This window comes from Eleutherodactylus coqui, chromosome 2 (genome assembly GCF_035609145.1).
Source record: "Eleutherodactylus coqui strain aEleCoq1 chromosome 2, aEleCoq1.hap1, whole genome shotgun sequence".
NCBI classification, from domain to species: domain Eukaryota; kingdom Metazoa; phylum Chordata; class Amphibia; order Anura; family Eleutherodactylidae; genus Eleutherodactylus; species Eleutherodactylus coqui.
In genome coordinates this window covers 116,285,131-116,429,309 of record NC_089838.1, presented here as the reverse complement: position 1 = coordinate 116,429,309, position 144,179 = coordinate 116,285,131, and the positions used below count along the sequence as shown (strand labels likewise).

The 144,179-nt window shown below is 44.5% G+C and overlaps 3 protein-coding genes across 7 annotated transcripts; 2 read left to right on the top strand and 1 right to left on the bottom strand.

Annotated features, from left to right (window-relative positions):
* The first annotated feature begins 46,419 nt into the window (after positions 1-46,419).
* Positions 46,420-51,360, top strand: PMCH (pro-melanin concentrating hormone). Its single transcript, XM_066591421.1, has 3 exons — positions 46,420-46,650; positions 47,060-47,264; positions 51,158-51,360. The coding sequence occupies exons 1-3, from the start codon at positions 46,420-46,422 to the stop codon at positions 51,205-51,207; spliced, it is 486 nt and encodes a 161-aa protein (XP_066447518.1). The 3' UTR covers positions 51,208-51,360.
* PARPBP (PARP1 binding protein) lies at positions 51,303-109,254 on the bottom strand. 4 transcript variants are annotated; one of them, XM_066591416.1, is made up of 11 exons: positions 109,118-109,254; positions 88,102-88,257; positions 70,993-71,220; positions 69,135-69,236; positions 68,889-69,059; positions 63,697-63,851; positions 57,834-58,011; positions 56,644-56,822; positions 55,146-55,227; positions 52,771-52,939; positions 51,303-51,796 (listed from the first exon to the last, which is right to left on the bottom strand). In XM_066591416.1, exons 1-11 carry the CDS (start codon positions 109,118-109,120, stop codon positions 51,510-51,512), a joined length of 1,710 nt encoding a protein of 569 aa, XP_066447513.1. In that variant the 5' UTR covers positions 109,121-109,254; the 3' UTR covers positions 51,303-51,509. The 4 variants fall into 4 exon arrangements, with proteins under 4 accessions (XP_066447513.1, XP_066447512.1, XP_066447514.1 ...); XM_066591415.1 differs by lacking the exon at positions 109,118-109,254 and adding an exon at positions 91,112-91,301; XM_066591417.1 differs by lacking the exon at positions 109,118-109,254 and adding an exon at positions 90,946-91,026.
* On the top strand, positions 91,054-135,372 carry NUP37 (nucleoporin 37). 2 transcript variants are annotated; one of them, XM_066591420.1, is made up of 10 exons: positions 91,054-91,133; positions 95,708-95,883; positions 113,032-113,156; positions 116,826-116,898; positions 120,542-120,636; positions 125,130-125,220; positions 127,641-127,822; positions 129,604-129,654; positions 134,256-134,349; positions 134,904-135,372. In XM_066591420.1, the coding sequence occupies exons 2-10, from the start codon at positions 95,716-95,718 to the stop codon at positions 135,015-135,017; spliced, it is 993 nt and encodes a 330-aa protein (XP_066447517.1). In that variant the 5' UTR covers positions 91,054-91,133; positions 95,708-95,715; the 3' UTR covers positions 135,018-135,372. The 2 variants fall into 2 exon arrangements, with proteins under 2 accessions (XP_066447517.1, XP_066447516.1); XM_066591419.1 differs by having other exon boundaries at positions 91,076-91,087.
* Positions 135,373-144,179: the final 8,807 nt, after the last annotated feature.

Genomic DNA, 144,179 nt, shown 5'->3' with positions numbered 1-144,179 from the left:
ACAGTGCAGCAGCCTAGAACGATACTAAAAAAACTCCCATTTATGTGAATGGGTCTGAGCTTGCAGTACCATTCCACACCACTACACAGTATGGAGCTGTGCTAACTCCAGTGCACAGAGGTTACTGTTTAATAGTTGATTAGGGGGTGCTGACTCCCACCAATCTGATATTGATAACCTATTTTGAGGATTGGTCATCACTATTATAGTACAGGGGAAAAAAACCTTTAGCCATTATGAATGACGGCAATGATCAATAAAATATCTTATTATTTTAATTAGCATTGTCCTGACTACCAAAATTATACAGCAGTCTTCACTGTGGCACAATTCTCAAGCTACTAAGGGATATTCCAATAGACAGCAGTCTTAGATTGACATCTGTCGTAGAGCATATGGCAGTGCACAATACACAGAAGGAAAAGAACACATAAAAACAAGATGCTTTGTGATTCAACGTGGTAAATAATTTAGACATGTGGTGGATTCAGAATACCTCCAAAAAAAAACGGAAACCCATGGGACAAGTCCAGCTAAAAATTAAGGAACTAAAATTACTGCAACTGAACCACACAACTAACAACCTAAAAATGAGACGGAAAATACCAGGACATCAAGGGCTGCAGAGACCCTAAAAAGAGAGGAAATAAAACAGGACATCAAGAGCGGCAAGGCATTCCAATTTGTTGTTAGAAAGATATCAGTATGATCCAATCAACTAATATGATTAACATCCAAATGTTATTATTGGATGAATGGACCAAATATGAAGCTACTAACATGCCAAGAAATTTAAAATGGAGCCTCCTGAAATGTGCTGTAGTGGAAACCCAGGCAACACTCGGTATATATGCTAGTTTATATCTAAAGCAAAAGAATAGATATTTGCAATATGCTGTGGATTAGTAATCAGTTCAGTGAAAAATACGTGGTGCTAATATGTATCCTAATTTCTCTTAGCTACAACTAATGGTTTTTAAAGATTTCACGAAAAGGTCATTATTCTAACAGTTGTATCATGGTCACATTTTAGTGTCTGTAGGGCTTAACACCTTGACTTCCAATGGTTCATCTAAACCAAAGATTACGATGGAACCTTATGGGGATCTAAGTTTGCTTCAGTAGAATCACAGGGAGTCTCAGGTATTGCAGCTATAATATAGACCATAAATGTGCCCCTATGGCAACCTCCTGAAAGCAGACTACAGAGAAAAGTCATTCTTCCTCTATTGCAAGCATTTACCTTAAAGGGGTTTTGTCATTAGAAAAAAAAAAAGCAATACTTACCTATTCCTCCCCCATCAGTCTTCTTACCGCATCTTCTCCTCGCTGATCTTCTCCAGTCCCCCGGGTAACATCACCTCCAGCCGGCCGGATCCTCTTCTTTCTGTTTTGGAGCGTTCACTAGCTGCAGTTCACTTCCTGCAGGGTAGTGAATGCCGAATCCTCAGCAGCCTGCTTTAGCACGCATGCATGATATCTCACCGCTAGTGTTTCATATAATATATGAAACACTAGCGGCAAGACATCGCACATGCACCGTCACGCTAAAGCAAGATGCCAAGGATTCAGCATTCCCTGCTAGGCAGTGAACGCTATGTCACTAGCAACTGGGTACACTGCCCTGCAGAAAGCAGAATGCCGGCAATGTACACTTCATCACAGGAAGAAGAGGATCTGGCCTGCTGGACATGACCCAGGGGACTGGAGGAGCCAGAAGAAGATCGGTAAGGTGAAGATATGGTAAGAAGAGTGCCTGGGTAGGAATAGGTAAGTATAAATTTTTTTTTTTTTATGACAGAACCCCTTTAAATTCCAACTGTGAATTCTGTTCTGATCTTATATGCGCAATAAAATGGCTGTCACAGTCATGTCTCTGCTCTACAAACACTAGGCACTATATAATGAAACCATAATTAAACATGTTTTTTTGTATAATCCCCTAACCACAATTCTACTGCCTAGATTGCAGAATTTTGCAGCTGATCCATCTTTTCTTATTTGTGCTGACTACTCTATAACTAATCACAGGAAATAACATACACAACTTTAACATATTGGTAACATCAGTTTCAGAGCTAGTGCTGACATTAAATGCCTAGCAAGACATCATTTAAGGCAGAATGGGCATGCTAACAGCCAGGACGCTGCAACTCTTTACCAGATAACTCTTGGTGAGCGGCGTACACTGTTTTGTAAATTCTTTTTAATCAGCGTAGTGAAACAGTTGACTTTAACAGGAACATGTTTAGAAATGTATTACCAAGTAGTGATGAGTGATTAGTGGAATAATCAGTATCGGCATCGGGCAGATTTCACGAAAATTGTCGTTAACCAGGATGGCCGATTCCAACTGCCATTAAAGTCAATAGGAGTAAAGTTCATGTTCACCAATTTGCCCTTCAAAAGGTCCCAAATGCAGCCAAAGACCCCCAAATTGCATCAGGAATACAGCCACACATCTAAGGAATGATATGCTCCTCCCAAAAAATTGGTCAAAATAGTGTACAGTAGTGTAGGGTCAATCATAGCACAGGGGTGTCACAGAAAACAAAAGAAGGCTGACACAGGGTCTCCTAGATCAAAAGTAGCGCAAAAGAAGACAGCAGGCCTGCTCCAAGGAACGGCTGTAGAGCTACCAAAAATTTTGATATGCAAGACAGCAGGTGGGCTGCTTGCTTTAAAAGCAATGTCATAAAGTTTGCAAAGGACATATTCTATCAGGTGAACACAACAATAAAGTAGAGTCCCCCTCTAAAGAACAGCTGTAGAGCTACCAAGAACTTTTCTACACAAGACAGCAAATGTGCTTGCTGCTTGTTCTAAAAGCAATGCCACACTCAAGCACAGCCTCCTACTCTCCACTACCTCCAAGGAAAAGCAGTAGAGTTATCAAAAACTACACCAAGGAAGACAGCAGGTCTGCTGATTGTTTTAAAAGCAATGTCATAAAGTTTGCAAAGGACAGATTTTTCTAGGTGAATAGAACAGCCAAGTATGGTTGTTCTCCAAGGAAAAGCTGTAGAGCTATAGCTGTTGCTTGTGATTTTGGAAAATTTTCCTTTTAAGAGGAGGAGGAAACATGGCGGAAGCAGATGAAAGTGAGCAGCTGCAGCACCACCAACAGCACCTTGAAGGCAGAGAGTGCTCTTTGTGGAAAATGAGAGGGTTAGAGTTTGACATATTTTTCATTTGGGTAGAAGTAGGAGAAGGAAACATGGTGGAAGCAGAAGCAGAAGAAGGTGAGCAGCAGTACCACCACCACCAGCAGTGGCAGCAGCACCACCACCAGCAGCAGCAGCAGTACCTTGAGAACACATTTTAGTCTTTGTTATAAATCTATGCTCAGTCATATGTCAGTAAAAATTGCCAGTGTGCTAACTAATCAGTGGAATCCACCATGGGGGGAGCAGACGTCAGGGGAAATCCAAGCATGGTTCATTTTTATAAATGTCAGGTGACCCACATTGTCTGTAGACAGGGGGATGTGTCTGCAGTTATCACACCTGGACTTTCTGCCCTTCTTCCTCCTCCTTCTCTTCTTCCTCTACACGTCTCCCATAAGTAGATAAATGTGTTGGTGAAGACACCCCACTTTCCACTTTCTTGCCCAAAGTCACCCTCCCTGCAGTGTTGAGTAATGGCAGACTGGCCAGACAGCTGGGAGATTAATATCCTCTTCCTTCCCCTCCTGTGACAACAACACGTCATTGCCCCTTAGACTCTATAACATTGTTCCAGCAGGTAAACAACAGGGATGGCCATACTGATCAGTATGTCATCATGACTGACTATTTTGGTTGCTTCTTCGAAGCAGGCTAAAACAGCACACATGTCTTTAATGGCAGCTACTCCAAAAGCGTCAAGTGTCTGACCTCCATAACGTGTTTGCTAATGGCATAAACCATCTGGTACTCTACGATCGCTCTTTCCTGTTAACGTAGCCTCTGCACCATGGAATTCCACCGTGTAGGCACGTCACAGATGAGACAGTTGGGTGGTAGCCTGAACTGTCACTGCCCCTCCACAAGACGTGAGGCAGCTGGATGTGAATGCCAAAAGTGTGAGCACAGCTTCTAGGCCTCTTCCAGCACTGGTGTATACCTGGGTAATTGTTTAGGAAGTACTGCACTATCAGGTTTATCACATGGGCCAGGTAAGGTACGTGTGTGAGATTGCCAAGGTGAAGGTCTACCTGCAGGTTGGCCTCGCTGTCACACATGACCTTGCCTGACTTCAGATTGTGCGGAGTCAGCTACGTGTCCACCTGGCCTGCAAAATCATCAACAGTTCTCTGCTGGTACACAAGCTTTCACAGACAGCAGCAATATATCCTCTGAAGAATATCTGTTCCTATTAACAACAGATCACATGTTTAATAGGCATATAAACATGATGCAGCTTCTCTGTGCTGTGCTCAACTGTAAAATAGACAATGGTTACAATGTGCCTATATTATATATGGCTAAGTCTTGTGATGCAGAATCAAATGAAACTGCTATATTCAAAATAGAAAACACATCGATGACATCATCAAGGCACCCTTGTGTCTGAAAATCAGTAATCCAATTTGATTTAGCCAAAATTGGGTTGATTTTATAGTCCAGACAATCAAGACGAGCAACACGATCACCAAAAACTACAAAAACTATGAATTGGTTTATGCTCTGAAAATCTAATCGTGGGTTTAAGCTTTTAAATTAGTAGCAGTCTCTGTCTGCTGGGCCTTCTTGCACAATGTGAATATCTGTCCCCAATTAAGTAGTCATATACAATGTGTCTCAAAGGTCATGGTGGGGTTTCAAATGATTATGTCATTGGAATAAAACACAACAGACACATGAAGCAGCTGTCAATTAAAAGAAAAAGCATTTCTTTTTCAAAGTGTATTCGTTTTTAAAGGGAGAAAACATGGTCCCACATCCCAGGAAAATAGACAGTGTAGAGTCTCTCAATCAAATAGTCACAGCAGAATACTAATTATTAGAATTCCAGAGAAATGATGAAACAAATAAAATATGGTTGTCTTATTTAGACAAGCACAGCCATTCAATGACATCATGACTGGCTGTGATTGGCTAACGCCAGACTAAGTTAGCCAATCAGAGCATTAGCTTTCTGGAGGTGGGGCATTCAAGCCCCGCTTGCAGAAATCAATGCTCTGCTGGCGGGCACGGGGGAGTGAAAGCCTGCAGCAGCACCGCGGGAGGTGAGTACTGATTTGTTTTTTCGAACACTGTATAAGATGACCTCCAACTGCAGAGCAGATTTTTCGGGGTTAAAAGGTCGCCTTATACGCTGGAAAATATGGTATATGAAACATGGCGAATATAAAATATGACTTAATAAGTAACTGCACTTTAAAAAAAAGAGAAATCATAGTAACATAGTCTGTAAGGCAAATAAAAGACATATGTCCATTCAGTTCAGCCAATTACCTGTCCCCCATTGTGATCCAAAGGAAGGCAACCCCCCCTCCCCCCAAAACAATGAGGTAGAAGCCAATTTTCCCTATTTAAGGGAAAAAAAATTATTTTAACTCCAATCAGAATAATCCCTGCATCACTGACCTTTCTGAAGTTATTAGTGGTTATAATATATTGTAAAGTCTTACCAGCACTGGATAGGAACCGCGGATATAGTAGACGTGCAGAATCGGAGAGTAGTCAGGAGGAAGCCAGAGGTTGTCAGCAGGTAGTTACATTTGCAGTACAAATGGATGAGGCGGAAAGCATAGTCAGATTGAAAGCCTAAAGTCATTATTGGGAAGTCTCGATTGAGGTACAGATGGATGAGGCAGAAAGCATAGTTGGGAGGAGAGCCAGGAGTCGTCAGCAGGTAATCAGAATTTGCAAGAGAGGAGCAGGTTTGGAGATAAGCTTGATAAACGCAGTAGAGCACAATAATCACGCGCTGGTGATATTAAAGGGGTTGTCCCGCGAAAGCAAGTGGGGTTATACACTTCTGTATGGCCATATTAATGCACTTTGTAATGTACATCGTGCATTAAATATGAGCCATACAGAAGTTATTCACTTACCTGTTCCGTTGCTAGCGTCCCCGTCTCCATGGTGCTGTCTAATTTCAGCGTCTAATCGCCCGATTAGATGCGCTTGCGCAGTCCGGTCTTCTCCCTGGTGAATGGGGCCGCTCGTGCCGGAGAGCTGGTCCTCGTAGCTCCGCCCCATCACGTGTGCCGATTCCAGCCAATCAGGAGGCTGGAATCGGCAATGGACCGCACAGAGCCCACGGTGCACCATGGGAGAAGACCCGCGGTGCATCGTGGGTGAAGATCCCGGCGGCCATCTTAGTAAGGTAAGGAAGAAGTCGCCGCAGCGTGGGGATTCGGGTAAGTACTAAACGTTTTTTTTTTTTAACACATGCATTGGGTTTGTCTCGCGCCGAACGGGGGGCCTATTGAATAAAAAAAAAAGCCATTTCGGCGCGGGACAACCCCTTTAAGCCTAATCAGGAAATACAAGTGGGGTCAGGACCAGGTGGCAAGGACTAGATTAGCAGAGAACATACAACAAGGCTAGAGTTATGCAGAGGAACTTGTCAAAAGGCTGGATGGCTCAGTAGTGAGTGCCACTGACTGGTGTGCAGGAGGTCCTCCGTTCGATCCCTAATACATATCATATTGTAACACTCAAGAAAGATGCTCAGGCCCCTCTTAAACTATTTTTTCGAATTCACCATTATCACATTCTCAGGCAGAGAGTTCCATAGTCTCACTGCTCTTATAATAAAGAACCCCCTTCTATGTCGGTGTAGACACCTTCTTTCCTCTAGACACAGAGGATGCCCTCTTGTCACAGTCCTTGGTATAAATAGATCACGAGAGAGATCTCTGTATTGACCCCTGATATATCTATACATAGTTATTAGGTTGCCCCTCAGCTGTCTTTTTTAATGACCTCTCTGGGTATTGTAGTCCGCCCATTCCATTTATCACTTTAGTTTCCTGCCTTTGTACCCTCTCAAGCTCTGATATGTCCTTCTTGAGTACCGGTGCCCAAAACTGTCCACAATATTGCATGTCTGGTCTGACCAGTGATTTATAAAGAGGAAGAACAATGTTCTCGTCATGTGTCCCTAGACCTCTTTTGATGCACCTGATGATCCTATTTGCCTTGGCAGTAGCTACCTGACACCGGTTGCTCCAGTTAGACTTACAATTAACTAAAATCCCCAAGTCGTTTTTTCATGTCAGTATTTCCCAGTGGTTTCCCATTTAGTGTGTAATGGTGACATGTATTTCCTCTGCCCATGTGCAGAACCTTACATTTATCAGTGTTAACCCTAATTTGCCATTTTTTTGCCTAAGCCCCCAACTTATCCAGATCGTCTTATAACTGAATTCTGTCCTCCCTAGTGTTACTTTCTTTACGTAGTTTTGTATCATCTGTAAATATTGCTATTTTACTGTACAATCCTTCAACCAGGTCATTAATAAATATATTAAATATATCCATATCCATCTATATATACTGTAGATGTATAATTGAAGCTAGCTACTGTAACTGCAATCTTCTCCATAATGCAGACACAGCTGTTTCTATATCACAGATTAAAAATGTTTGTTTTATATTTTATGATTTGTTAACTCTACTTTGTCCTCCTATGCCCTGTTACTTTGTCCCATACACTGGTGTTATTCCTCTCCACTGGCCTCGGTGACTTTGCCAGTCTTGGCCATTCTATGGTGAAGATGGCTTCTTCCCTTTACATAGCTCTTTCCTTGTCGAACTGGATGCACTGGCAGAATTTCGGTGCATTCGGTGTACAGTACAGCACATCACAGCCTGATGCACTGAGCCCCTGACAATGCATTGGTTCTGTCAGGGAGCACAGTGAAGAGGAGAAGCTGTCTACAGCATAGAATGGCTTCTCCTTCACAGCGCCAGAGACAGGGCCACTGAGACCAGCAGAGAGGAATAACACCAGCACAGGGGGACAGAGCAGCAGGGCACAGAATGACAAAGTAGAATTAAAAGTTAATAAAATATAAACAAACATTTATAAATAAACTGATATATAGAAACTGCTGTGCTTGCACTATAGAGAACTGTGTAGGCACAACTACAGAGCCCTCTTCAGTTATGCCGTTACAGTTGCTACCTGAAGATGGATTTCTCAACCCTGTTTTCACCTACCTGCATAGCAGAATAAGAGTTTTGTATGAAAAATGTACAAAATAGGCTTAAAAAACCTATTGCAAAAATTCTTAGAATCGCCTTGGCTGTACATTAAAAAAAAAAAGTTACTCTTTTAATTAAAGAACAGCTCAAGAAGATAGATTTTTGCACATATTTATGGAAGTTCTCTGTGGGCTCCATTAGTGCCTTTGCAAATATCTAGGCAGTATTCCACTTCCTGCCACACTCGACCAAGGAGTAACAGATTCATATAATGAATTCATTTTATTGGGGGCCCTTTTACATGAAACGATTGCCACTTACAGACTCATTGGGCCATGTGCTTTTGGGCAGCAGTCGTTCAGTGTAGACAGTGCCAGTGATTGTTCAACGGGCAATGATTTGTTAGTTTTTGTTCGTCTTTTATTTTGTGCAGGTATAGAAATGATTGTTCGCTCACTACATGCGGGTGGTGGTCGTTCAGTGGCTCACTGGTATGCTGGATGTGAGGCTCTTACACCTGTTTATATGTCTGTCATGTTTTATTCAAGAACACAATTTTTTGACACCTCACCCTGTATAATGGGTTATTAATATGTCACGTACAAAGAACAGAGCATATTGTAACAAATTCAATATTGGGCATAATGTGTAACATAATAGAAAGTAAATAGAGATGAGCGAACGTACTCGTCTGAGCTTGATACTCGTTCGAATATTAGCGTGTTCGAGATGCTCGTTACTGGAGGCGAGCACCACGCGATGTTCGAGTTACTTTCACTTTCATCTCTGAGACGTTAGCGCGCTTTTCTGGCCAATAGAAAGATAGGGAAGGCATTACAACTTCTCCCTGCGACGTTCAAGCCCTATACCACCCCCCTGCAGTGAGTGGCTGGCGAGATCAGGTGTCACCCGAGTATATAAATCGGCCCCTCCCGCGGCTCGCCACAGATGCAATCTGACAGAGATCAGGGAAAGTGCTGCTGATGCCGGAGCTGCTATAGGTAGAGTGTTAGGATTGATTTTAGGCTTCAAGAGCCCCAACGGTCCTTCTTAGGGCCACATCTGACTGTGTGCAGTACTGTTGAGGCTGCTTTTTGCAGTGTTGCATATTTTTTTTTTATTTGTATATCGGTCGTGCAGAGCATTGCGTCCAGAGCATTGCGTCCTGCAGTAATTTTACATAGTCCAGGGCCAGTAGTGGTGGTGAGGCAGGGACAGTGAAAGACATATCCAGTCTATATAGGCAGTGGGCTTTTCCAAAAAAATTTGGGAAAAAAAATCTATTTGGGCTGCCTGTAACCGTCCTGACTGTACTGCGTCTCTGCTGGGGGTAGTTGTCCTAATTCATACGCAGCCAGCTAAGTGTTACAGCAGGCTTGCGGAAAATTCTTTCCTGGCTCTGCGTTGCCTCTTACATCACCGCTGTCATCCTGTCCAGAGTGAAACAGTCTGCAGTAACTTTACATAGTCCAGGGGCAGTAGTGGTGGTGAGGCAGGGACAGTGAAAGACATATCCAGTCTATATAGGCAGTGGGCTTTTCCAAAAAAATTTGGGAAAAAAAATCTATTTGGGCTGCCTGTGACCGTCCTGACTGTACTGCGTCTCTGCTGGGGGTAGTTGTCCTAATTCATATGCAGCCAGCTAACTGTTACAGCAGGCTTGCGCAAAATTCTTTCCTGCCTCTGCTGTGCGTTCCGTAAGCGAAGTCAGCCTCCAACCACAGGCCAATAAGCTGCACATTTAATTACAGCATTCTGTTTCTGCACTACTGGTAATACAGCATGCTGAGGGGTAGGGGTAGGCCTAGAGGACGTGGACGCGGGCGAGGACGCGGAGGCCCAAGTCAGGGTGTGGGCACAGGCCGAGCTCCTGATCCAGGTGTATCACAGCTGACTGCTGCGGGATTAGGAGAGAGGCACGTTTCTCGCATCCCCACATTCATCTCACAATTAATGGGTCCACGCGGTAGACCTTTATTAGAAAATGAGCAGTGTGAGCAGGTCCTGTCGTGGATGGCAGAAAGTGCATCCAGCAATCTATCGACCACCCAGAATTCTGCGCCATCCACTGCTGCAACTCTGAATCCTCGGGCTGCTGCTCCTCCTTCCTCCCAGCCTCCTCACACCATTACAATGACACATTCTGAGGAGCAGGCAGACTCCCAGGAACTGTTCTCGGGCCCCTGCCCAGAATGGGCAGCAATGGTTCCGAATCCTCTCCCACTGAAGGAGTTTGTCGTGACCGATGCCCAACCTTTGGAAAGTTCCCGGGGTCCGGGGGATGAGGCTGGGGACTTCCGGCAACTGTCTCAAGAGCTTTCAGTGGGTGAGGAGGACGATGACGATGAGACACAGTTGTCTATCACTCAGGTAATAGTAATTGCAGTAAGTCAGAGGGAGGAGCGCACAGAGGATTCGGAGGAAGAGCAGCAGGATGATGAGGTGACTGACCCCACCTGGTTTGCTACGCCTACTGAGGACAGGTCATCAGAGGGGGAGGCAAGTGCAGCAGCAGGGCAGGTTGGAAGAGGCAGTGCGGTGGCCAGGGGTAGAGGCAGGGCCAGACCGAATAATCCACCAACTGTTTCCCAAAGCGCCCCCTCGCGCCATATCACCCTGCAGAGGCTGAGGTGCTCAAAGGTCTGGCAGTTTTTCACTGAGAGTGCAGACGACCGACGAACAGTGGTGTGCAACCTTTGTCGTGCCAAGATCAGCCGGGAAGCCACCACCACCAGCCTCTCCACCACCAGCATGCGCAGACATATGATGGCCAATCACCCCACAAGGTGGGACGAAGGCCGTTCACCGCCTCCGGTTTGCACCGCTGCCTCTCCCCCTGTGCCCCAACCTGCCACTGAGATCCAACCCCCCTCTCAGGACACAGGCACTACCGTCTCCTGGCCTGCACCCACACCCTCACCTCCGCTGTCCTCGGCCCCATCCACCAATGTGTCTGAGCGCACCGTCCAGCCGTGGCTAGCGCAAGTGTTGGAGTGCAAGCGCAAGTACGCCGCCACGCACCCGCACGCTCAAGCTTTAAACGTGCACATAGCCAAATTTATCAGCCTGGAGATGCTGCCGCATAGGGTTGTAGAAACGGAGGCTTTCAAAGGTATGATGGTGGCGGCGGCCCCGCGCTACTCAGTTCCCAGTCGCCACTACTTTTCCCGATGTGCCGTCCCAGCCCTGCACGACCACGTCTCCTGCAACATTGTACGCGCCCTCACCAACGCAGTTACTGGCAAGGTCCACTTAACAACGGACACGTGGACAAGCACAGGGCCACTATATCTCCCTGACGGCACATTGGGTGAATTTAGTGGAGGCTGGGACAGAGTCAGAGCCTGGGACCGCTCACGTCCTACCCACCCCCAGAATTGCGGGCCCCAGCTCGGTGGTGGTATCTGCGGCGGTGTATGCTTCCTCCACTAAACCACCCTCCTTCTCCTCCTCCTACGCAACCTCTGTCTCGCAATCAAGATGTGCCAGCAGCAGCACGTCGCCAGCAGTCGGTGTCACGCGGCACGGCAGCACAGCAGTGAGCAAGCATCAGCAGGCCGTGCTGAAACTACTCAGCTTAGGAGAGAAGAGGCACACGGCCCACGAACTGCTGCAGGGTCTGACAGAGCAGACCGACCGCTGGCTTGCGCCGCTGAGCCTCCAACCAGGCATGGTCGTGTGTGACAACGGCCGTAACCTGGTGGCGGCTCTGCAGCTCGGCAGCCTCACGCACGTGCCATGCCTGACCCACGTCTTTAATTTGGTGGTTCAGCACTTTCTGAAAAGCTACCCACGCTTGTCAGACCTGCTCGGAAAGGTGCGCCGGCTCTGCGCACATTTCCGCAAGTCCCACACGGACGCTGCCACCCTGCGCACCCTGCAACATCGGTTTCATCTGCCAGTGCACCGACTGCTGTGCGACGTGCCCACACGGTGGAACTCTACGCTCCACATGTTGGCCAGGCTCTATGAGCAGCGTAGAGCTATAGTGGAATACCAACTCCAACATGGGCGGCGCAGAAGAGTGGGCCTGGTTGGCAGACATCTGCCAGGTCCTTGGAAACTTTGAGGAGTCTACCCAGATGGTGAGCGGCGATGCTGCAATCATTAGCATCACCATTCCTCTGCTATGCCTCTTGAGAACTTCCCTGCAAAGCATAAAGGCAGACGCTTTGCGCTCGGAAACAGAGGCGGGGGGAAGACAGTATGTCGCTGGATAGTCAGAGCACCCTCCTGTCTATATCTCAGCGCGTTGAGGTGGAGGAGGAAGAGCATGAGGAGGAGGGGGAAGAGACAGCTTGGCCCACTGCTGAGGGTACCCATGCTGCTTGCCTGTCATCCTTTCAGCGTGTATGGCCTGAGGAGGAGAAGGAGGATCCTGAAAGTGATCTTCCTAGTGAGAACAGCCATGTGTTGCGTACAGGTACCCTGGCACACATGGCTGACTTCATGTTAGGATGCCTTTCTCGTGACCCTCGCGTTACACGCATTCTGGCCACTACGGATTACTGGGTGTACACACTGCTCGACCAACGGTATAAGCAGAACCTTTCCACTCTCATACCCGAAGAGGAAAGGGGTTCGAGAGTGATGCTATACCACAGGACCCTGGCGGACAAACTGATGGTAAAATTCCCATCCGACAGCGCTAGTGGCCGAAGGCGCAGTTCCAAGGGCCAGGTAGCAGGGGAGGCGCGGAGATCAGGCAGCATGTACAGCACAGGCAGGGGAACACTCTCTAAGGCCTTTGACAGCTTTCTGGCTCCCCAGCAAGACTGTGTCACCGCTCCCCAGTCAAGGCTGAGTCAGCGGGAGCACTGTAAAAGGATGGTGAGGGAGTACGTAGCCGATCGCACGACCGTCCTCCGTGACGCCTCTGCCCCCTATAACTACTGGATGTCGAAGCTGGACACATGGCCTGAACTTGCGCTGTATGCCCTGGAGGTGCTTGCTTGTCCTGCGGCTAGCATCTTGTCAGAGAGGGTGTTTAGTGCGGCTGGGGGAATCATCACAGATAAGCGTACCCGCCTGTCAACCGACAGTGCCGACAGGCTTACACTCATCAAGATGAACAAAGCCTGGATTTCCCCAGACTTCTCTTCTCCACCAGCGGACAGCAGCGATACCTAAACAATACGTAGGCTGCACCCACGGATGGAAGAATTGTTCTCTATCACCATCAAAAACGTGGACCTTTTAGCTTCATCAATCTGTGTATAATATTCATCCTCCTCCTCCTGCTCCTCCTCCTGAAACCTGACATAATCACGCCGAACGGGCAATTTTTCTTAGGCCCACAAGGCTCAGTCATATAATTTTTGTAAACAATTTTTATACGTTTCAATGCTCATTAAAGCGTTGAAACTTGCACCTGAACCAATTTTTATTTTAACTGGGCTGCCTCCAGACCTAGTTACAAATTAAGCCACATTAACCAAAGCGATTAATGGGTTTCACCTGCCCTCTTGGTTGGGCATGGGCAATTTTTCTGAGGTACATTAGTACTGTTGGTACACCAATTTTTTGGGGCCCTCGCCTACAGTGTAATCCAATCAATTTTTGTTGCCCACCTGCATGAAAGCTGACGTTACATCAGCTGTGCTGGGCACTGCAATGGGATATATTTATGTACCGCCGGTGGCTTCCTGGCACCCACCCATGCTGTCGGTCCACACGGAGTTGTAACTGCATGTGTCCACTTCTAAAGAACCCCAGTCTGACTGGGGCATGCAGTGTGGGCCGAAGCCCACCTGCATTAAACATGACATTACCTCAGCTGTGCTGGGCACTGCAATGGGATATATTTATGTACCGTCGGTGGGTTCCAGGGAGCCACCCATGCTGTCAGTCCACACGGAGTTGTAACTGCATGTGTCCACTTCTAAAGAACCCCAGTCTGACTGGGGCATGCAGTGCGGGCCGAAGCCCACCTGCAATAAACATGACATTACCTCAGCTGTGATGGGCAATGCAATGGGATATATTTATGTACCAGCGGTGGGTTCCAGGGAGCCACCCATGCTGTCGGTCCACACGGAGTTGTAACTTCATGTGTCCACTTCTAAAGAACCCCAGTCTGACTGGGGCATGCAGTGTGGGCCGAAGCCCACCTGCATTAAACATGACATTACCTCAGCTGTGCTGGGCAATGCAATGGGATTTCTTTATGTACCGCCTGTGGCTTCCTGGGACCCACCCATGCCGTCGGTCCACACGGACTTCACAATAGGGAGTTGTACCTGCCTGTGTCTACTTATAAAGAACCCCAGTCTGAGTGGGGCATGCAGTGTGGGCCGAAGCCCACCTGCATTAAACATGACATTACCTCAGCTGTGATGTGCAATGCAATGGGATATATTTATGTACCGCCGGTGGCTTCCTGGCACCCACCCATGCTGTCGGTCCACAGGGACTTCACAATAGGGAGTTGTACCTGCCTGTGTCTATGAATTAAAATGCCCGGTCAGGTTGGGGCATGCAGTGTGGGCCGAAGCCCACCTGCATTTAATCTGACGTTAGCTCTGCTGTCCAGGGCACTGCAATGGGATACATTTATGTACAGCCGGTGGGTTCCAGGGAGCCACCCATGCTGTGGGTGCACACGGAATTCCCATTGCGGAGTTGTACCTGCCTGTGACTATTTATAAAAAAACGCGGTCTGACTGGGGCATGCAGACACCTTGACAGAATGAATAGTGTGTGGCACATAGGTTCCCCATTGCTATGCCCACGTGTGCAGCTCCTGATGGCGGTGGCACAGGATTATATTTCTCATTGCTTCTGTACAGCATTGTGGGCTATCGCCCCGCCCCTTTTAAAGAGGGTCGCTGCCTAGCCGTGCCAACCCTCTGCAGTGTGTGCCTGCGGTTCCTCCTCATGGCAGACGCACTTATAAATAGACATGAGGGTGGTGTGGCATGAGGGCAGCTGAAGGCGCTGTGGACACTGGGTCGTGCAGGGGGGGGGGGGTTGGGCAGCATGTAACCCAGGAGAAGTGGCAGCGGAGTGTCATGCAGGCAGTGATTGTGCTTTGTTGGAGGTAGTGTGGTGCTTAGCTAAGGTATGCATTGCTAATGAGGGCTTTTCAGAAGTAAAAATTGTTGGGAGGGGGGGGGGGGCCCACTCTTGCCGCTATTGTGGCTTAATAGTGGGACCTGGGAACTTGAGATGCAGCCCAACATGTAGCCCCTCGCCTGCCCTATCCGTTGCTGTGTCGTTCCTATCACTTTCTTGAATTGCCCAGATTTTCACAAATGGAAACCTTAGCGAGCATCGGCGATATACAAAAATGCTCGGGTCGCCCATTGACTTCAATGGGGTTCGTTACTCGAAACGAACCCTCGAGCATCGCGAACATTTCGTCCCGAGTAACGAGCACCCGAGCATTTTGGTGCTCGCTCATCTCTAATAAGTAAATAAAATAGATTAAGGGTATGTTCACATGTACAGTAGCAGATTCATTGCAGAAACTTCTGCAACTAACAATCAATTATTTTAATGGGGTGATTTCTGCAGTTTATGCAGTTTTTAACAAACCCTAATTAGAGCTATTGAACAATCGCAGATATCTCTTCAACAATGTATGAATATACCCTAACAACAATTAAACACACACTAAAACCTACACATTTAAAGTGAACCTGTCATGTCACCACAGCACTATAAACTAAGTTATGGTGTTGTCAGAGGAGGTGACGGGGAGCCGGGGAATGTGTTTTTTTATACTCACCTACTCCCACGATATCTGCCATGTCCCCCTCTGAAGTCGGTGCGCAGTACAAAAATCTGCCTCTTTTCAGAGTCCCATGCACCACTCTTCTATAGATTTATATAGGAGAAAGTGCACTTAGTACTCTGAAAAGAGTTTGATTTTCATGCCAATCGCCAATTTCAGAGAGGAACACCACTCGATTGCATAAGTATGTAAGTATAAAAAATGCATCACTCAGATCCCTGTCACGTTCCCATACTTGGTCTATGAGGCAACATGACAGGTTCCCTTTAAGCAATTCACAATGGTAATCCTAATTAGTGAATTTAAGATTTCATCTAAGAATCTAAAAATGCTGCATAGAACAGATGTAAATATGGCTTTGGGTTATGATCTTGCAGTCCTACTTAGTACACACCTTCTCCTTCTCAAGCCAAAGAGAACAAGACAATGTATTGTTCAAAGTCCTATGAGAGACACTGGCTGGAGGGCTGAACGTCTTCATGAACTCCTTGCCTCCATGTGAATGAATAATTTCATTATTTGTGACTTAACTCAGAAAAATACTTTGCAAGAAGAGCTCTGTGCATTTCCATACCCAGGAATGTAAATCAATGTCTTAGCTAACATTTTATTCAAACCTACACCAAATGACTATTTTGTTAGAGGCACCCATCCAGTTGCTACAATGTTGATGGATGCACTGACATGCTCTGTACAGCTGACAGGAAGGGTTCAGCATTACATGGTGTTGCACCAAATTCCTATTCTCCAATCAGCTTGGTGCGATAAGAATCTGGATTCATCTGGCCAGGCATTTTTTTCCATTGCTCAATGATCCAAGTTTGTTCACTGTTGCCCAATAGAGTCTGGCCTTTCTGTTATCTGTTACTCTTAGACAGCGATGGCACTGGTCATCTGCTGTTACAACCCATCCCTGCCCTGGACCGATGAATTATGTGTTTGGACGTGTTAGTTGGAACACTGGTGTTATATTTGGCAGCTGCAGATTAAGTAGACCATAGGGCCTGGACTGTTCACACAACTTGGGTTCTCCCCACTGTAACTATAGTTAGCAGCACTAATCTTCTGTGTCAAGAGCTGCTGCTCTAGTCTCAGTCTCCCCTGAAATATATGGCAGTCGTTGAGGACAGTGATTGGCTGTAGCAGTCATGTGAGTACATAGTTACAGCATCACTTCTGCCATGTGAACAAAGCCTGCTGGGTAGGACTGGACCGGTCTGATTTGTAAGGCCCAGTAAAAGGGATCTACCAAGATCTAAAGGGAACATTTTAAAAAATGATTTAAGGACAGTAAGGCCGAATGCACACAGGCGAAAATTCCCCGGCAAGTTTCCCCATGGAATTTCCGCCATTGCACGTCATCACTAACGTGCCGGCTCTGCACTGCGTATTTGCAGCTGTGCGCCAACTGGCACATCCGCAGCAGAGTGAAGACACCGGACAGGTTAGGCACGGGTCATTGCAGGGGCATGGACATCAGAACCAAGCTCAGTACCTAAATACATTTTTATACTTTTATAAAAATGGGTAGTTGATCCAGGGATTATTGTGATTGCCAGGTTTGGAATCAGGAAGGAATTTTTTGCGTAAGAAGGAGAAAAATTGGGAAAATCTTCCTCATTGCTTTTTTTCTCTTCTTCTGGACCAACATTGCAAGATAATAGGCAGAACTGGATGGACATGTGTCTTTTTTTAGCCTATGTGTGATTGTTCTCAGTGAGAGAAACCAAGTAATCTTGTAGATATAATATCTTTTAATGGCTAACAAAAATATATGATGTTACAGCAAGCTTTCGGGGATATCTCGCCCCCTTCGTCGGGCTAATGAATGAAACTAGTTTGGATGGCACATAATTATGCAGAGGGAAGGAGAACACATTCCTCTTGATCTAAATAAATGTTCACACACAGAAATTTGAGACTGTTTTGCACTAAAAACCTAAAGCAACAGACAAACTGAGTTGAGACATAAATCGTAAATCAGTCCACTGAGCTCAGGACAGTTTTATGATGTGTCTTATCTCTCCTTCAACCTGCACATGGAAGGAGATGCAGCAACAACTATTGGATGGCAACATTATTACAAGTCAAGTTCTGAATTTTTATGAAGTTTTAAAGAAAGGAAAAAAAATTACGATTGGGAAGAGGACATCCCCCTTGACCTCCTTCAGACCTTTCATATTTTCCACCTATGCAAGAATCCCGGCTGAGGTTAATTCCATTCCTGGGGGTATCAAACATGGCCATAAATTTGTACTTCTTCTGTGATGCTGCGACTTGAAATTGCCCTTCAATATAATAATTCTCATCTGCTCTATGCTGTGTCCCCGACCACAAAAATGTTTTGCCACAAGTCGTTCAGTCTTTCCCTCTGTAATTGAGGGGCGATGAGATCTCATCCTGGCTCTCAGTTTTTTTCCTTGCACACGATGTTTCTATATAACATGGTGGGCTCATATATAGCGTCTTGGCTCCAGTATACCTCTAAATAACTGTCACAATATAATAGTCAGACACCAATTCTATGCAGTGATAATGATTACAGTGCAGATAGCTCCAGTGATCCCAGGTGACGTCTCCTATGCTAGGTGTCATCTTCTTTCCCTTTTCTTCTCTATCCAGGTCCAGACCACCATGAAAGCTTTTTCCAGCCACAATTCATCTCTGGTAATCTCAAGGTATTAATAGCCACTTTGTACCCTAGAAAAGGAATACTATCTCTTCTGTGCCACTCAAAATAATATTGCCCTCTGTCTTTCGAAGTAAGAGAGTTGCCTGTCCCTCCACAAATTAATATAGCCTCCTCTGTACTCTCGCAAACTAATAGAGCCTTCTATGGGCCACTATAAGGTAAAAGAGTCCCCTATGTGTCCCAAAAACTAATAGCAACCCCCTCTGTACCACCAAAGGAGAGCGCTTCTTACCCTCAGGACGCAACAAGATATACTAAAAGAAAAAAGGAAAGCACTCAGGGGATCATAGGACCAATTAAATTAAATAATTCATGAATTAGGTGTGTAAACAAATGAAATAATTATGTAAATTATTTATTCCCTAGCCCCAAAAAAAGTTTAGTAAATAAAATGAAGAAACATTCCAAACAGAGAAGGAACAGAAGCACTACAGGTAAGAGATTTATCAACCCAAACCTCAGTGAGAGTGTGAGCGTGCGCGATGACATAACTGTTCCGTGTCATAAGTCTGATTTGGGATTAGTAACTTTGTAGTCAGGGACTTTTGGAAGGTCATTTGTGTTTAATTACTGTTTATCTATTTGAATTTTTGCATATACTGCTTTCATCTAATCTATTTGACTGATCCCCATTTAGAATGAGCTCCATGATTGACAATGCCACCCAGTGTACATCTTATGCCATGTATGCAGTCCTTGAACAGCCATTCAAGGGTGTATCCTGCTGTACAAAATGTGAGCGTGTTGCACATTTGGAAGCCCAGATCCTGGATCTAAATGAGCAGCTTGCAACACTATGATCCATTGGCAACCTGGGCTTGCTGCTCATTGAGCAAGCACTCGCTGGGGTAGAAGTGGGGGTGGGCAGTAGTTCAGCTAGCTGGATGATAGAAGGAGGGGTAGAGGGAAGAGATCCAGACAGGCTAGTCCTGAACAAGTTTGCAAAGTTGGCAAATGAGGGGGATACAATTACAGGATTACTGCTGCTGCAGCACGACATTCCCTCTTACCGCCAGGGGGATGTCTGCTCCAGTAAAAAGGGGAATAGGAGCATAGGGCAGGCTACACAGGTCCTAGTAGTGGGAGACTCAATTATTAGGAGGACAGACAGGGCAATCTGCCACAAAGACAAGGATCGTCAAACAATGTGTTGTCTTCCTAGTGCGCAGGTTCGACACATCGCGGATATGGTTGACAGATTACTGGAAGAGGCTAGTGAGGATCCAATGGTCATGGTACACATTCGCACCAATGTGAAAGTTAGAGGTAGGTGAAGGGTCCTTAACCCCTTACCACTATAGGACATACTGTTATGTCCTGCAGGGTCGGAGTATGTATGAAAAGAGATCCCTGTGCAAACAGGTTTTACTGAAGCATGTGTAATTATGCATACAGTTGTCTGAAGAACTCCTTAATATCTGGAAATCTTTCCTGAGGAATTTTCTCTAAGGTAACAACTTTCAGACCTATAGGGTTCCTATTATGCTGTATATCAAGTGTCTAGGAACAGTTAAGGATATCTTATACTGATGTTATGGGGATGTTTGTTTATCCTTTCGCTCAATAAATTCACAGTCCACCCCACATATTGCTTCTTACATGGGCATTCTAATAGACCACAGAATTGGACCTCTAATTTAATGTTAAAAAATTGACTGATAAGTATCAGTAATTAAGCCATCATTTTTGAGGACATTGAGGAATCCTTTGTATTTATGTACTTTGGCAAGTTGGGGTCTACTCGCCTGAGGATCGCCGACCTCTCAGACCGGAATGGGCACCACACGTATAGAAATACTGCAGTAGACTGCGATTTCTTATAAATCTGGCGCCTGCCAGCATTTATTTCACATCAAACATAAATAAAGCATATACAAAGCTCGTTATGCACCCCGCCAGGGTGAGAGTCCAGGTTGTCACCCCTGTCAAACTCGAGGCTTTGCTAGTCCACCTTGGACCACCAGCCCGCAGCACCTCAGCTCTGCTGTGCTGTTTGTTCCCCTGAGTATGCCAGAAACTGATTCTTTTATCTAATTTCCTGACCCACTCAGGTGTTCTCTCTCATCTTAGGTTCCAGAATGCCTGTCTATAGACCTCTACAGGTCTTTCTGTGTAATGTACTTCTACAGTACTAAACATGATATATTATATTCCTTGATTACACCAATTCCATGGAACACAACATTCTCTTCAGGAAAATTAATAAATTGAAGAGAGATTTGGGAGACTATAAAAATAACCTTGTAAAACCGTGGGAATATAATAATAATAATAATAATAATAATAATAATAAAAGCACCCACCAAGATAAACCAGGAGCTGAAACTTGTTAGGGATAATAGGAGAAGAATTAAATACTATAAGAGTGTGAGATCTCAATCAGAATATATTGTCTCATTGTCTGAATTAAATTGTTCTGAGAAAGTGTATGAGTTGGCTACAAATGTGGTGGCATTGAACAACATACCTACACTTTTTTTCAGAAATGAAAGATGAGAGAAATGTGTTCCTCAAGCAGTTAGAGGAAGATGCAAATACAAAGGAAACCTGTCAAAGCAGATTTCAACACATCAAGCTCAGGTGTCAGATATGGAAAAGAAAATGAAGAAGAATACTGCATGCTTGGATTCTGTTAAGGAGCAGAAGGGGAAAATTCAAAGAGAATTAGAAGCTACAAATCAACATTATAAAGAAAAAATAGCTGCTTATGATAAACTTAAGAAGGCTAAAATGAATTTTCAGCAGGAATTAGAAGATGTTACTGTGGAGCTTGGTCACCAACATCACATTTTCTCTAAACTGGAGATGAAACGTGAACAGGGGCTTACTGAAGAGAAAAATCAGGTTTGCGAGATATGCTGTTGAGCGTGAGCGTGCTGAAGAAAGGGCTTGAGGACTCAAGTGTGTCTGGAGGAGCTTAGATCTCCAGACACATTAAGTCTTAGGCTGAAAGCCAGAGCAAGAGGCTGTCTTAACAGCATCAGGAACTGAGAGCCTGAGGTGTCCCTGTCTGATACACTCTAGACACCCCAGGAGGGAGATAGTGATGGGGTACTGGTGCATTATTTCTCCCCCAGAACTAGGGGGGGAGACATGGGTTGGGCAGTCAAAGTGACAGGGAACACCCACAAAATGCCCCTGTAGCACCTTACATAGAATCAGCACCCTGTCTTGTGCTGTGGTGGGTGGTTCTGGTGAGGACTGACATCTGCTGTTCTGCCGGAGTGCCTTTAACAATCTGGAGGGCAAGTATCAGAAGTGGCTTCTCAGTACTGTAGGGTCACTCCGCCTCTGCTGCATCTCATGCCCTCTGATGAACCCTCCCCTCTCTAGCACAGGCTCCAATAGCTGCCTCTCATGCTGCCGGAGAAGCGGCTTTCCTAGGAGCCTGTAAAATACCTTGTGGGGCCAGAGGAGCCTGCAGAGCCGGGGCCTCAGAAGCAACTTACCTACAACCTTGGGTGAAGAACAGCCTGGACTTGACATGCTGTCTGCACGGGGAAAAGACGACCGTTATGGGTAACACAGACAGCACCTCATGCTGTGTGCGGTAGGGAAGACAGCCATAACTGGTAACAGCCGGGGCCTCACATGCTGTGTGCGGAGGGGGGAAGACTAGCGTAACGGATAACACAGCTGGGACCTCAGATGCTGTGTGCAGGGGGGAGACAGTCAATCCACAGCTGGGGGCATGACCTACCCCTTCCTTGTCACTGAGCCAGGGCAACCCATGTCTCCACCCATAGTTCCGGTGGAGACATAATGCACCAGTACCAGTGAAGGGAACCGTTCGAGTTAGAAACCCTGAGGTTGTATTATATTTCAGTATGTGGATGCTGTAAATCTGTCTGCTGTGTGTGAAATAAAACTGGTGGAAACCAGAACTTGAAGTAATCCTGTAGTCCTGAGCCTTTATGTGTGTGGTGCCAACCCTCTTGAATGGAGAAGATGGCAATCCCAGAGAGCGAGTAACCCCCCAGGTAATCTATTACACATACACATATATATATATATATATATATATATATATATATATATATATATATATACATATATATATATTGAACAGGTTGCCACGATATATATATATATATATATATATATATATATATGTATATATATATATATATATATATATATATATAAAAGGATACCATGGTTGCATTGAACTGCTACAATGGTATCCTTTATTACATTTTTGTGGACTTTAACCTTTCGGTTATCAGTGGATGAGTGTTCGGTGATGAAGTGAAGAGATGCATCAGAGCCCCTCCAGAGAATAAGTTAGTTGGAACTTTTATTACTGTTCCACAATTTTATCTAGGGTCATATCACCCAAGCGATAAGACATTATTTTAGAACAGTGTTACACTATGCTATTGAAATGCAGGGAATAGCAATCAAATGAATCAATCATTACCTTTGATAAATATACAGAGATGATCACAGAATCATAGGATCTTCTTGGAGAAAACTGCTACTTATGATGCAATAATAGCCATAAACAAAGTGCAATGCTTCAGCAGAATAATTAGCTTTTTTCAAGTATATAATTATAGAATTCATTTATGGGTAATACTGCATAATGAATAGCAATTTCCTCCAATATGCTTCTGCGATATTGTAATCTTTACCATCCATATGATCCCGGGCTCAACGGGAGTGCACCTCAGTTCTGACTCTGCTTACAGCTATTGAAGTTTGTTAGGTATGTGAACTCTTGTCCTCTGTCTCATTGTCCACTTGCAAAGCGACCACACATCACTGCCAATAATCATTTCCTAGAAAGAGAGTTTGTTCAGCTAGATAAATGATGCTAACATGATGGGAATAGCAATCACATGAGATCTGTATTTTTCCACTGCAGTGGCAATACTCAGTAACGCCATGATGCCTCCCCTCTGTCTAACAATGTATGTGATGTTGTAAATTAAAGGCAATCAGGAGTTTTAAAAATCTTAGAAACCACAAACTAACATTTTGCAAGATGTACTTTAATCCCTTAGTGACCAAGCCTGTTTGTGCCTTAATGACCAGGCCAAATTTTGGAAATCTGACATGTGTACTTTAACATAGAATAGCTCCGTAAAGGTTTTGCATATCCAAGTGATTCTGACATTGTTTTTTTCACCACATATTGTCCTTCATTTAGGCGGTAAAAATAGACCGATAGAATTTGTGCATATTTATTAAAAACACCAAAATTGGAAACATTTTGAAAAAAATATCGTTTTTTTACATTTTCAATTGTAATATATCAAATATGTGCAAACATACTGTACAAACTTTTGCTAAGATATATATTTCCATCTATTTACTTTATTCTGAATGCACATTTGAAAAACTTTTTTATGTTTTTTTAACCATTTAGGAGACGTACAAATTTAACCTTACCTTTCAGCATTTTGAGGAACACTTTATTTTCCTGCACCAAGCCAAGATAGCAAAGGCTCATAGGTGTCAGAATAATAGATACCCCCACAAATGACCCTATTTTAAAAACTACACCCCTTAATGTATTCACTGAGGGGTGTCATGAGTATTTTGACCCCACAGGTTTTTTTTTCAGGAATTAATTCAATTTAGAGGAGAAAATTTTAAATTTCATATTTTTGCAAATATGTCATTTTAAAGACATATTTTTTTTCTATAGTTTACATGAAAATGAGGATTTACACCCCAAAATGGATCCCCTGTTTGTCCTGTGTTCACAAATATACCCAATGTGGCCCTTATCTTATATCTGAGTGCACAACGGGGCCCAAAATGAAAAGAGTAGTCAGTGTCTTTCAGAACAGAAATTTTGCTTGAAGGCGTTTTAGGCCGCATAGCAGACACGTAGAGTTCTTGAGCGCCCAAAACCATAGAAACCCCCCAAAAATGACCCCATTTTGAAAACTAGACCCCTTATCAAATTTATCTAGGGGTGTACTGCCCATTTTGACCCCACGGTTTTTGAATAAATTCAAGCAAAGCAAAAGGAAAAAATTGTGATTTTCGTTTTTTTGGCAATTCTGTCATTTTAAAAACAGCTTTTTTTGTACAGCACACATATAAATAAAGACTTGCACCCCAAAATGGATACGCCTGTTTGTGCTGTTTTCAGAAATATACCCATTGTGGCCCTAATCTTATGTCCGCATGCACAACGGGTCCCAAAATGAAAGGAGTAATCGGTGGTTTTCAGAACATAGATTTTGCTTGAAGAGCTTTTAGGCCCCATTGCACACTTGTAGAGTTTTTGAGCACCCAAAACAATAGAGAACTCCCACAAATGACCCCATTTTGAAAACTAGACCCCTTAAGGAATTTATCTAGGGGTGTACTACCTATTTTGATGCCACAGTTTTTGAATGAATTCAAGCAAAGCAAAAGGAAAAAATTGTCATTTTCATTTTTTTGGCAATTCTGTCACTTTAAAAACAGCTTTTTCTGTACAGCACACATGTGAATGAAGACTTGCACCCCAAAATGGATACCCCTGTTTGTGCTGTTTTCAGAAATATACCCATTGTGGTCCTAATCTTATGTCTGGATGCACAACAGGGCCCACAATGAAAGGAGCAGTCGGTGGCTTTTAGAACATAAATTTTGCTTGAAGGCCTTTTATGCCCCATAGCACACTTGTAGAGTTCTTGAGCGCCCAAAACAATAGAGAACCCCCACAAATAACCTCATTTTGAAAACTAGACCCCTTACCGCATTCATCTAGGGGTGTACTGTGTATTTTAACCATACAATTTTTGAATAGATCTAAGCAAAGCAGTAGGAAAAAATTACAATTTTCATTTTTTGGGCAATTGTGTCAATTTAAAAAACGTTTTTTTTGTACAGCACATATATAAATGAAGACTTTCACCCCAAAATGGATACCCCTGTTTGTTCCGTGTTCAGAAACATACCAATTGGGGCCCTAATCTACTTACAGGACACATGGCTAGGCCTATAATGAAAGGAACACCCGTTGGATTTCAGGGTACAACTGAATAAATTCCAGGTCCCATCGCCCACTTATAGAGCCATTGAGTGGCTAAAACGATAAGAAACCCCCTCAAATGACCCTATTTTGAAATCTATACCCCTTAACGAATTCATCTAGGGGTGTACTGCGTATTTTGACCCCACAGTATTTGAATGAATCTAAGCAAAGCAGAAGGAAAAAAATACGATTTTCAATTTTTTGGCAATTTTTTTCAATTTGAAAACAGTTTTTTTTTTGGACAGCGTACATAGGAATGAAGACATTCACCCCAAAATGGATACCCCCGTTTGTCCCGAGTTCAGAAACATACCCATTGGGGCCCTAATCTACTTACAGGGCCCATGGCAAGGCCTATAATGGAGGGAACACCCGTTGGATTGCAGGGCACAACTGAATAAATTCCAGGCCCTATTGCTCATTTGTACGGAATAAAAATTGACTCCCTAAAAATATCCCTCCCCCCCCCCTCCGCACCCTTTTCGGCTTTCCCCAAATCTTAGACAAAAGTAATAATGTGAAAAGTGTGGTATCTCCGAAGACAGGGGTAGTTACGGAGGCTGGTTGGAATGGGAACATGGGGCAATAAAACCGGTATCCCCCCCTCTCATGCTTTTTGGGGGTCATTTCTTGACCTCAGTGGCGGGTATGGGGTGTAAAAAGTAGTGTTCCGTGAGTCTTCGTAAGCTTGCTGAGGTGCGGCAGTCTCGCACAGAAGGCGCTCAACAAGCTGCTCCTGGAACTGCATGACGGCAAGTGTTCCGGGGCTTCTTGTAAAATACGTATTACAGGTAGCGGTCTAAATAATGCTGGGCTCACGCAGCCATAGGCGGCATCTGCTTGCGGAGGCCCGCAGCGGATCCCATCTGTGAGCCTGGCTGTGACCCTGCGTACGACCGCGTAATGTACTGCGCATAACTGCCTACTCACACAGGCGGTCATTCGCAGTACAAATTTTTTTTTTTGGTTTGTATTTCCCACACCGTCGCTTAGCGATGACGGGGGTACCCGCAGCCCGTACACAACGTAGTTGTGTATGGGCTGCGGGTATATCCACAACCATGGAGCACAATAGGCTCTATGCTGCTGATAGCCGCGGTAAAATAGAAACTGCTGCGTTCTCTTTTCTGCGAGTGGATTACACAATTCCAACCCATTAATGTGAGCAGAATTGTGTAATCCAATGCGATTGATCTGCGTAATACCGCGGATCAGACGCATGCGGAATCCGTAATTCCTATCCGGTCATGTGAGACTGACCTATGTTAGATCGCTACTTTTTTATTACGTAACCGGGGACTGCTCAACGAGGCTACCCATCACTGCTCCAGGCTCTCGGCGACCATTGGTCGCTGAGAGCAAGGAGATTTTAAGTTTCCTGGGCTTCCCGACTCCTGCGCATGTGTCCGGCATTTTGCCGGCGGTCGCATGTGCAGAATTCGGGTAAGTTCACGGAGGAGGATCGCGTCGGGGTGCAAATACGGAGGCCCCTGGTAAAAAGTTTCACCTCCTCTCATCGCATCGGTGAGAGGAGATGAAACTTCAATTTTTTAAAAAACTTTTACGTGATCACCATTATCCATTGTATAACGGTGAACACATGACCAGGAACCGCTGACTGTGGCCCCCCGTGAAATCTCCAGGCTCTTGGCTCAGTTTTGTAGCCAGGAGCATGGAGAATTTCAATTATCCTGGCAATCCACAGCTTTTGCGCATGTGTCCGCCATTTTGACAACGGGCGTGTGCGCAGAAGCTGGGGTAAGGTCTGCGGATAAATCCGGGGGCCTTATGTACGTACTTTCATCCTCCCTCATGGTTATATGTGAGGGGAGATGAAACATACGCTTTTTAAACTTTTTAAAACTTTTTTTTAACTTTTTTTTAAAAACTTTTTTACACTTTTTTTTTTTACTTTACATGATCCCTGTTATCCATTGGATAACAGGGATCATGTCCCCGGTATAATCTCTCTGCTCCTGGCTACACATGGCAGCCAGGAGCAGAGGGATTTTGAATTTCCCAGGGCTCAAGCCCCTCTGTGCACCGGGCGCGCATGCGCAGAGGGGGACTTCGGGTCCCAGAACACCGGGGACATCGGCAGACCTGAGGTGAGTATTTTCACCTCCCCTCATGGATCGGATCCATGAGGGGAGGCGAAACTTATGCTTTTTTTTTACTTTTGTAAACTTTTTCGTGATCGCCGCTATCCATTGGATAGCAGCGATCACGGGGCCCGGGACCGCTCACCGCAGTCCCTGGTAACATCTCCTGGTTCCCGGCTACCTTCAGGAGCTGGGAGCCAGGAGATTTTGAATTTGCCGGGGGCTCCCAAGCTTCTGCGCATGCGCGTGATGTAATCGTCAGGCGCGCATGCACAAAAGAGTGGCGGCGGGTCTGGGAGGACTCCGTCACCGCAGAAGACCCCGGAGAAGTCGGGTGAGTAATTTCATCTGCCCTGATGGAATCCATCAGGGCAGCTGAATCTTTAACTTTTTTTGTACTTTTTGTAACTTTAATGCGATCGGCGCTATCCATTGGATAGCGCCGATTGCAATGCTGGGGGGGGGGGTCCCGCGGCCCAGGATGACAGCTCCATGCTGTCGGCTACCTGCGGGCACTGACAGCATGGAGCTGTCACGTCCATAGCCCACGGGGCTTTATTCTCTGTAGGACGCATGTTTTTACGTCCTCAGAGAATAAAGCCCACTTGGGCAGGGCGTAAAAAGGCAATGGTCTGGTCGTTAAGGGGTTAAGGCACACCTCCACACAAGCCAGGTTTGACTGTTTATTCCTAGGACTGCGACGGTAACAAGAGGGTAGTCTCTACGTCTAGAGGAACAAAGGTTTCATCGCCAACACAGAAGGGCATTCTTTACTGTAAGGGTAGTGAGACTGTGGAACTCTCTGTCTGAGTACATTGTGATGGCAAAATCGATAAAAGAGTTTAAGGGTATTACTGTACCTGGACGCCACCATGAAGTAGGGGTGGAGAGAACAGTGACAGCCCGGTGCCGGTACCTGAAACTGATTAGCTGCAAGATGGCTCCCCTGCAGGTCCTGGAAGGCCACTATGATGATCCTGTCCCGGCTGCTGCTGCTGTAAGTCTCCCAGGCTCCCCGGCTGGTAGCTTAGCTTCCCGCAGAGATGTGTGTTCCCCAGCCATTCTCCACTGCTGCTGGTGGTAATAGCCATCTCCCCATTACCATGTCCCCTTAGTGGCCTCGCTGTCAGTGTCCCGCTGTAGTCTCTCACCTCCTGCCACGCCATCGGCCTCTCGCACCTGCGGTCCCCTTACCAGCCGCGCTGTGACTGTCCCCACCAGCTGTAGTCTCTAACCACCTGCCCCACTGTCGGTTGTCCGGCTCCTGATGCTGTGGGGGAGAAGACCCGGCACTCCGCACAGCAGATACAGCGCTCGGCCCATGTGAGCGCAGTTGAGTGGCGGTGGGGCACCTGATGCAGTGGGGAAGACGGGTGACAGCCGCAGCATGGTGCAGGACAGTCTTGCCAGCGGTGGAGGAGTATATCTTCCCCAGCCAATGTATGTTTTACTTTTTACCTCTAAATGCTTCCATGTTACAGCTGTAACATAGAAGCATTTACAGCTAAGACATTCCAGGACCTTGCCGAATTGACCCAATCGGGAGCTAGGGGTGTGACAGGGGTGTTCCTCCATAGAAGCCCTGTCAAACCCCTAGCTTCCGGTGGTGTCAAGATACAAGAATACCGAGTTTAAGAGGAGACTAGATGCCTTTCTAGAACGCTATGATATTACAGGATATAGACATTAAATAACCAGTGGCGCTGGCGTAACTATAGAGGATGCAGGGGATGCTGTTGCACCCGGGCCCAGGAGCCCTAGGGGACCCATAAGGCCTCTCCTCTCCATATAGGGAGCCCAGTAGTATGAATAAAGCATTATAGTTGGGGGCCCTGTCACAGATTTTGCATTGGGGCCCAAAAGCTTCAAGTTACACCTCTGACCAGTGGCATTGTTAATCCGGGTCTAAGAGTTAGGTAGGAACTTTCAAACGTTGATAAAGGAATTATTCTGACTGCCATTATGGAGTGGGGAAGGATTTTTTTTCCCCAAATGGGCTAAATTGACTTCTGCCGCATTCGGGTTTTTTTTTAGTTCCTCTGGATCAACAAAGGGGTGGAAACAGGCTGAACTAGATGGATAAAAATTCCTGCAAAACATCTTTAAAAAAAGTGGGTATGCAAATACCCTCATACAGACAACTGACTATTACAATCTAGAAAATGCAAACCCACTCATCAGGAGTTTGGTGTTAAACTATATCCACAATTTTTGCTAAGATATAAGAGTGAATGCTTGCTTAAAGAAATTTTGGACTTGTTTACACGTTTGTATTTTTTCTAAGTAATCAAATTTAAGTACTTTACTCTCCAGATATTAATATTTACCTAGTATGATCTGTTTTACACCTGTTGAGGAAGCACTGACCATCTCCATTCTGCATATGTTTTATCCAATGACATGCATCATGTAACAATTTTGTCTAATTCTGGCTTCATTGGAGGAACTCAAGTGTGTCTGTCTAGACAGGCTTGTTAGATATTAATGAACAGTTCAGCAGTTGTTTATTAAATGATAATGTGAACATAACATATCCTTTTATCAAGACCAAAATAAAAGCCTTGAGCCAGCAGGTTTACCTTGGATGGTTGTTTAATATTAAGAGATAGAACTTTAGAACGTCCTATAATAGCCCAGGCTGGTCTATACTCAGTACCGCAATAACTCCTAGTTTCTTATTTAACTAATTCCAAACAGAGGAGTCAACAGAAGTGCTACAGATAAGAGCTATAAAAATCAAAACCGAAGTGAGTGTGCAAGCTGAGTGAGTGTGCGAGGCTGTCTTCTAACTGCATTGTGTCATAAGTGTGGGACTTGGGAGCAGTGACTTAGTAAGAGTCTTTGAAAGAGTCACTTATTCAATTACTGCTTAGTTGAAAATTTTGCATATATATATATATATATATTTTTTTTTTTTAATCTATCTGTCCAATCTCCATTTAGAATGTGTTCCATGATTGACAATGCCGTACATCTTGTGCCATGTTCACAGTCCTTGAACAGCCATTCGAGGGTGCATACTGTTGTACAAGATGTGAGCATGTTACACATTTAGAAGCCCAGATCCAGGATCTAAATGAGCAGCTTGCAACATTGAGATCCAGTGACATCAAGAAAAAGAGTTTGCTACTCAATGAACAGGCTCTCACTAGGGTAGATGTGGGGGTGGACGGTAGTTTGGGAGAGCAGGATGAGCAGGCAGCTGGCTAAGTGACAGTTACATCCCACAAGTTTGCTAAGTTTGGTGATGGGGGGGATGCCATTACAGGATTAGCAACTCTACAGTACAACATGCCCTCTGACCTCCAGGGGGATGTCTGCTCTAGTAAGAAAAATAGGAGGGCAGGGCAGGCTAGACAGGTCCTGGTAGTGGGAGACTCAGATATTTGGGGGTCAGACAGGCCAATCTGCCACAAAGACCAGGATCGCCAAACAGTGTGTTGCCTCCCTGGCGTTCGACATATCGTGGATTGGGTTGACAGATTACTGGGAGGGGCTGGTGAGGACCCAGCGGTCATGGTACACATTGGCACCAATGAGAAAGTTTGAGGTAGGTGGAGGGTCCTTAAAAACAATTTCAGGGAACCAGGATGTAAGCTTAGGACGAGGATCTCCAAAGTTGTATTTTCTGAAATACTACCTGTACTACATGCCACACCAAAAAGGTAGTTGGAGATTAAGGAGGTAAACAAGAGGCTGAAGAATTGGTGTAGGAAGGAGGGGTTTGGGTTCCTAGAGAACTGGGTTCACTTTGCTGTCGGCTACAGACTCTACCGTAGAGATGGGCTGCATCTCAATGGGGAGGGTGAAGCAGTGCTGGGGGAGAAGATGGCTAGAAGGTTGGAGGAACTTTTAAACTAAGGACTGGGGGAAGGAAAATCAGAGCTAGAGGGGATACCTTACAGGAATAAAAGACTTAGGATAAAACCAATGTGGTTCAATAAAGATGTATATAGGGGTTAATAAACAGCAAAAAGAAAGTGTTTAAACTACTAACACAAGAAGGCAGTGAAGAAGCACTAAAAACCTATAAAGGAAAAAAAGAAATTATGTGAAAATCAGATAAAAGCAGCAAAGATGGAGACAGAGAGACTTATGGCCAAAGAGAGTTAAACTAACCCTAAACTGTTCTTTAACTATAGTAATAGTAAAAAAGATTAATACTGAAAGTGTTGGCCCTTTAATAAATAATGTAGGAAAAATTGTAGAGGCTGATGAGTAGAAAGCAAATCTATTAAATAGTCAAGTCTTACTTCTATTGTGGGTAAAATGTTTGAAGAGTTTCTAAGAGATGCTGTCCTGGATTACCTCAAGGAAATTAGTTGTATAACGCCATATCAGTTAATGAGGGGTTGTTTCTGTCAAGCCAACCTGATCAGCTTCTATGAAGAGGTAAGTTCTAGACTGGAATGGGGAGAGTCACTAGACCTTGTGTATCTGGACTTTTCCAAAGCAACTGATACTGTGCTGCATTAAAAGTTGGTATATAAAATGAGAATGCTTGGTCTGGGCAAGAATGGTTATTAATGGTACGTACTCTGATTCGGTCACCGTTACTAGTGAGGTACCGCAGAAGTCAGTATTGGGACCTTATTCTTTTGTTTTATACTCATTCAATGACCTGGTAGAAGGATTGCACGGTAAAATACCAATACTTGCAGATAACACAAAACTATGTAAAATAATAAACACAAAAGAGGATAGAATGCGGTTGCAAATGAATCTGGTTAAAGGGGTTGTCTCGCGGGAGCGAGTGGGGTTATACACTTCTGTATGGCCATATTAATGCACTTTGTAATATACATCGTGCATTAAATATGAGCCATACAGAAGTTATACACTTACCTGCTCCGTTGCTGGCGTCCTCGTCTCCATGGTGCCATCTAACGCTGTCTTCTCCTTCCATTTAGATGCGCTTGCGCTGTGCGGTCTTCTGCTGTGTTCAATGGAGCCGCTCCGGCGTGCTCGCGCCGGAGAGCTGGTCTGCGCATGCACAGAAGACCTCGGCGGCGCGAGCACGCCGGAGCGGCTCCATTGAACAGACCAGAAGACCGCACAGCGCAAGCGCGTCTAAATGGAAGGAGAAGACAGCGTTAGACGGCACCATGGAGACGAGGACGCAAGCAACGGAGCAGGTAAGTGTATAACTTCTGTATGGCTCATATTTAATGCACGATGTATATTACAAAGTGCATTAATATGGCCATACAGAAGTGTATAACCCCACTTGCTGCCGCGAGACAACCCCTTTAAGTTGGGGTTTGGGGTAGAAAAGTGGCAAATGAGGTTTAATACTAATAAATGTAAGGTTATGCACATGAGCAGAGGAAATACATGTCACCATTACATACTAAATAGGAAACCACTGGGTAACACTGACATGGAAAAGGACTTGGAGATTTTAGTTAACTGTAAGCTTAACTGGAGCAACCAGTGTCAGGCAGCTGCTGCCAAGGCAAATAGGATTATAGAGTGCATCAAAAGAGGTCTAGGGGCATATGACACTGTGACAGTAACAAGGGGGCACCCACTACGTCTAGAGGAAAGAAGGTTTCTGTACGACATAGAGCACTACTGTAAGAGCAGTGAGACTATAGAACTCTCAAAGTTTTCTGTTAAGTGAGCATTGACCCACAAAATATTATGGGGGAGGGTAGGGATTTAACAAATACTGCTGCAACCTCCGAAGAGAGTAGTGGCTGTTGGTTTCCTACTGACATATGAAACCTTAGAAAATGACAGTCTAAAGGCAGATTATTAGCAAAGGATGACTAAGGTATATTTATTGACCACACTGGGTCTATTTTTTATAACAAATTATAGTTTCACTTTGATTTGACCCGAAATAATTAAGATATACTAATATTCATTTATGTCAAAAACAATACAGTATGTCCAAAGCAAAAAAGAATCTACCCAACATGTTAATAAAATATCACTCCATTACATGGCTGTTTAGTAGCTCACAAACCAGATCATTTATGGCCAGGCAGTGTCATATTCTTCTTAGTCATTTTCTAACAACATCACGCCAGAATATATATTTTTCCAGTTTCCTGCCAGAACTTTTTTTTTCCAAGCATTAATCATGGGCAATCCCTTTCCACAAAAGCCACTAAGAAACCAGCAAGTGAACATAATATCTAATGAAAAGTGCAGTTTACGTACATTGCTTAACCCGCCTTTATGCAATTATTTCACTTTCATGAAGTACTGTACTTTTTTTTTTATACATTTCAACTGATAAATGTTATTTCCACTTATTAACAATATTTTTCATGGGATAATCTCTTTGCAGGCTTATTGACATGGGCGATATTCCCACTGAAGGTCCGTCAAATTGCGCTATGGACAGAACTCACACGGGAAAAGAACCCATTCATGTGAATGAGTTCATGCACACTCAGACTCAAAGTCCAAGTTTGAAAAATCACTGAATGTCCTATTCTTGTGTGAGTCTCAAGAATAGGACATGTAATGTGTGGTGCCCCACACATTGGAGAGCACACGTTGCAAGTTACACGTGAGGATCTCGGACGCAACTTGCATTGGCTGTGTGAATAAACCCTAATATTGAAATGCCTGGAAAAAGAGAATAAGCCAAATTTGCATATAATATTAACATTTCTTCTTATAGTAGTAAGCTATACTCTATAAGGCATTCAAATGCACAATGGTGTTATAAGTAATAACTGTTAAAAAAAGGGCTTTACTCGCCTGCAGATCACCCTCTTTTGCCTTTCAGCCGGAATGGACACCACACGTATACAATGCTCCAGAGTCGTGATTTCTTTTAAACTGGCACCTGCCAGCATTTATTATAGATCAGCACAGCAAACATACATGCACAGCATGCAACACAAAGTCCATAATTCAGGGTAAACAAATCTACAGGGTCCCGTCACTAACCCCGCCCGGGGTGTTTGAAAGGCGTCCTCCGTCAGATGCGTGATCGTTCCCACTACTGCTCTGCACAGGACCTCAGGCTCCCAGTCCTGATGCGGCATCTCTCGCTGTCTCTCTCTGGTCCACATTGGACCTCAGGCTTGCAGCCTGTCCAGCTCTTCTAAGCTATCTCTTCCCCCCTGAGTGTGGCAGGATTCTTTCCTTTTGTGTTAGTTCCTGCTACACTCATAGGTGTTAACCCTTTCTGCAGTATCAGAATGCCTGTCTCTCATATATTTCTCCCAGGATGAAGGTTGTAAGCCTTATCACTGCTTTTGCCCCTCTGGGGTCAAAACTCCAAGCTCTCTCTCTGTGTGGGGCTATCACTGTACCTTCCCTTATGTTCCATAACTGGCACTTTCCTAGCTGCCATCTCTGGACCTTGCATCTACTGTAGAAACTCATCTTTCCCTTTCCTGAGCTGCCATTGGTTCTACAGTTGCCTCTCTACAGGTCCTTGTGTGGAGTCTGCCTCCATTGACTCTGCTCTGGTACTGTTTCTAATCCAAAAGAAAAAAAAACTCTTTATAACTCTGTATCAGAAATCCGACGCATAAGGAGGTAGAGCAGCGACCCATGCACTTGCTTGCATTTTGGATTACAGCTCTGTACAACTTTGAGGTTGTACAGAACCATAGAACCATGGCTATATACATGAGGCCTAAGGCTTACCCATGTTATTGGGTGCAGTTCTATTGTAACCAAAGCCAGGAATGGATTCCAAAAGTGGAAAAAGAAAATATAAAGTGAGGACCGAGACTTCTTCACTATATTGTATCCACTTCTGTGTTTCGCTCAAAAACAGACTAAAAAACTGCATGTGTGAATCCAGACGACAGACCACATTGCAGAGTATTGCATCCGACTCATGTCTGTGCTAAAAGCAGAGGTATGTTTGCTCACTTTGATATTTGTGACATGTCTATCTTGTATTCTGCAAACTTGTAACTAAGCAACAACTATACATGTAGCATATTATTTTCTTAATCACAGTAACCATAAATCGTACCCTATTCTGGACCACTTTAGTCACTTGGATTTCCACTTTACACTTAAAATAAACTGGTGCATTACCCTTTTGTGGCCAAACCCAAATGTTAGCACACAAAGCCAAACCAATGCTTTGGCTTTGCTCAATAAACCTAGCTGTTTTAGCTGACTACATATATACGCATGAGGGAGGATTCAGACCAGCATGGGTTTGTCCCCTTATTCGGCCGTAATAATCACAGCCATATAATGGGACAATACAAAACCACTGATCTTTATGGGATTTCAGTGGCTTCGTTCCCCCCCTCCCCTCCCTTTTTCCAGGCCATGATTTGTACACAGCCGGGAAAAGATAGGATCTGCCCTATCGATTCCGCACGTAGTTTAACTACATGGAGGGAAGATCGGGTGACACCTGTCTTCCCAGGGTAATTTTCAAATTCCTGTGCTCTGGAAAAAAACTGTTTGAATTAGCCCTAAGGATGCATTGATACAATATCATACTCATAGGCTAACCTCACACAGGCGAGCGCGGTATGCGGCCGTGAATCCCGCCCCCATATCGCACTCGCCAGCCAGGTGAAATCCTGATAGATGAGAGGCATTTTCATGGCAAAACAGCCTTGCGTCAATTCGGGGACGAAGGCAACCTCCGACACGGCTGTCAGCCACAGCGGAGGATCACAGGGTTTCTGCTATTGCTTTTAATGGGAGACCTCACATCGCTTGCACCTAGCGCGTGGTGCGATGCTGCTTTCGGCCCCATTGAAAACAATGGGCGCTGCAATGCAATGCACGCACAACATAGCATCACATCGTGGTGCCATACAGGAAAACATCACTCATGTGTATGACCCTATTCTTTTGAAAGGGGTTCATATTTGTGCGTTTCACAATGCATAAATGTCGCACGATTTTGACGCCCGTGTGAAGGCAGTCTTTCGATTTTGGATGCAAGCACAACGTGTTTTTGCTTAAAAAAAAATGCATCACATCTATGTACTTGCAAATCACATGGAATGCAAGTATAATTCCATAGGATCTTCAATTACCCCAAAATAGGACATTTGAATAAACACATTGAAAGTAATGTGTTATTACCATACAAGAGTTCCATCCATACAGAAATCGGATGGAACTCGTATGAGAAACTCGCCCATGTGAATGTACCTTAAAAGCAACAGATCATTAAAAGGAATACTGCAACAGGGACATAAACATTTTTAACCAGGCAGAAATAAGAGAGTGAAAGTTGTATAGTCCCTGAATTAATGTTCGGTGGTCGCCAGGCCAGGAATACTGCAACAGGTACATAAACATCTCTAACTAGACCCTGATAAGGGAGTGAAAGTTTTATGGTCCTTGAATTACTGTTCGGGGGTCGCCAGGCCAGGAATACTGTAACAGATACACAAACATCTTTAGCTAGACCCTGATAAGGGAGTGAAAGTTTTATAGTCCCTGAATTTTTGTTGGGGGTGGGGGGAGGCCAGCAGTCTTATCTGTGCTATAGATGTCTCATACCTCCCATTCACCCATAAATCCTTGTGAATGATTTAGCCTCCTATTGACCGTGTCAAAAGTTTATTCCCAAAATTTATATTCCCAAATTCTTCTATGGCTTTGTAACTTGAAACCACCCTTCAATATCAAAACTCTTATATCTCCTGTGTCATATCCATGGTTAGATCAGTGCTCAGCCACAGGTAATTTTGTCCTCCTCTGTTTAATTGAATGGCGATGAGATCTCATCCTCGCTTTCAGTTTTTGTCCTGTTTCTCTAACAAAAAATTCCTTAACAGTACATTTACTGTACATGATCAGGTACACAGCATCGGATGTGGAACATGTGAATGTCCCAGGAATCTTATAGTCCTGCTGTGTGTTGGGGATTTGTATCCTGTCCGCGGTCATTATATGTCAGCAGGTCTTACAGCACTTTACATTACAGGGATAAGTTCCTTTTTGTGTGTCAGTGGGCAATGCACTCCTGATTATAAGGTTCCTCAAATTTGGAGGTTGCCTGTAGCATAGGAGGGGAGGGTCCGGGAATATAGTTTTCAGGCAGTCATCCTTGTGTAGGGTATGGCGGAGTTTCTTTGGTTCATTTTTATAAACGCCAGGCGATCCACATTATCTGTGGACAGGCGGATGCGTCTGTCAGTCATCACACCCTCAGCTATGCTCAAAACCCTTTCTGACAGCACACTGGCAGCAGGGCAGACAAGCACCTGTAAAACAGGTTGTGAAAGCTCAGCCACTCATCCAGCTTAGACACCCAGAAGTCAAAGGGGCCAACGCTATGTCTGAGTACCTTCAAGTGAGTATACTTTCGGACCATCATGTATATGTGCTGCTTGTGACTGTCAGTCCTACCCTGTGTTTTTTTCTGCAAGCTGTGATAGGCTGAAAAATCTATGGCACACCTCTGTTAGACTTCCCGTGCCACTGGTGGTGGTGGTGCTGCAGTGGCTTCCATGAGCCATAGAGTTCCAATCCATTGTGGATGCATCCCTGCAGCTATGGGGAAATGCTGTGCTCAAGCTACTTAGCAGTCTGTCCTGATAGTGCTGCATTTTTAAGTCCATCTCCACTGCCGAAATGAGATTTGTCGCATTGCCCATGTATCGGGGATCAAGGAGGGTGGCCACCAAGTAATGAACTGATGTTTGGATGGACTGTGCAATGGTCTTTCTGCAAGCACTGCGGCGTAAAAGCACTCATATGCCTCAAAGTGCCTGAGTGTGATTACCTACATTCCTCGGGGTTAGGCCTAAGACTGTCCTGTAGCTGGTCCCACCATCCATGGAGAATAGTTGGGGTCAGTGATGGATGGAAGGGACTTTGCATAGCCCCATTGTATGTTGTGTAGAAACTTTCTTTTCTCTAGATGCAGAAGATGCCCCCTTGTTACAGTCACAGTGTCATGTGCCTTTATACCTCATTTGATGCACCCCATGATCCTATTTGCCTTGGCAGCAGCTGCCTGACACTGGTTACTGCAATTAAACTCACAGGTAACTAAAACCCCCAAGTCTTTTTCCATGTCAGTGTTTCCCAATGGTTTCCCATTTAGCGTGTAATGGTGACATGTATTTCCTTTCCCATGTGCAGAACCCTACACTCAGAGGCGTAACTTGAAGCCCCTGGGCCCCATGCAAAATCTGTAACAGGGCCCCCAACTGTAATGCTTTATGCATAGTACTGGGCTTCCTATATGGAGAAGAGAGGCCTTATGGGCCCCTAAGGGTCCTGGGCCCGGGTGCAACCGCATCCCCTGCATCTCCTATAGTTACGCTCCTGCCTACACTTATCCAGATCCATTTGCAACCACTTTCTGTCCTCTCTCTTTTTAATTAGTCTACATAGTTTTGTATCATCTGCAAATATTGCTATTTTACCGTACAATCCTTCTACCAGGTCATTAATAAATATATTAAAAACAATAGGGCCCAATGCTGACCCTTGTGGTACCCCACTTGTGTAGTTTAATTCTGCAGTCATGTGTTCTTCTATTTCTTCCTCTTGCTCTCTTAACCAATCATACCCATTTTACTCATCTACCGTAGTATGCAATCCAGTGATTCCCAAGGACGGAGTAGTGAGAATGGGCATTTTACATTGTCCGCATTACAGACATCATTGTTTGCATGACTCCTGTGCTGTGACATCCTGTGTATTATTTTTGTGCTGTGTTATTACTATGCACATTTTCTGTACTGTGATGTCACTTTGTGCATTATGTCTATACTGTGACATCACTGTGCATGTTATCACTGTACTGTCTGTCTGTGCAAGTTTTTCTCAGCTAATATATATGGGGTTGCGTAAAACCCTATAATTTATAGTGTACTGTATTTGTTGTGTTTTTTAAGGTGCAATATACCTAATATGAACATAGCCAACGCTATGCTTTATATTCTCAATGTTAATTCAATAACAAAAGCTGGTAAATGTAACCCTTTTAGGGTGTATTCACACAGGCAATGTTCCCATGTGAGTTCTGTCTGATTCCGAGGTGGACAGAATTTGCGCGGGAACAGAACCCATTCATTTGAATGGGTTCATTCACACAAGTGATTTTTTTTCAGATGGAGCAATGGCCCGAGCTTGAAAAATGTCCGTTTGTGATTTTTGTTTAAGAATTGCCCATTCTTTTCTATGAGAGTGTTCCAAGAATGAATCATTCTTACATGCAATGCATGTGAGTGTGATCTTTTTTGAAAGCATTTCGTTATTAGACCCTCATGTAATTTTTTAATGAAAAATGAATGTAAATCTGATGGAAATCACACATTTTTATTGTAAAAATGCAAATTGTACATGCATGAAAATTGCAGGGAAATCACAGGTAAAATGGTCGCCAGCGTGAGTACACCCAAACCAGAATTTTGCGCCAGTTTTGTTTGCTTATGCATGTTACTATTGGATAGGGTTCTGTAATTTTGCTGCTGTCTGTGCCATTCACAGTATATAATAAAGAAAAATGATATCTTATGATATATTAAAGTGCTCTTTGACTCTACAGTCAACAACACATAGCCCTAGTACACAGTAGATAGGAGACAGTTTCCACCATATTTTAATCACTTTAGCTTTTTTACCCTCCCAGGTAATTGCAGGAATAATAATTTAATTAAAGTGCCATCGCCACCTAGTGCCAAAGTAACAGAATTACATGTATAGCTGCTTTTTGCCTATTGAAAAATAAGAAGGCAACTGGTCACAAGGAGAAGTGCATGCATACTAAGTGCAATCCTTTATTTGATGATAGTATAGTCATCACCAATACAGAGAATAGGATGTATATGTTAATATTAAACATTTGAAATAATCTTGAATCTATACAAGGTCTAAGTAAAAGCTAATAATAATTGATTTACTAAAAGGCACTGTTATAGAACAGATCAGGGAGCTATAGGTCCGATGCTCACAGACGTATTTGCGCACGCAAAATTTACACACACAATGGGCGTATTTTTCCTGCGCATTTCGCTCACGCAAAAAAACACAGTGTGTTCTACATTCCTACGCATTTGCGCACTGAAGGTCCCCATAAAAGTCAATGGGGGTACGGAAATGTGCACCCAATGTGCTTGGAGATACAAGATATGCTACGTAATTCCATTGGAAAATGAACACATCTGGAACTCCTTAGACTAATTAGCCATTTAAATCAGTGCATCTTTGTTTGCCGCACACCAATGAACATGCCTTGCGGGCACAAAAAGTGCAGTAAAATACACTGATGTGCATGCAAAAAAAGCATAGTTCATTCTGCGAAAAAAGCAACACTCATGCATGTGCAAATTTGCATACGCTTATGTGAATCTGGCCTTAGGTACCCAGATTGTCTGTGCAAAACCATCAAACTCAGCCATTGCAATACAGTACTTGAGGCTGAGGGAGGTTCTTCATTTTCAGGAGAGCAGGTGTCTATCAGAGTTGTGCCTCTGATCATCTTGATGGTGCATTTACATGGTTGAAGATGATATAAGTCCAAGAAACTCGGACCAGTATCGCACTTTTAAAATTGTGATCTTCACTCAAGTGTTTTCTGATTTGTGAGAAAATTACATAGCTGAACATGCGATTTTCACACTATGAGAATCACACTCATTTTCAATAGAAAATATTAAAACCACTTGAATGAAAATGTTATGTACATGTGAGTGCAATGTGATTTGTTTTCTCACACAGTGAGACTTCCACAAATAACATGCTACGATTTTTCTATCTGGCACATGTAAATAGACCGATTAAAGACAATAGGGTCTATTGCAGTGCAGGTTTTGTGTGTCTTGCAGCACACAACACTCAGACGAGAAACTTTCTCATGTTAACCCTTTCCAATCCAATTTGTATTCTGGTTTTCCTAGGGGGTTTACTCTTTTTCTGCCGTTATACAACAGCGCTATATGCTGGCTAAAGCCAGTACTGCATGAGGTGACACGTTGGATAGGCTCCGACAGCAGAGACGCTGGCAATATACAGTAAGAGAACCCTGACAGATGTCTTCCAACATCAGAGCTGTACAGTCTTAAATTATAATGTCTTTAGATGTCAGACAGTGGATTGGAAAGGGTTAATGCACCTTAACACATATATCCACTTTGGAAAGCCATGTCATTATTCGTGTCAGATATATACATCACTGAGTGGGTAGGGTTAAAAAACACCCATTTTAGAATAATAATAAAACCCCTATATAATAACAGAGATGACTAAATTAGTTTTGGTGGAAGGACTCTTAAAACACCCTTCTGCTGATTACTTAATGTGCTCATAAATATTAAAATGTATCAATACAAGGAGAAGTAATACGATGGAAAATTTGGCAATTATCAAAGTCTTCTATCCATGGCCCTTGAAATTGCACACAAAGGGACTTGAAAACAGATCTTTCAAAGACCTTTAAAAGACTCTTTGTTTCGGGTAATTTGGGGAAAAAAGGCAAATAAGTGAATTAGTTTGATGAAATGCTGTTACTTTGTAATACATTTTGAGGAAAGAAGGAACATTCTCAAAAATTATCTCAATGAGAAGGATTTTCAGATATCGGCTTTTATATTAAAGAGCCTGTAACTCACTAATTCTTTAGGCAGAGGAGTCTGTCTCCTGAAAGATGGGCTCCCCAGGATGCGGATTTTAGGGCTTATTCCGACAACCATATATCAGCCGGGTTTTCACACCCGGCCGATATACGCTGTCTCTCTCTGTAGGGGTAGGAGGCGGGACGGGAGCAGTGCACTGAGCTCCCGCCCCCTTTCTGCCCCTCGCCACTATTTGCAATGGAAGGGGTCAGGGTCGAACTTAGCTGAGTATCTGTTTAATCATTCAGTGTCAACTGGGCAGTCCAAACAACCAGAAAGAGAAGATCAAGACATTTAATGCATTGCTGTTCAACCATTCTTTTCCTCTGAAGAGGGAGGTGAGGGTGGGTCAGTGTGTGCAGTCAGCCCTCCACCAGCAATGTTTACTCAGGGGGATGTGGAAACAGAGGTGCCAGCTCCCAGTGCTCACTGTAGTATAGAGTTCACTGAGGAGGAGAAGGACGATAAAGAAGAAGAGGAGGTGGAAGATGATGAGGTACTTGACCCAAAATGGACAGACAGGGAAAAAGTCATGATAGCAGCTAGGTGGAAATTGCAGGGCAGCAGCTTGCCAAGGCAGTAAGTAGGGTACAGCAGAAAAACAAAAGGGCAGTGCCACCACCCTTGTGTACTACTAGTCGTAGCAGCATCAAGCCCATAGCTAGGTCTGCTTACAGGACTTGTGCAGCCTGGGCATTGTTTGAGACTGCCTATGATGACAGAAGAGCGGTCCTCTATAATATCTGCAATGAGCGCTTAAAATGGACCAAGAATGTAAACAACCTCAACACAATGTATGAACTCCCACCCCCCGCTGCCTTGAAGGGTGTACCTGGGTCAGAGGGCAAAGAGTCAGCTTCAATGAGAAGCTGTCTTCTCCTCTATCTTCCTCTCTGTTCATGCAGTAGCCTCTGAGCACAGAGAGGCAGTTTTGGGTAGGACAGTAGTAAGCCTACTTTAGGGCTCTCCCCTAGAATTGACGATTAGGCTTCAGAGCCAGGAGTGGGAAATGGAGAGTGGAAGTTAAGCCACCACCATCATTAGTACTTCAAAGGCATTGACATTTACCCCATTTTCCAGTATGTCCTAGGTCTGCAGCCAGTGCTTAATCTCCCAGCTGTGGGAACACGAAAACATCCTATCCCAACCAACCATGAAAACAGAGCCTGAATGGAAGCATTGCACAACTGTGTCCACATTCCCATCAAGCTAGGGGACACAGACATCTTCTGCAACTTGATGCTCCATGCTAACTCACAGTACCAGATGCCCAGCTACCTTTTCTTTGCCACCATATCAGTGATAATTTACCACTGGCATTGATAAATGCAGTCATTGACAGGATACACCTGACCACAGACGCACTGTCCAACAAGCATGGCCAAGGCCATTACATATCCTCAACAACACACTGGATCAGTGTCTTGCAGGTGCGGCATGAAGTCAAAAGTGGTGGTCCACGTTTCATGTTACTCCCAACAGTTCTGAGACATTCATCCTTGTCGGCCCTCTCCTCACCCCCCTCCTTCTTTTCCTACCACCTTTCAACTCCCTCTACATAGTCAAAGAATCCGACCTTCATACAGCGGTGGCTGACCCCAAATAGTTAGAAGCCAGGCAAGTTTGTGTATAACAATGCAGCCAATCTGCTGACAGCCCATCGCAATCTCAGACACATACCTTGCCTGGCCAATGTGATGAACCTGGTAGTTCAACACTTCTTAAACAATTACCCAAGTTTACATCCAGTGCTGTAAATACCCAGGAAGCTGTGCTCACACTTTTGGCATTCACACCAAGCCACCTCTTGTCTGGCGGAGGTGCAGCAACAGTTTAGGCTACCACCCAACCGTCTCATCTGTGACATTCCTACGAAGTGGAATTCCATCTTGCATATGTTGCAGAGGCTCAGTCAACAGCAGAGAGAGATCACAGAGTTCCAGATGGTGCACGCCATTAGCAGATGCTGTATGGAAATCGGTCACTTGACAGTAGTGGAGAGGTTGTAGATCAGGATCGTGATAACACACTGATCAGTATGAACATCCCTGTTGTCTGCCTGCTGGAATAGACAATACAGGGCCTCAGGGACAATGATGTGTTGTGGTCACAGAAGGGATATCAATCTCCCAACTGTCTGGCAAGTTTACCATTACTCAAGATCGCAGCGAAAATAGTTTGAGGCAAAAAAAAGGGGAGTCTTCTGCAACATATTTCTTCACCTATGGGAGAAATATAGAGGAGGAAGAGGAGAATAATGTAGGACTAGAAGAAGGGGAAGAGGCTGCACAATGTTCCTTTCATCCATCACTAACTTTAGCTCTTCTATGTGGATGGGGGAACCATCTTGCGGACACACTTAGGCCTGACTCCGAGGAATGTGAGTCATCACATGGCGTTGGCCCCTTTTGTCGTCTTGGTGTCTAAGCTGGGCGAGTGGCCAGAGGTTGCACAACGTGTTTTAGAGATGCTTGCCTTCCCCACTGCCAGTGTGATATCAGAAAGGGTGTTCAGCACAGCTGGGGGTGTGAGTACTGATAGACAATATAGATCACCTGACATTTATAAAAAATAAACCAGGCATGGATTTCACCTGACTTCTGCACCCCCATGGCAGATTCCACTGATCAGTTGGCACGTTGGCAATTTTCACTCCCATTTGACTGAGCATAGATTTATATTAAAGACCACACTGTGTCGTCAAGGTGCTGTACCTGCTGCTCTCCTTCTCCTGATTCCACCATGTTTCTTCCTCCTACTTACCCCCAAATAAAAAATGGCAATATAGAAATATGGAGCTACAGCTTTCATGTTTCTGCGTGGAGCACACTCTGCCCTCAGGGTGCTGTTGAAACTGTGGCAGCTCTCCTCCTGCTCCATCTCAGAAAATTTACTAAAGCACAAGAAACAGCTGTAGCGCTATAATTTTCCTTGGATAAGGACCATGCTTGGCTATTCTGTTCACCTAGTAGAACTTGTCCTTTGCAAACCTTTATGAGATTGCTTTTAAAACAAGCAGAATACCTGTTGTCTTGCTAAATTTTTGGTAGCTCTACAGCGGTTTCTTGGAGTAGGCCCATGTGTGAGTATTGTGTTCACCTTGCAGAATTTCTTTTTGTAAAACTTATGACATTGCTTTTAAAACAAACAGCCCACCTGCTGTCTTGCATAGTTAAATTTTTGGTAGCTCTACAACCGTTTTTTAAAGTAGGCTCATGCTGGCCATATGTATATACATAGTTATAGCAATTGTGCAAAATTTTTAAACTGGCAAATTTGGTGGTAAAGCAATACTTTCAGTACATGACCATAATAACTGCCTTACCCAACCCGTGGCTCGTCATACTGTTATTCAAGAATTCCACCTGCGCTGAACTCCGTTTTGTAATCTGACCATGTTTCTGCCTGCTCCTCTAGTACCACGCTACGGTTAACCTAGCAAGTTTGTGTCTGTAGCCACAACACTATGCCTGAGGAAGGACCCTGAGAGGTTGGAAAGCTCACTATAACATCATGTATTTTTGTTAGCCATTAAAAGGTATCATATCTACAAGATTACTAGGTTTCTCTTGCCGAGAACAATCCCACCTAGCCACAGCACCGAGATGGCTTCAAGGAAAATGGTCTGGGGTCCATGCAGTGAAGACCAGATCCTGATTGGGGGAGTAAAAAAGTGTAGTAGAAGAGTTATCAGTTCAGTGTGTCAGATATTTTTTTAAAGATCTACTTCAGGCTTCTAGATTGATAATATAACTTTGGCACATGTAGAAACATGTGACCTTGTGAACACAATTTCTTTTACTTTATCGGAACTGTGCATTTTTCATATAGCTTTTTCCTGCTGTTAGCCCCTTTTCCAGACAAGGAGTCTAATCAGACTGATCTAGCGAATGATACATACAAAGTAAAAAAAAAAACACGCAACAAGGTATGACTTTACTAATCCGATTGTGAAATATCTTTTCACTGAATAGATAGCACCCTGCTGTTAGGAAGCTCTTTTTGAATTGGCAATGCACTTTGATGGATTAAGATGGAAATCAATTATTTGAGTGCTTTTGCCAGCCATTCAGTAACATAATAGATTGACCAAAAGTAGTCCTTTAAAAAAAAAATCATTAAGACAAGTCTTTTATTCAAATGCTAATTACAATGTTGAGTATATATAAAAAGCAAGAACCCTTGCTACATCATTATCAGAAAGATATTTTTTTTTACATCTGTCACAGACCTTGCAAAAGAATGGTAAGAATGATTAGCTTAGGCTATCCACTCATAATATCTTTATCCATTCTATCCCAAGGCTTCCTGTTTTCCTTGTCAAAATCTATTCGAAAAGCAGAGAATGACGTCTTACTAGATACAATTGCTCTAAGGAAAGCATTAAGGAATGGAGACACGATATACAAATCCTCCACTAACCCGCAGGACCAATACCCTATGGATGAAGGAGAGGTGGAACGAAGCATAAAGGTAAACAAACAGTATATATTTCATTTACTGTAATGGAATAGGATAGCGTACATGAGGCATAACAGTCAAGAGTATTGTGTTTCCCCGAAAATAAGACAGTGTCTTATATTAATTTTTGTTCGAAAAGGTTTAACTTTTTTATATGTATAGCTGCCTGGACACTATTTAAATTGTCTTTTTTTTTAATTAACTGTTTATTTCAAGCATCCTCAAAAAGCCTGAAAAATCATTTTGCATCCTCAAAAATTCTGGAAAATCATGCTATGTCTTAATTTCAGGGAAACAGGGTATTGCTTTAATACCACAAGATGTAAAGCTAGGTTTATCTTGCCTGGTCCTTTACAGATTTCTACTAACATTTTTCTATTACTCCATGTCAACTAATTTAACAAAACTTGTCCATCTGCAGAGCGCAGGATCCGAAAACACTTACTTCAGCCCTCATGTTCTCCCATTAAATGTTGGTGGTAAAGAAATTCCATTTTCAACACTTAAAAGCTTATCCAAAACTTCCGAGTATGGAGATGAGAATGTTGAACTAACACATGAAAGAAGAGATATTGGGGAAGAAGAAAATGCAGCAAAGTTTCCAATCGGGAGAAGAGATTTTGATAGTAAGTATTAAATGGTCAATGTACTTTCCACAAACTTTGCATAAATAAATAGTACAAGTGAATATAAACTTTGCAATATATATTGTATTAGAGGAAAATTCTTCCTTCTCCACTTATCAGGCTCCTTTACTCCTCTGCCCCTAAACGGTTTACTCAAAGTGAGTTTAGTGATGAATCATCTTGAGAGGCAAGGTAGACTGTAAGCCTACTGAGCAATCAGATGCCTAAAGAAGTCTATGGACAGGGGAAGAGCAAGCAAGAGTAGTGTAAGAGAGAAGCAGAGACACACAGACAGACATGCTGCTGCAGCTAATAGGGAGTGTGTTACGGTCTTTCTCCTGTTAGAATCATAGATACACTTCTCAATACTTCTCCATAATGACTCCCAGGCTGCTTATGTATGTAACAGAGTAATAGGGAAGCAGGATCTTCTCTTTCTTCAACGTACTCTTAATGTCACAGCAGCTAGCCTCCCCACTCCAGCTCAGTGAGCACCGAGAAATAGAGATTGAGCCTGCAGACGGCAAAACCACTTTAAAAAAAACAAAAAAAAAACTGCAGGATAAAATTTATATAATGATCAGAAACAGTGCTATTCCTTATTTACACACACAGCGCATTTTATTTTGAACAATCCTCGGAAACAACTAGTGCTGCATGTTTTAAATCAAGTATTTTTTTATTTTAAAATCATAAATTTGGACTAAAAAAAAAAAAAAAAAAAAGACACCTTTGAAGAGACGCGGTCACCAGGGTTATGTTGTCTGAATCACAGGCATCATGAAGTTGAGTCAGGCACATACAGTGAAGTCTTGCGTTTTATTGTGAAACTCTTCTTGTAAAGGGCTTTGGTTTCAGGCTCTCCCACCCAGATTGCCTAGACTTTCTGGTCTTTCCCTTCAAAACAAACAGGGGGAGACCTATCAGTCTAAGCAATCTGGGCATAAAGAGGCCGTTGCACACAAAAAAAATTCTGCAACTATAGTACACTGTTACTGAATGGGGTTTACTAACCCTATTCACTAATAGCAAAAAAAAATGCCAGTGTGGATTTGAGTCATGTTCTGGATTCTCAAATCCGTAGCATTCTCTTTCTGAAAAATTGACAATGGATTTTAATTTATTTTAGTATAAGGAGTGAAATCGCACAAATAAATTGTCAAAAACACATGCAAGTTCTCATTGTAGATTTTTTTCAACTGTGTGTGAATGTAGCCCCAGCACCGTTCTGAGCAGATTTTTGAAATGCAGCAAATGTAGGCTACCCGTAGTTTGGGCAGCATGAATGTTGAGACAGGTTCTCTTTAACAGATCTTATCAATGATTTTGTAATATAGAGTTCTACAATTTTTAAAAAATATCCTGTGTTATAAATCCTCATGGTTCTCAAAACTTCTGCTTGCAGTCACTGACTAGAAACCATTATTCACGTTGAGGATTAAAATCTGTGCTGTCTTGTAATGTTCACACACATTAAAGGGTTATTATAGCTATACTGCAGTTACACAGTAGGAGTTTGCAGAAATATTTCACATGTGGCCCTAGTGTGCAACATGACTCAAACACAGGCAAAGCTGTGCTTTTTTTTTGTATGCGGTTCACTTTGAAAGGATATTTGATATTTTAGCCTTATTCTGCAGGTCAGTATGACTGCTGCAATGCCAAATATATATATATATATATATATATATATATATATATATATATATAAAAATTGAATGTAGGTCTGTATGTCTGTCTGTGTGTCTGTCTGTCTGTCACCATTACTACACCATTCATCACCATGAAACTTTGGGAAGTTGTTGAGCACACTCCCGGGAAGATTATAGGCATAGTACAAATATTCTATGATAAATGGCGCGTGCACGAGCGTCGTCGACGGTTATGACCCCCCACGTAGATCGTTTGATTTCCATCATTGCCTCTAATTCTCTCACTTCCCGATGTCGTAGAAACATGACATTTGGCACGAGCATTGACTAGGTCATAAATAGGACAAGGTAATGGGTCCCAACTCGATTATTCAATTCTATGCGCAAAAGAATTAGCGTCCAAATTTTACATACGGAATCTAATTCTCTCACTTCCCAATGTCATAGAAACTTGAAATTTGGCACGGGCATTGATTATGTCATATATAGGAAAAGCTAATGGGTCCCAACTTGATTATTCAATTCTAAGCGCAAAAGAATTAGCATCCAAATTTTACATACGGAATCTAATTCTCTCACTTCCCGATGTCATCTATATATATATAAAAATGAATGTATGTCTGTCTGTCCTTTATGCATTACTACACCATTCATCTAATCACCGTGAAACTTTGGGAAGTTGTTGAGTACACTCCTGGGAAGATTACTGGCATAGTACACCTATCCTACAATAGGTGGCATGCGTGCGAGCATCGTCGACAGTTATGCCCCCAGACAAAGATCGTTTGATTTCCATCTCAAGCACGAAAGCAAAAGGCATTACGAGCAAGCATGTTCAACTACAAAATTATGCATCCGCCGAACGTTTCGCAAGACAATTGCTGGATATTGAGAATGCTGAGGTAAAATGAAAGCTGTGCTGTGATTGGTTGCTATTTCTTATACTGCTGAGGTAATATGTAAGCTGTGCTGTGATTAGTTGCTATATATTATACTGCTGAGGCAACATGAAAGCTGTGCTGTGATTGGTTGCTACTTCTTATACTACTGAGGTTACATGAAAGCTGTGCTGTGATTGGTTGCTATATATTATACCGCTGGGGTAAAATGAAAGTTGCGCTGTTATTGGTTGTTATTTCTCTTACTGCTGAGGTAACATGAAAGCTGCGCTGTGATTGGTTGTTATATATTATACTGCTGAGGTAACATGAAAGCTGCGCTGTGATTGGTTGTTATATATTATACTGCTGAGGTAACATGAAAGCTGCGCTGTGATTGGTTGTTATATATTATACTGCTGAGGTAACATGAAAGCTCCACTGTGATTGGGTGTTATATATTATAAAGCTGAGGTAACATGTAAGCTGCGCTGCAATTGGTTGTTATATATTATACCACTGAGGTAACATGAAAGCTGTGTGGTGATTGGTTGTTATCTAGATATATAAAAACGAATGTATGTATGTCTGTCTTCGCAGCAACGTGCGACGGGTAAGCTAGGATCACATATTCTTGAGTCAAATAAATATACCATTAATTTATTTTTGTTAAAGATCACTTTTAGGGCGCATTCGGACGACCGTATATCGGCCGCGTATTCACGCCGGCCGATATACAGCGTCCCTCTTTGCAGGGGGAGGAGGCTGGAAGAGACAAGAGACAGGAGCAGTGCACTGAGCTCCCGCCCCCTCTCCACCCCCCTGCACTATTTTCAATAAGGAGAGTCGGGACGGGGCGGAGCTAATTCCCGGAACTTAACCCCGCCTCCTCTCATTGCAAATAGTGCAGAGAGACAGAGAGAAGGCAAAGAGGGGGCGGGAGCTCAGAGCACTGCTCCCGGCTCTTCCAGCCTCCTCCCCTTGCTGAGAAAGACGCCGTATATCAGCCGGAGTGACTACCGGGCCGATATACGGTCGTCCGAATGCGCCCTAAAAGTGATCTTTAACAAAAATAAATTAATCGTATATTTATTTGACTCAAGAATATGTGATCCCATCGTTTCAATCCCTATTGATCGGGGAGGGTGGGGATTCAGCAATTCACAGTTTCAACTGGAGTGTCGCTCACTCTCAATGCCTGCTTCAGTATTTATCCCACATGGAGGTGGCCTTTTCAAGAATAGTCCCTGTGTTCTTGGTATCGTGGGATCTGACTGCAGGAATCCGATATTTTTGACACGCTATATCATACCTTGTCTGTAAAGAAAGAAAATGAAACCACTGAGTAATCTGTTATTTCTAGTGCTCCGATGTATGCTGGGAAGAGTCTATCGACCGTGCTGGCAGATCTGACATACTGAAGATTTCTCAAGTGGAGGTCACCTGAATAATTCCGAGTGCCTGTGAAACAAAAAACGCAAGTCTGCGGGAACGTCAGAAACAAAAAATAATTTTGCATAGTTTATTAATGTAAATAAAAGAAAAAACTCTGCAATGTCAACATGTTGTCCGTTTACTAAAATCAAATAAAATACAAAAATCTAAAAAAATTAAACAACGCAAATAAATAACAATGACCAACATTGGCTTATGTACTGACAATGCCAAAAGGAAATTCTGTACAAATTCTAGAACTTGGAATGATTAAACTGAAATCATACACGGAAAAAGCTTGTAAGCTTAGCTTGACCAACTATCTGTTTTACGGCTGCAGATTTACTGCTACTTCTAGCCGTGGTTGCCTTTTCCTTTGGTTTAGTTGATGGCAAGGTCTTCTTTGGTGGGGGTTCATTCTCAAGCATAGATGGATTTTCACTATTGCCCGACTGCTTTCGTTTTGTACTTTTTCGTATGGGGTCCTTTATAGACTTTGCTTTCCCAACTTGGACGTCTCCATTTGCTGAACGTATGCGTAATGCATTTTTCCCTTTTGACGCATCACCTAAAATAAAACAAAGTCTTTTAAAAACAGCGAAGCTTTTCACTTGTCATATTAAAAGGGTTTCCCAGGACTTTACTATTGACGACCTATCCTCGGTTGATCAGTAGGAGTCGGGAGCTCAGGATCCCAGCCAATGGCCAGTTCACCGGGACAGTTGTCACTGCGCCCAGAGCTGGAAGTAGACAGCTTGTCTATAGAGCAGTAGCCCAGGATGGTATTGCCAATGCAGGTCCTATTGACTTGAAACCAGCTCGCTGCACTACAGACAGAGCTGTCAGTTTACGACTCTGTTCAATCGAGTCTTGATGACCTATCCCGAGGTCATCAATTGTAAAGTCTAGGAAAACTCCTTTAAACATATAAACTTTCCTGTCCCATTTTTAACAATAAAGAAAAGAAAAGAACAGAAGCTTTACCACTCAATGTTTGAAGCAAAGTGCTCTAGAAAAACCCCCATTCCAAAACCTCAATATGGATGCAGGATTTCCAGCTACTACGTATAAATATATTCAAGAAAATGCATGCTATAGACGTTATCCCTTTCCAATCCACTGTCTGACATCTAAAGACCTCATGATTTAAGGCTGTACAGCTCCGATGTTGGAAGACGTCCATCGGGGTTCTCTTACTGTATATTGCCAGCCTCTCTGCTGTTGGGGCCTATCGAACGTGTCAACTTATGCAGTACTGGCTTTAGCCAGCATATAAGCGTGGTTGTATAATGGCAGAAAAAGAGTAAGACCCCTAGGAAAACCAGGATACAAATTGGATTGGAAAGGGTTAACAACGATATCTGCTGAACACCAAAGTTATTTTAGCAACTACTGTTTAAACTAAACTGTGTGGAAAACTGCCTTAATGACATCACATGTGAAATACTAAGGAAATCCTGAAAATCTAACCCGTTGAGGGGGGGGGGGTGTAAAAACTATAAAAACACAAGGACAGTGGGTTACGGCTACATAAGCAATTACCGGTTGGTGCATCATCATCATCATAGCAGATCACTGGAACAATCTTTGGTGCTGGGTGAATACAGGTTGGAACCTGACTCATACTAGGGAAGGCAGATGGTTTGCTTTGGGTTACAGCTTCATCTTTATATGTGCAGGAAAACTGAGATCTAATTAGGTTTTGCTTCAGCTGAAAGAAAATAAAAATTTGTAAAGTAAACATTATACCTGACCAATTTAACACTATAAGGCTACTTTGAGATTTGCATTGGGAGGCCCCATTTGAGATCTGGCACAGAAGTCTAGACCGAGTAGCACAGCATGCTGCTCTGTTTTGGCCAGGAAAAGTTTTGTCTGACATTTTTGTCCGAAGTCTCGAATCCAGTATTTTCCTTGTTTTGCTTCATTTATACTGACAAACAATTGAAATAAACAGGAGGTTTGGATGCAGGTCTGAATGTACCTTTAATTACATAATGCAAAAAAACAGGACTACAATTCTAATGGTCACAGGGTTATAAAAGCAGCTAATATACTACTACTAGAGATGAGCAAGTATACTCGCTGAGGCTAACTACTCGAGCGAGTAGTGCCTTAGTCGAGTATCTGCCCGCTTGTCTCTAAAGATTCGGGTGCCGGCAGCTGGCGGGGAGCGGCGGGGGAGAGCGGGGAGGAACGGAGGGGAGATCTCTCTCTCCCTCTCTCCCCCGTGCTCACCGCCGCAACTCACCTGTCACCCGCGCCGGCAGCTGAATCTTTAGACACGAGCGGGCAGGTACTGGAATAAGGCAATACTCGTTCGAGTAGTTTGCCTAAGCGAGTATGCTCGCTCATCTCTAACTACTACTTTTAAAAATTGCCATCAAGGCTTAAAGGGTGGCTATTACCCAGCCCTGAACCATTTCTTAAGACTGAATAATATCCCAAATAAGAAAAATTTAACTATTTAAGAGCGGAAAAAGGGCAAAAAACACATAAAAAACACTCCATACCCATGTGAATTTATAGACCTTCCTATGGAATCGGCCAAGCACTTCCAGGCTGTATTCTCCCACCAGCCCCCACAGCACAAGACAGCCTCTTGAGTGAACACAAAAGGCCACATTATGAATAAGAGAGAGAGTGACACGTCCTGCTTTAATAAAGCAGTAAACTCGATCAAGAAATGCTTAAAGGCTCATTGCCACAACTTTATGCGGAAACCGCTGCGGCGCCCAGCAGCGGTTTACGGTTCTTTAGGATGCCGGCAGAGCTGGCTACAGCCTACTATAGAAAATACATTGAGAAATAGAGCATGCTGCAATCTTTTTCTCAAGCGTATCTAGACGCAGTGTTTACCCACTAACGTGAATGGATCAATGAAAATCTAGTTCCTTTAATACGCGCACGATGTATGCAGTGAAAATACGCCAGTGTGAGTGAACCTTAAGGGGTATTTAGGAGAGTAACATTTTTCCCATCCCTACTGGCCTGTCACACTCTGGAGGTCTCCTCTGCGCATTACAGCCACTTCCATGCAGTGCAGCCGCCTGTCCGATACATACCGAGCACCATCTTGAGAGTGAGCTCTTTACATTCACATATATCCAATCATGTATGAGCACAGCATTAGCTAGAGGCTGCGCCATTTTACTTGCTTGGGGTGACAATTTAACCCCATCCCGACACGATGCACACCAGGTGTCTTTGTATAGAGCAGGCTCGGCAGCCGAGCCTGCGCTATACACTGCGGGTGTCAGCTGTTTTTGACAGATGACACCTGCTGGCAAAGGCTACAATCAGAGTTCACACTAATCACAGCTCTTAACCCTTTAAATGCCGCCATCAGTTCTGACAGTGGCATATAAAATGCCCTGATCGGCATTCGGGGGCTTCTGAAGGGCCCCCTCCTAAATGATTGCATACGGCTTAACACAGAATAATGCTGATCATCATCAGTAACTGTGACAGGAGTGTGTGTGTCCATCTAGACAGTTTCTGTGGTAGGATTCATGCAACGACATCACTTAGACTGAAAAACTAATAGTTTTCAGACAGCATAACGGCTAGTAGTTCTGAGCTGGTTAGAACTGAGATCACATGTACATCTGGAGGCCAGAAGTTTAAGCTAGAAAAGAATCACTAACCCAGGTAACACTACTTACTTGGATATACTAGGGTGCAGCTACACAATGAATGAGAGGGATAAAAAAAAAAAAATGTGTATATATATATATATATATATATATATATATATATATATATATATATATATATATATATATATATATATATAATTATAATTTTTTTTTATACAAACACACACACACACACACACACACACACACACACACAAGTTACTGAGAATATAGAGATATGCATTAAAATAACAAATGTAGGTGTTAGTCCAGGTTTACCTTGGGTTTGTTTTTGGCCATGCACTGCTGGACACGTTGGTTTAGGGGTTTAGTTGGTGATCCATTATACTGCTCAGGAGTTCTAAGAAAAGAGTAAATAGGGAAGGGAAGATAGTCTGAGTAATATGGAAATTTTAACAACAAATCTGCTGCGTGTGAATATGGCCTAAGGGTCCTTTTACACGGGTCGATTAAGTAGTCAGAAAAGGATTTCAGCCATCTTTATTAGTCAAAGGCCAGAGGGTCGCTTTACATATATGCTCTGGGGCTGGAAGGTGCTAAAGGGTTCCCACGAAAATGGGTATACAGCTACATCCTATGAATGTTGTGGGCTCAGAAGCTTAGTCTATGCCAGCTGTAGCGGAAGCCCCTTTTGACTAACAGCTGGGCACCCATTGCAACAGTGGGGTTTGATGAGAACACAAAATATTCACTGTTAACTCCTTACATGTTGAGATCAATGTTGATCGCAGCATGTAAAAGGTTCACAAAGGGATGGCACTCCCTTTGTGATATTGTCCCCCCCATCATGTAATCAAAGTGTTGCTTTGGCAACCGATTGCCAGTCAATGGCATTAGGTTCTACCATGGCCTGTGATCGCTATGACAAGCAATAATGCACTGCAGTACAATAAACTGCAGTGTATTTTATCAGAGTGATCATAGCTTCAGCAGTGACAGACAAAATGTAGAATAAAAACATAACAAATAGTAAAAAAAAAAAAAAAGGAAATAATCATAATAATAACTTAAGCACTTTCCCCTCTTATTAAAAAAAAAAAAAAAAAACTAAATAAAAACCTGATATTTGTTATAGTTGCCTCTGTAACGACCGAACACTTTTTTATCCTGCATGGCAAAAATAAATATAAATATATATATATATTTTTATTTATTTTTTATTTTTTGATACATATAATTTACATATTCCCATTCCACTCCCCCCAAAAGAGGGGGGGGTAGGGGTTTATTGTGCAACAGCCTTAAAAATAAAAAAAACTCCTCCCTGTAACTGGACGATTAAAGAGTGCTTCAGTTGAGAGGGAAAGAAGGTGAGAGGATGCTAAATCGTCTGAGACATGCTGTATGAGCAGCCTCATCATTCAGCAAACTATTAGGGGGATTAAAAAGTTTAAGTTAACGTTCAGAAAAGAGCGCTGCAATATCATTAGGGTGGTATACGAGAGATCCCATCTCCTATAACTTGAGGAGAACAGTTGAGGGTGCACTCGGAGCATTCTCATAATGGTGTTACTTTGAGTAGAGCCGCTCAACGTTGTTTATTGGCAGCTCCCTTAGCTGCGCCCTTACCCCAACCAGTGCTGTTGCTTTTCTAATAAAGGTCTATTATTAAAAGGGGAAAAGGGGGTGAGATCCCAGTAGATCATATATGCATTTTGTTGCACTGGTAAGTTACACAGGTCTGGCAACAGTCATGGCCAACATTAGAATTTGATCGCAAGCATTTTCACACAAATCAGATACATAAAAGCCATACCTAAAAAGGGACAAGAGAGAAATGGCTCCAAAGATGGTATTTTCTTCATTTGCACACAACAGCTCTGCTTTGTTTCTACTGGGACAGCAGGCAGCTTCTTCATCCAAAAGTATCAGCAATGTTTTTATGGTCTCTCTACCACATAAAGCCGTGCCGCGGTTTATTGCATGAACTCTAGGCTAGAAATATACAGAATAGAATTCCATTACACCAAGCACAAACAATAACTAGACAAAGGGCTCATGCCCACGGACGGAGCGGGATACGCCCGCGGACTTACGCTGCTTCGTACCACGGTGGTAAGCAAAACACGTCCGCTTGTGATTGCGGAAAAACTCTAATTTTTCCGCAGTCTCCTTTAATATTATATTAATGGAGACCTCCCGCAGCGTAAATCCACGGAAAAGAGAACATGCCGCGATTTATTTCCCACTGCAGAAATCTGTAGTAAAATTCTGCGTGGCGGCATTGGCTGGCAGAAAAGCTATTAGGTTCAATAGAACCTACTAGCTGCGGAATTCCTCCGCAGGAACCGCGGTACAAATCCATTAGTGCGCAATAGCCCTTCATAGCTTACTAGAAGAAAGAGCAAAGAAACTCAGCACCTGCGTTAAGTGGTAAAAGGATTTGATTTGGTAAAATTTATCATATCTTTGCCCAACTTTACCATGATTAGGGCCAAATAAATACACACTCGTCCCCATTCATTGGATAAAACAGAAAGTATGTAAGTAAATAATAGTAAAATTACACATGATTAGGCTGGATTCACACGAACGTTATCGGCTCGGTTTTCACACCGAGCCAATATACGTCGCCCTCATCTGCAGGGGAGGGAGGATGGGAGAGCCAGGAGCAGGAACTGAGCTCCCGCCCCATCTCTGCCTCCTCTCCACCCCCTCTGCACTATTTGCAATGAAAGGAGGCGGGATGGGGCGGGGCTAAGTTCCGCGAATTAGCCCCAACCACATCCCGCCTCTCCCCATTGCAAATAGTGCAGAGGGGCGGAGAGGAGGCAGAGAGGGGGCGGGAGCTCAGAGCACTGCTCCTGGCTCTTCCATCCTCCCCCCCTGCAGAGAGAGACGATGTATATCGGCTGGGTGTGAAAACCGAGCCGATATACGTTCGTGTGAATCCAGCCTTAAGCATGTGTAAGGAAAATGGACAAACATGTATAATATCCTGCATACCCGTGCCGGACTGATGCCTGTGGAGGGCTCATTCTCACTGAATGAATTAATAAGGTTTTTAATCCTTAAATCCAAATCTTGTGCCACTTCTAGAACAGCCTCACTGAAAGAATCCCCGCTGCTTCTTCCTTTCATCAGATGCATCTTTATTGCTGATAGGATTAGCTCGCCGGCATTTCTGAAGAGAAAGAGGGGATGACTTCAGCCACTTAAGGTCCATTTACACACACAGATAATCGCTCAAAATTCATCAGAAACGGAGTTTTGAGCAATCATTAGCCTATTAGTAGCTAATGCAAAATCAGCCCATTAGTAGCTAACTAGCTGCATTTGCATGTATTTAGAGAACAGCGGGTGGTCTGTTCTCTAAATACATTGCTATTGTTCTCCAGCAATACAGCAGAGAACTCAGCCTGCAGTCCCTCATCAGGGACTACGGATTTTAAGCTGAGCTGAACTCAGCGATGGACGAAAACCGCACGGTAAGTGCACGATGAGCACACATTTACACGCAACGATTATCACTCAAAAGATGGCTTTATTTGGGCCGCGTTTCATTGTATCATAAATTCTACAACAATTGTAAATATATTTTTTTTTCTACAAAGCAAAGAAAATAAACTGGAGTCTAAGTGTACATATAGCCAGCTTCATCAGAAGTATCAATACCCTCATAAGTAAGCATACAGTGTTATTTGCATCACTTTATGTGATTGTTCTTAGCAAGACAAACCACGTAATCTTGTAGATATGATACCTTTTAATTGCTAACGAAAATACGTGTTATAGCAAGCTTTTGAACCTACTCCGGTTTCTTCCTCAGGAGTAGGCTTGAAAGCTCGCTCTAACATCATGTATTTTTGTTAGCCATTAAAAGGTATATCTACAAGATTACGTGGTTTCTCTTGCTGGAAACAATCCCATTGTGCTCTACTGGCTAACATGGTACCAAACCCCTTTTTCATTGCATCACTTTGTGACGTATTTGTTGTATTTTAGGTCTATGGAGCTCCAAACCAGACTGTTCGGACAATTACATAGGGTCTTTTTCCCCAACATCTTAGCGTGTAGGTTAGTGTAGGCCTTCTAGTATCCTTCACCATGCTCAAAAATCCTAAAATGCCTCTCCTCCTTTATTTGTAAAGTAAAAGGCGATGTGCTCAGAGCACCAACTGTAATGTGCAAGGTGGTTTTAATAAAAACCTACACTACTGAGAACATTTCCGAACAGCCATGCTGAACTTTGCACTTTTGCAAGTGCAACCCTCTTCTGAAGAAGAAACACTTTTTCTAGAATGACTAAATCACATAAAAAGACAAAATCATCAGATGGCTGAACTGTTGAGAAGTGCGTATTCTCTGAAAGCAATTCTCTGCTGGAAAAAGAATAAAGAACTTTATTAAAAAACAAGGATATGGGCAATTTCCAAGTGCCTGTTAAAATATAAAACAGAGTCATAATTACAATTCCAAAAAACGGAAAGAATGTCACATATTCAACCAGTCTGGACAACATTTCACAGCAATCTCAAAAACAGAGCAGAGATCACTCCACAATGCGGAGATTACTTGGAAAATGGTGGCTGCCCAACTGTTAGCCTAACAAACGAAAAACTAAAAACGGGGAAAAACAAAAAAAGGGCGAGAAGTGCAGCAGTGAATTCTGCGTCATCTGCCTTTCTCCTGGACACTTGGTACAAATATGGATGTGCTGGACACGATTCTCTAAGGCCTCATGTCCACGGGCAAAATAGGATTTAAAATCCGCAGCGGATCACCCGCATGCGGATCCGCATCCCATAGGGATGCATTGACCACCCATGGGTAGATAAATACCCGCGAATGGTCAATAAAAGGGAATTTAAAAAAAAAATGTGACATGCTCCATTTTCGTGCGGGTCTCCCGCGGGGACGGCTCCCGCAGGCTTCTATTGAAGCCTATGGAAGCTGTCCGGATCCGCGGGAGACCTAAAATAAGAATAACTTACCCGCAGCGGACCGGGCAGCTCTTCTCTTCTTCACGGCCGGATCTTCTTTCTTTGGCCGGGCAGATGTGCACGGCACGCAGCCGGCGTGCCGAGCACATCCGCCAGCCGAAGAAAGAAGATCCGGTCGTGAAGAAGAGAAGAGCTGCCCGGTTCGCTGCGGGTAAGTTATTCTTATTTTAAGCGCTCATGTCCGTGGGGCAGGAGGGACCCGCTACGGATTCCCATGGAGAATCCGTAGCGGGCCTGATTTTCCCCGTGGACATGAGGCCTAAAGGAAGTGTTCTGTGAGACGAATGTGATGAAGAGATGATCTGCAGCAATCTCTGAAATACCACGTTTTTAAGCTTTAAACACAATCACTCTGTAAACTAAAAAACTATTTATTTTTTGCTCAGCAAGGCTAGCTTCACACAGTCTTCATTTTAGGCTGTTTAAAGAACAAGAAAAAAAAAAACAGTTTTATGCAGTTTTTGGTGGCAAATTTGTGACAAGTTTGTTTTCCGGCATTTTCAAGTTCTAAAGAAAAGTCTATAATAACACACCGAAGACCTGACCTTTCCCCTCCTCTGCTCTCACAGCCAAGGATTTGAGATGTTTAAGCAATACTAGCAATACTAAGAGGAATCAAGGACAGAGAGATCTCTGCAGTTTAGATAGTGGGAAAAATGAAATGATTTGCAACAGTTTCCTGGTGTTAAAGGGGTTGTACCAGAAATGACTTCTCATCCATCCACAGTCAGATTGATTGGGGTCTCACCACTAAGAGCCCCTCCAATCCAGGTCTCCCTCCCCTCCTCAGTGCAGGCTTGCTGATATACTCCCGTCCAGTAAGGAGAAGATTAAAGGGGTTGTCCCGCGCCGAAACGGGTTTTTTTTTTTTTTTTAACCCCCCCCCCCCCCCGTTCGGCGCGAGACAACCCCGATGCAGGGGTTAAAAAAACAACCCGCACAGCGCTTACCTGAATCCCGGCGGTCCGGCGTCTTCATACTTACCTGCTGAAGATGGCCGCCGGGATCCTCTGTCTCCGTGGACCGCAGGGCTTCTGTGCGGTCCATTGCCGATTCCAGCCTCCTGATTGGCTGGAATCGGCACGTGACGGGGCGGAGCTACACGGAGCCGGCATTCTACACGAGCGGCCCCATAGAAGACTGCAGAAGACCCGGACTGCGCAAGCGCGGCTAATTTGGCCATCGGAGGGCGAAAATTAGTCGGCTCCATGGGAACGAGGACGCTAGCAACGGAGCAGGTAAGTATAAAACTTTTTATAACTTCTGTATGGCTCATAATTAATGCACAATGTACATTACAAAGTGCATTAATATGGCCATACAGAAGTGTATAGACCCACTTGCTGCCGCGGGACAACCCCTTTAAAGGAGCAACATTCATGCATGTGAAGTGCTACTCCATTCAATTTCAATGGCACTGCCAGAGAGAACAGGGTGTTTGTATGCTGCCATTTCCGTCGGCCCTATTAAAATGAATGGAGCGGTGCCATCCATGTTCGACTGCTGCTCCATTCATTCTCCACGTCACTGTAGGTGGGTGTAACGAGCCTGCAGTGAGAAGACGAGAGAATCTCGGGACTTGTACTCCAGATCAGTGGAGATCTTAATTGTGGCTCCCCCACTGATCAGACTCATTATCGATCCTATGGAAAGGTGATCAGTCTATTTTGGAAATAGCCATTTAAAAAGTCACAAATATGTAATTTGCTACTTTTTGCCGTTTCCTGCTTGTTGAGAGGCTGGACTGTAGCTTGTTTACAGCCCATAGCTCTACTCTCCTGCACCTTATCAGCCAACTTAGGACTACAACAAACACCAAAACGTAGCCTGTACTGTTTGTGTTATGGGAGAATAAAGGAATCTTTGGAAGTGCCAACACCCACTGATGCTGCCCCATTTCTTATTTGCTATGGTGTACTTCGGATGAGGGCTGGATCCGAGTGGCTGCTGCATCCTACATGGTCTCACCACCGGTGTGGTTTGTCGTATGTGCTACTAGGAACATTTGTATTTACAAGAAAGAAATTTTGAAGTCCAGCGTAGAAAAAAAAGATTCTGCGCTCACAGGGATCTAATAGCTCAATGTTCACACTGCAGAATTCCACCGCGTGAAATAACCAGCGGCATGTCGCGGAAAAAAGCGCCGTCATCTTCCATTGTAGACAATGGAAGCCGGCCGTCACGCTATACTTCCGCTGTAGCACAGCGGAAGTATTGCGTAAATATGCTTCGCTGGCCGCGTCCTATGACACTGCTGGTGCATCATGCGCTGTACTGCGCATGCGGGACTCTAACAGCAGATTCAGGAGGAGAGTATGGGGTCTTTGGGGGGGGGGGGGGGCGCTGTGACGGACTCTGCTGTGGTATTCCGCTGGCGGAGCCTGTCACAGCCAGGGTATGAGCCCTAACTGATAAAATGCAGCAAAGAAGAGAGCAGAAGGAAACGAAAGCTGCGCTTAAGGCCTTTTTACACACAACGATTACACTGGTCAACAAATCAAAAACATTTTTCTGTATCTGGTTTGGAAACAGGTTGATTCAACTAATATTGGGGTGCTGAATTCAGTGGAAGAATCAGATTCTATTTGTTACATTGCTGAGATACACAGCACTATTACATAGACAATAATACAATACTGACAAATATTGTGTGGTTTTAAATACAAAAAAATAACACTCAGAACTCAGTAATGTTTTTCTGGTAATGTACTTGTGAATGAAACTCAAAATATACCGATATGCTGAGGTAAGGATGAAGAGAAGTGCTTCATGCAGATTACAACAAACACTAAACAGCAGGACAGATAGGCTCATGTCAGTAACCTTCCTGCTCAACTACATTGTTCTGCCATCTAGTGACCATTTTTAGAACTTCATCCACTGTGTATTACATTCAGATAAAGAGTTTAGCTTAGTCACCGATTTTCATTTTATATAAATAATTCACCAGAAAATGAGCACAAACACAAAACCCTTTTAAAAAAATAAAAAAAATAAAAAAATATATTGAAAAAAAATCTAAATTACATAAAAACCTTACGCGATACATCGTTTCTAAAGGTAAATTCGGATTCTACACCCAAAAATCCATAAGAATTGATATATCGCACGCCAGATACAAAAATGCTGTGAAGCAGGGTTATCGCTCAAAAGCCATCTTTTGAGGAATAATCATTGCTTGTAAATGTGTGCCCATCATGCACTTACCGTGCACTTTTCGTCCATTGTGGAGTTCAGCTCAGCTTAAAAGCAGTCGTCCTTGATAAGAGGGACCACACGCTGAGTTCTCCACGGGCAGCACTGATAACATTCTTTCAGCTGCTGTCCCACTGGAGAACAATAGTGATGTATTTAGAGACCAGACCACCCGCTGTTCTCTAAATACATGCAAATGAAGCTAGTTAGCTACTAATGTGCTGATTAGCCATTAGTAGCTAATTCAAAATGATCATTCAAAACTGTCAGTTTCTAACGAATTTTGAGCGATCATCTGTATGTGTAAATGGGCTTAAGACTGAAGGATTATCAGTCAGTAAATCATCATATGAGCTAAACTAAATACGAATAGTGTTGTTCTCGTTAGTTATTCTATTTCCGGCAAAAAAAATCAGCAGCGGGTCATGCAGATTAAACACTGATCGTTCAGCATTTCACATAGGAACTGGATACGCAGTGATTAGTGCACGAGAACTGCACGATTCTCACCGAGAGTCCTGCAATCTAACTGTACTGTCCAAACGCAAACAAGCTGGTAATGACATGCACTAAGTGTGTGTGGAGGGGGGCAGGGGAATCACTGCTCCCTCCACCAAGTATGCTCATAGCCTTTACGGTGTTAAAGATACAGTGATAGAGGCAAAAATTACCGTGTAGTGCGAGTTTCTCCAAGTATTTCATCCAGTCTGTCAATAAAGTGAACAAACTGTGATAGACCTTTAATGTGTTGTCTTAATGGATCATCTTCAGATGGAGCATAACCCTTTCCACCAAGTTCCACTGCTCTAATGAATGAGGTAGCAGCCTGTAATTAAATAAAAAAATAATTTACACACACTGATGAGCCATATCATAAGCATAGTATGAGTTTTCAGAAGAAGCTGCCACCTCCATACATGAGGAGTTGCACCGTTTCTGGGCATTATGACTTGTGTCTTGCATTTTTCAGCAAGTTAGTTTTCACAATGGTCATCACATAAGCACAAGTTTGTTGAAAAGTGAATGACCATTTAAAACAGACAGGTGAAGTGAATAATATTGATTATCTTGAGAAAATGGCCCCTGTCAGGGGGTGAAATATATTCAGAAGGAAGTTAACTGTTACAGATTAGGAGTGTGGACCCACTGGACCGACCAAGCAGCCTGGCCTTGACCAGTCCTGGTGTGGTTGGGTTGGCAGCTGACTCCTGCAGTAAGAGGGACTGTCACCAGAAAACGAGAGATGAGAGTCTGACCCTTGGCTGCAAAGGGAATAGAAAAACCCCTACCTACAAGCAAGGCGATCACCCTGATAAGGACGGGCCTGAACTGGAACCTTGGGTCTGGCTATCCCTGATGGGGTACCGAATGCAGGGACTGGCAGCAGACAGACAGACATGCGCGCAGATGCAGGAGAGGACAGGAGCAAACCATAAAACAGGACTGGGAACTGACAGAAAACAAACGTACACACAGAAAGATATACAAGAAGCCTACACAGGAAGGCTGAAGGAGACCTACAAGACAAAGAACAGACTGAGCACACAGAAGTAGGAGATCTAGGAAAGCTGAGCGGCAGAACCTAACACACATCAATTCTCAGGCAAAGAGGAAGAGCCACAAACCAGCTCAAATAGAGGAGTACTTCCCATTAACCCCACAGGCAAGCTGGGAGCCAGAGAACTGGTTAATCCTTTTAGCGCTGGACGAAAACAGACATATAGGATCCATACACACAGGGACAGCAGAGCGATGCTTGCGGCTGCCCGGAAATGCAAGAGGCTGGCAGTCATGAGTGGCAGACCTTACATTAAACATTTAAGTTTATGTGTTGAAAGCTAGAGAAACAAGTACAAGTAAGAATCTGAGCAATACTGACAAGAGCCAAATTATGATAGCTAAAGGAGTCAGGATCTCTAAAATGACAGGTCTTGTGGGTTCACAGATTTGTGTGGGGATAGAAAGCTAACCCATCTAGTCCAATCCCACAAAACAGCTATAACTCAAATTGCTGGAAAAAAATATTACCGACTATGATGGAAAGGTCACACAGTGCATCACAGCTTACAGTGCATGAGGCTTACAGACCAGCCATAATGCCCATTCTGACCCCTGTCCCAGCTGAAAGCACCTACAATGACCATCAGAGCTGGACCATGAAACAATGAAAGAAAGTGGCTGGTCTGATGAATCACCGTTTCTTTTCCATAATGTGGACAGCCAGCCGTGTGTTACCTGGGCAAGGGATGGCACCAGGATACAGCATGGGACGAAGGAAAGCCAGTGGAGGCAGCATGATCCTCTCCACAACGTTCTGCTGAGAAACCTTGGATTCTGGCATTTATGTGGATGTTACTTTAAAACAAACCATCTACCTAAACATTGTGCAGATCAGGTACAACCCTTCATGGCAACCGTATTCCTAAATGGCTGTGGCCTCTTTCAGCAAGATAATGTGCCCTGCCACACAGAACAAAAAATGTTCAGGAATGGATTAGGAACGTGATCAAGAGTTGACGGTGTTGACCTGGCCTCCAAATTCCACCAATCTCAATCCAATTGAGCGTTTGTGGGTTGTGTTGGAAAAACGAGTCTGATCCATGGAGACTCCTCTTTCAACTTACAAAACTTAAAGGGATATTCTGGGCAGGCAAAAAAACAAAAAACAAGACACACATTCACATATGAATGTATGCATTAAAAGTAAGGCACTTAGGGCTAATGCCCACGAACTGATTTTTACCGTGTTTCCCACGGCGTAAATCCGCAGCAATTAAGTTCTATTGAACCTAATCTGCCAATGTAGACACGCAAAATTTTACCGCGGATTTCCGCCGCAAAAAATAAATCGCGGCATGTTCTATTTCCCGTGGATTTACGCCGCGGATGGTCTCCATTAACATAGTGTTAACGGAGACCGCGGAAAAATGCTACTGCGGTACTCCCGCGGCTGAAATTCGCAACAGCCGTGGGCATGAGCCTTTACTGATGTAAAGCTTGGAGAAGCACGGTTACCAAAGTAAGGCTGCCTGTCCACGGGCGATTGTTCATTGCATTGCCTGTGGCGATAATCCGGCCACGGATAACGCAGTGAACGCTTTCCATATCGGTATTATGGAAAGCGCAGCCTTGGCATCCACGAGTGGAGAATCATAGCGATTCTCCACTCGCGGGATTTAGATTGCGGCATGCTGCGATTCTCCGCAGTGAGCCTGCCAGATAGGCTTACCGCAGAGAACGGACAGCTCTCCTCTGTGCGGCGAAATATCGCTGGCGGGTGGACAGGGGGCCCAATACCTCACTTCTCTTGGCTGGAAATTCCTTAGTTCCTGTGTTTACTATCACATGTTGTCTCAGTCTCTGAAAAGTGAGAAGTACACACCCTCCCTTCTGGGATGCTATCTTATTTTGCCCATTGTCCTGCAATGTTGACACAGAGAAAAAAACAAAAACACAACAATGCATGAGGTAGAAAACAATTTTCCTCATTTTTACGAGAAAAAAAAAAGAAACAAAAAACAAAATCCACCACTTCTTTGCTGGCCAAACCTGAAGTTCAAATTACTTCAGAAGAGTGGTTGATCCAAGAAGTAATCCATGACTATAACATGTAATATGGTTGCACTGACGAAAGGCCTCTCATGCCCCTCTTAAACGCTTAGTGAATGCACCATCACCACGTCCTCGGGCAGAGAGTTCCATAGTATCACTGCTCTTACAGTAAAGAACCCCCTTTTTATGTCGATGTAGAAACTTTCTTTCCTCTAGACGTAGAGGCTGCCCCTTTTTTACAGTCCTGGGCATAAATAAAGATCTCTGTATTGACCTCCGATATATTTATATATGGCTATTAAGTCGCCCCTCAGTTGTATTTTTTCTACAATAAATAACCCCAATTTTGACAACCTCTCTGGGTATTATGGTCCACCCATTCTGTTTATTACTTTAGTACCCACTCAAGGTCTGATAGGTCCTTCTCGAGTACAGATACTCAAAACTGTATACAATATTCTATGTGTGGTCTGACCAGTGACTTGTAAAGAGGAAGAACAATGTTCTCGTCATGTGCCCCTAGACCTCTTTTGATACAATTCATGATCTCATCTGCCTTTGCAGCAGCCGCCTGACACTGGCAAATCTGACTGCTGGCATAAACCAGAAGTGAGGAAGGATCAGTAAAAGTAACGCAGTGTCCCAGAAAGGAGGGAGTAGTACTTACAAGACTTACAGTCCTGCCATGTAATCAAACCTATTAAAGAGGACCAGTCATGTGTCTGTCAGCAGGGCTGGCTGCATAGCTTTGGCTGCTCGTCTTTTCTTCATACTCCCTTCCGTTCACCCATACGCTCTTCTCAGATCCGCATGCCAGCACAGTGAATCCGTTAAGTGGGTGGTCAGCACTGCTCAATGTAAGTGGGTGGAGGACATCGGATGTCACGCATTGGCAAGGAGCAGTGGGGACTATTCACTTGATAGAGCCAGCTCGCAACGCAGTGGAGCCCATATGTGTGAAGACAGACTATATCGAATAGCAGCAATTGAGTCATAGAGGCCATGGCTGCAAAGCTATGCCGCAAGCTCTGCTGACAAGTGTGACAGTCCTCTTTTACGCCGTGTCTGTGGCAAGGCTTAAGAGGCTACAATTAAAATGACAAACTGCAACCCAGAAGTATTGTAGTGTATTGTACAAGTGACCAACATTGTAGAATACTACATGGACCACACATATCCACACATTATACATTGATCTAGTGTATCGCGGCGTATTTAATTTAACCAATCCCATCAGCCTCTTCACGGTGACCTCTTTAGTGGGTCCTCACACAACTGGATGCAGCACCATAAAGCGACCACCACTGCCACAACACAGGGCCCACAAAGGGTGAAACCCAGTAGACCAACACCACCACTGCCACCAAGCTGACCCCTCAAAGCTCTGGGCTGTGCCAACCCACAGCAATGGCAGCATCCATGTAGCCCTACAGTGATTGAGCAATTTCAAATGCAAGTCTATAGTGGGACATGAAACACCAAAAAAAAAATAAATAAAAAGCACCTTTTCCAATTTGATGTAAAAAACATAATAAAATCGGTACCAAAGTTGTCGTAAAAGTCCTATTAGTTTAAAAAAAAAAAAAGGCCCAATTAATGCCAGAAAGCTGTTATTTTTTTTGGATGGGCTTTGGGCATCCAGTTTGAAAAGCTATTTAATAAGAAAATGTATCAAATAAGTCTTGTATACCCTAAAATTGGACCAATTAATAAACTACAGCCAGCCCAAGGCGTAAACAAGCCTTCATACAGCCTAATCAACGGAAATATAAGAAAGTTATGGCTCTTGGACAATGGTGACAAAAAGCATTTTTTTAAAAAAATAATATTCTTTAAAAAAAAAAGAAAAAAAACTTGTAAAACATACAAAAAAAGAAAGCTATATAAGTTTTGTATCACCATAGCTGCACTGACCCAGCAAATGGAGTCATTTTAACTTCATTTGAAAATGCTGTAAAACAAAATCCAAAGCATTGGCGCAATTACATTTTTGCTTTTCTATTTCAAGTCCTTTAATCATATGGTACCCTCTTGGTGTGTGAAAGCCTTCAGAGGTCCTGCGGGGTCCATACCTCAAAGGGTTAGAACTTTTGGTAGGGCGTTGGAGAAAAGTGCGCAGTATTAGTCAGGTGGTTTTAATGTTAGGGTAGATCGAGGTATACCTACACTAAACTTGCTGAAAAATACAGGTACCAAAAGGAACAGTTCAAGTTGTAGTTGAGAAGTTAAGAACTTGCTCGTAGCCTAGCCACAGTTGAGAAGCATGTAGGTCTTTTCCTCTTCCGGACGGTGCAAGGATAGTATAACCTACCAGAAACAGGGACATCTGCTTATCCTTCGCTGCATGCTTGAGGTCTGTAAAAGCTTTTCTGTCTAACCCTCTCTCCGGGCAGTTGATGACTTGGGCTAGTGCAAGATCATTCTTGGAATTCACCAAAAGGCTTAAATAGGAACAAAATATCCTCTTGGCAACTTCTTTGATCTGCAACACAAAACAAGAAGCATTCCCACTTGACCTCCAGATTAAAGTCCTCAGGCTGTCATTTTTATTAATTACCTTAACAAAGTCCATATTATTTTTGCATGGCGTGGAGACGGGTAAAGAACTGTGGTCTGTGTCTTTTGATGGATGCCCAAGGAGAAACTCCTGTAACTCCTCCTGTAGAAAACAAAGTGAAACATCTTTAGCTAGTATCAGAGTTATACATCAGAAGACCCTAGGCATATTGGAGCCTTAGCCGCATAAACTAGCTGTCTGAACTTGCGCTGCATTAGGGCACATCGGAAATGCAAATTTAGAGTCAAATCCACGGCAAAAAAAAAAAAATCCAGGATGAACGCACCCATAAAGATACTTTAACCCCTTAAGGACCAGGCCGTTTTGTACCTTAAGGCCTCATGTCCACGGGCAAAAGAAGAATTAAAATCCGCAGCGGATTTTAACTCTTCTCCTGCCCGCGGATCCGCACCCCATAGGGATGCATTGACCACCTGCGGGTAGATAAATACTCGCGGATGGTCAATAAAAGTGATTTTAAAAAAATGGAGCATGAAAAAATCTGGCCCATGCTCCATTTTCGTGCGGGTCTCCTGCGGGGACGGCTCCCGCGGGCTTCTATTGAAGCCTATGGAAGCCGTCCGGATCTGCAGGAGACAAAAATCGGAATTTACTCACCCGCTCCGGTTCTTCCCTTCGCCGCGGCTTCATCTTCTCTCCGTCGCGGCCAGATCTTTTTTCTTCGGGCCGGCGCATGCCCGAGGATCCGGAGTGGGCGAGAGGGGAGTTTAATTCTTATTTTTATGCCTCATGTCCGCGGGGCAGGAGGGACCCGCTACGGATTCTCCATGGAGAATCCGGAGCGGGCCTGATTTTCCCTGTGGACATGAGGCCTAAGGATCAGACACTTTTTAAGGATTTTACCCATGTGGTGGTTTTACTGCCCCATTTTTTTCCCTTCAGTTACCAAAATTATTTTTGCTGCATTTTTTTCCAGTGATCTATAGGGCTATTTATTTTTAAATATCTTTTTCACTGACTTTTTGTACCATTTTTAGTTTTTTCGGGGAGTAAAAACTATAAACGTTAAAATGTCTTGTTTTTTTTTATTGTTTTTAAATTCGTATATTTACGCTAAAATAAAGTATGGGAATAGGTTCCTCGTTTTGTTTCTCACTTTTCAATATATAATATGGGTTTCCGATTACAGGGTGCATACTGTGATGGTTTTGGTTGGCGTCGGCTGTGGGTTATTTTCTTTATGTATATTTTTTTATTCTATTCTGTAATTTCGTTTTACTTATTTATGTAATTATGTTTTTTACTATCCATGTCCCTCATGATATCATATAAGACCTCTGGGGGACATTCACATGGTCTTCTTTTATTACACACTTTTACACTGTAGCTGTGGCATCCATAGGAGCTATAGTGACATTAGTGACTGGCAGAGCAGATCAGAGACCGCTACTTGCCTCCCCTGCCATCACCTCTCAAACCTGCAGCTAAATGCATAGAGTGGACTACATGGGAGCGCACTAAGTAGTCCTTCCATTCTTTCCTGTCCACTGCCATACAGGCAGGCTTCACCTCATCCTTCCCTGGGTGTTATCCTCCATCACCCCCAGTATGTATCATTTACATATATGATACACCTGAACACCATCAGGTCCTCTCCAGGGCTCATCCTTCTTGTCAAGAACTAGAAGTGGCCGTACACGTTAGAGAAGTAGGTGGAACAACTGTTTTGCAGAAGCAGCCAGATGCTTCTCAGTACATACTGATGGCTCCAGTTCTTCAAACTTTAAGGAGCCGTGTATGGAGAGTTTGAACTGGAAATTGATGAGTAGATCAACTTTTAAATAGTGCCCCCAACGGCTTCCACTGAAAACCCCAACTGTTTTCATGGCTTACTCACAGAAGACATGTTTGTTCCCGTAGACGAGTCCGGGTTTGAGAATGCTGAAAATAAATCAATCAGATCCAATGAATTGCTGTTTTTGAGGAGCTCGTCATACGTTTTCCTGATGGAATCATAATTCTCCAGGGCTGCGCTGCCATCACTAATCAGTCCAAGTTTATCTTTTACCAAGTGTTTCCATGTCAGCAGGACATCACTGAGGAGCGCTGTATATCCACTGCCATTCTGGGAAGACAAAGCTACAGTAAAATCCTGCACTCTGAAAGTTTCAGATTATCATACAGTCATAGAGAGTTACATGACCTTAGTCTGCCTGTCTACGGCCGAGGCAGAATATCGCTAGTGGGAGTGGAGCACTGACAGGCTCACTGCGGAGAATCACAGAAAATCGCAGCATGCCATGATTTTAATCCCGCAAGGGGAGAATCGCTTTGATTCTCCGCTCGTGGATGTCAGGCTGCGCTTTCCATAGTTCTCCTATGGAGAGCTTTTCATAGCGTGATCCACAGGCGATTTATCACTGCGGATCACGCTATGACTATCCCCCATGGACAGGTAGCCTTAAAGAGGTCACCCGATGACTGGACGACTTCCCTTTATTAGGCCTGGCTGTAGTAAAAATAACACTGGTCAACAAATCAAAAACATTTTTCTGTATCTGGTTTGGAAACAGGTTGATTCAACTAATATTGGGGTGCTGAATTCAGTGGAAGAATCAGATTCTATCTATTACATTGCTGAGATACATAGCACTATTACATAGACAATAATACAGTACTAACAAATCTTGTCTGGTTTTAAATACAAAAAAATAACACTCAGAACTCAGTAATGTTTTTCTGATAATGTACTTGTGAATGAAACTAAAAAAAATACCGATATGCTGAGGTAAGAATGAAGAGAAGTGCTTCATGCAGATTACAACAAACACTAAACAGCAGGACAGATAGGCTCATGTCAGTAACCTTCCTGCTCAACTACACTGTTCTGCCATCTAGTGACCATTTTTAGAACTTCATCCACTGTGTATTACATTCAAATAAAGAGTTTAGCTTAGTCACCGATTTACTTTTATATAAATAATTCACCATGAGCACAAACACAAAAACCTTTTTTTTTTTTAAAATTGAAGATCTAAATTACATAAAAATCTTACATAATACATCATTTCTAAAGGTAAATTTGGAATCTACACCCAAAAATCCATAAGAATTGATATACCACATACCAGATGCAAAAATGCTGTTGAGCAGTGTAATGAACAGCACTACTTGACTGTTAGCGGCTGTGGGGATCAAGCGCTGCAGTCTCGGCATTTGGCAGCAGAGGTCACCTCACTTCCGCTGATGGCGGCTGTCCCAACAATCAGGGGCAGCAGTGCCCCCTCTCGTTCTCCTGGCATTGACACTCACATCCTGAGCGCCAGGATGCCAGGAGTATGTGAATGTGACACTGCAGCCTCTGATTGGATAAGTAACTAAATGCCAACATAAAATACACTATTTGTTTTTTAAATCCGAAGAGTCTCCTAAGATAATGTTTACACGGTCTGCAGAAATTGGCAACGCAACTTGTCTGAATACATAGTGTTGGCTGCAGACCTCCCTCCAAGGTGTGAATGCTGATCACCCAGTATGATCTTTTAAGCAGTTTGAGGGTGTATTACATGACTTGGGAGGCTCACGTTGAAAACTCGCAGAAGGTTTGAGTTGGTTCACAATGACTTCTTCTCTATCAGACAGAATTAGTTACAATGCTGGACTGGAAGTCTTGGAGGCCGATCTGGTATTTTTCCACAGCTTCCTCATTCAAATGCTTACTCAAGACCTCTGTTCTGCGCTTCATGCCAGCTTCTCCTCGCTGCCAACACACTGAGAAGCTTCCAGAGGTCTGGCATGGTTAATAACCCAGCACCTTGGTGGTGCCAAACCCAGCAGATACTGTATAGATCATGCACCCCATGTATCGCTCTAGCACAAGTTCTATGAAAACCTAAGAGATATTTATAGAAAGGGCTCATTATGAATCCATCACTAAAGAGGGGTAACAACATTTGTCACCTATCCAAGAGATACGCAAAAACGTTTTAGGCTGGAATAACCCTCTAATGAAACCAGGTCATTTCCTCTTAGATGGTTAGTAAGAATGGCTATTTGAAATGTTCTTTAAAAGTATTGATCTCCCGACAAGTGCTTTTACCGTACTCTAAGCATTTATTTTGGTCCGACACGATATTTGAAATCCAAACAGGAAACCTAATCCAGATAACGGTGACATAACAGCACTTTCTATTATTCATAATAGCAACCACTAGTGGAGGGAGGCAGGCAGGCTTCGTGGGACAGGCTGAGCAGAGATTTGCTTCCGCTCGCATGCCAGCTGGATCGCACACAGGGGAAAAAAGTTCAGAAAGCCCAATGTTAATTTAGCCATGCACATTAGCAAGATTAGATTTCACAAGCTTTTCTAAATAAAACAAAAACTTAGCTAGGCAACTGTGACATGTTGTCTTGTATAGAAAAAGCTTCTTACAATGTGAAAAGGAAGGAAAAATACAAGAGTATACTTATTATTCCCCCCTCTTAATAAGGCAAAGCTATGAAGAATAGGGGTTCATACAGCGGATTCCTTTAATAGTTAGCCCGAGGCAGGTCCAGATTCCGCCTGCAGAATCCCGTACTGACCGGTGGGTACCAGTGTGCCCAGGTGGCGTCTGCCTGGACCTCTCTCCTTCAAGGTTTTCTGTATTGCGGATTTTTTTTTAACCCCCTAACGACTGCCCCATCGGGAAACTACGTCCTCAGTAAGTGGGCTTTAATCCTAGAGGACGTAGTTTTATGCATCCTCTTTGGATTGATGCCCCCTTGCCTGAGGACGTGACAACTCCATGCTGTCGGTGCCAGCAGGTAGCCGACAGCATGGAGCTGTCATCCCAGGATGCGGGCAGTCCCCACCGGCATTGCGATCGGCGCTATCCAATGGATAGCGGCGATCGCAAAAAAGTAAAGAAAAGTGCGTAAAAAGTTAGATATTCAGCTGCCCTGATGGATCGGATCCATCAGAGCAGCTGAAAATTCTCACCTGGCTTGTCGGCGGTGTCCCCCGGAGACCGCTGTGAGCGGTCCCCGGGCCCGCGATCGCCGCTATCCATTGGATAGCGGCGATCGCGAAAAGTTAAAAAAAAGTAAAAAAAAAAAAAAAAGTCAGTTTCACCTCCCCTCATGGATCGGATCCATGAGGGGAGGTGAAAATACTCACCTAAGTCCTCCCCGATGTCCCGGGACCCGAATCCCCGTCTGCGCATCGCGCCCGATGTCATAGACGGGCTCGAGCCCCGGGAAATTTAAAATCCCTCTACTCTTGGCTGCCATGTGTAGCCAGGAACAGAGAGATTATACTGGGGACATGATCACTGTCATCCAATGGATACAGTGATCATGTAAAGTAAAAAAAAAAAAAGTTTTAAAAGGTGAGAAAAAAAAAAAAAAGTGCAAAAGTAAAAAAAAAAGTTTTAAAAAGTTTAAAAAAAAAGTTAAAAAAGCTTGCGTTTCATCTCCCCCCACGGATCATATCCGTGAGGGAGGATCAAACAACATACCCAAGGCCCGCGGATTTATCCGCGGACCTTAATCCCAGCTTCTGCGCACGTGCCCGTCGCCAAGATGGCGGACGCATGCGCAAAAGCCGTGGATTGCCAGGATAATTTAAAATCTCCCTGCTCCTGGCTACAAAACTTAGCCGAGAGCCTGGAGATTTTACGGGGGGGGGGCCGCGGTGAGCGGTTCCTCGTCACGTGTTCGCCGTTATCTAATGGATAATGGCGATCATGTAAAAGTAAAAAAAAGGTGAAGCTTCATCTCCCCTCACCGATGCGATCGGTGAGAGGAGATGGAACTTTTTACCAGAGGCCTCCGTATTTGCGCCCCGACGCGATCTTCCTCCGTGAACTTTCCCGGATCCTGCGCATGTGACCGCCGGCAAAACAGCGAACACAGGCGCAGGAGTCAGGGAGCACAGGAAATTTAAAATCTCCTTGCTCCAGAGAGCCTGGAGCAGTGACGGGTGGCCTCGTTGAGCGGTCCCCGATCACGTGATAAAAAGGTAGCGCTCTAACATAGGCCGGTCTCACATGACCGGATAGGAATTACGGATTCCGCATGCGTCTGATCCGCGGTAATACGCAGATCAATCGCATTGGATTACACAATTTCGCTCACATTAGCGGGTCGGAATTGCGTAATCCACTCGCAGAAAAGAGAACGCAGCAGGTTCTATTTTACCGCGGATATCCGCAACATGGAGCCCATTGTGCTCCATGGTCGCGGATATACCCACAGCCCATATGCAACTACCTTGTATACGGGCTGCGGGTACCCGTGTCATCGCTAAACGACTGTGCAGGAAATACAAATTTTAAAAAAGTACTGCGAATGACCTCCTGTGTGAGTAGGCAGTTATGCGCAGTACAATAGGCGGCCGTACGCAGGGTCACAGCCGGGCTCACAGCTGGGATCCGCTGCGGGCCTCCGCAAGCGGATTCCACCTACAGCTGCGTGAGCCCGGCGTTATTCAGACCGCTACCTGTAATACGCAATTTACAGGAAGCCCCGGGAACGCTCGCCTTCCTGCAGTTCCAGGAGCAGCTTGTTGAGCGTCTTCTGTGCGAGACCGCCACACCTCATCAAGCTTATGGAGACTCACAGAGCGCCACTTTTTACACCCTATACCCACCACTGAGGTCAAGAAGTGACCCCCAAAAAGCATGAGAGGAGGGGGGATACCCGGTTTTATTGCCCCATGTACCCATCCCAACCAGCCTCCGTAATTACCCCAGTCTTCGGAAATACCACACAGTTCACATTATTACTTTTATCTAAGATTTGGGGAACGCCGAAAAGGGCGGGGGGGATATTTTTAGGGAGTCAATTTTTATTCCGTACAAATGAACAATGGGGCCTGGGATTTATTCAGTTGTGCCCTGCAATCTAACGGGTGTTCTCTGCATTACAGGCCTAACCATGTGTCCTATAAGTAGATTAGGGCCACAATGGGTATGTTTTTGAACACAGGACAAACGGGGGTATCCATTTGGGGGTGAATGTCTTCATTCCTATGTAAACTGTACAAAAAAAAACAGTTTTTAAATTGACAAAATTGACAAAAAAATGAAAATTGTAATTTTTTCCTTCTGCTTTGCTTACATTTATTCAAATACTGTGGGGTCAAAATACGCAGTACACCCCTAGATGAATTCATTAAGGGGTCTAGTTTTTAAAATGGGGTCATTTGAGGGGGTTCTTTATCGTTTTGGACGCTCAATGGCTCTACAAGTGGGCAATGGGGCCTGGAATTTATTCAGTTGTACCCTGAAATCCAACGGGTGCTCCTTCCATTATAGGCCTAGCCATGTGTCCTTTAAGTAGATTAGGGCCACAAGGGGTATGGTTCTGAACACGGGACAAACAGGGGGGGATCCATTTTGGGGTGAAAGTCTTCATTCCTATGTGTGCTGTACAAAAAAAACTGTTTTTAAAACGACAGAACTGCCAAAAAAATGAAAATCACATTTTTTTCCTTTTGCTTTGCTTGAATTCATTCAAAGACTGTGGGGTCAAAATGGGCAGTACACCCCTAGATAAATTCGTTAAGGGGTCTAGTTTTCAAAATGGGGTCATTTGTGGGGGTTCTCTTTGGTTTTGGCCGCTCAAGAGCTCTACAAAAGTGCTATGGGCCTAAAACGCCTTCAAGCAAAATTTATGATCTGAAAGACACCGACTACTCCTTTCATTTTGGGTCCCGTTGTGCATCCAGACATAAGATTAGGGCCACAATGGGTATGTTTCTAAACACGGGAGAAACGGGGTATCCATTTTGGGGTGTAAATCCTCATTTTCATGGGCAATATAGGAAAAAAATATGTCTTTAAAATGACATATTTGCAAAACTATGAAATTTTATTTTTTCTCCTCTAAATTGAATTAATTCCTGAAAAAAACTGGTGGGGTCAAAATACCCATGACACCCCTCAGTGAATACATTAAAGGAGATGTCTCGAGGAAGCAGTGAATTTTTTTTTTTGCCCAGTCCCCCTAATTAAACATACATTACTAATTACCCCTGTAAATGACTTTCCTAGCTGGTTTCTACTTACCGTTTCAGCAACTTATAAAACTTTTTCCCAAGATGGCCGCCAGCTCTTTTCGCATTGCTTGCTGTAGCCCGACGTGCGCGCTCCCGAGACGCTACCAGCTGTGTCTCCATGGCAACCAGACGCCCCGCAGCCGCCGACCGGACCCCTGGAGTGAACACGGCCGACCTGTCACCCACCGCCAGGCAGAAGGTAACAGGCGCAGCCCCCCCCCCCCCATCACAGCGGCAGCCCCCCCGGCGCAGCGACAGCCCCCCCCCCCCCCGGCCCAGCGCTAGTTCCCCCGGCGCAGCGACAGCCCCCCCCCCCGGCCCAGCGCTAGTTCCCCCGGCGCAGCGACAGCCCCCCCCCCCGGCCCAGCGCTAGTTCCCCCGGCGCAGCGACAGCCCCCCCCGGCCCAGCGCTAGTTCCCCCGGCGCAGCGACAGCCCCCCCCCGGCCCAGCGCTAGTTCCCCCGGCCCAGCGACAGCCCCCCCCCCGGCCCAGCGACAGCCCCCCCCCCGGCCCAGCGCTAGTTCCCCCGGCGCAGCGACAGCCCCCCCCGGCGCAGCGCTAGTTCCCCCGGCCCAGCGCTAGTTCCCCCGGCGCAGCGACAGCCCCCCCCCCCCGGCCCAGCGACAGCCCCCCCGGCCCAGCGCTAGTTCCCCCGGCGCAGCGACAGTCCCCCCCATCGCAGCGACAGCCCCCCCACCCGGTGCAGCCCGGCGCAGCGGCAGCCCCCCCGGCCCATCACTTACCAGGACAGCTGGACGGCGGGACAGCTGGGCGGCTTCTCCGGACAGCTCGGCAGCTCTGCACCTTCCTCTAACAGAGGAAGGTACAGAATGGCCGCTCCAGCGCGCTCCCGAGCAGTGACAGCTCGTCTGCGCATGCGCAGAAGAGCTGTAGCGGGGAGCACACTGAAGCGGCTCGTGCTGAAAGGAGAAGACCGGACTGCGCAAGCGCGTCTAAAAAAAGCAAGCTGCCAGCGAATTTAGACGGAACCATGGAGACGTGGACGCTAGCAACGGAGCAGGTAAGTGGAATAACTTCTGTATGGCTCATATTTAATGCACAATGTACATTACAAAGTGCATTAATATGGCCATACGGAAGTGTATAACCCCACTTGGTTTCGCGAGACCACCCCTTTAAGGGATGTAGTTTTTAAAATGGGGTCATTTGGTGGGGGGGGGGGTATCTATTATTCTGACACTCATGAGCCTTTGCAAACTTGGCTTGGTGCAGGAAAACAAAGTGTTCCTCAAAATGCTGAAAAGTAATGTTAAATTTGTACGTCCTATAAATGGTTTAAAAAAAAAAAAAAAGTTTTTCAAGTGTGCATTCAGAATAAAGTAAACAGATGGAAATATATATCTTATCAAAAATTTGTACAGTATGTTTGGACATATTTGACATATAACGGTTGAAAATGTGGAAAAAATGACAATTTTTTCAAAATTTTTCCAATATTGGTACTTTTAATAAATATACACAAATTATATCGGTCTCTTTTTACAATCTAAATGAAGTACAACATGTGGCGAAAAAACAATGTCAGAATCACTTGGATATGTAAAGCCTTTACGGAGTTATGCCACGTTGAACGACGCATGTGAGATTTCCAAAATTTGGCTCCGTCACTAAGGCGCAAACAGGCTTCGTCACTAAGGGGTTAAACCCCTGCTTTTTCTGTGTACTCTGCAGCCCATCCGCAATGTTAATTGTGGACGGGCCGCGGATCAGACAGCTTTCATTGACTTCAGGAACCGCAGAAAATAGAGCATGCTGCAATTCTGCATCTGCGAGTAGAAACCGCAATTTGTTTCTGCTCGTGAGCAAGAAGAATCGTTTTTGCATTGCATGCTATGGAGGGTTATTGCTGCGGAATCCGGAGGCGGTCACCCGCTTCGGATTCCGCAGCAAAAATCCACCCGTGTACTTTGGGATTTTTAGTCTAACAGAGGTCTTAAAGGGGTTGCTACAGAAAAGGACCCCTTGTCTGCATAACATAATGAAGATGATACTCACCTCTCCCAGGTCATCCCTCACCAGCGGCTTACATAATGTTTACAGGCTGCAGTCGGCCTATGACATCCCGTAAACCTGCTGCTGCAGCCAATAACAGCGAGCATCAGCTCTATGGGGTTTTTATTACGTTACTTTTGTATTTTATAAAGACTGATTCGGACAACTCCTTCAGCGTGGCCAAATTATCGGACCAGACCGTTTGTCCAATTGTTATAGAAACAAACATTTGTTGGTCTTCTAATTGCATCTTTTTAAACGAGAATAAAAATGCTCACTGGTTGGCTGCACACCTCCCCATAAATGGGGAAATATGTAGCCACCCAATAATGGTGTATGTAATGAATGATGACGTTAATGTTAGTTTGTCCCCATAGAGCAGATTATCTCCCTGTGTGAACAATAAGAGAAAAATGCTGAACGACATGCTCATAATTGGTCGGAGCTTGTTTGCATGGGTAATGTAAAAGGACCCCCAAGGTCCTAAAACGCAGTGCAATATCGCTTCTAACAAGCATATGGTGGCACAACATTGTCCGGACTATTTTATGCTGAATCTCACATGTGATCACCTAGCAATATATTGCAAGTCTTATGCCAATGTGGAGCTCCAGCTTTAAAAGGGTCTTTGTCAGCTCCTATAACCCCAATAGGCTAAAGTTATAGGCTCGTAGGAGCACTGACACCTAGGGGAGATCACTCTCATACGCCCCTTCCTCAACACTCCCCCAACTATTCAAGTAACCAGAACAATTTTTTCCACCATTCCAAAATTATAACTTGTACATAAGTGTCCGTCCCGGTCAACAGCTCCCATCTTTGCGGTATACTCTATAATAAAAGAGGAATGACAATTCTAGTAGTAAAGGGCAAATCTGGCCTTACCAATGGTAGCGTTGGTTCTTTGCCATAGTAGGTCAAATGTTTATATGTAGCCTGTACTGGAATCAGTTAGACTATACACCCGTAAAACCCATTTTGTTGTTTTCCGCGAGTTCTACAGTACTCTGTAAGGGCTCATGTCCAAGAGTGTGCTTTCATTGCGTATTACGCACGCGTGAATGGAATACGTGAATTACGCACGAGGAATAGATTGCAGTATTTCTCAGCGTACCAAACAGAGTGAGCCCTATTCTTTTCAATGGGCAGCCTATGCAACGCTGTCCATACGTAATACATTGCATATGAATGGTGATTCATACCCAAGCCCGCTATGAAACAGGAGCAAAAAAAAAAAAAAAGGCAGAGTCACACTGCTGATGACTGCGTGCGCGAGATACGTGCTCAGGTGCAGCACACTCGCTGCCCATATGTGGTGGATATGAACAGCCTTTTACCCATACGCCCGTGGACATGAGCCCTAAAAGTTTTAAGCAAGTGAGGAAAAAATGGTGCCTAGTAAGATTTTTTTTTTTCTTTCAAAAATAGAAGATGTCTGACTCTAAATTTGTTTAGCTGCAGGACAACAACCCCGAGCGTACAGTCAAGGTGATCAAGAACCATCTTCAGTGTAAGGTTACATTCACACGGGCAAGCGCAATATCAGGATGGTAAACTTTGGTCCAATGACGAATGTTGTATGCTTGCAAGTGCAAGGTATGGCAACATGTTTTTGCTTAAAATTTGCATTGCTGCGTGTGAACAGATAGTGACCACTTCCTATTGTCTTCAATGGGAGGTGGGGAAAACTGCATTGCATTCGCATGGCATGTGAGTACCATGTAATTTCTTTCAAGTTCCCATTGAAAACAATGGGCGAGGGAACACCCAAATATATATTCTATATATTTATTTTCTCTGTAACACTCATCTAGGTAAATTCATTCCAAAGAATAGATTTCATACTTGTGAGAGTCTTGTATGCAGCGCACAAAACTCAGGAGAGACTACAGTTCTTGGTTTTCTTTAGGCTGCATTCACACCGAGTCCTGGAAGTGATGATCTCCACAGAGCTCATCATCTAGTCTGTCTGGGACTACATGGAGACAGAAGATCGGTGGTTACATCCTGAATGCTACTTGACCTTTGAAGGCAAGTTCCATCAATTGCAATGTCCTGTCCAGGAATAAAGCATTTCTGTTTGATGCATTCATTTCACCAGATCCAGAACTTCCTTCGCTCTGTCTTTACTTGCACGGTGCCAACATGAAGCATCCGGTGGATTTACAAGAATCAGCATCTCAATTAAAAAGTAAATCACAATTTCCTGGTTTTTCCATTTAGCGCTATATCGAAAAAGGGCTCCCAGGTATGCTTTCGGCTTCTTTAGCAGTAACGTGTAACCAATTTGATCTAATGGAGTGTCGCTGCATTGGGCGGTTGGCCAATTTTGCATTTGTATTGCCAACTATTTCTTCTATCGTTTCATCAGCGAAGAATAACTGAAAAACCCCAAAAGCAGCATCTGGCAGATCTATATCACGTAGCCACAATCCAGGACTTGTCAAAGCTGGGAATTAGTGGCAGCTGTCTTTAGCTTGCGCCACCTCCGAATATTAGCTTCAGGGACTTCATTATAACTTTCAGGAACAAAAATTCTTCACGGTCATCGGCAGCTTCTAATTCTTCATCCAAGGGCCACTTCACACGAGCGCGATTTTTGTGGAATGAATGTTGCATACTCAACTGTGTTTTTTTACTGTACTTTTTGCACATATAAATAATAATAATAATAATAATAATAATACGCACTTATGCTCCCAGCCATTGAAATGGTCAAATTCTGTAATGAGTGCCAGGCGTGCTTTTTTCCTACGTCAATGCCCAGGAAGAAAGAGCATGCCATTTTTTCCCCACGCGATGCTAGTGCGCATGCAAAAAAGAAAAATCGCACTTGTGAATGAACATGTTCCATTTTCTGCGTATTGTGTGGGCAAATACAACCATGTGACGAGGCCCTAACAGTTCCCATTCACTACTAGAATCAGATTCATCGCTAATTTGTCATAAACAGTAGCTTACATCTTGCCCAGTCAAGTACCTACTTGTTTGTTCACGTTTAGCAGCCATTTTTCATTCTGCACAAAAAAAAAAAACATCCAGAGGTGACCAGCGACATCGATGGACTTAGCAGCAACCACCAGACACAACCATTATGTTGAGAAACTTGTATAAAGAGTCTAACATTGACTTGCAGGAATGCTGCCTTCCAGTAGGGTTCTTCTTCAGGCTTATGGATTGGATCTGAAGAGGCATGGATATTTATACACACTTATAACATACATACTTATGACAAGGCACAGACATGGATGTGATTGGTTCGCACTTAAAAGGAATTCTGCAACAGCAAACAAACTTTTTTTTGTCTAGGCACTGATAGCGGAGTGAAAGTTTTATGGTCCCTAAATTACTGTTGGAGGGGGGGGGGGGGGGGAGGTCAGCATGCTACAAGAGGTACACTGACATTTTTAGCTAAACACTGATAAGGGAGTGAAAGTTTATGGTCCCTGAATTACTGTTGATGGGGATTTTCACCAGGCCAGCAGTCTTATCTGTGCAATAAAGGTCTCACACTTCCCATTCACGCATAAATCCTGGGGAATAATTTAACCCAGTATTCAGCGTGTCAAAGGTTGTTATCAGTTTATATTCCCAAATTCTTCTGTGGTTTTGTGACTTGAAACCACCCTTAAATATCAAAACTCTCATATCTCCTATGTTATGTCCATGGTTAGAGAAGTGCTCAGCCACAGGCAATTTTTCTGTGTTCAATCGTGTGGCGATGAGACCTCATCCTGGCTTTCAGCTTCTGTCCTGTTTCTCCAACATAAAGATCCCCAACAGGACATTTACTGCACATGATCAGGTACACAACATCGGACGTGGAATATGTGAATATCCCAGGAATCTTATAGTCCTGTTGTGTGTTGGGGATCCGTATCCTGTCCGCAGTCAGTACATATGAGCAGGTCTTACAGCTCCTTACATTACAGGGATACGTTTATTTTTGTGTGTCAGAGGGTAATGCACTCCTGAATATAAGGTTCCTCAAGTTAGGAGGTTGCCTGTAACACAGAAGCGGAGGGTCCGGAAATATGGTTTTCAGACGGTCATCCTTGTGCAGGGTATGGTGGAGTTTTCTTGCGGTTTTCCTTAGTACCTCTAGTTGCGGATTGTAGGTCACTACTAGAGGCAACTGGTGATTTGGTCATCAATTGAGGCGATTGGTACAAATGTTCCTCTCTGTCTGTTGGGTTGGAGCAGATCCGGTTGTATCTGATGGCCTGGCTGTAGACAATGGATTTTTTGATGTGTTTAGGATGGAAACTGTCCCATCTGAGGTATGTGGGCCGATCAATCGGTTTTCGGTACAGGGATGTCTGTATTGAGTTGTTTAAAATCTTTATGGTGGTGTCCAAAAAGTTGATTTCTGTATGCGAGTAGCTTAATGTCAGTTTTATGGTGGGGTGGAATGCATTGAATCTTTCATGGAATTTTATTAATTCTTGTTTGGTGTGGGTCCAGATGATCATGATGTCATCAATGTAGCGTAAGTAGGCCAATGGTTTGCTGGGGCAGGAGGACAGAAAGTCACTCTCCAGTTTTGCCATAAAAAGGTTGGCATATTGCGGTGCCATTTTACTGCCCATGGCAGTCCCGGTGAGTTGCAGGAATTTCTCTTTGCCAAAGGAGAAATAATTGTGTGTGAGAATGAATCTTGTGAGTTGTAGCACTGCATCAGAGGCGACCCCATTGGCCTCAAGGTGCGCCTGGCAGGCAGTCAGTCCATCCTCGTGTGGAATGTTGGAATACAAGGATTCCACATCCATAGTGGCCAGGATGGTGCCATTAGGGAGGGGACCAACGGTTAACAGTTTGTTCAGTAGGTCCGTGGTGTCTTGCAGGTAGCTGGTTGTGTTTCTCACCAGTGGTTTGAGGATGCCTTCCACCCATCCTGAGATTCCTTCAGTGAGGGTTCCCACACCTGAGATAAATCGGCCTTCCTGGGTTGCCAGCTTTGTGTAGTTTTGGAAGCATGTAGAATGTTCCAACCTTGGGGTTCTCCGGTATCAAGTCCAGAAGTTTTGTGGAGCCCACAGACAGGCTTCTGATGACCCTTCTCAATTCCATCACATTTCTGAGTCGGGTCTTGATTCAGTTTGGTGTAGTATCTGGTGTCCGTCAGCTGTCTGTTTGCTTCTTTTTTTTGTAGTCCGATGTGTTCATGAGGACTATAGCACCACCCTTATCTGCAGGCTTAAAGGGGTTGTCCCGCGCCGAAATGTTTTTTGTTTTTTTTCAATAGCCCCCCCGTTCGGCGCGAGACAAACCCGATGCAGGGGTTTAAAAAAAAACAAAAACGGATAGTACTTACCCGAATCCCCGCGCTCCGGTGACTTCTTACTTACCTTGCGAAGATGGCCGCCGGGATCTTCACCCACGGTGGACCGCAGGTCTTCTCCCATGGTGCACCGTGGGCTCTGTGCGTTCCATTGCCGATTCCAGCCTCCTGATTGGCTGGAATCGGCACACGTGACGGGGCGGAGCTACGAGGAGCAGCTCTCCGGCACGAGCGGCCCCATTCAGAAGGGAGAAGACCGGACTGCGCAAGCGCGTCTAATCGGGCGATTAGACGCTGAAATTAGACGGCACCATGGAGACGAGGACGCTAGCAACGGAGCAGGTAAGTGAATAACTTCTGTATGGCTCATAATTAATGCACGATGTATATTACAAAGTGCATTAATATGGCCATACAGAAGTGCTGAACCCCACTTGCTTTCGCGGGACAACCCCTTTAATTGTGATTTCCTTGTTGCTCTTAAGTGCATGGATTTTTGTTAGCCATTAAAAGGTATCATATCTACAAGATTACGTCATTTCTCTTGCTGAGAACAATCACATTTTGACCTATGTTGAGAAACACTCACTAGCTGTTTACAAGAAAGTCTGTCTTTATTGCCCAAAAAAAACCAAACACAGAACAGCTTTCAATTAAGGCCTCATGGCCACGGCCGTGTCGGACTCCGCTGCGATATTCTACTGGCGCCCCGCCAGAGACCCCATTCTCACCTCTCCGGATACGCCGCGCGAGTCCCTTTCGGTGAGCCGGCGCACATGCAGCGCATAATGCATAATCACGTGATGCTTCCACTGTGCTCACAGCGGTAGTATCGCATGACAGAAGACTTTTTAATGACTACATTGAAAACTGGCCGCTCGTTTTTCCGCAGCAATTAGACCATACTGCAATTTCTTTTTATGCTGCGGAATTAAGTGGCAGAATTCTGCAGCGTAAACATTGAGCTATTAGGTTCAATAGGAACCTCACAGCTGCGGGATAACGCCGCGAATTTCCACTACGTGAAACACGGCAGAAATCAGTCGGTTGCCATTAGCCCTAACTCAGGAGTATAAGAAATGAAAGATGTGTTGTGATTGGCTGAAATGAACAACAGACAGCTTTTCTTCTAGACGGCTATAATAAGAGTGTGAGAGATGGTTATTAGGATGTCCCATGTCATGAGCCGCAGGATTAGAATCTGGGGTACATAGTATAGTTAAAGGGTTATTCTAGAGTTCTCTAAGCGGATGACCTATCCTCTGGATATCAGGCCATCAGCAGTTGATGGAAAGGGGTCTGTCACTTGGGATCCCCATCGGAGGGCCGGATGTCATCAGCAGCAGTCAGCACAGGAAGTAGAAGCACTGGTTTCACTCCCAATGAAACTAATGGGAGTGCCATGCAGCTATTTAACTTCCTGCTCCGGTTGAAAAACCGCTAAGCACACCGCACGACGTCATTTCTGTAACTCCCCGAGTTCTAGAAACACCACAGCGTGCTGTGCTACAGCATTTCTCTAGCTCCATTACCTTCAATGAGGGATACGGAAACAAAGTGTCCTCCCCATCTGCCTGCTAAGCTTCTTTCTGGCAACGGGGCTTTGAATACCCTGCCGCCAGCAGTCAATCACAGGCGGCGCTCGATGAGCCAATCACAGCCATTCAGTGATGTCATCCACTTAATGGCTGTGATTGGTCAATGGCGCTGAGATTAGCCAATCACAAGGCTCGCTCTGCTGGAGGTGGGATATTCAAAACCCCGTCACCAGCAGAAGCTGAGCAGGCAGACGGGGAAGACTAAGGCCTCATGTCCACGGGCAAAAGAAGAATTAAAATCCGCAGCGGATTTTAACTCTTCTCCCGCATGCGGATCCGCATCCCATAGGGATGCATTGACCACCCGCGGGTAGATAAATACCCGCGGATGGTCAATAAAAGGGATTTTAAAAAAAATGGAGCATGAAAAAATCTGGACCATGCTCCATTTTCGTGCGGGTCTCCCGCGAGGACGGCTCCCGCGGGCTTCTATTGAAGCCTATGGAAGCCGTCCGGATCCGCGGGAGACCTAAAATAGGAATTTAAAAGAATTTACTCATCCGGAGCGGGCCGGGAAGGTCTTCTCTTCCTCACGGCCGTATCTTTCTTGCTTCGGCTCGGCGGATGTGCCCGGCGCATGCGCGCGGCACGTCGGCGACATGCCGCCGGCGTGATGAGTTCATCCGCCGGCCGAAAAAGAAGATCCGGCCATGAGGAAGAGAAGACCTTCCCGGTCCGCTCCGGATGATTAAATTCTTTTAAATTCCTATTTTAAGCGCTCATGTCCGCGGGGCAGGAGGGACCCGCTACGAATTCTCCATGTAGAATCCGTAGTGGGCCTGATTTTCTCCGTGGACATGAGGCCTTAGCTGTTTTTTTTTCGCAGCGCCGCCGGAGACCATCGGGACGCCACGGCCCAGGTGAGTATTGATTTTTAAAATTTTTGGGGCAGCTCAGCTGGGTCCTATTTTCGGGAGAGGCCTTATATTTCAAGCCTTCACCAAAAACCCGATAGGTCTTACTATCGGGGTAGGAACTATTTTCAGGGAAACATGGGTAGATAAGCTGGAATACAGAAAATACATCCCACTGATTACATGCATAAGAGGGTATTTAAGAAAATATACTGTATTTGAAGCAGTAAAACAAAGAGTTCTGATTGTTACACATACTTTATTTTTTTTATTCTTATTTTCAGCCATAGGGATAATATATTTGATTCCATTCAGGAATTATTTTTTAACCTTTTCTCAGCAACATTGGCGGAGATTTATCAAGCCGTCTTATAGTAAGAATATCCTTTGATGCCAACAGACACCAGTCAGAGCTCAGCTTTCATATGTTAATGAGCTCCTGTAACATGAAAGCTGAGCTCTGATTGGTTGCTGCAGGCAACAGAGGACATTCTTCCTATAACCTAGAATTAAAATGGATCGACATTTCTTTGATAAGACACCCCAGCCTATTATAACTGGTATGAGTCACACCGATGTCTTCGAGTTCGTGAAACACCGCTATCTTCTTGCAAACAATCTGGACTGTGAAAACTGCCATCATCCCCTGCGTTGGATCTGTTGTTCGTGATTTGCTTCCAACATATCTTACAGAATTCATGTGGAGATATTAGGCTGTTTTCACATCTGCGGTGGGGATTCCATTCTCCTGCTCTGTTTGGGGAGCAGCAAAGGGGATTCCCCGTGGCTGAACAGCTCCATCTTAGGATGGAACCGAACAGACCCCACTGGCTATAATGGGGTCCGTTTGGTTTTTGCTTATTTTTTTTTAGCAGTAATAGATTGAAAAGTTGGTGATTTCCAGCCTGGGAGCCATGGCACCCCGGTTGGGAATAACTGTCCTAGGGGGACATAATCTTCACATGATCCAAAAAGCCTTCCTTCTCCTGCATTTTCTGCAGAGGAGACAAAGCAAGAATTAGCCCATGAAGCCATGTTATCTGGAGCTCCTCAAGGTCCCCAAGACATGTGGCTCGGTAAAAGAAGTACACAAGAAGTTTCAAAACACTTTCTGTACTTGTCCCAACTTTTCTATTGAGCTGCCAGAGTCGCCCACACAAGCCTGATCTAGTGCAGCGGAAGCATTACTGACCCTCTGATGCGCGACGCACGTCTTACCTTTTTATGGACGTCCGCCATGGCCAACTGCAACATCAGCAGCATGTTATCCGCCCCACATACGGTGGTCCTCTCACAGTCACACACAAGGGACCATTGCCGTCTGAAGCTCCTGATTAAATCTAACACTGCTTGCTGAGGAGATGCCATTGTGACCTGGAGGAGGATGGAGATGTGGACATCAGTAGGATGAAACAACCGGGCATCGCAACGTTACACAAACTCAACAGCAGAATCAATTTTAGTAAAGGAAAAATATACACCAACCCCCCCCCCCAAAAAAAAAGTTCGATAGGACTGTGAATGGATATGTGTGTGAAGTATTACATAGATGCCTAACCTTTCCATACAGTAGTGTTCACTGGGAAGTCCGTTTACTTGCCATATGCCACTTTCACAATCCAATTACTTCATAAATAACTACTAACTAAAAGACCTCTTAAGCCATAAGATTTTTTTTTATTCTCGGGAAATTTATTATCATACTTACCTAGCAGGCGCCATCCGGATCCCTGCCCCAGCTCTCTGGCGCCATCCGGATCCCTGCCCCAGCTCTCTGGCGCCATCCGGATCCCTTCCCCTGCTCTCTGGCGCCATCCGGATCCCTGCCCCTGCTCTCTGGCGCCATCCGGATCCCTGCCCCTGCTCTCTGGCGCCATCCGGAACCCTGCCCCTGCTCTCTGGCGCCATCCGGAACCCTGCCCCTGCTCTCTGGCGCCATCCGGAACCCTGCCCCTGCTCTCTGGCGCCATCCGGAACCCTGCCCCTGCTCTCTGGCGCCATCCGGAACCCTGCCCCTGCTCTCTGGCGCCATCCGGAACCCTGCCCCTGCTCTCTGGCGCCATCCGGAACCCTGCCCCTGCTCTCTGGCGCCATCCGGAACCCTGCCCCTGCTCTCTGGCGCCAGGCGGAACCCTGCCCCTGCTCTCTGGCGCCAGGCGGAACCCTGCCCCTGCTCTCTGGCGCCAGGCGGAACCCTGCCCCTGCTCTCTGGCGCCAGGCGGAACCCTGCCCCTGCTCTCTGGCGCCAGGCGGAACCCTGCCCCTGCTCTCTGGCGCCAGGCGGAACCCTGCCCCTGCTCTCTGGCGCCAGGCGGAACCCTGCCCCTGCTCTCTGGCGCCAGGCGGAACCCTGCCCCTGCTCTCTGGCGCCAGGCGGAACCCTGCCCCTGCTCTCTGGCGCCATCCGGATCCCTGCCCCTGCCCTCTGGCGCCATCCGGATCCCTGCCCCTGCCCTCTGGCGCCATCCGGATCCCTGCCCCTGCCCTCTGGCGCCATCCGGATCCCTGCCCCTGCCCTCTGGCGCCATCCGGATCCCTGCCCCTGCCCTCTGGCGCCATCCGGATCCCTGCCCCTGCCCTCTGGCGCCATCCGGATCCCTGCCCCTGCCCTCTGGCGCCATCCGGATCCCTGCCCTTGCCCTCTGGCGCCATCCGGATCCCTGCCCTTGCCCTCTGGCGCCATCCGGATCCCTGCCCCTGCCCTCTGGAGCCATCCGGATCCCTGCCCCTGCCCTCTGGCGCCATCCGGATCCCTCTCTGTGCCCTCTGGCGCCATCCGGATCCCTCCCCCTGCCCTCTGGCGCCATCCGGATCCCTCCCCCTGCCGCCATCCGGATCCCTCCCCCTGCCGCCATCCGGATCCCTCCCCCTGCCCTCTGGCGCCATCCGGATCCATGCCCCTGCCCTCTGGCGCCATCCGGATCCATGCCCCTGCCCTCTGGCGCCATCCGGATCCATGCCCCTGCCCTCTGGCGCCATCCGGATCCATGCCCCTGCCCTCTGGCGCCATCCGGATCCATGCCCCTGCTCTCTGGCGCCATCCGGATCCATGCCCCTGCTCTCTGGCGCCATCCGGATCCCTGCTCTGTGGCGCTCTTGCTTCAGTCCTCAGCCACTGACAGAAGATCGCCTGCTGGTAACAGGGTTTGTAAACCCCGCCTCCAGGAAGCGATGGCTCCGATTGGTTCTCAAGTGCCGCGGCTCAGGCAATCAATGCAGCGCTCAAAGAACCAATCACAGCCATCGCATTGGTTCATCAGACGCTGCATCGATTGGATCAGCCATGCGTAGATGAAAACCTAGTCAGTTAAAGGGGCTGTCTGGGATTTTATCTATTGATGATCAGTGGGGGCTACTGCTCAGGCTCCCTGGCACCACTGCAGCACCCTGGTTTGGTAGGGCAGCAGCAGTTATACCAACTACCAAACCAGACAGTCTGGCACCTGCACTGTCCTTCAGGGATTGGAAGTGTTGGACCTCCACCAATCATCTATAGAAAAAAAATCCCCAAAGTCCTGGACAACCCCTTTAAGGCTCTGCTCACATCCACCTTTGCATTTCCATTTGCTCACAGGTACATTATGGCAAAGACAGCTGCGTCACGTGACCAACGACACCCGCCGGGCATCACTGATGGGTAACGGGTGCAGAACGCGCTACTTTTTGTGAAAGAGATTATCTTCAATAAGTGTTCCTAACGGATCCTCCACCGGCGCTGTCACACAGGCGGAGTTTACCACAAATGCCGCGCGAGTAATACGCAGTACCACATTATCATCAATTGTGCCTCTCACATACAGTGCGCAAAAAAGATGGCAGTGTGTATTATGTGTGCATACATGCCAAGTGTATGGGGATTGTCAGCACCATTCACCCCTCAGATAACACCTCCTGGCACCAACCGTAGGAGTCTAGAGGTCAGCTTCAGTAACACATAGCGGTAACACAAGGGTCAGCTTCAGTACATTTGCCGTTACACTACATGGAGGTCCCAGGGAAGGTGATGTTCTATACATATATGTAGCCGGACTGTGCCGCCTCCTGCCCCGCACCCCTGTATACCTGTGTATAGCCTCCCGCAGCCCCGACGCTCTCAGCTGGGATAACGGCCGCCGCACACAGATTTAAATGCTTCACTTCCACGTCACCACCGCGCTGACCAATCAGAGGAGGCGACCCAGAGCCCCGGATGTAGAATGCTGTAGTGCGTCACGTTACCTCTACAAACCTGCTGGCGGGAGCGGGAGCCGGTGTGTATGCGGGGCGGGGGTGGTGTGTGCCGGGAGCGGCGGACTGCCCACAGCATGGCCTCCCGCTACTCTGGGGATGGGACCCTCCAGGGGGGATTCCGGAGACACAGAGTGGGAGTTCAAGGGGGCGATATTACTTGTTATCTTGTTACCCTTCCCCCTGCGGTTTTCCCCCCTCCATTGGTACCCGGTGGTTCCGTCCTGGGCGCCGCTGTGTTAGCGGACAGGCTGCACGGCTGTGCAGTGAGGCATTGTGGGACATGTAGTTTTTACCCTCCTTTTTTTAGAGGGGGTTTGTCATTAAACCTCCTGCCCCCTAGATGGTCCATCTCACAGGACCAGATTGGAATTGTGGTCCCGTGAGTGTATGGTCCGCATTGACTTACACAGTTCAGATCACATTAGCCCCTTCGTTCTCTATGGTTGTGGATATACCCTCGGTGCATACACAACTACATTCCGTATGGGCGCCGGGTATCCGCGTCCTCGCCAAGCGATGGCATGAAAAACATAAACAAGAATAAGGCATACTGCGTGTGACCGCCTGCGTGAGTATGGTCGTACGCAGTACGTGACGCAGGGTCACAGCTGCCATCCTGTGCGGGCCGCTTTCAGTCGTGTGAGCCCGGCCTTTAACTAAAAAAAACGAGGGCATACTCTCCTGGAGCCCCAGGATGCAGCTGACAGCCGCCACCAGCATCAGTGGGGACTGATCAGTAGATGGCCAGGCAGAAGCATGTGACTGCTGAGGCCACAGCATTATGTCCCCAAACTCCTGGCACCCAGGATATGAGCAATGGTGCCAGGAGTGCCAATGGTGATGCCGCAGCGGTCATGTGTTCATGCCCACAAGTCATCAGCAATACCGGTGACAGTCAGATGCGTCCCGTCCCGGGGCTCCAGGAGAGGGAAGTATGTACCCTCATTTTTTTTATTTTAGGCAGGGCCCAGCTGTGGAACAGGGTTTATTCTTTTTAACCCCTTAAGGACCAAGCTTGGTAAATATACGGCGCTTGGTCCTGGGCTTTAATCCTCGCCTTCTCCTTTCCCAGATACATAGCGCTTAATGAGATGCTCTATGGATGCCCCAGCTACAGTGGGAAATATGAGCGACCCCCAGAGGTCTTATGACATCATGGGGGACACAGATGGTAAGAAAAATAGTTACAAAAATAAGTTTAAAGAAAATTCTAGGATAAAATTAGAATCTAAAACTATAAAAAAAAAAACGGGGGTAAAAACGCAGAAATAAAAAATAATTTTGGTAGTTGAAGAAAAAAAAATAGGGCAGTAAAACCACCACATGGGTAAAATCCCTAAAAAATGTGGGTCTCTAAGGGGTTAATAACAAAACCCCCTAAAAGGACATGAAATAACCATCTTAGGGCTCATTCACACAGGGGTATTGTCACCATGTATTACACATGAGTATTTCCCGTGCGTAACACGCGGTGAATGGAGGCAATTAAAGTCAATGGACTTTCCTTCTTCCATGGACACCTGTGTGCGGGTGCTGCGTATCAATAAATCGCAGCGTGCTCTATTCTTCCCGTATTATACGCAGCCGTTGAATTCAGATTGGGAAATTTTGAAAAACACAATCACACTGCGGACGTCAGTAACATCATATTCCTGGGCATGCACAGTGCCAATCGTAACCCGTACGCGGCCTCTGCTGGCAGAGCATAGGGGCTGTGATGCGTACAATGTTGCGGTATACTCAAGTGCATATGCCCGTGTGAACGAGTCCTGAGTTTGGGTCATGTGGTCATAATACAGGTACATAAATGCTTGTGCTGCCTTAAGGGGTCCTCACTGGGTTAACGTTTAGACTTCGCCAGGCAGGTCATAAGGCTGTTGCCACCTTTGTCACCAAATAATACCAATCAGGAAGAATAAAAAGGGGTGTGAGTTGGGAGTTACCGCAACACATATGTGACTCCTTTGTCCAAGTTCCCATCTGTTAATGCCTCCTATATTGTGTCATCGGCTGCTGGTGGCCCTGTAATCCGCTCTTTTCTCACTGTGGACATGTTAAAAACGCTTACTGTTGCCCTCATCCACTCCCGGCTCGATTATTGCAACTCGTTGCTGATCGGCCTCCCCTGCACCAGACTCTACCCTCTCTAATCCATCCTGAATGCGGCAGCCAGGCTCATCTTCCTGTCCAGCCGCTACTCGGACGCCTCTGCCCTGTGCCCGTCACTGCACTGGCTGCCCGTTAAATACAGAATTCAATTTAAACTCGCTACCTTCATCCACAAAGCCCTCCACAGTGCAGCGCCCCCCTATATCGCCTCCCTCATCTCAATCCATCAACCAGCCCGGGCTCTCCGCTCGGCAAACGAAACCAAACTGAGCGCCCCTTCAATTCGAGCTTATCATTCCTGCCTCTAAGACTTCTCCAGAGCAGCATCGGTCCTCTGGAACGCACTACCAAAGGCTACCCGAGCAATCCAGGACTCGCAGAACTTCAGGCGTGCTCTAAAAACGCACCTCTTCAGGGAGGCATACCGCATTCCCTAAACAAACCCCTCTTTAGTCCACCTGACAACATGCTCCCTGACCTACTGACTGCAATCCCTGCTAGCCACCATCAACTGCCCCCTGCAGTCACACAGTTACTGCCGTCACACGGCCAAAGGTCTGACCATTGTGTGTGTGTATAGCATCCCTCACTCTCCACCTCGCCATACCGCGCACATCTCCAGCCCCTTTACCTTCTGTATTACTTGCAGTATGTAAGCTCGTTGGAGCAGGACCCGCACCCCTATTGTATGAATCAACTGATTACTATATGTAAGCGTGGTTCTGTAATGTTTGTATTGTCTTTCTGTATTCCCCGTCTATGTAAGCGCTGCGGAATATGTTGGCGCTATACAAATAAAGATTATTATTGTAATGAGGCACCAGTCCTAGATGTCCCCTATAGTGGCACACAAGCTACTGATGCCTTCACTAAAATGCATGGATGGTTCAAGTTCAACTGAGAACCTGCGATCGTCAGGGGTGTACATAGAACTCTTGGTGTCACGTAGCAAAATTTAGAATTGGACCCTGCCTGCCCCCTCTTAAAACATAGATAAAAGTATATATTTATAGTCAGTTACCAGCTCTACACAGTGATGGTGACTACAGCACAATTACCTCCAGTGATAACGGGTAATATTTTCCCTGATTAGAGGCGTTGAGTTTTCTTCTCTATCTGGCCCAGACCTCTACAAAGAATTCTTCCAGCTGCAAATCCTCTCTGTATTTTTTCCCCATCCTGCCACTACACCGATCTGCCTCTATAGCACTAGTATCCCTTCTGTGGCCCAACTTAGTAATAGTGCCTCTCTTTGTGGCCCTATTGCGTTTTAGCGCCCCAGTTGTCCGCTGCACTCCAGAGCCCCAGCTACAATAATCTGTCATACTCACACAGCACTCTGTCCTCAGATGCCGCACAGTCTGTATAGAACATAACTCGACTTCTCTTCCAATAAATTCAGTAGGCACGGTACCTGCAATGCCCACCTGGGCTGCTGCCATGTGTTCAGAGCTGTCTGCTTCCGGCTCTGTACACGGTGACAATGGCAAACTGCTGATCCACAGGGGTCACATGCAGCGGACCTACACCAATCAACTACTCATAACCTATCCTGAGCATTGGTCATTAGTAGTTTAGAAGTGGCTAGGGCATAACTAGAGATGAGCGAGCGTACTCGCTATGGCAAGCTACTTGAGTGAGTAGTGCCTTATGCGAGTACCTGCCCGCTCGTCTTAAAAGATGCGCGGGGGGGCAGGGAGCATCAGGGGAAAGCGGGGAGGAACGGGGGGAGATCTCTCCTCCACCGGCACCCGAATCTTTTGAGACGAGCGGGCAGGTTTACACTTGCTTGAGTAGTTTGCCTTAGCAAGTACGCTCGCTCATCTCTAGTCATAACTGATCATTTGAAGCCAGTCTGCTGTGACCCCCTGCTGATTGGAAGAACAGGGGTCCGGATCATCCCCCAATAAATGAGCTATGTTTGCACATGCTCCACTTCTTTTAGTAGGACTTATGGAAATAACGGAGTTGAAGTGCTGGAATTTCACTTTCTCCTGCAGTCGTTTTGAAATAAATGGCGCGGTGGTGCGCAAGTTCGAACCGTTCTCCATTCACTAGTGCAAGAGAAGAACTTGCAATGTCTTGTGTGAGTTAGGGTCGTTCACATTGGAGTCAGAACATAAATTGTTTAAAAAAAAATAGCGTAGAGTGCTGCGCTATGTTGGCGGACCCCATTCTAGTCAGAGGGGTCTGTTGGGTTCGCCCATGCAGGCACTGGGTGCTGCTCTCCTGCTCCATAAGCTAGCAAGAGAACAAAACCCCAAAGAGCCGTTGTGCATGAGCGCTTGCGTGTGACATCGGTGGCGTTTTCATTCTGTCCTAGTATGACATGGTCTTGGGTAGAATAGGGGGCTATCGTCTGGTGACACGGGTGCATTCCCGTAGTCCATATAGCGTTTATATAATTAGTATTAATATTTTATGGGGTTTCATAAATTAGACTGAACAATGAAAAAAAAAAAATAACCTTTCTCTGATATTTTAGTGAAAGTCATGCGGCAGAGAATGAAACAAGACTCGACTAGAAGTGCTACGTACACAGTGGACTGCGAAGACTTTGTACATGTGGTGGAATTTAACCCTTTTGACTCTGGAGGTGGAGGTTCCTTGATCGCCTATGGTTGTAAGAGCTATATAGTTATCGCTTCTTGCCGATTTCAGGTAGGTGCAACGTGGCATTATGTACAGTTTTAATTTATCTATGGTACATTGACAATGGGCAAGCGGGGTATCGGAAATACTGAATAAACTATGTAGAGGCACCCTTACACCCTCAATAGCTGTTCTTTCTGACTCTCTGGCTTGGCAGAACATGCATGTGTTCTCAATGGGAAGAGGGAGATAAACTGCTGCCAAACTCCTAGCAGCGGCTTATCTCATGTGAGAACAAAGGATGGGCATGATGGATTTCAACACAAGATAATCTGCTTTTTTCTTTTCTCTAATCTTTTTCATTGGGGGAAGAGCGAGGACATCCCCATGCACGCCAGCAAATCCTTGTGAAATTGGTGGATTCGGCCAACTTTCCTCATGAGTAATGGCTTTTTATAGGTGCCGACAGTCTTTTAAGCGACTGGAGAAGCGCTGACGTCACCGCTAAGGTCGTCAGCGCTCCTGCAGAGCGTTTAAACTGACAGGCTTGCGGCTGGCTTCTCTACCACGTCTCACTCAGCGCTGAGTGGGGGGGAGCATTTACACGGAACAAGAAGCCAGCGAGCCAATGAGGTTTTTTTTTTTTTTAAGCTGACTAAAAAGTCAGCTTAACAAACAGGGAACGAATTTTGAGCGATAATCGTTATGTGTAAACGGGCCTCAACTATCCCATCAAACATAAACTTCACACCTCTTATTTCCTCTTAAGTGTATATAGGCAAAAGCAACACACACGTACGCATGCACATGTATATACAACACGCAGGGGGCGCTGCAATGTGGCGATAGGATGAGCAGGTGTATGTGCTGATTGTTATAGCAGGTGCCGGCCTTGGACTTTATAAAGCAAACTGAACCAGGAGAGTATTATAGAGCGTATGTGCCAGCTCACCCTGTGGAAGATGGAAAGCTTAAAGGGGATGTCCAATTGCCAAACTTTTTTTTTTTTTCTTAAAGTATAGCCGTAAGGCTAGTTTCACACAGGCAATTGCGATTTTGTGTCAAAATCGCATCTTTGTTCCTGCGATTTTTGTGCGTAAGCGATACTTTCTTTTAGAGTAAGATCACTTCGGTGCCGCCCGCTTTAAAATCGCACGTTTTTTTTCTTACGCGAAAGTCAATGGGACTTTCTAATGTTAAAACCGCATTATAACGTAACTTTGTTGCGTTGCGATAAAAAGCAAGCTCCATGGGGAAACATGGGAAATTTTAAAAAAAACGCACATCGCAAAAAGATAGAACATGCTGCGATTTATTCTATCAACATCGCACGAGTGAAAACATCGCAGATGGGAAGGAAACCATTGTAAATCATTGGTTTCGTAATCTGCTTTTTTAATGACTCATGCATCAGGCGAAAATCGCACAATTTTCTTGCCCGTGTGAAACCACCCTAATGTGTGCTAAAATAACAAAAGCAGAGGTACTCGCCTGTCCTCTGCCCTAGCAATCTAGCTCTGCAGCCCCGCTGTCCTCATGGTCTTTGTTGCGGAACGAATACCACCTGCAGGAGTTAAATTCCGTTCTGGCATCGTGGCTCCCAGCATCTGAGCTGTGATGCCAGCAGAATGGCACCTGATTGCAGCAGCTTCTGATTGGCTGCAGTAGTCACGTGGTATCCGTTGCACAATAAAGACCAAGACGACCATCGGGCTGAATCGCTGGGGCAGAGTATACTTAAAAAATTCCGATAACTGGAAAGCCGCATTAAGCTGATGGGCAGGGTCTCTTGTGCTCTGAAAAAGAGGCTGCTACTGCTTGCCTTTCTTAACAGGGGCTGTCCCATAACACCCTTCTTATAACCTGTTAGGCAGAGGCCTGGCATCCGACTGCCCCAAGTAGATGTTTTCAACCCAAGATCAGGATGGCATACACTTTTCCACGCCATAGTGTCACTCGGGCAGTCATGTTCTCCTTCAACCCTGAGCAAAATGGACCGCACATGCTATACAGTGACAATCATGATCCGTGACACCGCCTAAGTGTTGGGAATTCACTGGGAAAACAATTCTTAACTCAGGGATTCCCTATCAATTAAATTATTTTTTAAAGCAGATAAGGAGGCTAAAAACATACAATACACCAGACGGTAAAATAAATTCCGAGGACAGGTAAGCACCCCTGCTTTTGTTATTTTAGTACACCTAAGGCTATGCTAAAAAAATATATATATTGTCTGGCAATCGGACAACCCCTTTAGGCTTCCATCTTCCACAGGGTTTAGGCCTCATGTCCACGGGGAAAATCGGGCCCGCTACGGATTTTCCATGGAGAATAAACTCACCGGATCTTCTTTCTTCGGCCCGGTGGATGCGCAGGGCACGTCGGTGACGTGCCCCGCGCATGCGCCAGCCCGAAGAACGAAGATGAAGCCGCGGCGAAGGGAAGATCCGGAGCAGGTAAGTTCCGATTTAAGTCTCCCGCGGATCCACACGAAAATGGAGCATGGTCCAGATTTTTTCATGCTCCATTTTTTTAAAATCACTTTTATTGACCATCCGCGGGTATTTATCTACCCACGGGTGGTCAATGCATCCCTATGGGATGCGGATCCGCGGGCAGGAGAAGAGTTAAAATCCGCTGCGGATTTTAATTCTTCTTTTGCCAGTGGACATGAGGCCTTACAGAGTGATTTTTAGAGGGTGATGGGGAATAAACGACCTTTTTTTTTTTTTTTTGGCCAAAGCAGGAGCAGATTCAGAAGGAATTGGAAATATGAAGGAAGTACGTCTTGCTGGAGCCACTTCTGGCTTTGGCTCCAAAACTGCAGTGGCATTTTTCCAAACCATGATTTGTGCAAAACAATCCTAAAGATATAAACGTGTCTGAATTACTACTATTCCTCACTCCTGCATCACTGTCCTTTAAAAGAGGTCCTCTGGTTCTTGAGAATGACTAGCTTATTATCAATATTAGATCTGCAGCTTTTTTACAGTTCTTGTTTGTATAGCTCTGTACTTTCTGTAGTGGTGGTGCCTGGTATTACAACTAGCTTTGTCCTATTCAAGTGAATGCTGTAATATAGGCACTGCTGTACGGAGTGGTATAAAATATGGAAGGACTGCAGAGCTTTATAGACCACCTTGTCCCGTTCAAACGGCTGGCTGTTGGGCTGAGAGTCGAACACCCTCTGCTGTAATATTGATGGACGTTCCGAAGGATACAGGTACTTTTACACGGTCGAATAATCGCTTTAATGAGTGATTACGGATGACTGTTGGCCTGCGTAAATTCGTCATCTGACATGGTGCTTAAAAAGAAGTCACTCGGTCGCTAGTTGTTCCATTCCAGCAACTCTTGCTCAGTATAAGTGGGCAGTCGTTCATCTTTGAAAGACTCCTGTTTGCTATGAATGGAGGCGGTTGGCCAGAAGAGATCTCTGGCGCGCTCCCCTCCATTCACTTGGAACAACTGTTTTGGTTTTTTTTGTTCTTTTTTTAAAGAACCAGAAAGTCCCTGTAGGGTATGTTTACACAGGGCTAATATGCTACATAATTTCCATTGTGGGTTCGTGTGTGGAGATCCAACGTATATTAGAGTAGAAGTCAAATGAATGAAATATCAAGATCTTATTCACACACTGTTAGAAAAAACACAACATAAATTGACCTGCGGTGTGGATTGTAAACCTGCAGCATGTCCGTCTATGCTGTGGTTTGGTCGCAGGCTTGTTGTGGATTTTCTCTAGTTCACTAGGAAATCAAAATATAAATGCGGATTATCTGCAGCAAAATCTGAAGATAAAGACTCAGGTGAGTTTAAAAAAAAAATCCTTCACCATCTTCTCCCGTGAAGAAGCTTGCCTGCTCACCTGCCAGTCTCTACACCCTGGCCTCCGGTAATGACATGTCGTATGGTATTATGACCAGTGCAGTGGTCACATGGGCCAAGATGTCATCAGTGCTCCAAATGGTAGCTGTGAAATTCCCCATTGATTTGCTATAGAAAATTCAGATGGCTATTCCACAGCAAATCCACCCTGTGTGAACAGACCCTTAAAGCAACCCTCCAGTTTTGGGACAAAATACTGTCCGGAGACTAGAAAGGCTCAAGGGTTATATGACCTGCACTTGTTCTTCTCTGCCGCCCCTCTAATCTTCTGGTTTCAGATTTCATTTTCTCCCTCCCAAGATGGCTGCAGCAATTTTCTAACTACCTAATCCACACGCTGCACTGCTCTGATTGGACAGTGCTGATCACATGAGCGGCTTTGGCCTATCAGAGAGCAGGTATAGTGCATTTGTAGTCTGAGTGATTAGGTAGTTTGAAGATTGTGTTGGCCACCTTGGATGGCTTTAAACAGAGCCCTGGGTCGGCAGATCAAAGGGATGACGGAGAAAAAGAACTGCTGGCGATCTATCCCTCACCCTCCAGTCCCAGGAGAACATTTTTTTTCCTGAAACCAAAGGATCACTTTAAAGGGTTTTCCAACAGATAGGTATATAAAGGCTCCCTTTCCATTCTTTACTTGCTTTCTGGCTCTATTTACACTTTCATTGTGGTTTAAGGTCTAAAAGGAAACCACAAGGCATTGCCAAATTGGTCACAAGCAGATGCCACCATGCCCGGTGTAGCGTATTGACTTACAATGGGGTTTGTCAGGTTCTGCCGCTATTTCTCCTGACAGAAGGTGCATTGGAGGCGCCGACCAATGCAGATGTGAACCTAGCGAAGTAGCAATCAGCCCCTATACCACAAGTTCTTTATTATATTTGGGGAAGTTGACATTTAACTTGATATCTGTGAGTTCTGCAAATATATACTTTAATGATGCAATGCTGGAGATCTGTTAATGGAAAGGTAACGTGAAATTTCAGCGTTGACCACAAGAGTAATTGTACTTGTGTGTCTCATGCCAAAAGAACAGTCTGCCATGTTCCTGGACTTATCAACATGATAAATGAATCTGGAGGGGAACGCAGCCTTCCTTAAATCATTCATTCTGCTCAGCTTAAATGTGTGTCAAACCTTTTACGTGTGCTAGTGAGACCTTTTGGACGTTCTTGAAAATGTTCAATTGACTTTTATTAGTCCCAGACATGCAGCTCTAATAACACCGGTTTTTGTGTAGCAACATTGATGAGTTCTAGATCAGAGCCAAGTAAAGCAAGGGTTTTCTGAGTTTTTAACCCCTAGTTTGCTAAAGAAACAGGTTTACTTCAGTGTACAGTTATTACCATGTACTGTACATGCTTGAATGGTGGAAATTATGGCAACATCTGCAGGGAAATCGCACCAGCGAGATACCAGCTGTGTTTCCCACCCCGATATCGCACTTGCCCATATGAAATTAGCCTTAAAGGGGTTGTCCCGCGGCAGCAAGTGGGGTTAAACACTTCTGTATGGCCATATAAATGCACTTTGTAATATACATCGTGCATTAAATATTGGCCATACAGAAGTTATATACTTACCCCCTCCGGTGTTGGCGTCCCCATCTCCATGGCGCTGACGGAAGCCGCCTTCTGCCTGGATTAGACGCGCTTGCGCAGTCTGCTTCTTCTGTCCCGCTGAAGGGGTCGCTCCGGTGTGCTCGCGCCGCACAGGTCGTCTGCGCATGCGCAGAAGACCTCTGCGGCGCGAGCACGCCAAAGCGGGACAGAAGAGGGCAGACAGCGCAAGCGCGTCTAATCCAGGCAGAAGGAGGCTTTGGTCGGCACCATGGAGACGGGGACGCCAACACCGGAGGGGGTAAGTATATAACTTCTGTATGGCCAATATTTAATGCACGATGTATATTACAAAGTGCATTTATATGACCATACAGAAGTGCTTAACCCCCACTTGCTTTCGCGGAACAACCCCTTTAAGGTGTATTCTAGTAAGATTAAGTTATCCTCTATTCACGGGATAGGTAATAGCTAGCTGATCAGAAGAGGGTGGCCGACTGTTGGACCCCCATTGATCCCAAGAACGGGAGTTCGGTCATTCCGCATATGAATGGATTGGAGAATGCACAAGTGCGCCGCAGCTCTATTCATTTCAATGACCGCTCCATAAATTGCCAAGTTCAAACACTTGACAGTCTCTAGCACTGTCGTTGAAACTAATAGAGCCCAACCGCACCCACGTTCTCAGAATCAGTTTGTGTTCCAGTGGTCAGATCCCCCTACATCTACCCTGATCAGCTAGTTATCCCCTATCCTAATTTAATTTTACCGGAATACCTCTTTAAGGAGCAGGCACAGTAAATATATGGCGCCTGGTCCTGGGCTTTAATCCCAACCGATAGTAAAAATACGACAGGGGATTAAAGCCTCCACTCCTGCAATCAATCAGAAGCAGGTAGGGTTGCAGCTGTTAGTCACAGATAATAACCCAGAGGAGGGAGAATTGGTTTTTAACCCGTTCTGCCCTGTCTTTTCTTTAGTACACAGTGCTCGATGAGCGCTATGGACTAAAGAAGGAAAGTGGAAGTATAACTGCCACTGCACGAGCCGGTAGTTACGTGACCACCAGTATTCCCTGGCACAGCAGAGCTACAGGGTCCTAGCAGACCCTGATCAGCTCTGCCAGTGACTATTGTCACTACATGGGGATGTTTTCCCTGTAACTGGGGCTCCTATGGATGCCTCAGCTACAGTGAGAAAGTGTCAAATTAAGAAAAAAAAAAGACCATGTGAATGTCCTCCAAAGGTCTTATATGACGTCATGAGGGACTTGAAAGGTAAAAAAAAAATTGTATGCATAAGTAAAACAAAACTGCAGAATCAAATAAAAATATATACATGTATAAGAGAATAATCCAAAGCCGACACCAACCAAAATCGTCGCCATATGCGTCCTGCAATCCAAAACCACACATGCCGTATTATATATCAAAACGTCCGAAACAAAATGAGGAACCCGTTCCCATAATTTATTTTAGCGTAAATATACTAATTAAAAAAAATAATTATAAATGTTAAAAGAAAAAACTTTTTTTTTTTTTTAAGCGGTTTACCCCCAATAAAAGTAAAAAATGGGGGGGGGGGAAAGTCAGTAAAAAAGGGTATTTAAAAATTAGCCCACATGTCGCAGGAAAAAAAATGCAGCAAAAATAATTTTGGTCGCTGAAGGGAAAAAAAAATGGGTCAGTTAAACCACCACATGGGTAAAATCTCTAAGAAGTATCTAGTCCTTAAAGGGGTTGTCTCGCGGCAGCAAGTGGGGTTATACACTTCTGTATGGCCATATTAATGCACTTTGTAATATACATCGTGCATTAAATATGAGCCATACAGAAGTTATTCACTTACCTGCTCCGTTGCTAGCGTCCTCGTCGCCATGGTTCCGTCTAATTTCGGGGTCTTCTTGCTTCTTTAGACGCGCTTGCGCAGATCCGTCTTCTCCCTTCGGCTCCGCTCGGCAGCATCGGCGATTTGGCTCCGCCCCCTTGTACGCATCATCGCGTAGCTCCGCCCCCGTCACGTGCCGATTCCAGCCAATCAGGAGGCTGGAACCGGCACACATCATGGGGTGGAGCTACGTGATGATGCGTACAAGGGGGCGGAGCCAAATCGCCGATGCTGCCGAGCGGAGCCGAAGGGAGAAGACGGATCTGCGCAAGCGCGTCTAAAGAAGCAAGAAGACCCCGAAATTAGACGGAACCATGGCGACGGGGACGCTAGCAACGGAGCAGGTAAGTGAATAACTTCTGTATGGCTCATATTTAATGCACGATGTATATTACAAAGTGCATTAATATGGCCATACAGAAGTGCTTAACCCCACTTGCTTTCGCGAGACAACCCCTTTAAGGGGTTTAGTGATTGTATTCCCTAGTCAGGAAAGCTACATTAGAGAATCTGTCAGCTCCCCTGACATGTCTGTTTTAGTACTTGTATTCCACATGAAATAACAATTTTGGAGTATCTTTTGTTTGATGTCTTATGCGTCATTCCAGGACAAGTCACCCAAGAGCTAACACCCGACTGTCTCTGATTTTTAAATTGTGGAACGTTACGTATCTGTTTGCTACTGTAGTGTATATATTAATCTCCATTCTCAGACCCATCGGGCAGGGGGTCACAAATTGCACTCATCATCAAAAAAAAAAAAAAACAGCACCTAGAAGGCGTTTTCCTTATGCTGCAAAACCCGTTCTGCAGTTACGTCTTAGGCAGATATGACAATGATTAGAGTTGTGGGTAATTAGATGAATGCTCTTGCTACCTGAGGCCTTAACAAAAAGATCTGAGAGGAGGTACATGCACACAAATGGCAACCGAGCTCAGGAAGCCCTCAACAGACCACCAGTAGAGAGGATCGTCTGATTGTCCAATAAGCATGAACAGCTCTCACCTGTTTCTTTGTCCGCCATCCTGAAATGCCATAATTACAACAGGGTACTAGAGCCTCCATGCCTGCCCATATCACCTCTTGTATCCAAGCTAGAGGCGGTACAACAGGGTACTAGAGCCTCCATGCCCGCCCATATCACATCTTGCAGCCAAGCTAGAGGTGGTACAACAGGGTACTAGAGCCTCCATGCCCACCTGTATCACATTTTGTATCCAAGCTAGAGGCGGTACAACAGGGTACTAGATCCTCCATGCCTGCTCATATCACATCTTGCAGCCAAGCTAGAGGCGGTACAACAGGGTACTAGATCCTCCATGCCTGCTCATATCACATCTTGCAGCCAAGCTAGAGGCGGTACAACAGGGTACTAGAGCCTCCATGCCTGCTCATATCACATCTTGTATCCAAGCTAAAGGCGGTACAACGGGGTACTAGAGCCTCCCTCCAAGTGTTCAGTTTTCTGCAATAAATTACCTTTTTTGCTCTGATATTGGAATCGCTTATATCAATGTTCTAATCATACAAAACTTCATTCCATTCTGACAACTTCTACGTGCTTGATTTTACTTTTTTTTTGCCATTGACTATGCATGTGGGCCATTTTTCTGAAAGTCACAGAGAACCATGATTTTTGACAATTTTTGGAAACTATTGGACATAGGAAATAATTCTTATTTCTTACTGATGCTAAGATGTTGCATATTTAAGGACACTGGCATGTGATACACGTGGTGCTGTGGGAAATGTTTTGAAATTTGTCGACTGTCGGTATATAATGTATTTGTCTGACAATAAGATGCACTCTAAATCTTGCTAGTGTGTCTCTGCTCCTTGAACGGTCTCCCCCATTCCCTGATTTGTGCAGATCAGTGATAATGTGGCTCCTCCCTCAGCAGGGAGTTGAGCTTTCACTTTGAACAACCCTGTGAGCTCAGTAGTCAAGCAGCAAGCTTACAAGGGGATTCCTCTTACCCTTCCTTCAAATGGCCAGCTGTCATGGGGATTCACAAAATGTTTGTTTTGCTGACCAAATTGTATGTCCAAAAGCAGATTTTGCACCCGATTCAAGATTTGAAGCATATTCAGGTGTATTTGCTCAGATTTGATACTAGTAAAATAGTTGTCGGTGTAGTTGATCGCCATCAAGAATTTCTTTTCCTCAAAAAAGAGCACCTCCCTGAAATTTCGTGGTAAGAAAAATTTCAGTGTATGGGATGTATATACAATTTTCTTTCCCAGCATTCTCTCTGGAGTGGTTTAGCTCCGGGAAAAAAAAAATTTATTTATTTTTTGTTCCATTTTCACTTAAACTTGTATTGTTATGAAGAGAATGACACCTTGTACATCTTCATATGCACAATAGTTTCCAAGTTATAAATTACTGTTCTCTATGTCCTTTGGAAAATTGACCCTCCTGTATTTTTTACTCCGGGACCCTATAGGTCTAAAAGTTAAGATTTTTATATACATTCTAGTAACAAATCTGCAAAGTTTAGTAAAAATCAGAGCTGGTCGAGTGTTACCCCTTGGGTAATTTGTCCTGAACAGACCCTTGCCATACTTGCATATATTAGAAAAGACACAACCAATAAAAGAGCTCTACTGTATCCATTATGGCATCCACAGCTTGCCTAGCTGTTCCCATAAGTTCCATAACCTTGGGGATCCTCAGCCTTGTACAACCGCCTTCCACTCAGTCTCTGTAGTGGTCACTGCCTGGCCTGGAGGAACTCCTTTTCTCTTAATAGTTTTGGCATATTCCAAACATTTTTATGGTATAAAAACCTTTTTTAAGTGTAAGCATTCACAAAACCAGATACTTAATTCGAAGGAAGGCAATATATACCCCTCTGGGCAGTCATTGCCAAATGCACCTCACAGACTCCACAATGGCAGGAGGACAATTAATTATGACTCATACGACATGCAGATATTGACATAAGAGATGCTTATTCCGACACTCTGACTACTCTTACTCTAAAGAACTCTTTCCAAAATTCAGGATTAAACAGCTTTTCATTCTGTTAAATTATTTTCAACGTGTGCTTTAAAGGGGTTGTCTGATTACTGGGCAGCATTTCAGCAATAGGTCACACTGACTTAGAACAGAGCTGTACTCGCCAGACCTCGGCATTGGGGGTCCAATGATGCTGCCCACCCAGTGATGGTCATGGAGGATGTCAGCAGAACTTACTCGACTACTGCAGTCAATAAGAGTCTACGGTGTCTCCATTCTCAAATCCTAGCATCATGGCGCCCAGGGTGTGAGCGGTGATGCCAGGAGAACGAGCGGTGACGCTATAGCCTTTGGTTGCAACGGTCACATGACTTCCACTGATGTAATCTTTCACAACCGCCACCGAGGGGCCAGCAGGGCGACCTCGCTGGATCCGCTCGGCTGAGGATGAGCGAGTACAGCTCTGTTTGTTATATTAAGCCAGTCCTACGTATTTCTGAGATGTTGTCTGGTACCAGCTGGTTCCAGAGTCCAGACTCAAAATGATCTGCTCAGCCAGCTTCCATATAAAAAGGGATCGCGATGTCTCCTTTAAAATGTGGTAGCGCAGTTTGAACACCCATTTCTATTGTACTCTATTCCAATTCTAAAGCCTTTGAAAGTTGAAGATTCCACCATCGCCATCTGCGTGTATTATACACTGGCATGGACTTTCAGTTTGTTCACACTTGTTGATAGGAATTGCGAATTCCATGAACGGAAGAAAAATAGGAGCATGCTCTATATTACTGCTGATTCCGCAAGTATGAGCTCTGTTGATCTCTATGGATGTATGTGATCCACAGTGCATGCGCAATGAACTTTTCGTAGCAAGCGAATCTGCGTCCAAAGTTGCTAGGAGATCAGATACAAATGGAATAAAGAAAGCCGGAATTTGTGGGCAGACAATGCAGGACGGAGTCTGGGGAGCAACACCTCCATCCAGCCTGCTGTCTGCAACCTCCGCTTGTTCTTCTGGGCTCTTCCTCCACAAGAACAAAGTGGTTTATACTACTACCAAAATAATTAGTATAAAACCAGCCAAACCTAGATACCGTGTTTCCCCAAAAATAAGGCACCCCCTGAAATTTGCAGAAGTCCCAAATATAAGGCACCCCCGATAGTAAGGCATAGTAAAGTGTGCAGGCAAGTCAAGAGGCCTGTCCCCTGCTGCCATCCCCGTTGTCTCCTACCTCCCAGATGTATAGGTAGATCTGCAGACAGTTTGCTGTTATCCTGTCCCTGCTGTGCTGTTGTTAGCTCCCCTTGCTGGCTGGAAAAGTCCATACTGTACGTTCTGTTCCTGCTGTACATGTCTGCTGTGATGAGCTCCCCCTGGTGGCCGGAAGCTGCAATACCATCCCTGCTTACAAGTGGTACAGGAACTTCTGTCTGCAGACAGGTACGTTACTTTAAAGCCCTTATTTTTTTATGGCTCTGTATGTGAGTCAGGCAACCTGTGTGTGATTCTTAAGGCTGGGTCCTCACAGAGCGTATTTCCAGCGGAAATCTCGCAGTTTGGCCACAGCGATAAACAGCGAGATTTCCGCCGGGAAAGCGCTGCTTCAAAACCCACAGCACTCAGCCGCTTGTTTTGAAGCGACCTGGCTGCACGCTTTTCCGTTTCTGTGGCCAGTGAATCCGCACCACAACACCGGCTTCTCCCAGCTTTGCCGTGACAGATTTGCTGTCCCATGTGGACGAGATTTCTGAGAAATTTCGTCCACAAAACTGGCCAATTGAGGGATTTGCCGCAGCGAAATAAGACCCCCCCCCCCCCTGAAAATAAGACTTAGCGCATATTTGGGAGCAAAAATTAATATAAGACGTGTCTTATTTTCGGGGAAACAGGGTTGCAGCATCCCGTTCTGAAGGCTCCCAGAGCTGTTCACCACGACAGCACAAGACAATGTCGCCTGAGAGGTTGGGGCAACTTTTTGATATTTTTCCCTGCTTGTGATCATTTTTCCGCGCGAACAATACGCTGTCATACGCAGTACATCCGCATGGAAAACGAATGCATACGTGGCCGTACATGATTCCTTCCGCAATCATTCTTAAGTTTTCTGCTGCGTATATACGCACGCATAATCTAACCCGCTCGTGTGAGCCCGGCCTTACAATGGCTCTACAGAATAAAGGTGCTTTTACAGTAATTACCACTCAAAAAAAAATATCGCTGGATCGTTTGAATTTGAAGGACAACCGTTCAGTGTAAACAAAGCCAATGATTGAACAATAATTAGTTTGCGTATTGTTAATGTTATGCAAGCATTAAAATTGTTGGTTCGTTCAACTGGTGTTTAAACCAAATTAGTAGCTATGTTAATTACTGGTACAGCGAACTAAACGATCCAATAGAAAAAACTTTTGTCTGTTTTTAAACAGACCACCCGAGCACATGGGGTCACCGATCACTTGGGTCAACGATTCCCCGTTTCATGCAAAAGTACCCTGAGGGAGTCACAGCTCTGACTGATAATTATATAGCAACAACTTCTAGATTTCACTAGGACTTCTCTTTGTTGGATTTGATGACTTTACATTTTGTTATTATATAGGCTTTTCAGCAAAGGAAATTATTCCCTTTTTTTTCCTTGTGTATGAAGCAGATTGAGTGATTTGTGGCTGCACGAAGACTAATGATACGTGTATGTAGTGCCTGCTAGTAACTACTTGATCAGTAAAAGCTGACACAAAATGCAACATTAGTACACCATAACGAATGGATCTCCTCCATCCATAACTCCTGGTTATACAATACAGCATACGTCTCTGCTACCACAAAGTACTAATTTGCTACCACAATTTACTAATTAGATGTAAAATCTAGAAAAAACTCCTTTCCTTGAAAGAGGACTGATGCATCCTAAAACTATTGTCATTCTCATGTTCTAAAGTTCTAAAATAGTTTTAATTGCCTACTAGCAAAAATAACAAGGCATAAAAATATGAAAAACTCACCATCACATCTTTGCTTTGCGTAAGGTGCCAATACTGTGTTCTTTCTGTTTGTCTTCATTTACTATGCAGTCTTCATGCACATTTTTCTCACCGGTCTGTCCCGTAATCTAGGTCACAACCTTACAGCAAACTGCACAGTCTTCTGCCCTCCGTGCACAGTAGGAACAAGCTGGAGTAGCAGTGGAGGTGACATGCAGTGCAAACTGCTGCACTCAACTCTGTTGTCTGTGGCTACAAATCGCACTAACCAATGTATGAGTTACTTTTCTTGCAGCCAATGGGATCTGGTAACTGCTGAAGGATTATGCACCACGTCATAATGTTGAATGATTGTCCATTTAAGCTAGCATCAGCCTCCCAGAAATTAATGCGAATATCACGTTGACAGGGCGATTTAGAAATAGATTTGGTGTCCTCAGAATATTTAAAATAAATGTCCACCACATAGAAAGTATACTTCTGGATGATTTCTCAAGGTTTACCTCACCCATAGGCTCCAATGGTCAAAAAGTATACCATGCAGTAAATGTTGTTTTTGGGTGCCTCTGTAAAAGCCCATTTAGACACAACGATTATCACTCAAAAGATGTCTTTTGAGCGATAATCGTTGTGTGCCTTGGTGCAAGGTGATCGCTTAAATGTTGAGCGATCACTTTTGCGCTCTGAGCAGGGGTTGCAGAAGACAAGCGGGGCCGCTTGTATTCTGCATCCAGCTGTTCTCTGCTCGGAGCGCCTGGCTGTTATACAGCTGAGCACTCTGAGCAGGGGATGCGGAAGACATGCGTGCCCGCTTGTCTTCTGCATCCAGCTGTTCTCTGCTCCGAGCGCCCAGCTGTTATACAGCTGAGCGCTCCGAGCAGGGGATGAAGAACACAGCTGGACCGCTGTGTTCTTTATACCCCGCCTGTGTTCAGGGAGTGGGATATAGCTGAAACAATAGTATCAGCTGTATTCCGCTGTGAATTCCTGATAAGGCTGATCGTTCTCTTTCAGCATGCTGAAAGATCAGCGATGGCTTAATGAAAACTGCATGATGTAAGTGCAGTTACACACAACGATTATTGCGCAAAAGATGACTTTCGAGTGATAATCGTTATCTAAATGGGCCTTAGGAAATAGTCTAACTTGGCTATTCCATACAGTTGGGGAAGAGTATACCAAAGGGGCTCTCCTTTGGTATCTGTTGGTAAACGTGACCCCCAACAGAGAAACCTGTAACAAAGTTGCGCAGCTTTGTAAACACGTTGCATTACTGCCAAGCCTTAGGCCGGCTTAACACAACCGGATTTCTACTGCGGAATTTGCGGTCAGCATCCACACAGAGGATTTGCAGCAAATAGAATGAATTGAAAGGTATGTAAAATCACTTTTTCTTTCTCACCCGTGGAAACTAATTGCGTATTCCGCAAGTGGAGGAAAATCGCGGCATGCTCTAGTTTGCTGAAGACAGCCGACCTTTAAGTGAATGGAAGCCGTCCGACCTGCAGTCCATTCGCAATTGACATTGCAGATGGGCTGCAGGTAGCCGTTTCATCGCCTAGCGACAGCTCAGGGAATACAAACGGTTAGAAAAGAAGAAAAAAAAAACTGTAGTGTGCATGACCGACTGCGAGCGTCCGCGGTCATCTGCAATACAAAGTTTGCAGTTGTACAGGGTCACCGCTGGATTCCGCTCTCGGGTTCCCGCATGCAGGGTCCGGCTCTGCTATGTTCAAACGGCCTTAATAATTACAGCATCTACAACCGTTCTGCTAAAATGCATATTTTAAGTTTCATTCACATGTTCCAGACAAAAGCAGCGAGGAGTAATGTCTATACCATGCCTTTCGAAATCCACAGCATTCTCATTTATTGGCATGTTAAATGTAACATTCAAAACAGGTAAAACGCCTAACGTAAATAAATACTCAAGACTTCTGATGTGGAGTCCCAAGAATACCCCGTTACAATGAAGATATAGATGTGGTCTTGGAGCTGACAAATGCAACATAAATAGAGATGAGCGAGCGTACTCGCTAAGGCAAACTACTCGAGCGAGTAGTGCCTTATGCAAGTACCTGCCCGCTCGTCTCTAAAGATTCGAGTGCCGGCGGGGAGGAACGGGCGGGAGATCTCTCTCTCACTCTCTCCCCCCTGCTCACTCCCACAACTCGCCGCTCTCCCCCACCGGCACCCGAATCTTTAGAGACGAGCGGGCAGGTACTCACATAAGGCACTACTCGCTAGAGTAGTTTGCCTTAGCGAGTACGCTCGCTCATCTCTACACATAAGTCATTCATTACACACAGTAGTAAGCCAATGTGTAGCTAGCGGAGCTTGGAAAGCCCAGTCTCTTACACGTCAGCTGTTTTTCTCCTGTATTAACACATCTATCATTTGCATGGATTGTATGCTAAAAAAAATTGCCAATCTGCGGGCACAACCCTGAGGTTCAGCTGCGGATTCCTGCTGCAAAGTATCTTCAGAATCCATGATGGATTTACTAGTGCAATTCTTGACTCTATGAAGGATGAGGGTTTGTTCACAGCCATGAACTGTACTCGCCATTCTGCTGGTCTCAGAGCCGATGTTTTCCCCCCCAGCCCTTGGATAGTGCCTGCACTTTGCTTGTCCTGTTGACTTGTATTCTGGAAAAAGCAGACAGGTACTGTACTGAAGTCTATTAACTATCCCAGTTGATGATAGGAGCTCTTCTAAAGGGCCATTTACACGCAACGATTATTGCTCAAAATTAGCTCAAATGCAGTAGTAACCAGCAGAACTTTGAATGGTATTCTTAATGTAACACAAACTACTTGAAGGTCCCAAATTTGACTCTTATTGCACAATCATAGGCTAAGCGATAAGTTTGATTAGTGGGGTCTCCCTGCTGAGCTGTCTGAATCCCTATACCCCCACTGCTCACTCCACCCAATGCAGTGATATAAAGATTAAATGGCACAGCACCCAAAAATGCGCTATTCCGCACTATTCGCTTCAGTGGGGCTAATGGAACTAACTGATTTCAAGCAGTCTGCTGTCTCCGGCATTCCCATTGAAGTTTAATGGAGCAGCACCATGCGTATTCGTCCGTCACTTCATTCAATCTCTGTGTCGCTACGGAGGGTGCAGTGAGGAGGAAAAGGGGACTTAGGGGCCCCAGTTATTTGGATCGTTGGAGGTCTCAGCCATGAGGGCCCCATTGATCAGACTTTTAGCATCTATCCTGTGGTGTCAGTTATGTACATGGAGGCTGTATGCAGGTACTCAAGTCTCTGCAGCTCATTCCTATGGGACGTAGTGGAGAATAATTTCATGGTTATTCTGGTATATGCAAGCTGGCAAATCAAAGGTGTGCAGAGGTTTATTATAGTGGAGTATTACAGAATAAGCTCATCTGCATGAGGCATAAAATGGTATTCAGAGTTGAATGTACCCTTGGATGCATAAACTATTCGCAATAGTAATTTTCTACCAGCACTGTGGTTACAATTAGCCAATATGTCTATTGACAGGCTAAAAAAGTTTGGTACCATGTTATCCAGTAGAGCAAAATGTGATTGTTCTCAGTAAGAGAAACCAAGTAATCTTGTAGATATGATACCTTTTATGGCTAACAAAAATACATGATGTTATAGTGAGATTTTGAACCTACGCAGGGTTCTTCCTCAGGCTTAAATGGTGTGTGCGTGCGTGCGCCTCTTCTGATCTATTCCATTATGCTTGAGGAAGAATCCTGAGAGGTTTGAAAGCACACTATAACATCATGTGTTTTGGTTAGCATTTAAAAGGTATCATATCTACAAGATTGCGTGGTTTCTCTTACTGAGAACAATCACATATTGACAAGCAAAAGGTGGTTCATAAGTATCCATGTATAAGTATGAAAACACATCATTTTATTGTTCAAACTTACATTGTTTAATATAATACAGGATGAAGATTCTAGTGTAAACGGTATAGAGTTCAAGATTCTCAAAAGTTTTCATCATGGAGCTAGAATTGATGCTATAGCATGGAGTCCAGAAACAAAGTGCGATGCTTTGCCTCCCCTTCTAAGGTACTGTTGTTTCAACAACCACCCTTACCGTAATCATTGTTGTCATGAGAAAGTATCCATATTTGTAACTTCTTTTTTTTTTCTATCAACCAATCAAGTCTAAGGCTGGGTTCACACAGGGCGGATTTGCCACGGCTTTGCCGCAGCAGATCCGCCCGCGGCCGCTAATCTCGGGATTAGCCAGCCATGTGGATGAGATTTCTCAGAAATCTCGTCCACACTGGACGGCTAATCCGCTGCGGTAAATCCGGTTGAAACCGCGGCTGCGGCCTGCACAGCTGCGGTTTCAAAAGAAGCAGCATGTCTGTTTACTTTCTTTGTTTTGTTTATTTACGTCGCGGCCGCGCTCTCCTCTATGGGAGCGCCGGCCGCAACGGAAAAGCATGCGGCCGAGCCGCTTCAAAGCCACCGCGGTGGTTCTCCCGGAGAAAATCTTGCGGTTTTTGCTGCGGCCAAACCGCGAGATTTCCGACGGGAATACGCCCCGTGTGAACCCAGCCTAAAATCTCATTCTCACAATTCATAGAGGTTTTAGATAGTCATGGTAAAAAATGCTGCAAAGTAAGAATGCTTTTAAAATTGGAAGTGTTTAAAAGTTAGTTTGGTCAATTAACAAAATGTAACAGGGTTACAACCTCTTCAGAAGAGACCGTGGAAACCAGAAAGGGGCAGGTATATGTCTGTACGTTAAATCGTACTTAATGCCGAGGCTACGGAAAGATATACGTGCAGGAGATGTACACGTGGAATCTTTTTGGGTAGAAATACAGGGAGGGAAAAATAACAAAATCCTGATAGGGGTTTTCTATAGATCACCAAAAGCAACAGAAGAAACTGAAACCTTATCATTGAGGCAAATAGAAGAGGTGTCAAACTGCAATGAAGTAATTATCATGGGGGACTTTAATTATCTGCAGATAATATGGGATAAAAAGACCTGCAAATCTCATAGGGGTGATAAGTTCTTGAGAACAATTAAAGATAAATACCTTACCCAACTTGTGCGGGAGCCAACTAGAGGGAGGCCACTCTGGACTAACAAACCGGACCGAATAAAGGGGGTACAGGTCGAGGGGCACTTGGGGAACAGTGACCACAATATAATTAACTTCCAGCTGTCATTCAATAAGAAGCCTCATCAGGGAGCGACAAATAAACTAAACTTTAGTAAAGCAAAATTTGATTATCTCAAAACTATTATCGGCAACATTAAAGGGGTTGTCCCGCGGCAGCAAGTGGGTCTATACACTTCTGTATGGCCATATTAATGCACTTTGTAATGTACATTGTGCATTAATTATGAGCCATACAGAAGTTATAAGAAGTTTTTCACACACCTGCTCCGTTGCTAGCGTCCTCGTTTCCATGGAGCCGACTAATTTTCGCCATCTAATGGCCAAATTAGCCGCGCCTGCGTAGTCCGGGTCTACTTCTTATCTCAATGGGGCTCCGTGTAGCTCTGCCCCGTCACGTGCCGATTCCAGCCAATCAGGAGGCTGGAATCGGCAATGGACCGCACAGAAGCCCTGCGGTCCACCGAGGGAGAAGATGCCGGCGGCCATCTTCAGCCGGTAAGTAAGAAGTCACCGGAGCGCGGGGATTCAGGTAAGCGCTGTGCGGATTTTTCTTTAGGTCCCTGCATCGGGGTTGTCTCGCGCCGAACGGGGGGGGTTGAAAAAAAAAAAAACCCGTTTCGGCGCGGGACAACCCCTTTAATTGGGACAACATCCTCAAAAATAACACTACAAACGACAAATGGGATAAGTTTAAAAGGATCCTAATCACCTTATGTGAGAAGTTCATTCCCTTTAAAATAAAAGAACTTCAAGTATAAAGAAACCAATGTGGCTCGACAAGATGGTAAGAGAGGCAATAAATGAAAAAAAAGAAAGCGTTTAAAATACTAAAGCAAGAAGGCAGCGAAGAAGCGCTAAAATCGTACAGGGGAAAAAAACAAAATATGCAAAGATGAGATCAAAATTGCTAAGGAGGAGGCAGAAAGACTGATCGCCAAAGAGAGCAAAAACAACCCAAAACTATTTTTCAACTATATTAACAGCAAAAGAGTCTGCACCGAGAGCACTGGCCCTTTAACAAATAATGTAGGAGAAATCATAGAAGACGATAGAGGGAAGGCAAACCTATTAAATATTTTCTTTTCAAGCGTATTCGTGAACGAAAAGGAAATGCCACATGAGATGCAGGGGAACAAAATGAACCCCTCACAAAATATTTCACACCTAACGCAGGAGGAAGTGTGGAACCGGTTAAAGGGGTTGTCCCGAGCCAAAACCTCAAAATTTACTATTAGCCCATTCCCCCTGTCACCCCCCCGGCATAAAGCAGCCCTTTAAAGCGGTTATAAACCGCTTTCCTACTTACCGTTTTGAAGAAAGAATAACTTATAAAGTTCTTCTTCCAAGATGGCGCCTGTGATGTCCCAGGGTGCGTTCCACGGTGCACCGCGCTTCCAGGAGGCTTTCATGCGCGCTCCCGAGACGCTGGTCACGTGAGCAGGTGACTGATGTCATCGGTGGAGGCGTGCACTTGTACTGAATGAAACACCGCTCCCGTGCAGTGATAGCTCGTCTGCGCATGCGCAGACGAGCTGTATCGCGCGGGCACGCTGCAGCGGCTCGTTCACAGCGGAGAGAGGACAGTCTGCGCAAGCGCGTCTAAAACAGACTGCTGAGGAAGAAATTAGACGGCACCATGGCGACGGGGACGCAGAGACAGCGCGAGGACGGAGACAAGTGAGTGAATAACTTCTGTAATGCTCATATTTAATGCACGATGTATATTACAAAGTGCATTAATATGGCCATACAGAAGTGCTTACCCCCACTTGCTTTCTCGGGACAACCCCTTTAAAGAAGATTAAAATCGATAAATCGCCAGGCCCAGATGTAATACACCCAAGGGTTCTAAGGGAACTAAGTGATGTGATAGCTAGGCCACTATATCTAATATTTGTGGATACTATCAAGACCGGGGTTGTACCACTGGATTGGCGCATTGCCAATGTAGTTCCAATATACAAAAAAAGGTCCAAAAGTGAGCCTGGTAACTACAGGCCGGTAAGTCTCACTTCAGTTACTGGAAAAATATTCGAGGGTTTTCTGAGAGACGCCATCAAAGAATACTTCAAGGAGAACGGAATAACTGCTCACCAGCATGAGTTCATGAGGAGTCGATCATGTCAGACCAATCTGATAAGCTTCTACGATGAAGTAAGCTCTAGGCTGGACCTGGGAGAGTCTATTGATCTCGTATATCTGGACTTCTCTAAAGCATTTGACAACGTGCCGCATAATAGGCTGATATATAAAATGAGACAGCTTGGACTGGGTGAAAACGTGTGTAATTGGGTAAAGAACTGGCTTAGAGATAGAAAGCAGAGGGTGGTAATAAATGGTTCGTACTCTGATTGGGCCACCGTCGCTAGCGGGGTGCCACAGGGTTCAGTATTGGGCCCCATTCTGTTCAATATATATTTATCAACGACCTGATAGAGGGGCTGCACAGTAAAATATCAATATTTGCAGATGACACAAAATTATACAATATAATCAATGCAACGGAGGACAATGTATGGCTACAACTCACATTCTATGAAATCTAAAAACCGTAAAGTAGCTCACTTTCAATTTATATTTCTTTTAAACCTAGATTTTGTACGGCCGCAGAGGATCAAACATTAAGGATTTTCAATAGTGATTTCCATGAGCATAATGAATGTAAGGTAAGGACTTTAGTTGGTCTGAAACAATGTTATCACAGTACCTTTTTGTTTTTTCTTTAAGTTCCTTTGTGATACCGTGTTTCCACGGAAAAATGACCCTGTCTTATATTAATTTTTGCCCCAAAAGAGGTGCTAGGTCTTATTTTTGGGGGATGTCTTATTATACTTAGCAGGCTCGGTCCATGTCCCTCCCCCTGCTCTCCGGAGCTCTGATGTGCTAAGCCACGGCATTAATTGGCCAATTCACAGCCTTCCCATTGGTTCATTGAGCGCTGCATTGATTGGTCCTAGAGATCTTCTCAGCCAGTCAGAGCCATCGCTTCCTGAAGGTGGGATTTATGAATCCCATAACCAGGAAGTGATCTTCTGTGGGTGAACGAGGACTACAGGACGCACAGTGGAGTTCCAGATAGCAGCAGAAGGACCCAGACCAAGCCTGCTAGGTAAGTATTCCTTTTTTTTTTTTTTTAATGTAATGCAGCTAGGACTTATTTTAGCGGTAGGGCTTGTATTTCAAGCCTCCCCAAAAACTATGAAAGATCAGGATAGGTCTTATTTTTTGAGAAACTGGGTATATACTGGCCCTTTATGCTACTCAACTAGGTGTTATTTTATTCCAGAGCAATAAATGTAAATATTCGTTCTAGAAAGAGTAATCTAATTAGTTTGGGGTAAGTTCAGACAGATTATTGAATACACCGCATGCTCATTATGTCGCAGAAATGCTGCAGATTTTCACCACAGATTTCACCCTTCATAGGGGTAAAATCCATGTAAAACGCGTGCGATATCTGGCACAATCTGCAGCAGGAATCTTCCCTTGTGTCTGGACTTACACTTGGGGATAAAATGTAGGGTTCACCAGCTAACTTGTAACTTTATTCAACCCTTAAAAAGGCCGCTATGACCACAGGCTTTTAGGGCAGTGCAGTGTTTATTTCATACAGTAGAATGGTCTACCCCAAATATCTGAGCCGCATGGGTCCCATGTCTATTGTTAGTTGCTCACCACCTGCCACATGGGCAGTAGTCCATCTTGCCTCTGCAGCCAGAAGAATGTTGAAAAGCTGCCATCATACATCCACTGAAGATGATTGGACCCCTGTGGCAGCTGTTAAAATATTTGCACAGTAAGAGTGTGCTTCCTTGTAATGACATTGTTGCAGTTTACGTACTTTAGATTTTCGGAATGCCCATACAGAAGATAAGTTAAAGGACTGCACAATCTTTCAAATCGTTGTCTACAAACTTTTTTTTTTTTCTTGATTATTTTCTGCTTTTCGGATTTGTTTCTATGGTAAAAATATTCTAAAATCCATAAAATGACTTAAAGGGGTTGTCCCGCGGCAGCAAGTGGAGTTAAGCACTTTTGTATGGCCATATTAATGTACTTTGTAATATACATCGTGCTTGCGCTGAAGAGGCCGCTCCGGCGTGCTCGCGCCGCACAGGTCTTCTGCGCATGCGCAGAAGACCTCTGCGGTGCGAGCACGCCGGAGCCGGACAGAAGAGGGCAGACTGCGCAAGCACGTCTAATCCAGGGAGAAGGCGGCTTTGGTCGGCGCCATGGAGACGGGGACGCCAACACCGGAGTGGGTAAGTATATAACTTCTGTATGGCCAATATTTAATGCACGATGTATATTACAAAGTGCATTAATATGGCCATACAGAAGTGCTTAACCCCACATGCTATCGCTGGACAACCCCTTTAACCCCTTAATGACCGCCCCATCGGGAAACTACGTCCTGCTGTTGCAGGATGTGTATGGAGGGAGGTAGCGCCGCTATCTCCCTCCATACAGCGCGGGCATCAGCTGTTTATTACAGCTGACAGCCGCGGGCAATAGCCGCACTCGGCCGTTCGCGGTGAGATCGGGGGAGCCGTGCATGTGTCATGGCAGCCAAGGGCCTAATGAATGGCCCCAGGGCTGCCTTAGCAGACTGCCTATCAAGCCATCCACACAGGGTGGCTTCATAGACTGCCTGTAAAAAAGCAGTATGACGTAATGCTATAGCATTACGTCATACTGCAGGAGCGATCAAAGCATCGCATGTTAAAGTCCCCCAGGGGGACTTCAAAGTAATGTAAAAAAAAATAATCAATAAAGTTTTTTTAATTGTTAAAAAAAAAAAAAAAAGTTATAAAAGTTTAACTCACCCCCCTTTTGCCATATCCATTATTAAAAAATCAAAATCATAAAATAAAAATATGTATTTGGTATCGCCGCGTCCGTAAAAGTCCGAACTATCAAAGTAGTGCATTATTTTTCCCGCACGGTGAACGTCGTCTGAAAAAAAAAAATAAAGAACGCCAGAAATACACTTTTTTAGTTACCCTGTCTCCCAGAAAAAACGCAATAAAAAGTGATCAAAAAGTCGTATGTATTCCAAATTGATACTATCGGAAACTTCAGGACATCCCGCAAAAAATGAGCCCTTGCTCAACTACATCGACGAAAAAATAAAAAAGGTATTGCGCGCACAAAATGACCGCAGAAAATAATTGAAAAAAATTAAATATCTTAAAAAAAAATAAAAGTACTACCGAAAAAAAAATACTATACAAGTTTGGTATCGTAGCAATCGTACTGACCCATAGAATAAAAATATCAGGTCGTTTTTGTTGCAATTTGTGTGCTGTAGAAACAGGACGCACCGAAAGATGGTGGAATGTCGTTTTTTTTCCATTTCTCTCCGCTAAGAATTTTTTAAAAGTTTTTCAGTAAATTATATGGTACAATAAATAGTGCCATTGAAAAATACAACTCGTCCCGCAAAAAACAAGCCCTCATACAGCGACGTCAATGGATAAATAAAGGAGCTACCATTTTTTAAAAAGGAGTAGGAAAAAACAAAAATGGAAAAAAGCAAAAAAGCTCCGTCACTAAGGGGTTAATACCCGCTCCCATATAAAACATGGTTCAATTTTGTTTTTCTCCAGACACTAGTGTGTAAAATGTATTGTAATAAGATATTGTATATCTGGAATAGGAATCCAAATATTGTAGGCCACTGCGCATTATGCTACGTTTTTACATCGTACCGAATGTGCAACTTCGTTGTTTTAAACAGAGTTCTATGGATTTTTTTTTTTTTTTGTGTAACTATGGGTACTACATATCACACTAATAATGTAGTCCCAAAGTGCTAAAATATACTGTTAAAATATGTTAAAAGTAATGATTTCCCAGATCATAGCTGCAGTAGTGGGGCTTGGTTTCCATACTCATCCTGGTGATGTGGACATATCAACATTCAATCACTTCTCCTTGTACAAGCATTTAAGTGCTTGGGGACCGAATAGATATGTTAGGAATTTAGGCCACCACACTTGCTCTCCTGTCTTCCATGTGGAGTCCAATTAAAAACCGGGCTCCGCACAGCCCCATACCCAATGTGGCGCACACAGACAAACCCTCACAGCATGCACTGGTCTGATCCAAATATAGGGAAAAATAGGGATGGGGGGAAAAAAAACAGACAGCACTCAAAGGTCAACCCCCGTGCTGCCACTTCTTTCTCATTGTAACCATGTAGCATCATTAGCCTGGTGGTCCAACAAGTCATTATAACATTTACAAAGAAATCCGTATTCGCTTGTGAAATTATTTAAATGTTCTCTCCAATTTGTATTTTGACAGATCCTGAAGGGTCACACCAGCTACATTAATGACGTGGTTTTCTCTTCCTCTGAAGGCAATGAGATTGCTAGTGTCAGTGATGATCACACATGCAGGTAAGACATGCCCTCTGTTTACTGCATGCACATGTGAATCCTAATAAAGAGCTCGCCATTGGCGCAAAGAAGAGGATTTTGTGCTCCTCCCAAATGTTTGTTTGTGTATTAATCCATTCACTTTACAATGGACGGGACAGACTGAAGTAATACAATGTCAGTTACTGCTGGCATGTGAAGGACAAGAGTGTCCAGTTATCTGTTTAACCCCTTAAGGACATGGCCTATTTTGGGCTTAAGGACGCAACGATTTTTAGCGGATTTTCATCTTCATTTTTCAAAAGCCATAACTTTTTTTATTTTTCCGTTAAGACGGCCGTATAAAGGCTTGTTTTTATTGATACCGTTTTTGGGTACATAGCCTATATTGTAAAACTTCTATTATTTTTTTTTTTTTTATGATCGTAGGAAGAGAAAACGCATCAATTCTGCCAAAGATTTTTGTTTGTTTTTTGCAGCATAAATTCTGCAGCATAAATGACACAATACTTCTTTTTTTCTGCTAGTTGGTACAGTTACATCGATACAAAAATTATATACATATATATAAATATTTTTTTTTAGGTTTTTCCACTTTTCTGCAATGAAAACCCCTTTTTTTTTTTTTCTTTTTTTTTGGACGGAGCTCTGTGAGGGCTTATTTTTTGCAAGGCGAGCTGTAGTTTTTATTGGTACATAAGGCTTTTTTGATCACTTTTATTGGTTTTTTTTTTGAGAGACAAAATTCTAAAAATGAGCATTTTGCTTAGTTTTGTACCGTTTTCTTTTACGCTCTTTACCGTGCAGAATAAAAAGCGTGTTCAACTTACTGTACGCAGCGTTACGGACACGACGATACCAAATATGTGGGATTTTTTTATGCTAATATGAGAAAAAGCACACAAGTTTTTTATTTTTTGCACATTTAATTTTATCTTTTTCTTACACAATTTGTATCCCTGTGGGGGTCTTACATCATAGCACTGATAATTGCTATGATAAGGCATTGCAGGGCTTCTCTCCTGCAATGCCTTATCGCTTGTTACAGAGACCATAGGTACAGGCAATACAGGACGCTGGTATCTGACGTCCTGTTGCCCTGGCAACCTGACAGGCTCTCCACGATTATATCGCGAGAGCCCAATGACATCACAGAGGGAGTGTGCTCCCTCTGTGAACCCTTCACATGCCTCGATCTACGTAGATCGCGGCGGGGAAAGAGTTAACAGCGGGGATCGCTGCTTCGATGTACCCCCGCTGTTGCAGCATGAGCCCAGCTAACGGTGATAGCCGTCTCCCTCTGCCGGATAGCGCACAATCTCTTATGATATCGCGCTATCCATAGGACGGAAGTAAATGCCCTGTTGTGGGAAGTACCCTGCTCCCAGGACGTAAACTTGCGCCCTGGAGTGGGAAGGGGTTAAAGCTGTGGTCTCTGTGGCCCAAGGATACATCAACTGGTCAAAAGATATATCAGAATAGCAGAAAGTGTTAATAGATCTGTCAAATTCTCCTGTGCCCATTTTGACAGTTTCTCTTCAATTTCCACACTATGGCAAATTGTTCTAAAGCATTTAAAGGGGTACTCCCTTCTCATCTTAACCAAACATGACTGAGATGGGAATACCAGCCCTTATGCCGTACCCAGCATTACAGAAAATGCCTAACTGGAATAAGTGAAACGCCCAGGTAACAGACATTTTCCATTTTTCCTACTTTAAATGGAACCCATCATCACCATCTACATTATTGGGTTCAAAGGAGGGTACAGGAACTTTCAGGGAGCTGTTTCATACTCCCCAACTTTATGGATACACAGCGCTGTAATGGGGCGCCCGGTGTGTATGAAGCACAGCTGCATAACTTAGCTTATGGGGCTGATGACAGATTGCCTTTAAAGGGAACAGTCAGATCTCTGGCCCACAGACATCACAGTACACACATACTGATTTCAGCAGTCTGTCATTCTGCCTGTTCTCGAAAACTTATATTCGAAAGTATGCAGCGTGGACTGAGGGGAGTTTAGTGTGGCTAATATTTATATGTTCATTGCTCTATCCCTGCACTGATTGACAGGTCTCTCCGTATTACTGTGCTATATAGAGAGTCCAGGCAATCATCGGCTGGGGATGAGGAAAGACTTAAGTTAGCATGCCCACAACCAGCATGACTCTTCAGAAAGCTGTGCGTGCGCACTCCTATAGAGATGCATGGGCCTTCTGGAAAGACTCTAGTTGACGGTCCGGGTGAGCATGAGACAGCTCTCCAGACTTCTCATCACCTCAACTTTAAGCACTGTAACTTAGTTTATGGTGCTTATAGTCGACGACTGACCTGCCATTCCTTCTTTCCTGGGAGTACATGACATCCAGTAACATCCCGGACATTTCTGAGGAAGGGGCTGTGCCCTCGAAACGCATTATTTGTGCTTGCTCCCAATTAATAAAGGAGAAATTGGGTTAATCCCTTTGCTTTTATACAAGGGTTGCACCCGCGGTCCATCATTTTCTCCTTTTTACAATTAAGCATTTCTATGCCCCGTTACCTATGGTGATTGTAATTGGACTCGCAGCAGCCTACTAACTATTATACAAAACAACTATTTGAGTATTCGGTTCACATCCTTAGTAGAAGTTGCTCCACCCTTCTCTTCTCATGTAACTATGGCACTGGCAAAACAAAAATGTTTTATGATTTTTTTTTGAAGTGAGGATGGAAAAATGAAAAGGGGAAGGGAGGGGTTAAAGGGCCAGAACAATAATGTACATCACACAGCATAGAGGGAAATGTCCATAAAGGTGTGTGTAACAGATTTATATATAGGTAGAACGTCTGTCTAGGTTTAGCCCCCTAAACCCCATTTGCATAGTGAAAAGCTTCGGCTTCTAATGGGCATAGTAACCTCTATTCTTTATTCATTGAAATTACCACATTGTCAGCAGTTACTTCACATGGATTCCGTGTAATGATGGCTTAAATCTTGAGAAAGCGTTATGACATTGGATGCAAACCAGAAACCATTGCCAAATATATTAAAAATCAAGTACATTCTAAAAGAACACCAAGAGCATTTTTAAAAGGTCAACTTGCTCTTATTCTGCTTAACTCCAAATATATCATTTCTCTTGTCATGCTCAGACTTTACAGCCGGCTCTTGCATCCTTGTGTTTATGCAAGAGCAGTAAAGGAGGCCATTTAACCTCTAAGTAGCATCCGAAAACACTATGGCTGAAACATACTCCACGCCAAGTGCATGTTCTGTTGCTTCTTTACCCTATATGGGAGAAGGCTTTCTGCAAATTACATGAGATTACTTTTGTGAAGAGAATCCCAACTCCGGGGTCTGTGTAGATGGGCAGCAAGAGGATCTAAACCGATTATATACCCAACTTAATTGGATGTTTTGGACACATCTACTGAGGTTTCATTGTTCATGTAGATGAAGGACCATGTTATAAGGGGTAGTAGATATGCTTTCTTATGTTATATAATTATTATTTCATAGGATGAATTTGTTGCCATCCATCTGGCTTTTTCATATGGCTGGGGCTCGTTCTATTATAAATTTTTGGTTAATAGAGATGAGCGAGCGTACTCGCTAAGGGCAAATACTCGAGCGAGTAGTGCCTTATGCGAGTACATGCCCGCTCGTCTCAAAAGATTCGGGTGCCGGCGGGGGCGAGTGGTGAGTTGGGGGGGAGAGAGATCCCCCCCCCCCCCCCCCCGTTCCTCCCCGCTCTCCCGGGCCGGCACCTGAATCTTTTGAGACGAGCGGGCGGGTACTCGCATAAGGCACTACTCGCTCGAGTATTTGCCCTTAGCGAGTATGCTAAGTTCCTGTGGAGATTTGGTTTAGTATATTAATTTTCTTAAGACCGTGTAATAGAAATCTTTTAAAATAGCCCCAGTGTTAATTTTCTCTTAAATTGTTATAATATTTTAATTGGCATGGCCTAATGTTTGTCTCCTGGACATAGTGGAGGAGGCTCCTGCTGCAGCCACATATGAGACTGGTGGCTTATTTGCGTGTTCGTATATCGGCCGTGTTTCCACGCCTGGCCGCTTATATGGTGTCCCTTTCTGCAGGGGTAGGAGGCGGGTTGGGCCGGAAGCAGTGCACTGAGCTCCCGCCCCCCCCCCCCCCCCCTTGCCACTATTTGCAATGGGAGGGGGCAGGGCAGAACTTGACTCTGCCCTGTCCTGCCCCTCCCATTGCAAACAGTGGTGAGGGGGCGGGAGCTCAGTGCACTGCTTCCGGCCCAACCCGCCTCCTACCCCTGCAGAAAGGGACAGCGTATATCTACCAGGCGTGAAAAGCTGGCCGATTTATACGGACGTGTGAATAAGCCCTGAGAGGGAGGAATTGCTGGGATTGATTTCCTCCTTGTGTATTGTCTGTATTTAGTTTCTCTCTAAAAGAATATGTTTATCAATTTCAACGTTTCCCACAAATTCTGTACTATTTTCCATGCCTTGATTATTGTATTTTTGTTTTTTTTGTAAATTCTTTTTAGAGTTTGGGACTTAGCTGGTAACCGACTTGCAATGTTTATGCTGCGTTCCCCTGGGATGAGTGTTGTTTGGCATCCACTAGAGGCTTACAAGGTTTGAATTGGTCTGTTTTATGTCGCCATCAATTATTAAACATTTGTCCACATAATTCTATATTATCTGTATTCAAGAGAACTTGTCACGTCCCTAATTATACACAGGCTAGTGACAAACAGGCAGATCTGATCAGCAGTTTTGGAAAACTTACATTTGAAAGTTTTTGTAGCATGGGCCGAGTGTAGTCCGTGCCGCTGATGGACAAGTCTCTCTGTATGCACATTAAGGGCAACTTTCCACGGGCATATGCGCAAAAACATGTTAGCGCGACGTATTTGCGCCATGAATATCGAGCTTTTGCATGCGTTTTTGTGTATTTTACTAGATTTTTTTATTTATTTATTTTTTTGCTGTAAGGGGCCTTTCTCACATGGGTATGGGACACACCTGTTGCTTGATTTAAAAGGCTAATTAGTTCCAGGTGTCTTTCCCGTGATTCAAACTTGACGCTCCATGACATAGTTATGTCATGGAGGTCTGTATAGAGCGGGATCGGGAATCAATCCTGTTCCATACAATGTGGGTGTCGGCTGTCTGACAGCTGACATCCACCTGCAACAGTGGATTTCGGCTGTTAACCTCTTTAAATTCCACTGTCAATTCTGACATCAGCATGGGGTGCCATTCAGTTGCCATGGCAGCCGAGGGCCTTCTGAAGGCTGCCATTGCAGATTGCCTAATGAGCCATGCCTGTTCTGTGGCTTGATAGACTGTCTATTAGATCACGGTATAATGTGATACTTTGATCGTTTCAGTGGTATAATGTAATGACAAACGATCTCAAGTTCCCTATGGTGGGACAAAAAAAACATTTAAAAATTAGTAAAACGCTTTTATTAATAAAAAGCAAAGTTAATAAAAGATTGACCACCCCTCCATTTCCATATTTATAATCAAAATTTTAAAAAGACGTGTTATTGCTGCGTCTATAAGTCCAATCTATCAAAGTAACACATTATTTATCCCGCATGGTGAACGTCGTCAGAAAAAAAAAATGAAGTTCTGTTTTTTTTTTGTTTGTTTTTTTCCTTTCTCTAAGAAAAAATGTACGGTAATAAAAAGCGATCAAAAAGTCATACTTTAAAATGGTACCAATTGACGCTGCAGGAAGTCCCGCAAAAAATCAAGCCCTCACACAACTGTCGACAAAAAAATTAATAGTTATGGCGGCTGAGTAATTTTATTTTTTTTCCAAAGATTAGTATTTTTTTTAAAGTACTATATAAATTTTGTATTGTCACAATCGTGCTGGGCTCATACAATCATGTTGGTATAGTGTATTTATCCACTGTGCCAATCTCCTATAGGTGGCCATGTTGCCACTCACACTTATTACGAAAAAAAAATGTGCGCAAGAAAAATTGCAGCATGATCCATCTTGGGCGTGTATTATGCGCACATTAATGCCAAGATAGTACATGGCAATGGGTGGCACGCAGCAAGTACTCAATAGAAAGCAATTGCGTTTTGTTTTTTTTTCTCACTGGTACCATTTAAAAATGTAACTCGCCCCACGAAAAAAAAACAAGCCCTCGTGTAGCCATGTCACCGGAAAAATAAGTCATTTTTTTAGGTGAGAAGGGAAAAGGTGAAGATGAAAAAACAAAAGGGCTGTAAGGGGTAGAAAACCTTATACTCCTCACCGGATCCCCCACCGCTCCCGTTCCGACGCTGCAGTCTTGACTCCAGCAATGTCGTCCCTATGACTGCTGCAGCAAATTTTCGGCTGATTATCAGCAGGTAATTAAAGAGGTGATTTCCAAAGTGACTAAAATCCAACAAATGCCATTTTCCACATAACAGGATTTTCTGCGGTGTGACTGCCGTGAATGTTTTGTAGGTATTTGAGTGAGGGCGGTTTCACATCTGTGGCAGGAATTCTGCTTATCTGCTCCATTCAGGGAGCAGGAAAGATGGAACCCCCGCAGCTGAATGGTTCGGGCTATGGACGGAACCGAAGAGCACTGGACTGACCCCACTGACTATAAAGGGGCCCCATCGGCCTTCTGCCCAGCTTTACCGGCTTTTGGACAGAAGGAGGACTGTTCACAGCGCTTTTTCTTCCGGTATTTTCAGCCGGGATAGACACAGATGGGAAACGCCCGACTTTGCCTATGATATGTTGCTATTAATATAATAGGCATCATGAAAAGTAGGTAACCCCTCTTGCCTGAATTTCTACGGAAAATGGATATGTTACTTTTGGAAATCACCTCTTCAGTTGGCTGCCGCGGTCACGAGTCCCAGTGACTATGTGCCGTTCCTGGAAGAAGGGTGCAGCAGGCGCTGTCGCAACAGTGCTCTGGGGGATTGGATGAGGGAAGTATGACTTTGCTTGTATGCAATTTTGTTTAATCTCCAGGCTACCCTGTTTTTTGTCTTTCATGTTGTAACATGATATATGTTCTTGCTTGCAGCTGTTGGTGGCTGAGAAGACTGGCATGATCCGTATATATGATCTGATTAAGCATCAAGCTATTCTGTCACTTGAATCCTTGCAGATGCCCCTCATGTCTGCAGACTGGTGCTTACATAATACTTTCAGAGTAGGAGCTGTCGCAGCGAATGACTGGGTAATTTGGGAGATGCCACGCTCCAGGTTAGTGACTGCTTCTAAGGTGTGTGTGTGCGTGCGTGCGTGCTATATATTGGGCAGAGTAACAAATCCATGACAGGTTTTCATGTTTTAGGGCAGAGATCACATTGCTTTTTCTGTATACACTAAATTTACACTTTTTATGCTATTAAGTCTGAAAACGTATACTTTATATATTGTACAGTATGCTGTAATGCACAGTACATTTGTCCCTCTAGAACTGAGAAAGATCAACAAACAACTTTAAATTTGGCGCAGAGTGGTAAGGCAGCAGTATGCAGCCCTAAGCTCTTGCTCACAAACTGAATGTAGCGAGTTCAATCCCCGCTTCGTTCAGGTAGCCGGCTCAAGGTTGACTCGGCCTTCCAAAGTCGGTAAAATGAGTATCAGCTTGGTGGGGGGGTAATAAAAAAAAAATAAAAAAAATCTTGTTATTTGTATAGCAGCAACCTATTCCACAGCGCTTTCAAGCTATTTTATTTTTCTTATAATACATTTTCCCTTTTTTTTTTTTTTTCAGAAAGTATACATTTTTGTAAAAACACATGCAAACGTATACTTTTTTAATGGATACATTTTTTATAAAAGCATGTACTGCAAATGAATTATAACTTTTTATTCGCTTTTACTCTTTTGTGACCTATACATTAACTAATATGTTCAAAGTACTCAAAAAATGGGAAGATGGAATAATGCCATTACAGCGTCACCTCTTGGAAGGCAGCATTCCTGCAAGTCTACGTCTGACTTCTTTTAATAGGCCGTTTAACAATGACTGAGAATCAAAGCCTGAGGCTTCTGCAGAAGGAAAAAGATAATCATATACTCAGACTGTTTTAGGGTATTTGCCCGTCATCCGCATACAGTATGTTGCTGGCTTGCTGAGTGAGAAGCCTGTGACATGAGTCGGGAGGGATAAAGTTTCTCCTTAAGGAGAGCATCTAGAAGGTGTAAGCCAACTTACAAGGCCATGTATTTTCCTGGTCATTGTTAAAAGATCACATTACCCGCCATGCTAGAGGCCCATACTCCATTACTTGACATCTGCTGTATATGTATGGTGGTTGTTGGGAAGAGGTTAAAATAAAACTGTGTGAAACCACTCTTAAAAGGGGATTCCCAAGTGTTTTCTTATTTTTCAGGATTGCCTACAGTAAAAAAAAAAAGAACATGTACTCTCCAACCCTGGACCCCCGCCGTTCCAGTGCTGGATCTCCCGTTCTCCCGCTTCTTCTCCCGTGTGCTGTGACTGGCTGCAGCATGTATGTAGAGCTAGTGGGAGAATGGGAGGTGGGGGTCCAGAGCTAGTGAGGGTGTGGGTTTTAATTGTTTCAGGAATTTGTGCATTTTGAAAACAAAAATCAGTTCTGAAAGCCCTTTTAAGGGTGTGTTCACACGGCACGCAAATGCTGCAAAATTTCCACAGTGGGTGCGCGAGGACTTCAGAGGTGAGCGCTGTATTAGCCAAAATTGGCTACAGATACGCAGTTGATTTCAAGTTAAAATCCGCACCAGTGGTGTGGATTTTGGACTGGGTTTTGGGTGCAGAATGTTCTGTTGTGGATATTCCGCAGCATTTCTGCCTCGTAGGAGCGTAACCTAAAGAGATTTATTAGGACTGAGCCAGGTCTCTCCAGGTGAATGGAGCTAAACTGTACCAGACCGCCCGCAAGAGACCTTCTTTTTTTCTAATCCTGTTACTTGTTGAAGAAAATGCTTTAAATGTCTGAATTAAATTTTGCTTATTATATTTGAAAATAGTGTTAATATATTTTGTTTTTTAGCTACCCTCAAGATAATAATCCTGTACATGCTGACAGAGCGACACGCTTCAAGTAGGTTTTCCCATATAGTTTCCCTTTCTCTATTACTTGTCCTGCATACATTAACTAGCCATGATATGGAATGATACAGTTGTCTGAAAAGAAGCGTATAATCTCAGTGCCTTCTAGCGCACAGGGAGTCACGGGGGGCCGTAGGAGGTCTGTGATCTGTACGGATGTCAGCCTGCAGTCTCTCTGTGTCCGCAGGGGGGAGCTTGCAGACAGTGGCCATGTCTATATCTGTATGGCTATAACTATATCTGTAGCATGGTACGCAAACCACTTATGGCTGAGCTTAGAAGGGGATCGTTGTATATTTAGAAGGGCAACACTTCACCAAAGTATGGTACGCGGGGACCGAAGATCACTTTCACTGGCCAGAGTGTAGGTCTTGGGAATCTATTAAAGTCAAGAATTCTAGATTTCTAATGCTACCACTCTTTCAGATGCAGTGTTTGGGGCGCAGTACTGGTGTAGACTTGGGAATCAACCTGAAAGGTTACTTCCTGGTTGTGTGTATAAGGCCACTCTCACACAGGCGTTTTTTCAGCGCAGGGCTAAACACTGTCAATCGCTACCATTGATTTTAATGGGGCTCCTAAGACAAGCGTTAAAACGCAGCCTTTTTTCAAGAGCTGTCTGTTCGAATTTTATGCGTTTCTGCGTTTTAAATGGGATGTAACCACATTCTACCGCTTTTTTAGCAGCTTTTTTGATGGGGTGCGCTAAAACAAGCTGTCGGACACAGGGAGCTGTGGCCGAAAGCGAAAATAAAATTGCAGCAGAGCGTTGCGATTTAAATTACGACGCTTTGCCGCGTTTGTATGAGAGTGACTTTAGGGAAGATTGGGCACAGGGGGCTGCAAGTGACTTCCGGAGAAAGATTACTTACCTCTCCCCCTTGAACTTTTCTTCATGTTACTACCACCACTTCTTGGGACAGTATATGTGCTCTTTGTCATATTTGGGGTGCCTTTTTCATCTTTCTTTAGGCCATTTACATGTGACGATTATCGCGGATAATTTGTTTAAATGAACGACTGTGCATGTTCGTCGTCATTGTTCGTTTCTCGCTGAGTGTAAACGGTCCACGCTTCATATAGAATGTCATGGTCACTTATGTGAGGATAAGTATATGTAGACTTAATGTAGGTATACGTGACATGTTTTATTAGGAGCGGCTACACATTTCAGGCTCTGCTTGGTTCAGGATGAAATGAGAAAATGTCTACTTTTGCTGGTTAGGGCGTCAAGCGATCTTCCGGGCCTGGAGAAACAAGGATGGCCGCAGCACTTCTCTACTACCTGATTCCCACGGTGCATAGTATGCTACGGTAGTCTAAGACACTTCATGCTGCTCTCACTGGCCAGCACTGGTTAATCAAAGCAGGTGATGTGTCTTATAATAATGTATACTAATACACAGTGTGCACCACGTAGTCAGAGAGGCTACTGTGACCATCTTTGTTTCTCCAGGCCCGGAGGATCACTTTAAAATACAGCTGCAAACGCTGAACAAATTTGCGCTGTGGAAGTACCTTTTTAAAGGGGTTTCCCACAATCAACCCTAATAGTAGGGGTACATGACCTCTCCTGGTCTGAGGACCACATTGTCACATTGAATCAAGCTTAAAAGCCACGATAAAGCTTAACAGATTATTACCTTCTCTGACATTGAGATACATTAAAAGTATATGCCCTAATTCACTGACCCGCTGCAGGGTGCACTTCCAGGAGTGCCCTATCGGAAAAATGATGACCTCGTTCTGCACCTATAAGCATGCTAGAGAGGCCATGCATGCACCTACTTCCCTCCATTGAAAACTATGAGCGTTGTGATAAGTCTAGCATTTCACAACTTGTGTAAACTACATTAGAAAGAGCCGCATGCATGGACTGCCATCTGTAACTCAGACTCCTTTCTCGACTTAAGGGACCCATTCTCCTGATACATGAGGGGCCCAGAGATGACTATACAGTGTACAAATATATGCCACTCTTCTCTGGCATCAGCAACTAGATGTGAGCAGACAAGCGTTTTGGGCCCAGATGGATGGGGGTTGCACAAAAAGGGATCTGGGGCTGCATGTGGCCCCGGTTTGCAGGTTGTACATACCTGCTTTAAGGACACTTCAAATTGATATACCATAAATGCTCAATATAAAAAAAAAAAACTTTCAGAAGGGTTGACCCACAAAAAGAACATTTTCCTCAATCCACAGGATAGGGGAGAAGTATCTGAAATTCAAGGGTCCAATGTCTGAGGCCCCACTGATCACAACAGGGTCCCAAGTGTCCCTGAAGGAATGGAGCGGTGGTCATGTGTAGTCTCTACTGACCCATCTCCAAACTCCTTGAAAGCCTGGTATACTTTCGTTGTAATGAGCTTATCTCCCAGATCACTCTCTGATTGACCCCTTGCAGTCTGGCTTTCATTCTCTCACACTTTTGAATTCTACAGAATCTGCTCTTACTATCTTCTGACAGCTCATTTGAATGGCGACCACTCTCTCCTGATCCTCCTGGATCTCTGTGGCATTCCATATTGTAGATCACCAAGTTCTCTTCCAGTATGGTCCGCTATATTGGTCTTAATGATACTGCACTGTCATGGTTTTCCTCTTACCTTTCTGGCTGCTCAATATCATTCATTGTATATTTTTTCCTCTTTCCCTTGCTGTTGGGGTACAGTCCTTGGTCTTCTCCGCTTTTCCATCTACATGGCCCTTATTGAGCAAACTACTAGTAGATTTGGCTTTCAATGATATCTTTACGTTGGCGATAGCCAATTTTATACTTCTTCCCGTGACGTTACACCTCTGCTTCTACAAAACGCCAATAATTGTCCGTCTGCTGTTTCTAATACTATGTCGTCTCAGTATCTAAAATTTGAATCTCTCAAAAACTGAACTTCTTGTGTTTCCTCCATCTCCCGATTGACATAAACCTAATATCTCCTTCTCAGTCTGTGGTACCACCATAACTCCTCAGAAGCACGTCCCTTGCATCATATTTGATTCTGACCTTTCCTTCACTCCTCGTATTCAGCCACTTGCTCGCTTATATCACCTGCACCTCAAAATCCTCTCCCGAATCTACTCTTTCCACACTGCGGAAATGGCAAATACTCTTAGGGCTCGTTCACATGGGTGTAAGCGCATTTCGGCTGCACAAATTCGCCGCGTGTTTGTGCAACCGAAAATTGCTTACGCTCTAATTTTTGGGCTGCTTTGGCGTATTTTTGTGTGCGCAAATGCACTGCGTATTTGTGCACAGAAAAAAATACATACAAAATCGCATTTTGTGTATATACGCAGGTTTCCTGCCTATGTCGTGCCCATTTATTTCACTGGGCTGTAAAGTGTGCAAATATGCACCAAGATAGGATACGCCACATAATTTTGCACGCGATCGCACATCGCATGAAAAAAGTGTCATGTGAACAAACCCATTAAAATTAATGGGTTCTATTCACTGTATATTACACCCACAAAAATTGTGTGCATAATATGCTGCGTAAATATGCTCATGTGAACAAATCCTAACTGTCGCAATTATCCACTCTCTGCTTGATTAATGCAACTTGTTACTGATCAGTCTTCCCCTCGCTATACTCTCTCCTCTCCAGTCCATCCTAAATGCAGCAGGCAGGCTCAACTTCTTGCCGGCCGCTGCACTGAGGCCTCCACCCTGTGCCGGCCGCTGCACTGAGGCCTCCACCCTGTGCCGGCCGCTGCACTGAGGCCTCCACCCTGTGCCGGCCGCTGCACTGAGGCCTCCACCCTGTGCCGGCCGCTGCACTGAGGCCTCCACCCTGTGCCGGCCGCTGCACTGAGGCCTCCACCCTGTGCCGGCCGCTGCACTGAGGCCTCCACCCTGTGCCGGCCGCTGCACTGAGGCCTCCACCCTGTGCCGGCCGCTGCACTGAGGCCTCCACCCTGTGCCGGCCGCTGCACTGGTTGTCCGTCCACTATAGAATATAATTTAAACTCATCACACTCATGCATAAAGCTCTCCACAGTGCTGCACCGTCCAATATCTCCTCCATCATCACTGTCTACTGCCCTACCCGTACTGTCTGCTTTGCTAAAGACGTTAGACTAAATTCATCTCTAATCCAAACCTCCCACCTACAAGATTTTTCCTGAGCCACACCAGTTCTCTGGAACGCGCTACCCCAATCAATCAGGGTTATTCCCAACACCGACCGCTTTCAACGTGCCACAACACCGCATCTTTTTAGGGAGGCCTATTGTATTCCCCACTCTAAACTCTTCTCTATCTATCTTGCCTCTACACTCTCCCTTGAAAAAGTGAGTCGCTTTTTCCCACTGCCCCACCACCACCACCACCACATCACAGCTCTTATCTGTTAATCACCGGTCTGAATAGACTCACACAGCTTATATTATATACTGTGTATGCTTTCTTATAGTCTGTAAGCTGTTGCAAAAAGAGCCCTCACCCCTAATGTTCAAGATGTACTTTGGCTTATTACTGGGTGTTATGACCTACTTTTTGTATGTTTTCCCCAATTTGTAAAGCTTCAGAATATATTGGTGCGATATAAAAAAAATAGTTGTATTTATTTACTTTTTTTTTTTTTTTTGTAGGTGGTCCAAATGTAATGAGAACTTATTTGCAACTACTGGATATCTAGGAAAGATGAACACTCAACTTGTTATCCATCATTTAGGGCATCCACATGTAAGAAAGTCTAACTAAACCTATAGATGTAGCAATGCACTGGCAGACCAGTTCTATTTTCTCTACAATTGGTGGTGCTCGTATGTGAAGAGTAAAAGTACCTGCCTTCCATCAGGGTGGCCATTTGGGTATTTAGAGCAAGGTTACTTATTTTGTATTGTTACTGAGGGGAGTCTGACAGCAATAGGGAAAAAAAAGTTTTGACTCATGTCATGGTTAAGTGAGCAATCCTCCTTATGACTTGTCAGCTACCCCAAGATCATTGTGAACTTTGTTTCGTCCCATGTAGGCAGGATCAATATAGATCTCATCTCTGAACAAGACTAATAAAACCATAGCCTATTTGGAATCTGTGCATTCTACAAAAGTCATGTGCTTAATGGGAGCAGGGGTTCACTATTTCCCATCATTGCCGGTTTTTAAGGGGGTTATTTTGTGAAAGTTTCTCTGCAGATTGTGATTTCCTGTCTGTAACATTGTATGTGTTCATTTAAATCTGTTGTTCATATGGAGAGTAACTAATGCTGTTTTCACCATATACATTTTGTTTTCAGCCCCTCCTCATTGGCTCGGCCCCTGTGGGTTCTGGACTCAGCTGGCATCGGTCACTACCGCTCTGTGTTGTTGGAGGATACCGCAAGCTTTACTTTTGGCTTACTGAAATGTAACTGTACAGAAAGGAGTGAAAGGGCTACAATCCTGTTCATATTCACATGTGAACATCAAAGATTAGGCCATCAGGTTTTAAAAGCTGGGGAATACCTTTAATCCCCCAAGGATCAGGCTGTGTTACGGTTTAACCAAGGGAAATTTTGACCGTTGTGCTGCTGTTTAAAGAATGGCAATTTTGTACTTGGTTTATATCTATCTTTGTTTATTGCTTGCTGTTTTCTTTCAGGACAAGACAGAGGTTATATACGTGAATGTATATATTTTTACTTCTAAAGCAGGGGAATGAGAAATGAAATTATAAAAAAAATCTAATTTTTATTATCTTAAGTGTGGCAAACCTATTAAATTGTTTTTTCAACAAATGTCTCTTGGTGTAATAATTTCAGCTGTCTCGAATGCAGGAAAATTCTATTAGTGGGCCTTATTTTTGATAGTTTTTTTAGTTTGTTTTATTTCAAATTAAAGGAGATGTCCCGCGCCGAAACGGGTTTTTTTTTTTTTAAACCCCCCCCCCCGTTCGGCGCGAGACAACCCCGATGCAGGGGTTAAAAAAACCACCCGCACAGCGCTTACCTGAATCCCGGCGGTCCGGCGTCTTCATACTCACCTTCTGAAGATGGCCGCCGGGATCCTCTGCCTCCGTGGACCGCAGCTCTTCTGTGCGGTCCACTGCCGATTCCAGCCTCCTGATTGGCTGGAATCGGCACGTGACGGGGCGGAGCTACACGGAGCCGCTCTCTGGCACGAGCGGCTCCATAGAAGACTGCTGAAGACCCGGACTGCGCAAGCGCGGCTAATTTGGCCATCGGAGGCCAAAAATTAGTCGGCTCCATGGGAACGAGGACGCTAGCAACGGAGCAGGTAAGTAAAAAACTTTTTATAACTTCTGTATGGCTCATAATTAATGCACAATGTATATTACAAAGTGCATTATTATGGCCATACAGAAGTGTATAGACCCACTTGCTGCCTCGGGACATCTCCTTTAAACCCAATGCCTAGAAAAGGTTGGGGGGGGGGGGGGGGGGACACCCAATTTTAAACAGAAGATGCCACACTGGTGGGCCAGAAGTCATGAGATAGCCGTTTGTAAATTGATTATGAATTAGCGTTAACTCATGTGACTGTTTGGGAACACCCACACATGTATAATTGTGGGGTGTTATCTTGTGAGGTTGAACATGGGTCAGCGTGCTCACGGTAAGGCAAGGTGAATGATCAGAGTTAGATTGAGGCATGATGGTGAATGCCAGACAGATGGGACATTGCATGTCCGAAGTTGTGCAGGCATTTAAGATTCCTCAATCCACAGTTTCATGTATGTACCAGGAATACAGCATAGAAGGCATTACCACTTGCAGTGACCTCTCAAGGGTGCTTCATGTCCCACAGACTGCAATCCCTGCTAGCCGTAATCAACTGCCCCCTGCAGTCATCCCGATTCCGCAACTATACAGCCTGACCATTGTCTATGTGTATAGCATCCCTCACTCTCCACCTCGCCATACCGTGCACAGCTCCAGCCCCTTTACCTCAATAAGCGCTGTGTACTAGAAAGTGAAAGCAGAAGTGTAACTTCTACTACGGGAATGTGACCGCCGGGGTTCCCTGCTACAGCAGAGCTGGAGGGTCATACTAGACCCTGGCAGCTCTGCAAGTGACTAATATCACTACAGGGGTTGCTTTCCCCTGTAACTGGGGCTCCTATGCATGCCCCAGCTACAGTGGAAAAATGTGAAAATAAATAAATGTCCCCCAGAGGTCTTACATGACATGACGTCATAGTAAAAAAACATATTTACATACATTAGTAAATAAAAATTACAGACTAAAACAATATATACATAAGAAAGAAAATAACCCAAAGCCGACGCCAACCAAAAACGTCGCTATAAGCGCCCTGTAATCCAAACATATTATATATCAAAACGTCCGAAACAAATAGAGGAACCCGTCCCTGCACTTGATTTTAGCATAAATATACTAAATAAAAATAACTATAAATGTTATATCTTTTTTTTTAGCTTTTTACCCGCAAAAAAAAAAACCCGGGGAAAAGTCAGTGAAAAAGATATTTAAAAATTTGCCCTATATGTCCCGGGAAAAAAAAGCACAGCAAAATTATTTTGGTAGCTAAAGAAAACAAAAATAGGGCAGTTAAACCCCCACATGGGTAAAATCTAGAGATGAGCAAACGTACTCGGTAAGGGCGATTTCGCAATCGAGCACCGCGATTTTCGAGTACTTCACTACTCGGGTGAAAAGTACTCGGGTGCGCTGTGGGGCGGGTGGGATTGCAGAGGGGAGTGGGGGGTAGCAGCGGGGAACAGGGGGGAGCCCTCTCCCTCTCTCCCCCCACTCCCCGCTGCAACCCCACGCTCACCCACAGCGCACCCGAGTACTTTTCACCCGAGTAGTGAAGTACTCGAAAATCGCGGTGCTCGATTGCGAAATCGCCCTTACCGAGTACGTTCGCTCATCTCAGAAAATCCCTAAAAAGTGTTTGGTCCTTAAGGTACAAAACAGACTGCTCTTAAGGGGTTAAAAAAAAACATGACCTGTGTGGGGAAGAGGGGGGGGACTTGAGGACTGGAGTTGAGAAATACTACTGTAGATGGTTTGCAATGCAGTATGTCTAATATTACTGGTTAGAATTTACCCTTTTTGCACAATAATAGTCCATCACAGGAACTACCTAGTTTCCGCGGGCCACACTACTTGCAGCTTGTTAGTGCTGTGTAGTCCATGCTAGTCTCTGATGACCGCAGTATACTTTTGTATTCCTAGTACTCTTCCAGTCTAGCCACCACAGGTGTCTGACATATGTCCCCAAAAAGTTGGGATGCTGTGTAAAATGTAAATTAAAAAAGAAAAGAGTGCAATGATTTGGAAATCTTGTATAACCATATTTTATTCACAACAGAACGTAAACCCATCGGGAGGCGAAAGTGAAGTTGATGGTAGCAACATAACTCAAAAACGTTGGGCCAGGGCCATGTCTACCATAGTGTAGTGTCCCTTATTTTCACAACAGTCAGTAAACATCTGGGAAGTGAAGAGACCAGTTGCTGGAGTTTAGAGAGATGAATGTTGTCCCAATCTTGTCTGAGGAGGATGCCCGCTGCTCAACAGTCCTGGGTCATCTTTGCTGGATGTTTCATTTCATGCACCAAATGTATTCTGTTGGTGAAAGTTCTGGTCTGCAGGCGGCTAGATCATCATCCGGACTCTTCTTCTGTGAAGCCATGCTGGTGTGGTGGATGGAGTATGTGGTTTAGCATTGTCTTTCTGAAATATGCAAGGTCTTCCATGAAAGAGACGTTACCTGGATGGGAACATGTGTTGTTCTAAAACCTCTATATACTGCTCAGCATTGATAGTGCCTTTCAGTATGAGTAAGCTGCCCACGTCATAGGTACTCATGCAACCCCTATACCATCAGAGATGCAGGCTTTTGTGTGCTGATAATCTGGATGGTCACTCTCCTCTTGAGTCGACAAGACACAGAGTCTGATTCCAAAAACGGCTTCAAATTCTGATTCATCTGTCCACAGAACAGTTTTCCTTGTTACCTTAGTCTATTTTATATGAGCTTTGGCCCAGAAAAGACACCGGCATTTCTGGACTGTGTTATATGGCTGCTTCTTTGCATGATACAGTTTTAACTTGTGCTGTATGTAAATCACGCAGGCCAGACCGTCTCTTCCCTGCATTGCTTTCCCCCTATGTCCGCGCCTCTCATATCATACGATGCTATGTCATCCACACGCTGCGCTTCAAAATCTTGCAGCAGTGCTTCTGCCCACGAAAGGTAGCGCTCATCTGTGCATGTACTGTGAGATTTATGAAGCGTAGCGTGGATGACCTAGCACCGTATGAGGAGAGAGGGGTTGGACATAGGGGAAAACTTGCAGATGAGACGGTCTGGCACGCCTACCGGACGGGTCTGCATGATTTATATACGGTGTGGGAATTTTTGAAGCCATTCCTCAGGTATACTGTACCTATACAAGGAGCCCATGGGAAAGTGAGTTTTGAAAATAGGTGTAGGTAATAATTCTAGCACTGGGCTTATTTTACTATAGGAAAACTGGTGACAATTTGCGCATGGAAAAAAAAAGGCAACCGTGCTCCCATTCATTGAGTGTAATTAGTTCAATATGTGCTCTTTCCCTGCACAAAACCGCAGGAAAATACAGTATGCTGAGTATTTTTTGTGGGTGTCATGGCCTTCTGAAAGGCCCCAGGGCTGTCATGGCAGAAAGCCTATCAAGCTGTCCCCGTGGGGTGGCTTGATAGAAAGTCTATCAGATTGCAGTATGACGTAATGCTATAGCATTACGTCATACTGCAGGAGCTATCAAAGAATCGCTAGTTGTTGTCTCCCCTTACTCCACTTAGAATTTTTAAAAAGTTTTTTCAGTACATTAAATGGTACCATTTAAAAATACAACTCGTCACGCAAGAAACAAGCCCTCATACAGCGACGATGGATAAATAAAGGATTTTTTTAAAAGGGGGGAGGAAAAAACAAAAATGGAAATAAGAGCTTGGTCACTAAGGGGTTAATCCCGCAGGTCTAACACATCTACTATTCTACAGCAGCTTCCCTGGCCTCGGCCTAATTTGAGAGGCAGGTTAATTTGCTCCTCTGTACAGGGCATTGCTGAGTAGATGTGAAAAGGTTTATAGACCCTGGTCTCTGTATCAAATGTCTTTACCATATTTTAATGCCAGGAGGTTTTCCAGCTTTTCCCAGAGAACTTCAGAGACTCCTGTTTTGTTCAAGAGTCTCTTTAAAGCTTACCCAAAGCAAATATTAGATCGCTCCATTTTATGGTCTCTTGGTCCCTCAGCCAGTAGGAGTTGAGTTTAGGAGGAGCACTAAGGATAATATTGGCTATGATATCTTCTAACCATGGAATGTCCAACCACATAGTATTACTGCATGAGAACTGCACATCCATAATTACGGAGCGTTAGGGCTCATGCGCACAGCCTGACCTCCAGGATACTGTGGATTTTTTCTGTTTTCATTCACGCTGCAAGAGCCAAAACTTTTTATATTTTTTTTTTGCCAGGAGCATTTCGCGACGGTAGTGAGAAAAAACCCTGCAATCTCGCTGTTTTCTTTTTATCGCATTCAGCATTAGTACTTGTCCAAATATATAGGGGGCCCAGACACAGCTACACAGTGCACCCTTAGTACTTGTCCTAATATATAGGGGGCCCAGACACGGCTACACAGTGCACCCTTAGTACGTGTCCTAATATATACTGGGACCCAGACATGGCTACACAGTGCACCATTGGTACTTGTCCTAATATATAGGGGACCCAGACATGGCTACACAGGGCACCCTTAGTACTTGCACTAATATATAGGGGACCCAGACCGGTATACACAGTGCACCCTTAGCACTTGTTCTAATATATAGGGGGCCCAGACATGGCTACACAGTGCACCCTTAGCGCTTGTCCTAATATATAGGGGACCCAGACATGGCTACACAGGGCACCCTTAGTACTTGCACTAATATATAGGGGACCCAGACCGGTATACACAGTGCACCCTTAGCACTTGTCCTGATATATAGGGGGCCCAGACATGGCTACACAGTGCACCCTTAGCGCTTGTCCTAATATATAGGGGACCCAGACATGGCTACACAGGGCACCCTTAGTACTTGCACTAATATATAGGGGACCCAGACCGGTATACACAGTGCACCCTTAGCACTTGTCCTAATATATAGGGGACCCAGACATGGCTACACAGTGCACCCTTAGCGCTTGTCCTAATATATAGGGGACTCAGACATGGCTACACAGGGCACCCTTAGCGCTTGTCCTAATATATAGGGGACCCAGACATGGCTACACAGTGCACCCTTAGTACTTGTCCTAATATATAGGGGGCCCAGACATGGCTACACAGTGCACCCTTAGCGCTTGTCCTAATATATAGGGGACCCAGACATGGCTACACAGGGCACCCTTAGTACTTGCACTAATATATAGGGGACCCAGACCGGTATACACAGTGCACCCTTAGCACTTGTCCTAATATATAGGGGACCCAGACATGGCTACACAGTGCACCCTTAGCGCTTGTCCTAATATATAGGGGACCCAGACATGGCTACACAGGGCACCCTTAGCGCTTGTCCTAATATATAGGGGACCCAGACATGGCTACACAGTGCACCCTTAGTACTTGTCCTAATATATAGGGGGCCCAGACATGGCTACACAGTGCACCATTGGTACTTGTCCTAATATATATAGGGGGCCCAGACATGGCTACACAGTGCACCCTTAGTACTTGTCCTAATATATAGGGGGCCCAGACATGGCTACACAGTGCGCCCATAGTACTTGTCCTAATATATACTGGGACCCAGACATGGCTACACAGTGCACCCTTAGTACTTGTCCTGATATATAGGGGACACAGACATGGCTACACAGAGCACCCTTAGTACTTGTCCTAACATATAGTAGACCCATTGTAAATGGGTACGATTTGTACTATTGAAAAATACAACACGTCCCGCAGGAAACGAGCCCTCAGACAGCTGTGTTGATGGAAACATAGTGGGGAGAAGCAGTTGGAAAAAAAAAACGGTTAAGAGGACCTATCATCACCGGCCCTATCGATTTTTTTTTTATTGAAAAACTGTTGGTCCGCAGAAAAGGAAGCCTTTCTCTAAATATAAGTGATTTAAAAAAAATGGGGAAAAAAACGTTTCTACTGCTTATTTACATTATGCAAATGACCTGACAACTAGCAGGCATCCAAGGAGCTCCCAGCATGCTCAGCTGTACTCTCGTAACCCCACCCCCTGTAATGGCATGCTGCATCAGAACCATAAAACCTTGTCAAGGCTTATTCACACAAATAATCTCATGCAAGTTTTGCGCGATGCACTCAAATCTAATGTGAATATGAACCCCATTCTTTTGAATGGATTGATTCACACTAGCGATTTTTTTTTTTCCTCGCAGCATCACTGCAAAGAAAAGAAATTAGGCATATTATAACTTTTGCTTAAAAGACATTGCATGCCACTCGCAGGCCGTGTGATGTGCATGTGAGCGCGATGTGATGGTTCCCATTGAAATCTATGTAAAACACTTGCGATCCTGTGACGTGCGTGAAACACGTGCCTGAAGATCGCAATTTCACACAGGTGAGGCGATGAAGTTTTGAATTAAAAACACTTCACATCACCATGAGAAATACACGCTGGCAACCGCGATATTGGGCCAAGTTTCTCGGCCCGATATTGTGCTCGCCTTAGGCTACCTAAACATGGGCGAATGCGGCACACCCGCAGCTGACACTGCATACGTGCCGCAGATCCGCAGTAAAGCAGGAGATTAAAATAAAAACCACTGCACATACGCATGGCACGCCAGCCAAGCGCGCCCACACACTCCGCAGTGCAGAAGAAAAGAAGATCCAGCCGGGACGGAGAAGACCCGCACCGCATCCGGACAGGTAAGAAAATGTCCATGACTGCGGGCATGGGAGGAATCCGCCGCGGGATTCTGCACTTGGAATCCGCAAGAGTCCTTACTGTTTCATTGAGAACTGTCTGAGGAACACGAAAAGATTCAACATGCCGTTCATATTTTTGTAAAATTTTGCGAATTTTGTGCCTCTCGCAAAGCACCAAACTTGCATGAGATTCTTTGGCTTCCTACACACGGGCGACCACGATATTGGGCTATGAAACTTGGCCTGATATCGCGCTCATGAACCTGCAAGGTACCCGCGGATGCGAGGTGTTTTTCAGGAAAAAACGTCTCCCATTAATTCAGCAAAAATGCGATCCTTTGGCACAGGTTTCAGCCGCGTCAGAGGATCGGCAAATGCTTCCCATTGTATCCAAGTCTCCCAGCTGTATCGCACTCGTGCACATCGCACACCGACTGATGTATTTTCCTGTCCCATTGAAAACAATGGGCGATGCAGTCCGAGGAACGCAAAAATATAGGGTGTGCCACGATTTACGCCTGCAGTGCATCACTCATGTCTATTACTCCATTCAAACGAATTGGGTTCATATTCATGCGGGATTTGTGCTGCCATTGCAGATTACCTATTAAGGCATGCCTGTGGCGTACAGATTGCAGTGTAATGTACTACTACCGTATTACAGCATACTGCATGCGGGATCGGACCGTCGCAAGTTCTTGTCACTATAAGGACAATAAAGAATGTTCAAAAATCAGTTTAAAATGTTTTATCAATTACACAGGTCTGCAAAAAAATCTTTTTTTAAAATTGTTTTGATTTTGTTAAATCATCTTTATGTAGTTTTTTGCACAGATTTCAAAAATGACATGGGTTTTTTTTCTATCACGTCAGGCTTGCCTACAAAATAAAGTTGAAGTATTTGGAAAAAATACAAAAAATGGAAAAATTTTTATTTCTTTTTATTATTTTAACATGAAGTAAAAGCAAAAAAAAACCACAATACCTAGCTAAAATAAGCATAATAGTGATACACATGTGTTGCAAAGTTATTATAAGTCTTTGTAAAAACGTTTTCTTTTTCCATCAAAGCTTCTTTTGGTACTTTTTCGGCTGTGTTCTTGTGAATTTTCCCTTTTTAACATCCAACAGTAGTTTGCCATCATATTGACATTCCATCGACCTTGGTATCTGCTCTCCATTTCTTTTAGATCTTGATGGAAACGTTCTCCTTGTTCCTCACTTACAGCCCCAATTTAACAGAGGCAGTGAAGTCCAACTAGTTTGGAAAGAACTGACTATGTAGACCCTTGACCGAAAAATATAATAAAATATAGCTTTTATTAAAGAAATAACTAAAAGGAAGAACATACACACATAAATCTAGATCCAGGAAAACCCATGGAACCGATAAAAATATATTGATACCACTGTCCATAAACAGTAATAGACCGGTCAGTCTGAGTATCGTTATGACTCAGCCATTTAGTGTATTCGGTCTCTTTGCAGAATCTGACAGGATTATCAGAATCTATTGTATACATGTCAACCTAATCAGGAGATGAAAAAGTGACATAAGTCCGACAGTTGGATGTTACAGGACGTGACCTAGACTCCAGAGATCAGGTTCAGTGATGTATACGTCGTTCACATCGAGAAAATAAGCTATGCCGGA

What these genes read in the sequence shown, in the direction of transcription:
- NUP37 (XM_066591419.1), top strand. An exon ending in TGGGAGATGCCACGCTCCAG is followed by an intron (nt 127,823 to 129,603) that starts GTTAGTGACTGC and finishes TTTGTTTTTTAG; the next exon opens with CTACCCTCAAGATAATAATC. An exon ending in ATCATTTAGGGCATCCACAT is followed by an intron (nt 134,350 to 134,903) that starts GTAAGAAAGTCT and finishes TTTTGTTTTCAG; the next exon opens with CCCCTCCTCATTGGCTCGGC.
- PARPBP (XM_066591415.1), bottom strand. Translation starts at nt 91,189, where the DNA reads ATGCTGTGGGCAGTCCGCCGCTCCCGGCACACACCACCCCCGCCCCGC. An exon ending in ATAATATGGACTTTGTTAAG is followed by an intron (nt 69,060 to 69,134) that starts GTAATTAATAAA and finishes TTTGTGTTGCAG; the next exon opens with ATCAAAGAAGTTGCCAAGAG. An exon ending in CAGGCATCAGTCCGGCACGG is followed by an intron (nt 56,823 to 57,833) that starts GTATGCAGGATA and finishes GTATATTTCTAG; the next exon opens with CCTAGAGTTCATGCAATAAA.
- PMCH (XM_066591421.1), top strand. Translation starts at nt 46,420, where the DNA reads ATGGTAAGAATGATTAGCTTAGGCTATCCACTCATAATATCTTTATCC. An exon ending in AGGTGGAACGAAGCATAAAG is followed by an intron (nt 46,651 to 47,059) that starts GTAAACAAACAG and finishes GTCCATCTGCAG; the next exon opens with AGCGCAGGATCCGAAAACAC. An exon ending in CGGGAGAAGAGATTTTGATA is followed by an intron (nt 47,265 to 51,157) that starts GTAAGTATTAAA and finishes TGTTATTTCTAG; the next exon opens with TGCTCCGATGTATGCTGGGA.